General features: G+C 51.8%; 8 protein-coding genes across 28 annotated transcripts in view; 5 read left to right on the top strand and 3 right to left on the bottom strand.

Annotated features, from left to right (window-relative positions):
* The first annotated feature begins 36,779 nt into the window (after positions 1–36,779).
* Agfg2 (ArfGAP with FG repeats 2) lies at positions 36,780–74,581 on the top strand. 6 transcript variants are annotated; one of them, XM_016001486.3, is made up of 13 exons: positions 36,819–37,205; positions 54,719–54,812; positions 55,366–55,481; positions 58,823–58,970; positions 59,631–59,784; positions 62,392–62,517; positions 63,323–63,358; positions 67,728–67,848; positions 68,048–68,130; positions 68,247–68,327; positions 69,491–69,619; positions 71,774–71,859; positions 72,480–74,417. In XM_016001486.3, exons 1-13 carry the CDS (start codon positions 36,985–36,987, stop codon positions 72,531–72,533), a joined length of 1,449 nt encoding a protein of 482 aa, XP_015856972.1. In that variant the 5' UTR covers positions 36,819–36,984; the 3' UTR covers positions 72,534–74,417. The 6 variants fall into 6 exon arrangements, with proteins under 6 accessions (XP_006971287.1, XP_015856972.1, XP_042123775.1 ...); XM_042267841.2 differs by having other exon boundaries at positions 63,326–63,358; positions 72,480–74,290; XM_042267842.2 differs by having other exon boundaries at positions 36,847–37,205; positions 59,637–59,784; positions 72,480–74,290.
* A 4,287-nt stretch (positions 74,582–78,868) lies between these two features.
* LOC102925735 (uncharacterized) lies at positions 78,869–81,455 on the top strand. Its single transcript, XM_006971226.4, has 2 exons — positions 78,869–79,525; positions 79,693–81,455. Exons 1-2 carry the CDS (start codon positions 79,084–79,086, stop codon positions 80,748–80,750), a joined length of 1,500 nt encoding a protein of 499 aa, XP_006971288.1. The 5' UTR covers positions 78,869–79,083; the 3' UTR covers positions 80,751–81,455.
* Positions 81,456–81,574: 119 nt separating this feature from the next.
* On the bottom strand, positions 81,575–83,047 carry Sap25 (Sin3A associated protein 25). The gene is made up of 6 exons (XM_042267846.2): positions 82,836–83,047; positions 82,618–82,724; positions 82,431–82,534; positions 82,214–82,346; positions 82,019–82,116; positions 81,575–81,936 (listed from the first exon to the last, which is right to left on the bottom strand). The coding sequence occupies exons 1-6, from the start codon at positions 82,988–82,990 to the stop codon at positions 81,643–81,645; spliced, it is 891 nt and encodes a 296-aa protein (XP_042123780.1). The 5' UTR covers positions 82,991–83,047; the 3' UTR covers positions 81,575–81,642.
* A 275-nt stretch (positions 83,048–83,322) lies between these two features.
* Positions 83,323–95,644, bottom strand: Lrch4 (leucine rich repeats and calponin homology domain containing 4). 4 transcript variants are annotated; one of them, XM_042267833.2, is made up of 19 exons: positions 95,356–95,629; positions 90,890–91,034; positions 90,633–90,759; positions 90,359–90,464; positions 89,193–89,367; positions 87,311–87,365; positions 87,094–87,203; positions 86,876–86,975; positions 86,607–86,697; positions 86,443–86,519; positions 86,279–86,337; positions 86,086–86,184; positions 85,884–85,946; positions 85,707–85,810; positions 85,516–85,599; positions 85,247–85,332; positions 84,921–85,058; positions 84,755–84,832; positions 83,323–83,632 (listed from the first exon to the last, which is right to left on the bottom strand). In XM_042267833.2, the coding sequence occupies exons 1-19, from the start codon at positions 95,573–95,575 to the stop codon at positions 83,528–83,530; spliced, it is 2,022 nt and encodes a 673-aa protein (XP_042123767.1). In that variant the 5' UTR covers positions 95,576–95,629; the 3' UTR covers positions 83,323–83,527. The 4 variants fall into 4 exon arrangements, with proteins under 4 accessions (XP_042123767.1, XP_015856982.1, XP_042123766.1 ...); XM_042267832.2 differs by lacking the exon at positions 83,323–83,632 and adding an exon at positions 83,901–84,453 and having other exon boundaries at positions 95,356–95,628; XM_016001496.3 differs by lacking the exon at positions 89,193–89,367 and having other exon boundaries at positions 83,391–83,632; positions 87,311–87,447; positions 95,356–95,626.
* Positions 95,645–99,406: 3,762 nt separating this feature from the next.
* Positions 99,407–111,029, top strand: Fbxo24 (F-box protein 24). Of its 3 annotated transcripts, none has more exons than XM_006971228.4 (10): positions 99,407–99,648; positions 99,889–99,978; positions 100,079–100,262; positions 102,223–102,461; positions 102,795–103,029; positions 104,895–105,053; positions 105,645–105,766; positions 105,952–106,083; positions 109,620–109,790; positions 110,398–111,029. In XM_006971228.4, the coding sequence occupies exons 1-10, from the start codon at positions 99,577–99,579 to the stop codon at positions 110,758–110,760; spliced, it is 1,767 nt and encodes a 588-aa protein (XP_006971290.1). In that variant the 5' UTR covers positions 99,407–99,576; the 3' UTR covers positions 110,761–111,029. The 3 variants fall into 3 exon arrangements, with proteins under 3 accessions (XP_006971290.1, XP_042123771.1, XP_042123769.1); XM_042267837.2 differs by having other exon boundaries at positions 99,435–99,484; XM_042267835.2 differs by lacking the exon at positions 99,407–99,648 and having other exon boundaries at positions 99,697–99,978.
* Pcolce (procollagen C-endopeptidase enhancer) lies at positions 111,015–118,226 on the top strand. Of its 2 annotated transcripts, XM_076560239.1 has the most exons (10): positions 112,106–112,321; positions 113,088–113,196; positions 114,413–114,671; positions 114,870–114,944; positions 115,463–115,587; positions 116,061–116,197; positions 116,489–116,769; positions 117,515–117,592; positions 117,699–117,869; positions 118,009–118,226. In XM_076560239.1, exons 1-10 carry the CDS (start codon positions 112,230–112,232, stop codon positions 118,161–118,163), a joined length of 1,482 nt encoding a protein of 493 aa, XP_076416354.1. In that variant the 5' UTR covers positions 112,106–112,229; the 3' UTR covers positions 118,164–118,226. The 2 variants fall into 2 exon arrangements, with proteins under 2 accessions (XP_076416355.1, XP_076416354.1); XM_076560240.1 differs by lacking the exon at positions 114,870–114,944 and having other exon boundaries at positions 111,015–112,321.
* A 4,688-nt stretch (positions 118,227–122,914) lies between these two features.
* Positions 122,915–126,456, top strand: Mospd3 (motile sperm domain containing 3). 3 transcript variants are annotated; one of them, XM_076560242.1, is made up of 6 exons: positions 122,915–123,042; positions 123,479–123,745; positions 123,944–124,019; positions 124,153–124,382; positions 125,979–126,143; positions 126,252–126,456. In XM_076560242.1, the coding sequence occupies exons 2-6, from the start codon at positions 123,541–123,543 to the stop codon at positions 126,281–126,283; spliced, it is 708 nt and encodes a 235-aa protein (XP_076416357.1). In that variant the 5' UTR covers positions 122,915–123,042; positions 123,479–123,540; the 3' UTR covers positions 126,284–126,456. The 3 variants fall into 3 exon arrangements, with proteins under 3 accessions (XP_076416357.1, XP_042124047.1, XP_006971293.1); XM_042268113.2 differs by lacking the exon at positions 122,915–123,042 and having other exon boundaries at positions 123,408–123,745; positions 124,183–124,382; XM_006971231.4 differs by lacking the exon at positions 122,915–123,042 and having other exon boundaries at positions 123,408–123,745.
* An 8,900-nt stretch (positions 126,457–135,356) lies between these two features.
* The window catches only part of Tfr2 (transferrin receptor 2), a 16,648-nt gene continuing 14,372 nt past the window's right edge, over positions 135,357–137,632 (bottom strand). For all 8 annotated transcript variants that reach the window (XM_006971233.4, XM_076560192.1, XM_076560190.1 and 5 more), the window contains one exon: positions 135,357–135,970. In XM_006971233.4, coding sequence (XP_006971295.1) covers positions 135,695–135,970 — 276 coding nt within the window. In that variant the 3' untranslated portion in view covers positions 135,357–135,694. The remainder of the gene's footprint in view (positions 135,971–137,632) is intronic.

Below are 137,632 nucleotides of genomic sequence, written 5' to 3'. Positions count from 1 at the left end.
CACACACACACACACACACACACATTAATATATTGTAATTTTAAAAAGTTTGGTGTGATATACCCAAGGAATGCTGATTCATACCATAAAGATACATGCTCGGCTATGTTCATAGCAGCACTATTTGTAATAGCCAGAACCTGGAAACAACCTAGATGCCCGTCAACGGAAGAATGGGTGAAAAAAATGTGGTAAATATACACAATGGAGTACTACTCAGCAGAGAAAAACAATGAAAGCATGAAATTTGCAGGCAAATGGATGGAACTAGAAAAAAAATAATCCTGAGTGAGGTAACCCAAACCCAGAAAGACAGTCATGGTATGTACTCACTCATAAGTGGATTCTAGATATAAAATAAAGAATAATCAGACCACAACCCATAGAACCATGGAGGAGATATATATATATATATATATATATATATATATATATATATATATATATATATCATGGAGGTCTCTAGGACGATTGTGGCTTATAATAAATTTCGGTTTTACTCAATTATTGAAAAAAAATAGCCAAATGAATGGAAACACATGAACTATGAACCAAAGGCTGAGGGGCTCCCAGCTGGATCAGGCCCTCTGAATAGGTGAGACAGTTGATTGGCTTGATCAGTTTGGGAGGCAACTAGGCAGTGGGACCAAGTCCTGTGCTCATTGCATGAGTTGGCTGTTTGAAACCTGGAGCTTATGCAGGGACACTTGGCTCAGTCTGGGAGGAAGGGACTGGACCTGCCTGGAATGAGTCTACCAGGTTGATCACAGTCCTCGGGGGAGGACTTGTCCTGGAGGAGATGGGAATGGGGGGTGGGCTGGGGGTAAGGGTAAGGGGTGGGAGGGGGGAGAATAGGGGATCCCGTGGCTGATATGTAGAACTGAATGGTATTGTAAAATAAATAAATAAAAAATAAATAAAAAAACAGAGGTGGGCATGAAGAAAAAAAAAAAAAAGTTTGGTGTGACGACTCACATGTGTAATCCCAGAACTCAGGAATGTGAGGCAGGAGAATCGATTTGATGACTGGCCTATGTAGGGAGACTCATGCTCCCCCTCTCCCAGAAAAATAAAACAGACATAAAAAATAAAATACAAAATACAAAATACAAAGCACAGTTCTGGTGGCACATGCCTTTAATCCCAGCACTCTGGAGGCAGAGGCAGGTGGCAGATCTCTTGAGTTTGATGCCAGCCTGGTCTACAGAGCGAATTCTAGGACAGCCAGAGCTACACAGAGAAACCCTGTCTCAAAAAACCAAACCAAACAAACAAACAAAAAACAAAAAAGGCCGAGTTTGACCCCTGGAACACTTATAAAAGCTGTATGTGGGGGCTCATACTTCTAATCCCAGCCCGGAGGAGGTGAAGATGGGAAACCTTGGGGCGCACTGCTGGCCAGCCAGCCTAGCTGAGTTCATGGGCTCCAAGCCATTGAAGAGTCTATCTCAAAAACCAAGGTGCCTGAGGGGTGGCACCCAGAGTTAACCTCTGACCTCCATGTGGGTTTGGACTCAGGCCCACATGTATTGGGTGCAAACATACACAGTCACACAAAATTAATTTTAAAGTTCTATGCTGAGGCTCACACCTGTCACCACAGCACCCGGGAGGCTGAGGAAGGAGGATGCTGTGAGTTTGAAGGCACTTTAGTTTACATAATGAGTTCTGGGATCGCTGGGGCTACACAGTAAGATGCTGTCTCAAGAAAGAAAGAGAGGGCCTGGAGAGATGGCTCAGTGGTTAAGAGCACTGACTGCTCTTCAGGAGGACCCAGGTTCAATTCCCAGCACAACTGTCTATAACTCCAGTACCAAGGGATCCAACACCCATGGCAAAACAGCAATGCACATAAAAATAAAATAATTAACTAACTAGTTAAAAAAAAAGAAAGAGAACAAATACAGCAATGATAACAACAATGATCCTAATTTTTAATTTGTGTGTGTGTGTGTGTGTGTGTGTGTGTGTGTGTGTACATTGCGAATTCAGGCATGTATGTGCCAGGGTGAATGTGTGGAGGTCAGAAAACAACTGAATTACCTATCTTTGCCTTTTCCCTTGCTTGTTTGATTCATTTTTATTTCATGGGCATTAGCGTTTTGCCTGCATGTATGTCTGTATGAGGTTGTTGAATCCCCTGGAGCTGAAATGACAGACAGGTGTGAGCTGCCATGTGGGTGCTGGGAATTGAACCCGGGTCCTCTGGAAGAGCAGCCCGTGCTCTTAACCACTGAGCCATCTCTCCAGCCCCAACTTTTTCCCTTGCTTAAGGCAGGATTTCTTTGTTTTTCATCTCACATAGCCCCACACCAACCTCAAACTTGCTATGTAGCCAAGGATGAGCTTGAACTCCTGACTCTGCTGCTTTTACCTTCTAAGTCCTAGGATTTACAGGGGTGCTGGGGATCAAACCCCAGACTTTGTACATGTTAGGCAAGCACTCTGACGACTGAACCACCGTCCCAGCCCATCCGTGTTTCTTCTTTTATTTTATGTTTATGATTTTTTTTTCATTTTTTGAGACAGGGTTTCTCTGTGTAGTTTTGGTGCCTGTCCTGGAACTCGGTGTTTATGATCTTTAATTATATTATATATGCATGTACGTCTTATTGTGAATGTGCACATGAGTGCAGGTACCTTCAGAAGCATTGTGTCTCCTGGAGCTGGAGTTACAGATGTTTGTGAGCTACCTGATGTGGGTGTTGGAAACCAAACTTGGGTCCTCTGCAAGAACAGTATGTACTCTTAACCACTGAGTAAGCCATTTCTTCAGGCCTCAAAACACCTGTAAAAGTAAGCTTAGAGTCAGGTGTGGCGAACGCCTTTTTATCTAGCACCGGGGAAGCAGAGGGAGGCAGATCTCTGAGTTCCAGGCCAGCTTGGTCTATGGGGTGAGTTCCAGGACAGTCAGGGCTACACAGAGAAACCCTGTATAGAAAAAAGAAAAAAAGATAAATAAATAAAAGTTCACTGAGGACCAGGGAGATGGCTCAGCAGGTAAAGGTGTTTGCTGACAAGCTTGATGACCTGAGTTCCATCCCTGGAACTCACAGGAGGAAAGAGGAGAATCAACTCCGACAAGTGGTCCTCTGCCCTCTATACACCAGCTGTGACATGTGGGTGCCCACACACAGTCACACACAAAATAAATTAATGTAATAAAATTTAAGCCTGGCAGTAGTGGCGCACGCCTTTAATCCCAGCACTCGGGAGGCAGAGCCAGGCAAATCTCTGTGAGTTCCAGGCCAGCCTGGGCTACCAAGTGAGTTCCAGGAAAAGGTGCAAAGCTACACAGAGAAACCCTGTCTCGAAAAACCAAAAAATAAAAAATAAAAATAAAATTTAAAGTTCCCTTACATCATGTGCGGTGGCTCACATCTGTAAACCCATCAGGGACTTTGAATGCTGAGGCAGGAGGATCACCCTGGGTGCAAGGCCAGCCTTAACTACAATAGTTCCAGGACAGTATGGGTTACAGAATAAAACACTATCTCAAAAAAATTATTTTCTCATTTGACAGCATATATACTAAAATTAGATGACACAGAGAAGGTTGGCATACTCCTTGTGCAGAGATGACACAAAAATCCATCAGTGTTACATACATTTTTTTCTCCTTTTTTTCTGTTTTGGTTTTTCAAGACAGGGTTTCCCTGTGTAGCCTTGGCTGTCCTGGAACTCACTCTGTAGACCAGGCTGGCCTCAAACTCACAGAGATCTGACTGCCTCTGCCCCCTGAGTGCTGGAATTAAAGTTGTGAACCACCATGGTGCATGGCTGTAATCCATATTTTTTAGCAGAGCCTTGACAGATGCATCTGGAGGCCGGCTATTACTCTGTAAAGATGTTTAATAAAATATTGCCCAAAACAAACAAAAAAACCACCCACCAGGCAGTGGTGGTGGTGCATGCCTTTAATCTCAGCACTCAGTAGGCAGAGGCAGTCAGATCTCTATAAATTCAAGGCCAGCCTGGTCTACAGAGTGAATTCCAGGACAGCTGGGGCTAGACAGAGAGAAAGAACCTGTCTCAAAAACAAACAAACAAAAAACCAAAATACCCAGTGGGTTGGGCATTTGATGATATTACGGGACCTTATTATTTGGGGGCATGACAATGTATTGTATTGTGTGTCCTTAAGTGTCCTCAAAGACACTGTGCTGAAATATGAATAAGATGGCTTGGCAGTTGCTTCAAAATAAAATGAGAATAGGAAAAGATGCCCACGGTGGCCATGAGTAATCTCTGGAGGGTGGACAATGGGCACATGAGTGTTCACTGAAAGTGTTTTGTCTGAAAATGAGTCTGGTTGAAATTTTCCAAAGTGTTTATTTTAAGTTAGTATGACCGGTCAAAAATTTTTCCTCCTTTGGAAATTAAAAAAAAAACAAAAAACAAAAAACAAAAAACAAAAACCAAGGTCTGGGAATGATAGACTAGGAAGTCCCTCCTGTAATAGACAACACTGACTCTAAAAATGCCCTTTTTTTTTTCTTTTCTTTCCTTTTTTTTTTTTTAAGATAGTCTTGTGTAGCCCAGGCTGGCCTCAAAATATAGCCGAGGATGACCCTGAATGTCTGATCCCCCTGCCTCTATCTCCTTAGCACTGAGGTAAAGCATAAGCCACCATGACCAATTTATGCACTTCAGGGATTGAACCTAGGACTTTGTGTGTGCTAATTAAGCACTCTTCCAACACAGTAATTTACTCAGCTTCTAAAAGATGATCCCCTTCGTGTTTACAGAAGTAATGTATGTGTAAGGTGGAAATTTCCCAGGTGCTAAAAAGCAGAACTAAAATAAGCTATCCCCACCACCCACAAGTTAGAGTTTACTGTGTGTTACAGAAAACTTTCTCTGCGTAGGTATATGTCTACTAAAGCCAAAATCAGGCCATCCAGCATGTTTTACGACCTATTTATTAATATTGGGGAGGGGAGGGGCTTGAGTGCCAGGGCATTGGTGTGGAGGTCAGGAGACAACTCTGTGGAGTCCGCCCTCTCCTCTCACCCTGCTAGAAGAACATAGTCTGGGAAGGACTAGGGAGGGGACGCTCCATCTATGCATTCATGGGGAGTCGTCATCCATGCTGGGTGCGGACCTTCCGGTGTATCTGCAGTAAGGCCACTCACACTCTACCCATGGCCTCCGTAGCTCTGTAAGAAAGCAGGAGAGGCTCCCTCGCTCCCCTGAGTCAACGCTGGAATCCTCGCTCCTTCATTTGTTGCTTTGTCTCCTCCCTTAGGAGGAGGGGTAGATGTTTACATCTCCCAGGGAAGGACTTTCTAGCAATATTTCCACACTTCTGAACCTCACACTTCTGTGGCAAGCCCTTGGCCCACTGAGCCCTCCCTCCAGCCCCTCGATTCTTCTTTGTTTTGAATTTTTATGATGCATTATTTATTTCCTTCTGTGGATGGGCAGGTGTGTGCAGGTGCGCAGGTGCCACAGGGTGAGTGGAGGTCAGAGAACACCTTGTGGGGGTCACCTCTCCTCCCGTCGTGTGGGCTCTGCCCTCAAACTCAGGCCATCAGCCATGGCGGCAAGTGCCTTAGCCCTGGAGTGACAGCGCTGGGCCTGTTTGGTTTTAAGACAAAGTTTCGTTAGCTCAAGTTGGCCATGAGCTTCCAACACAGCAAGGATGATCTTGAATTTCTGATCCTCCTGCCTTCACCTCCCCAGTGCTAGGATTACAGGGATGAACCACCCACCACATTGGGTTATTTCCATTGTCCTGACTTGTGGAATAGCCTGGGCTAGCTGCATTGGAGAACACAGAATCCTTAATGAGCTTGGTTGCTTCCTCAAAACACCACCTAAGGTTCACAGGAAGTAGGAGCTAGAGGATCCCAGCACTTCCTGTTCAGGCCTTTGCATTCCTTATGCATGTACCAGCAGAGTGACACCCCCCCCCCCCAGTGTCCAGCTTCGATATCTCTGTCACCTCATGAGGGTGCAGAGCATATTGTCTGGGCTCATCCAGCCCACTTCGTCCTCTGTCACCACTCTGGGGCAATCTCTGGTTACCAAAAATGGCTGACAGCCAGAACTCACAGGTGGGAAGTCCCAGAGATGGTAATGCCACTGTACCAAAAAACTTTCCGCTGACCAGATGGTGACCTTTCCTGATTGTGTTTGGCATTCCTTCCTTAAAGCTCAGGGCTGGGTGGGACGGGACAGCGACATGTACACGTTCCAGAAACTTCAGTCATGAGGGAGAAACCTGGAAAAATTAGAATCAGAGGGAAAATTTTAAATATGTGCATTATTTATTTCACGGCCCCCTTCCTATCTGAATTTACTGAGTTCATCTAGTAACTTCAAAGATATCTTTGCACTTGGGTCATAAACTGCCATGGTTGATCTACTTAAAGACACAGAAGTAAAAAAAAATGTTGGGAAACACTCCCACTTCCCCCTTCTCTGCATTTTAAGGTTGGGCTGGGTGAGTAGAAAGATCTGGAGGAAAAACCATCCATCTTCTCCCACTGTTTTCTTCTCTGTCTCACATATTCCAGACTGACTGCCAACTCACTATGTAGCCAAGGATGATCTTGAACTCATGAGCCTCCTTCTTCAGCCTCCCAAGTTCTGGAATTAAAGTGTGTCCCATCATATCTGGCTTCCTTTTCTTACACCCTCCCTCCTTGGGTGGTGGTGTATTTTGTTTGAAACAAGGTCTCATGTAGCCCAGGCTGGCCTCCAACTTGCCATGTAGGCAAGGATTACCTTGGTCCTGATCCTCCTGCCTTCACATCCCATGTGCTGGGATTACAGATGTGCACCTGGGCCACATCTGGGCTCCCCTGCTTTCCTTTGTAGCTAGGTGAATCAAGAGAGCTCTGAATGGAGCCTTGTTTTTTATTTTTAAGATTTATTTGCCAGACAGTGGTGGCACAGCACTTGGGAGGCAGAGGCAGGTTGATCTCAGTGAGTTCAAGGCCAGCCTGGTCTACCAAGTGAGTTTCAGGACAGCCAGGACTGGTACACAGAGAAACCCTGTCTTGAAAAACCATACACACTCAAAAAAGATTTATTTGTGTGCAAATATGTATGTGTGTTCTGTGTGTGTGTCCATGGATGACAGAGAAGGGTGTTGTATCCTCTAGAGCTGGAGTTACAGACAGTTATGAGCCACTGAACGTGAGTGCTAACCTGAACTCAGATCCTCTGGAAGAGCACAAGTGTTCTCAACCACTAAGCATCTCTCCAGCTCCTGGACTCTTTCACATACAACACACTTACCTGGAGACAGAAAGGGCCTCAAGGCAACAAAACACAACCAGGACCCATGACAAGTTAACTCCTAGAATCCTGGGGTGACAATGGTCCGCTCCCTTCCTGTGTCCAGTTGCTTCCCTCCCAGCTGCGGCTGTAGCTGACAGAGACCCAGCAATGGAGGATTCCCTTGCTATGATTCTGCCTAAGAGGAGGCCTTCTGATGGAGAAGGGACCGTGGTCCTGTCTACCATCAAACCAGCACACTCTCTTTCTTTTTTAATTTAATTTTTCAAAAGTGTGTGTGTGTGTGTGTGTATGGTGTGGTGTGTGTGTGTGTGTGTGTGTGTGTGTGTGTGTGTGTGTATGGTGTGGTGTGTGTGTGTGTATGGTGTGGTGTGTGTGTGTGTGTGTGTGTGTGTGTGTGTGTGTGTGTGTGTGTGTGTGTTATGTCTGTGCACCACTTGTGTGCCTGGTGCCTGTGGAAGCCAGAAGAGGGCATCAGATCCCCTGGAATTGGAGTAACAGATCATTGTGAGCTGCCTCATCGGTGCTGGGAATCAAACCCAGGTCCTCTGGAAGAGGAACTAGGGCTCTTAATCATTGAGCTGTCTCTTTAGTCCCTGCCCAGTTTTTAAAAACAGAGTCTCATTATACAGCCCTGACTGACTTGAAGCTTGCTATATAGATCAGGCTGGCCTAGAACTCACAGAGATAAGCCTGCCTCTGCCTCCTCATCCCTCCAACTCCAGTGGAATATAATGCCTCTGGCATCCGTGAGCACCAGCACTAGCACACACACACACACACACACACACACACACACACACACACAATTAAAAATAAACGAGATCATCAAAACAGCCCTAAATCAGATTATCTTAATGCTCAGCAGGAAATACTTTTGATTCCTGTTGCAAAACCTGATATCACTCTGTTTCCAAGTCCTGGCCTTTTTGTTTTGTTTTGCTTTTGTGAAAGGGTCTCACTGCATATAACTGGCTGTCCCAGAACTTACCATGTAGACCAGGCAGGACTTGAGTTCACAGAAATCTGCCTGCCTCTGCCTCCTGAGTGCTGGGTTAAAGACCATACCCAACTCTTATTTTTTTAAGTATTGTTATATGCATCTGTATGATGTATGCATGTGGACATGAGCATGGAGGTCAGAGGGCACCCTTCAGGACTCAGCTCTCTCCCTTAACTGTGGGTTCCAGGCACCCAACCAAGGCCATCAAACTTACCTGACAAGTGGTTTTATCATCTTAGTCATCTCAGGGCCCTGTGCTTTTTGTGTGCCCATAAGAACATACACAGACCCCCTCCCCTTCCCTCCCTCACCCCCCTCCCTCCCTCCCTCCCTCCCTTCCTCCCTCCCTCCCTCCCTCCCTCCCTCCCTTCCTCCCTCCCTCCTTTTTTCTTACATTTTTATTTCTTCTAGTGTATCCCAGAGCTAGAACTCTGTTCACCAGGCTTGGCAGCAAGCATCCTCACCCACAGAGACACCTCTACAAAAGACACTTTGTTGACAGAATCTTTTTTTTTCTATGTCTCCGTGAATTCCTAAAATGACCACATTTCCCCATCCCCGATTATATGTGTGTGTGTGTGAGTACATATATATATATATATATATAATCATGTATACATACCTATGTGTGAGTCCGAAACCAGCATTTCCAGCTTCACCCGCCTACATAGACTGCAGAAGAACAGTCTGCCCTAGGCCTACCCAAATCAGCGCATCTGCTCTTGAACTCATTAAGGACCTCAGCCACCTGCCATGGCCTGCTCAGCCAGCACCATCAGGATCCGCATCCCACAGCTGCAGTCTCTACATAGAAATGTCTGTCTCCTTTCTGCCTCACCCACATACTTGATTAATTAAGATATCAGATTAATCGCTTCAAAACAGACCCAAATGACAGCGATTTAACCCAAAGAGGGGGTTATTTCTTCCTTGTATAACTATCTAGACATTTGCAGTCCAGAGCATATGTGTGGCTCCAGTACAGCAGCAGCCAGGCTCTTTCTGATTCCCTGACACCCTGGGGTGTTGTCTTTAATTCACAAGGTCTGCCCAAGGAGTTTAAGACCAAATCCACTTTCTTTTTTTTGGGGGGGGGGGGCAGGGGTTTCTGAGACAGGGTTTCTCTGTGTAGCTTTGCGCCTTTCCTGGAACTCACTCTGTAGCCCAGGCTGGCCTCGAACTCACAGAGATCCTCCTGCCTCTGCTTCCCGAGTGCTGGGATTAAAAGCATGCACCACCACTGCCTGGCCAAATCCACTTTCTGTGCATCAGGATTGTACCTTGTGATGTAATAGACACTGTCTCCAACCGACACAGCACCAAAGATGCTGGTGACATCAGGTTCAACCATAAACAACTGACTTTTTTTTTTTTTTTTAGATGTAGCTCAGTTGGCAGAAGGGCTGAGTTTGTGGCTCAGTGGTAAAGTACCTGCCTAGAATCCCCCAGTGAGGGGCTGGGGTGTGGCTCAGTGGTAGAGCCCCTGCCTAGAATCCCCCAGTGAGGGGCTGGGGTGTGGCTCAGGGGTGTAAAGTGCTTGTCTATCATGCTCAAGGTTTGAATTCTATCACCGGAGTGCGCCAGAAAAGAAAAAAAGGTTCTTCAGTGGGTAGTCAAGGGTCCTATTTCCCATATACTCATACCTTGTTTAAATGGAAAATTAACAGCTCAAGAGAAAAATGACAACAGCTTAATACAGCTATATAAGAATATCGTGCCGGGTGGTGACATCTTTAATCCCAGCACTCGGGAGGCAGAGGCAGGCGAATCTCTGTGAGTTCGAGGCCATCCTGGTCTACTGAGCAAGATCCAGGACAGGTGCAAAGCTACACAGAGAAATTCTGTCTCGAAAAACCAAAAGAAAAAAAAAAAAAAAAGAATATCGTGAGGCCACAATGATGTTGAAAAGACCATTGGTGGCCTGAGATGATGGCTCAGTGATTAAGAGTCCTTCCTTGTACAATCTTGGGGACCTGAGGTCAAGTTCCCACATAAACTGTAGGCATGACCACACACCTGTAACCCCAGCTCTAGTAGAAGACAGGAGGATTGCTGGGACTTGCTGGCTGCCAGCTGAGCTCCAGCTTCAGGGAGAGACCCTGTTTCAAGAGAATAACCTGGTGGAGTGATAGAGGACATCCTGCACCTCTGCATATATGTGCATCGTTACACACATGTGCATATAACACACACACACACACACACACACACACACACACACACACACACACACACTGCCAAATGAATGGTAATAAAAGACTTTATTTTTCTGTTTCTTCTTTTGTTCTTTGTTTTATGAGGCCGGGAACTTGCTATGTATATAGATCAGGGCTGCCTCTGCCTCCTAGGTGTTGGCATCAAAGGCACATACCACGACACCCAGGATCTATTTTCTTCTTTTAAAGTAGTGTCACTATGTAGCCCAGGCTAATTTTGAACTCTTGATGCTCTTGTCTCCTCCCTCCAAGCTCTGGGATGACTGTGAGCGCCACCACACCCTGCTCACCAGAGTATTACTTTGGAGGTTAGCGGTTACAAGCTCCCTCTGTGCTTTTCAACGCAAGTTTGGGAAGTTACCTGTGAAGCCTGGGTTGCGTGTACCTGGGCTCTTCTTTCTCTCTCAATATTCTGCACTTTCCGTTTAAGAATCTGAGTTATGGGCCTTTGAGACTGCTCAGCAAGTAAAGGCGATTACTACCAAGCCTGACCACCCGAGTTCAATCCCCGGGACCCACATGGTGGAAAGACAACCAACTCCAGCAAGTTGTCCTGTGACCTGAGCAGGACGATGAGGGCCATGGCGAGTGTGCACCACATACAATCAATTAGTCCATCAACATTAAAAAAAAAAATCCGGGCGGTGGTGGCTCACACCTGTTATCCCAGCCCTGGGGAAGCAGAGGCAGGCAGATCTCTGTGAGTTCAAGGCCAGCTTGGTCTACAGAGTGAGTTCCAGGACAACTAGAGCTCCTGTTACACAGAGAAACCCTGACTCAAATAAACAAATAAATGGAATCTAGATTGGGTTTGCCGCCACCCCCCACCCCCACCCCCGCCACCGCCGCCGCCGCCACCGCCACCGCCGCCGCCATCGCCGCCGCTCTTTCTTGATATTCTTTGTCTCTCTGTCACACTGTCTTCCAACCTCACCCGCCCTTCCACATCTTGCCTGTGTAACTGTCACACATAAATCCCGAGTCTTTTCTACTCTTCACTGTGCACATTAAGTAGCTTGATCAGCTCTGCCCTTAATTTAAAATGCAGAAGAACAGAATGTCCCAGGACTCCACCTAGCTCCCCTTTCCACCGAATCACACCTTCTTGCCTGGTCTTCCAGTTAATGAATTAGTTGGTATATTTGTCAGTTTGGATGTAGGCATAGGTTTGAAAACCAGAGTGTGCTGGAAGGTTCACCCTGGATCGCTCCACCTCTTTTTACACTTCTGACCCGCTTCTCCGAGTCAACAGTTTGCCAAGTCCTTCAGCTGTGTTTCCGACCGGGTTCCTCCCTGTTCCTAAGTGCCATGCTTGTGCATCTGTTTCTTGATAACTCAGTGTCATATATAATCAGTGAGGTTTTTTTGTTTTTTTGTTTGTTTGTTTGTTTGTTTGTTTTTTACCGGAGCTGAGGACTGAACCCAGGGCCTTAGCTTGATTAGGCAAGCGCTCTACCACTGAGCTAAATCCCCAACCCCAATCAGTGAGTTTTTAAAAATAGGAAGTGAGCTGGTTGGTGGAGGTGCATGCCTTTTTTTTTTTTTTAAATTTTATTTATTTTATTTTACAATACCATTCAGTTCTACATATCAGCTACGGGTTCCCCTATTCTCCCCCCTCCCCCCTCCTCCCCTTCCCCCCAGCCCACCCCCCATTCCCACCTCCTCCAGGGCAAAACCCTCCCCCCCCCAGGACTGTGATCAACCTGGTAGACTCAGTCCAGGCAGGTCCAGTCCCTTCCTCCCAGACTGAGCCAAGTGTCCCTGGAGGTGCATGCATTTAATCCCAGCACTCAGGAGGCAGAAGCAGGTGGATCTTTGTGAGTTCAAGACCAGCCTGGTATACCGAGCAAGTTCCAGGACAACCAAGGCTACACAAAGAAACCCTGTTTCAAAAAAACCAATCAATCAATTACAGGAAAAGGGGCCCAGCAAGATGGTTCAGTGGGTAAAAGCACTTATTGCCAATCCTAACAACCTGAGTTTGATTCCCAGGATCCACACAGTTGCAACACAAGAACTGACTTCCAGATGTTGTCTTCTGACCTCTACACGTACATGCACATGCACATCTCTGTGCCTGTCTCCCTCTCTCTCTCTCTCTGCCCCTCCCCTCTCAATAAAAATGTGAAACAAAGCAGAAAAACAGGATTTAATTCTTCTATTCCCACCTGCAGTGTTTTAGTATTAACATATTAGTATTAAAATGCTGAGACAGTGTATTGGTATTAAGAATGTTGGACCTTGAGCTGCTGAGCCTCCTGAGTGCTGGAATTACAGGCTGCATCAACACACCAGCAGGGAGTTGTTATTTCAATTGTTCATAATGTGTGTATAAACTTCTACCACTACTAATTTCCTTTTCAGGATTAACAAGCTGAAAAGCCAAGCATGATGGGTGAACATTCAAAAGGCTGAGGCAGGAAGATGACCAAAAATTCAAGGACAACCTCCAAGAAAACTCTCCCAAGGGCTGGGAATATGAATGGTGGTGGAGGCCTTGTCTGGCGTGTCTGAGGCCTTCGACTTGATCACAGTGCTTAAGAAGAGGCAGAGGCAGGCAGAGCTCTGTGAGATCCAGGCCAGCCTGGTCTACGTAACTGGATTCTCGGCCAGTCAGGGCTACATAGGGAGGCTCTGTTTTCCTAACAAACAACAAAACCAGACATGGGAGCGCATGCCTGGAGCAGAAGGATCAGAAGTTCACCGTAAGGCAGAGGCAGGCGGATCTCTGTGAGTTCGAGGCCAGCCTGGTTTACAGAGTGAGTTCCAGGACAGCCAGGGCTGCACAGAGAGAACTCTGTCTGGGGGGTTGGGGAGCTCAAGGTAGTCTTCAGCTGTATAGCAACATAGCAAATTACGGATCAGCCTGAGCCACAGGAGATCCTGTCTCAAAAGGAGACAGAACATTAATGCTGCGGTTCCAAGATTTTGCTAATCAAACACCAATCAATATTTTTCCCACGCAGAGTGGTCAGTGTCCAAAACTGACCATCTTCAAAAATGTCTTGTGTTGTTTTGGGGTCACATGTAACTCAGGCTGGCCTTGAACTCACTATCTAGCTGATGGCCTTGAATTTTAGTTGTAAAGAAATACTAGAGGGATACATAGGCTTTCTTAAATTAATATTTGATGTTACAGGTATGGGTATGTTTTTCTTACGTGTGTCTGTATACCATGTAGGTAGACAGTGGGCAGAAGAGGACTTTGGATTCCCTAGAACTGGAGTTACGAATGGCTGTGATCTGCCATGTGGACTTCCGGAAGGGCAACCAGTGCGCTTAACTGCTGAGTCCTCTATTTATTGACTCTCATTATGTAGCTCTGGCTAGCCTGGAACTCTCTCTGCAGACCAGGCTGGCCTGGAACTTGTGGCGATCCTCATGTTTCAACCTCCTGAGTGTTGGGACTAAAGTGGATGTTACCAAATTCAACTTTGTGGCTTAAAAAAAAAAATCTAGATTCTACATAGAAAACAAAACATGCAATATTTGTCTTTCTTTAACAAAAACAATTAAAATTTATTATTAATGTGTGTGTTCATTTGTGTGTGTGTGTGTGCATGTACACACATGCAGGCCATCACCCCTGTGTGGAGGTCAGAAGAAAACCGTGCGGACAGTTTCTTTTTCTACCTTTATGTGAGTTCTGGGACTCAAACTCAGGTCTCTGTGCTTGAGTCACAATTACCTTCCTGCCAGACCAACAATTCTTTTCTAATTAACATGGTGATGCCCAGTTGTATCTAATTTCTCGTGAACAACACGATTGCATTCTTCTTTATGACTGAACGATAATATACTACTGAGCATATATGTGTGCATGCATGCATGCGTTTGTGTGTACATGCATATGTGCATATGTTCCGGTGTGTGTGAGAATGTGTGTGTGTGTGTGTGTGTGTGTGTGTGTGTGTGTGTGTGTGTGATGTCCAGAGGAGGATATCCGGTGTGCTGCTCTCTCAGTTTCTGCCTTATTCCCATGAGCCAGGGTCTCTCACAGAACCTACAGCTCGGCTGGCAGCCAGCAAGTCCCAGCCATCCTCCTGTGTCTGCCCCTCACAATGATGACGTCACAGGTTCACTCAGACACTCACCTGGCTTTTTGACGTGGGTACTGGGGATTCGAACTCAGGTCCTCACACTTGTGCCACAGGCACCCCTTCCCACTGAGCCGTCGCCCAGCCCGGACTCTCCTTTTTAAAGCGACACTCCTGGTTTTCAAGAGCCCTTCTGGTCTCTGATGCTTCTTTCCGCTGCCCTTGGCCCGGGCTTCAGGGAGGAAGCATCTATTCTTATCTAACCCAGCAAGCAACAATGTTAATCTTTTAAAGCCTTTCTTCTGTTTTTTTTGCTCCTGCTTCCCCAAGGTCACTTTTATCTGTGTTGTTTTGGTTCCTGTGTCTCACACCAAAAGCCGATTTGACCTTCGGGTCCCTATTTATACATCACTAACCTTGCGCTAGGTACTTCTTCCAGAGAGGACGCCATCAATCACACACAGGGCGTGGAGGAAGAAGGTGTGGGCATCCTGGCTCCTAGACTTGAAGAAGAAGGTGAGCGTATGTAGGGAGAGGACAGTTGAAGGTCTCACCTAGTTACTGCCCCCTCCCCCCACCCAGCCTTAGCTGTGTTATGCTCTCTGGGCTGGAGTCAGCCTCATTTGACCCCTCCCGAAGGTCACTATCACATCTTGAGCTCCTACTTGGTGGGAGACTCTGTTCCTCACACCCTCCCAGGCTGGGGATGGAAGTCATGGTTCTGTGCATGCCCACAGGAGCTGTGCTCACACCCCCTCACTAGGGGGATTCTAGGCAAGAGTGTGACCACTGAGCTGCAGTTCTAGCCCCTCACTGGGGGATTCTAGAAGGTTCAACCACTGAGCCACAACCCCAGCCCCTTGCTGGTGGGTTCTAAGCAGGTTCTGTATTGCTGAGCTACATGCTCCCCCCAACCCTCACCGCCGAGACTCTAGAATCCCCCAGTGAGGGAGCTGGAGGCATGGATGTGGCTAAGCAGTAGATTCATTGCCTAGCATACAGAATTCCTTAGCAATACACACACACACACACACACACACACACACTGCAGAAAGCCTGCCAGACCCTCCAAATTAAGCTAAGTACCTATTCTCTGTGTACCCTCGGTGCCGAGTGTACATCTGCTCTCATTGTGTCGGCTATCTTTCCTGCAGTACAAATTACTTCGAAGCTTAGTGTTTTAAAATGACAGCTCTCATTTACCGTCTCACGGCTCTGTGGGCCGAGAGCGCGGGGCATGATGGGACTGACTTGGCTGGGCTCCCCTGGTGTCTGGGGCCTCAGCTGGAAGTCCCGAGGCTAGAGGGCTGAAGTCACCTGCCAGCCTGACTCATGCTGGCTGTTGAGCAGATCGCTCACCTGGCAAGCAGGTCGGGACTGGCTGTTGGCACCCTGCCTCGTTCCCCCTGGGTGGTCCTCTCCCCAGGCTGTCTGAAAAGTCTCCAGGATAGGGCAGCGGCTTTCCCTAGAACAGATGATTCAAGACAGGGTGGTGCAGGTACCACCTGCCCCCGCTCTGTGTGTGTGTGTGTGTGTGTGTGTGTGTGTGTGTGTAAGCCACAGTTCAATCACAGGTGTCTTTCCTAATAGCTTTCTACCTTACTATTTATTTATTCTTATTTTATGAGTTTGCGTGTATATGGAAGTGCACTATGTGTGTGCAGCGCTCAAGGAAGTCAGAAGAGAGCCTCAGATCCCTGAGCCTGGAGTAACAGACAGTTGTGTGTAGCCATGTGGGTGCTGGGATCCAAACCCAAGCCTTTCGCAAGAACCACAAGTGCTCTTAACTGCTGAGTCATTTCTCTAGCCTCCCATCATAATCATTTCATCATATATCCTTCAGTACATTTCAGACACGAACATGATGTATTAGATCATATCCACCTCTCACTTCTCCCCGCCACCTCCTTCCAGATTCCCCCATCTCCTCCAGACTCCGTATCTGCTGCGGCTGCTGTGGCTAATAACCCAGTGAGTTCTCTGTTAAGGGTCGGTTCTTGTGAGCACCTCCCCTTCACCTTATTTTTTTTGAGAAAAACTATGCCAGGCCCTCTTACTTGCCAAGTGTGATGATTGATGGAACCTAGGATTACTTCTGAGATAATCCTCTTCATGCCAGTGAGGAATGAACTAGTGTGGGTTAGCCTCTGGGCATGTCTGTGGGGATTATCTCTGTTGAGTTCATTGAGGTGGGGAAGGCCTCCCACTGTGGGTGGCACCATTCCCTAGGCAGGAGTCTTGGACTGTATAAAAAGGAGAAAGTGGTGGGCTGGTGAGATGGCTCACTGGAAATGGTTCTCAACCTTCCTAACGCTGCGACCCTCTAATACAGTTCCTCATGTTGTGACCCCCCCCAACCATACAATTATTGTCGTTGCTACTTCATAAGCTGTAATTTTGCTAGTGTTATGAATTACAATGTAAATATCTGATATGTAGGATACCCAATATCGGACCCCTGTGGGGGTCATGACCCACAGGTTGAGAACGAATGACGTAATGGCTCAAGGTACTTAGCACCAAGTCTGGGGTCCTGGCTTTGATCCCTCAGACCCACAAGGTAAAAGGAGAAAAACCAACTCCTGCAAGTTGTCCTCTGACCTCCATCTGGGCACGCTCCACACACAAGGTAAAGTAAATAAATACATGTAATTAAACAATTTTTTTTTATAAGAGAAAGTGAGCCGGGCGGTGGTGGCCCACGCCTGTAATCCCAGCACTTGGGAGGCAGAGGCAGGCAGATCTCTGTGAGTTCGAGGCCAGCCTGGGCTACGGAGTGAGTTCCAGGAAAGGCACAAAGCTACACAGAGAAACCCTGTCTCGAAAAACCAAAAAAAAAAAAAAAAAAAAAAAAACAAAACAAAAGAGAGAGAGAGAGAGAGAGAGAGAGAGAGAGAGAGAGAGAGAGAGAAAGTGAGCGAGCACAGTCTTCCTGAGGGTGACCGTATTGGGGCCAGCTGCTCCAACCTCCAGCTGCCTCAACTCCCAACAGTGGACTGTACCTCACGCTCTGAGCCCAAAGAAACCCTTCCTCCCTTAAGTCGCCTTGGTCAGAGTATTTTTATCACAGTGACAGGAAAAGAAACCAGGACGCTCAGCAAACACAAGAGGGGCTCCCCAGTACCTGGCCCCACTTCCTTGGTCGCCTGACCTCTGAAGACGCCGGCCTGCTGTCATTTCCAAACTGTTTGTCAGACTTGAGTCTCGAAACTTACACGGAACTGAGAACTGGCGAGTGAAAGGCCACTTTGCAGGCCGGGGAGACAGCCAGTGGGGTGCCTGCTTTGCATGCGTGAAACCTCGGGGTCCTTTCATAAACGGCACGGTGGTGTATGCCTGTGTTCCCGGCGCTTGGCAGGTGGACGAGGGGGGACCGAGAGGACCAGATTATCCTTGATTATGTAGGAATTTTGAGGCCAGCCTGGACCGTATCTCAAAAAGAAAATCTAAACTAGATTTAAAAAAATAAACAACTGTAATGTTTGGATGGAGGCCTCTTTCAGGCTGTGTGAACACATTGGATGATCACCATGCCATTAGCACGACATTATATTGAGTTACATGTTTTCCTCACACCTTTTTCACCCCCATAGAGGCCAGGCTCTGACACCCAGCCCAGTACCCACTGAGTGCCCAGCAGATACCTGACAACTACTTAAATGTAAGAACTCAACTGTGCTGACTCTGAGGCCATGGGGGAGTGGGGGCGCGGTGTGTAGACCAGAGGCCATTGTCAGGTGGTATCTTTTATCTGTTCTCAACCTTATTTTCTATTGTTGCTGTTTTTTTGTTTTGTTTTATTTTCCTTTTTGAGATAGGCTCTCACAATGGAGCCCTTGCAGAACTGGAACTCACTAGGTCAGTGGTTCTCAACCTGTGGTTTGCAGCCCCTCTGGGGGAGGAATGGCCCTTTCACAGGGGTCGCATGTCAGATATTTTTACATTATGATTCATAGCAGTAGCAAAATTACACTTATGAAGTAGCAATGAAAATAATTTTATGGTTGGGGGTCGCTAAAACATGAGGCACTGTATTGAAGGGTCACGGCGTTAGGAAGGGTGAGCAGGGGCTACAGCGGACCCCCAACCCCTGACACAGGGTGTCACGTATCCTTGGCAAGCTCACAGTCCTCCTGCCTGAGTCTCCCAATGCTAAGATTATAAGGATATGCCATCATGCCTGGCAAGCCTCACGCTCCTGCCGTTGTTTCTTTTCCGCCATGATGGACTGTGTACCCTCAGACTGTAAGCCAGAATAAACTCTTCCTCATTAAGCGGCTTTGTCAGACACTTTATCGAATCAAGGAGAGATGTAATGAATACAATGGCTGAGTCATGCTTTTACCGTTACAGCAAAGGTTGGCGAGATAAGGCACTTTGTGTAGGCCCACCCACCTCCAGGTTCCCCAGCAACAGCTCAGACACCACTTCCTTTTGACGGGGATTAGGGACACAATGGGAAAAACCAGTTAGCAACAGCAGGTATTTGGGCCTTTGAGCACACCAGGCATCAATTATGGAATAGATAAATTATATGTTTCCTATACAGAGAGAGTGTTTAAATATACGTAAATAACAGATTAATGGAAGTGCAAATTCACTAAAATGTAATTGTGATTCTGTTCATGTTTTTTTTTTTAAATCAACACAGCTATCTTTATGGGGATCATAAAAATCTTTTTAATGTTAAAAGAGATCCAGGGACTGGAGAGATGACTCACCAGTTAAGAGCACTTGCTGCTCTGACAGAGGATTTGAGTTCGATTCTCAACATCCACATGGCAGTTCACAAGTGTCTATGACAGCAGGCCCAGTGAACCCAAGGGCATCAGGCACTCATGTGGTGTACTGATACACATGCAGTCATAGATAGATAGACAGACAGACAGACAGATAGATGGACATAAAAGTAAAACAGACCAACAAACAAAGAGACCACCAGCCAGGCATGGTGGCTCACCACTTGGGGAGGTAGAGGCAGAAGGATCAGAAGTTCAGTGACATCCTTAGCTACATGAGTTTGAGATCAGCCTGGGTCTCAAGCCAACGAAGAGTGAGAGTAACAAAGAGCTCTCTAAATTAGGTTCCAGGTGTGCGAGCATGTGTGCAAACTGTAAATAAATACGAGAATGACTGTACATTACTAAACAGCCGAGAAAAAGAACGAAGACACTCCCAAGAACTGATACAGAATAATTTCTAAGATAAACTAACAGTTAAAAAGTGAATTGAGAGAGCTGTTGGGCTAAGAGTCGTGCATTTGCTTATGTTCATTCATGAAAAATCTCATGACTTATCTTTCCCTGGAGTAAAGAGTAGGAGGTAAAACATAGAAACCAACCATCTGCAAATGGGGTGAGGAGAGATCTTCCACAGTGTAGCCTGCACAGTTTTTGGATTTTGATTCATAAGGCTATTTTGCTCATGTCTAAAAACCAAAGTAAATTCTTAGTGTTTAGTTATATATATATATCTTACTTTGCAGGCCTGGAAAGTAAGAGCCTGAAACTAAACACTAAGAATAAAGGATGTGGCTCAGTGGTAGAGCACCTGCCTAGAACCCCCCAGTGAGGGGCTGGGGTGTGGCTCAGTGGTAGAGCACCTGCCTAGAATCCCCCAGTGAGGGGCTGGGGTGTGGCTCAGTGGTAGAGCACCTGCCTAGAATCCCCCAGTGAGGGGCTAAGGTGTGGCTCAGTGGCAGAAAGCTTCCTCAACATGTACAAGGTCCAGGGTTTGATCCACAGCATCACTAATAAAAATAAATTGAGTAAATAGATTTTTCTTTTCTTTCTTTCTTTCTTTCTTTCTTTCTTTCTTTCTTTCTTTCTTTCTTTCTTTCTTTTTTTTTTGTTTTTTGTTTTTTGAGACAGGGTTTCTCTGCGTAGCTTTGCGCCTTTCCTGGAGCTCACTTGGTAGCCCAGGCTGGCCTCGAACTCACAGAGATCCACCTGGCTCTGCCTCCTGAGTGCTGGGATTAAAGGCGTGTGCCACCACCGCCCAGCGATTTTTATTTTTTATAAAATTACTTATTTTATTTTATGTGTGCCAGTGTCTTGTCCACATATATTTCTGTTTACCACATGTGCCTAGTGCCTGTGAATGCCAAAAGAGGGTGTCAGATCCTGTAGAACTGGGGTTTCAGACAATTGCAAGCCATCATTTGGGTGCTGAGAATGGAACCCTAGTCTTCTGCAAGAGCAACAAGTACTTTTTTTTTTTTTTTCCTGAGACGGTGTTTCTCTGTGTAGTTTTGGTGCCTGTTCTGGATCTCGCTCTGCAGACCAGGCTGGCCTTGAACTCACAGAGATCCACCTGGCTCTGCTTCCCGAGTGCTGGGATTAAAGGTGTGCACCACCACTGTCCAGTAACAAGTACTTTTTAAAAAACTTTTATTCTTCTCTCATACATTATAGTCTGACTGCAATTTCCCCTCCCTCCACTCCTCCCAGTCCTTCCCCATGCAACCCCCTCCATAGATCACCTCCTCCTCTCTTTCCCTTAAAAAAATAAAAACCACGGGGGGGGGGGGGGGGGGGGGGATATGAGTGATCCTGATAAGTACTCTTAACCAATAAGCCAACTCTTTAGCTTTTCATTGTTTAAAAAGTGTTATTCTTTAATAATTTATATTTATTTTTTATTTTATTTTATTTTTTATTTAGTATGTCTCTGTGTGTATGGGTGGGAACATGGCCATGGCATCTGTGTGGAGGTCAAAGGTCAACTTGTGGGTTTCTCTCCTAACACCACCTTGGTCCTTGGTCATCAGGTCATCAGGCTTGGTGGCAAGCTCCTTTCCTGCAGAACCATCTCAAAGGTCTCTTTGGACAGTTTCATATATGTACATAATACAGTGTGGCCATTGGTTAGCTCTCCACTGCTCTTTGGAACCATGTCAAATTCACCAGCTCGGTCCGTACAGCTCTTCTGCTCTGGCCTCTTCCAGCTCACCCCTGCCTTCTCCTGTCCGAGCCGTGATTCAGAACGGCTGCCCTCCCCTCACTGCCCGCCCAGTCTCTCATACATCCAGGGCGTGGCTCACATCGTCTCTGCCTGGAACACCCACTGCCGCCCAAGCTGCTCATCACGCAGTTTCCTGAAAAGATTTCTTGCCACCAGGGCAGGGAGGAGTGTTCAGAGGGTGAAGGCACTTACTGCCAAGCCAGACTACCCGGGTTTAATCCTGGGACCTATGCAGCAGAAGGAGAGAACTGATTACTTCGAGGTATTCTCACACATGCACACGCGCGTGCACACACACACTAGTGTAAAAAAATTGCCATCATGTACTTGGCATGTTCTTTGGGCTTCCAGCCAGCTCCCAAATAAAGACACAGAGACTTATTATTATGAATGCCTGGTAGCTTAGGCTTGTCCCACTAGCTCTTTTAACTTAATTTAACCTGTTTCTAGTCATCTACAGTTTGCCTTGGGGCTTTTTACCTTTCTTTCATTCTGTACGTCCTACTTTCCTGCTTCCTCTGTGTCTGGCCTAAATTCCTCCTCCTACTGAACTCTCCCTGCCCAGAAGTCCCGCCTATACCTCCTCCCTCACTATTGGCTATTCAGCTTTTTATTAGACCAGTCAGGTGCTTCAGGCAGGCAAGGTGAAATAGCAACACATGTTTACATAGTTAAACAAGTGCAAGGCATCTTTGCACAGTAAACAAATATTCCCCAACACCGTCTGCTCTGTCAAAGAGCCCTTTCAGGTGTTATAGACACAGAAATTAAAGGACACAGTCCTGTCTGCACTGTCCCCACACGGCCTGCCAGGCATGACGGCATATGCTTATAATCTTAGCATTGGGAGACTCAGGCAGGAGGACTGTGAGCTTGCCAGGGATATGTATCATCCTGTGTCAGGGGATGGGAGAGAGAGGTGTGGAGGGAAGAGAATCAGAAGTTCAAGGCTATCCTGGGCTATATAATAACCTCAAGTTTTAAGGCAGAATGGACCACATGGAACCCTATCTTTTTTGTTGTTGCTGTTTGTTTGTTTGTTTGTTTGTTTCAAGACAGGGTTTCTCTGTGTAGCCCTGGCTGGCCTGGAACTCATTCTGTAGACCTCGAACTCAGAGATCTGCCTGCCTCTGCCTCCCAAGGGCTGGGATTAAGGCGTTCCTCACCACTGCCTGGCTGATGGAAGCCTGTCTTTAAAAAAGTAATAAAATAAGAACAGTGAGATGTCAGTGTGCAAAGAAGCTTGTCTTACCACCCTAGTGACCTAATTCATTTCTCCAGAACCCACATAAAGAGAAGGAGAGAATCAGCTCCACAAAGTTGTCTTCTGATCTCCACACTTGCCCTGTGCTGTGTGCAACCCCATCATACACAGGCAAATAAATATAAATAGAAAAAATTAAAAAGTCTGGTGTGGTCATTCACACGTGTGTAATCCCAGAACCCAGGAATGTGACGTAGAAGAATCACTGTGATGACTGGCCCACATAGGGAGACCCTGTCTCATGCTCCACCTGCCCCCCAAAAAACTCAAATAAGAAAATATAAAACTGATACAAAGCAGGGTGCTGGTGGCACAGGCCTTTAGTCTAAATGCTCAGGGGGCAGAGGCAGGCAGATCTCTGAGTTCGAGACCAGCCTGGTCTACAAAGAGACATCCAGGACAGCCAGGTCTACACAGAGAAACCCTGTCTGGCGGGGGGGCGGGGGGTGGGGGAGGAACGACAAAAAACAAAACAAAAAACCCAAACAGATACAAATCTAGACTGGAGGGTGAAATCAATGGCGTCCTGTGTATCTGTGGTGTCCTCACAGAGCCTAAGCCCTCAAAGGGAAGTCAACTGTAGTGTGGAATTTCCTCTCAACCAACTCCCATCCAGCTCCCCTGCCCTCCTGGGGCACCGTGAGCACACCACCCAGTGTTATCACGATGCCAAGACAGAACACAATTGTCTGCTCTGTCTCTGCCGTCAGACCCTGTCTGCCAAGACCAGGGAGCAGGCTTTACCTTCAGAAAGTTACATGAAGATGGGATTAGAATCAGGCCTTGACGGACGAAGATAATTTTTACTGCTGCTGCGGATGTGGAGAGGCTCAAGGACGCTCCAGTGCGAGGTGGTGTGGAGCAAAGGAGGCTGGGTAAGACCAAAGACGGCCGAAGACCTGTGGTCTGCACAGCGATAGTGAAGGACGTGTGTGCATCCGCAGGGGCCGGGGCCGTGTGAGACAGAGTGGGCTCAGTTTCTTAGGAGGGTTAGTTGTTCGGTTCTCTCATGCATCCTAGGGTAGTCTTGAAATTGCTATATCATTTTTATTTTATTTTATCTATTTTATTCGGGCAGCCAAGTGCTCTACCACTGAGCCAAACCCCCAAGCCCTCACTGGGAGCTTGCGGAAAGAAGTTAGTCACTAATGGAGTGGCGGGTCCTTGGAGAATCTGTCTTCCATGTCCTCCTCCTGTTCTGCTCGCCATCCACCAAGAAGTGAAAAACGGGCTGGAGAGATTGCTCCGTGGTTAAGAGCCCGGACTGTTCTAGAGTTCAGTTCTCATCACCCACATCCTGCAGTTCAGAACTGCCTGCAAATCCCACTCCAGGGGACCTGACACCCACATGAGGTGCACAGACCCCCCCCACACATGCAATGTTCTTTGACGCTCTTATTCTGATTAGTTATGTGTAGGTGTGTGTGTGTGTGTGTGTGTGTGTCAGGATGTAGGTATGTTCACGTGAGTGCAGGCACCCACAGAGGCCAGAGGTGTTGGATTCTCTGGAGCTGGAGTTACAGGTGGCTGTGAGTCACCTTACATGGGTCCTGGGAACTGAACTCTGGTCGTCTGGAACAGCAGCTGTCTCTTCAGCGCCCATACTATATATATATATTTTAAGTGAAAAGCAGTCTTAGCCATATGTTCTAGCTGTCTCGGGGTTCTGTCCAAGTGTGTGGGAACAGCTGACACCCACTGAGCCCTCTGAACCCGTGAATCACAATAAATCCCCCCCCCCCTGCTACCCCAGACAGGGTTTCTCTGTGTAGCTCTTGCTGTCCTGGAATTCACTCTGTAGACCAGGCTGGCCTCGAACTCACAAAGATTCACCTGCCTCTGCCTCCCAAGTGCTGGGATTAAAGGTGTGTGTGCCACCATGCCCAGCCTTAGGAGATAATTTATCACGTTTATGTGTGTGTGTAGGGTTACATGTGAATACATGTGCACATGTGGACATCAGAGGACAACATTCAGGGGTCAGTTCTCTCCCTCCCTGGATTCCAGGGATCAGACTCAGGTCGTCGGCTTGGTGACAGCAGGCCCTCTCGCCCACTGAGCCATTTTGCTGGCTGCTGTTTGGAAGGTATTCTCAGAGAGTAATAAGGAAGTGGGAAAGCTGGATCAGTGGGTAAAGTGCCTGCCAAGTTAGCATGGGATAGACTTTTGGCCTCCATATGCACAGACACTCGTGCACACACAGCGGCACACGTGTGTGCGCACACATGTACTCACATATTCTCAAAAACCTCTGCCCGCCCGCCCCGCCCCCCAAAATATCCAAGTGTCAAGGAGATGGGTCAATGGGTGAAGCTCTGCTGCCCAAGGGGGCAAGCCTGAAAACTGGGGTGTGGAACCCAGAACCCGCAGGAATGCGGGAAACGCCAGGTGGAAGCAGCAGCTGCCAGGAATCCCAGCATTGGGAAGGTGGAGACAGGGGCAAGCTGCCCAGCTAGACTGTCTGCACAGGGAAACTCTGGGTCCAGCTGGAGAGACCCTGACTCAAGGAAGAAGGTGCAGCACAGAGGAGGAAAACTCCCATTGTGATCCGGGCTGATGAGATGGCCCTGTGGGTGGGTGAAGCTACTTCCTGCCAAGCCTGATGACCTGAGTGAGACCACCGGAACCCGCGTGGTGGAGGGAGAGAACTGACTCCTGCAAGTTGTCCGGACCTCCACACATGTGCCGTGGCACTCTCCACCCATATGTATTTACGAAATGAACAAATTCGCACTGAGGCTGTAGCTCCGTCGGTAGAGGGTTTGCCTAACCAGGCAAGAGGCCCTGGTTCAGTCCCCAGCACCGCACAAACCAGGCATTGTGGGATGTGTCTTCAACTGTCTATGAAGCCAAGGGTGAACATGAATACCTAGCTTCCTGCCCCCATCTCCTGGGTGCTGGGGTCATAAGCAGGTGCCTCCACACCTGGCTCATGGTGGCTTTATTCCGGGACATCATAGGTAACATACAGAGCATATTTCTTTTCTTTCTTTCCTTTTTCTTTTTCTTTTCCTTTCCCTTTCTTTTCTTTTCCTTTTTTTTTTTTTTTTTTGAAATAGGGTTTCTTTGTGTAGTCCTGGCTGTCCTGGAACTCACTCTGTAGACCAGGCTGACCTCGAACTCACAGAGATCAGCCTGCCTCTGCCTCCCAAGTGCTGGGATTTAAGGCGTGCGTCCCCACCACCTGGCTCAAAACATACTTCTCTATGTCCTCTCGAATATATTAGAAATATCTCTGCTAAATGTTTTATGATAAAATCATGACTGTTAGTTGGCAAATCACAACATTAATTAAGTTCACAAATTCGCAGTGCTTCTGTGGTTCAAATGAAAGGTCTTGGTTATCAAAGACTGGGGATTCTGGTGGCTGTTGCAGCATCCTGAGGGGAGGGCATTCCCTGGTCTCCTCAGAGCGGTTTCTGCTGCATTCATGGTTACCAAGCAAATGGTGAATCGCCGCCTAAGAAGTCACAGGATTTGGACATACCAGGAAAGCAAGGGAGGAAAGCAGAATGCTAGCAGAGAAAAGTGGAATTGTGGCAGAAGTTTCTAGGGAGATTTTTTTTCGAGTGTGTGTGTGTGTGTGTGTGTGTGTGTGTGTGTGTGTGTACCCTTGGAGGCCAGAAGAAGCCATCAGATCCCCAGAGCTGGAGTTACAGGCAATTGTAAAACACCTAACATGGGTGCTAGGCACTGAATTCAGGTTCTCTGAGAAAGCAGCAGGTGTCTTAACCACTGAGCCATCTCTCCAGCCCCTACTTTTCAAAGAAAAAAACAAAACAAAAAACAGTGTGTATACATATGAGTAACAATCTCCTAAGTTTCTTGCCTCCCACTGTATTTGAGACATGGCCTCTGCGATTTTTTTTTCTACTACCTGTGCTAGGCTAGCTGGCCCATGGCCTTCTGGGTATTTTCACATCTCCACCTCCCATCTCCCCATAGATGTTCTGGGACAAGCTTACTGTGCGTTCTGAGGATTCGAACTCACATCCTCCCCGTACCTGAGTGCTTTACCAGCTGAGCCTCCTCTGTGTCTGTCTGGATCCCTGGCACCACGCCATCTCTTTCTGCCCTGACGTTAGTTGACTCCCGTTCTTTGAGTCACCGCCTGTGGTCCAATTGGCTAAGGTCACCTGTATTTCTTTGCCCAGCTGCCACTGAAGAACTTGATAGCTGCCAGCCCTCGATGGTAAATAAATATTAAGAATGAAGGACAAAAGGAATTAATTTGTCAACAGTGACCTGCTTGCAGCTGCCGTTCCCCGCCCACACCCTCTAACGCCGTGTTCTTATTTAGGACACAAAATCTTAGCAATGATGAAAGACTAATTTGTTAAGCTCCTTGTTGGAGGAAGTTACCTAAGCCTGGGACAGAAGAAGGGTGGTTAACCCATATCATTTTTTTTTTTTCTTTCAAGACAGGGTTTCTCTGTGTAGCCCTGGCTGTCCTGGAACTCGCTTTGTAGACCAGGCTGGCCTCGAACTCAGTGATTTGTCTGCCTCCCGAGTGCTGGGATTAAAGGAGTGTGCTGCCACTGCTGCCAGCACCACCACCCAGCCATATCAAATATCTTTAAATTATGTGTGTGTGTGTGTGTGTGTATATATATGTATATAATGTATATATATATATATATATACTGGTTTTTTTTGAGACAGGGTTTCTCTGTGTAGTTTTGTTACCTGTCCTGGATCTCGCTCTGTAGACCAGGCTGGCCTCAAACTCAGAGATCCACCTGGCTCTGCCTCCCGAGTGCTGGGATTAAAGGCGTGTGCCACCACCGCTTGGCAAATTATATATATATATGTGTATATCTCATATCGTACCACTCATATGAAGGTCAGGGGACAACTTGTGGGAGTCAGTTCTCTCCTTGGATCTTGGGGTTTGAACTCAGGTCCTCCGTCTTGCTGGGATGTTCCTTCACTCACTGAGCAGTCTGCAGACTCTCAGGAAATCACTGATGTAACACTGGGAAAGTAGGGAACCGGTGGTTAGACCCGAGAGGAGGAAGGTATAGACCATTCCGTGGCTGGGGCTTTGTTGAGGGCAGGCTGATATGCCTCCAGGGTCCATCCTGGTTGCTGTAACACTGAAAAGCTCATGTCAGTCAGTAAGGGCTGGCTGGGGATGTAGCTCAGGTGGTAGAGTACTTGCTTGCTTAGCATGCCTGAAGCCCTGGGTTCCATCAGTAACTAATATGGTGGCACATGTCTATCATCCTGGTACTGGGAGATAGAGGCAGAAAAATCAAAGACTCAACGTCATCTTCCACTACACAATGGATTTGAAGCCAGCCTGGCCTACATGACTCAGACACACACACACACACACACACACACACACACACACACACACACACACCATATATATGTATGATATGTATTATATACATTACTTATAAGGTTTTTTAAGTGCCCCACCTCTCCCTAACTGCCTCCTGGCCACCAGACCTCACCCTTAGCAACAACTAAAGAGTTATAACCAACATAATGGTAGACCTCCAAGAATTTGACTTTGTGCTAAAGCAAGCATGTGTTTAAGTTAGGATCGTAGCCATGTAGAAGCCAGTTGCTAAATAGTTTGAATATCGCCTCTAGTGAGGGTCATGAAAAAGCAAAACCCAAGTAAGTGTGATAAATGATTTGTAGCAAATGATCTAACATTGAGCCGAGGTTTTGGCTTCTGCTTGGAGCTTTGGCAGGAGTTATACACCAAGGCGGGCCCGTGTTCTGCTTCATTTGTGCAGCAAAATAATGCCTTAATTTAGAGAACAAAGGTCTGACTCAGGCCAGCACACTGCATACAGGTATGAGCTCTCTGACCACAACCATCTCGGAGTCGATCTCTACTCTGTTCCACCCCACCCCAGGGACAAGGAAATGAGAGCTTTGAAGGAAGCCTGCTCAAATGTCACTCAGGTCTCCAGATTGGTTGGTGTTGAGGATTGACAGGCTTCAAAAAGCAACAAAGGGGCCGGGTGGTGGTGGTGCACACCCTCAGTCCCAGCACTCGGGAGGCAGAGGCAGAGGCAGGCCGATCTCTGTGAGTTCGAGGCCAGTCTGGGCTACAAATGAGTTCCAGGGCAGCCAGGGCTACACAGAGAAATCCTGTCTCAAAAAACAAAACAAAACCAAAAATCACTATCTATTGGGGCAGGAGAGATGGCTCAGCAGTTAAGAACACTGGCTGTTCTTCCAGAGGTCATGGTTCAGTTTCTAGCACCTACATGGAGGGTCACAACTATCTATAACTCCAGTTCCAGGGACCCAATGCCCTCTTCCAGCCTCCACAGGCACCAGGCATATATGTAGGGCACAGACGTACATGCAGGCAAAACACTCATGCACATAAAAGATTTCATTTACTATTTGTTATCGTTCATGTTAGTACTCCTCATATGCTGTTTTTTAAATCAGAGCATAGCCAATAAAATTAATGTCTTTGTTGTTGTTTGTTTATTTTATTTCTAAAGAATAGACCAGGCATTGTGATGCACATGTTTAAATCCCAGCATTTGAGAGGCAGAGGCAGGTGAATCTCTCTGAGTTGGAGGCCAGCCTGGTCTACATAGTGAGATCTTGTCTCAAGTATAAATAAATGTACCAAACATGTTTGGTATAGATACAATTTTCAACCCCATTCCTCTTTAGCATAGAAAAATTATTTAAATGTTTGTGTATGTGGTATATGTACATGTGCCTGAGTGCATGTATGTGCACCATGTGCTTGCAGGAGCCCTTGGAACTAGAATCACAGGTTTTTTTTTTTTTGTTTTTTTTTTTTTTTTTTTTGGTTTTTCGAGACAGGGTTTCTCTGCGTAGCTTTGCGTCTTTCCTGGAGCTCACTTGGTAGCCCAGGCTGGCCTCGAACTCACAGAGATCCGCCTGGCTCTGCCTCCCGAGTGCTGGGATTAAAGGCGTGAGCCACCACCGCCCGGCTTGTTTTTTGTTTTTTTTTAAAGACAGGGTTTCTCTGTGTAGTTTTGGAGCCTGTCCTGGATCTTACTCTGTAGACCAGGCTGGCCTCAGACTCACAGAGATCTGCCTGGCTCTGCCTCCCGAGTGCTGGGATCAAAGGCGCAGGCCACCACTGCCCAGCTTCACAGATGGTTTTGAGCTACTATGTGGGTGCTGGGAACTAAACCTGAGTCCTCTGGAAGAGCAGCCAATGCTCTTAACCACTGAGCCGCCTCTCCAGCCGTAGACCCTCTAGTCTCACCTCATAGGTGGTCAGGCTCTAGGCGCAGAACTCACAGGTGTGCAGAACTGTTCTGGTGTGATGACATCCGCTGTAACTGTCACACTTGTCCCGCCCTGTTATCTGCTGACTTGGCCTCTTCCTATCTTTGTCTGTGGAGAGTAGAGCTGGCTCGTGCAATCACATGCAGCATGCGTTTATGAGAGCGGCTACTGTCAGTTCTCTGGGATATGTAACTTAAGATAATTCCATTTCTGAGAATACACAAGGACTCCTGTTTCTCACTATCCTCAATGACAATTGATATTTTTTCTTTTTCTTTTCCTTTCTTTCTTTTTCTTTTTTCAGATGGGATCTCGTGTAGCACAGGCTGGTCTCAAACTCCCTGTGTAGCTGAGGATGACCTTGAACTTTGGATCCTCCTGCCTCCACCTCCTAACTGCTGGGGTTACAGGCACGCATGGCCATGTCTGGTTAACCCTCTCAGTATATTTTGTTTTCGTAGATAGTATCTATTATGAAATAATAATATTTTCTTGTGTCGAATATATCCTCAATCCTACCCATTCTGCTTTTCATTTTAGAGAATAGGTTTCATTTGTGGGAGTTAGATTTCAGCCTTCCTTTCTTTCTTTCTTTCTTTTTTTTTTTTTGAGACAGGCTCTCAGGTAGCTGCACATGACCTTGAACTACCCTATCCTCTCACCTCCCCCTCTCGAATGCTGGGATTACAGGCGTGCACCACTGCATCTGTGGCACGTAGTGATGAGAATCGGACGCCGACACTCTGTGTGCTAGACCAGGACTCAGCCGGCTGAGCTCTAGCTCCAGCTCTAGCTCCAGCTGTGAGTCCTTCTTCTCGGAGCTTGCTTTTAAGCTCTCTCAGTGCAGGCCAAGTCACCTTTGGTCTGGAGCTAATTTGGCTGCACCGCGGCCCGCGTCTCTGGGAGCCTCAGCACTCTGGTTGCTAGGAATGGGAACTATTCCCGGCCATGCTCTTCCATAGCTCATTATCTGGACTTTAGTTCCTGTACAGCACACGTGCTGATAAGGCCACAGCTGACCACCCAAGAGAAGGCTGGGGTTACTAGGAATCTTCCTCTCCTCTCCTCCTTGTTCCTTCCTCTTCTTCCTCTCTTTCTCCTCCTCCTGTTCCCCTTCCTCCTCCTTCTTTCTCTTCCCCTCCACCATCTATCTCCCCCTCCCTCTTCTTTTCCTCCTCCTCACGGCTCCCCTTCTCCTCTTTCTACACCTTGCTCTGTAAACTTGAACCTTCTCAGCCTCCAAGAGTCCTTAACTTCAGGTGGGGCCCAGACAGCATCTCTGTCTCCTCGTACATACGGCAAATTGGAAATGGTCTACAAGCAGTAAATTACAGCAGTGTTAGAGCTGACCTCATGTGTCAATCCTTTCTTAAAAAGCATGTTTTTAGTCAGGTGTGCTGGCTCAGGCCTGTGGGTGAAGCATCCAGGAAGCTGAGGCAGGACAAGCCTGAGTTCAAGGCCAGCCAAGGCTATATAATACTTCAGGCCAGCCTGAGCTCTAGCAAAATACTTTGTCTCAAAAATAAACAAATAAGGGATGGGGGTAGTGACACATGCCTTTAATCCTAACACTCGGGAAGCAACACTCTAGACCAGCCTGGTCAACAAAGTGAGTTCTGGGACAGCCAAGTCTATTACACAGAGAAATCTTATCTCACAAAACCAAAATAAATAAATATAAAAATAAATATGTTAAAATAATTTAATTAAATAGTGGGAGAGTAAATCTGCATCCCGCATGGCTCAAGGGCATGGCCCTCACTAGGGCAGCGATGGCATGAATAAAAGGCAGACAGAGACAGAAAGCTGGGGTGGGATGGTCTGGGGTCTCCTCTAGAGAAAGGAGGCACCCGGGAAGCTCAGTGTGTTTATTACAGAGTTGAATGGAGGACGGAGTTGTTGCATTCAGCTAGACAAGGAGTCGGGTGTCCGGTGTACAGCTGGATCAAGGAGACGGGATTGGTAGGAGCAGTCTCTGAAGCAGCCGTCTTCAGGCTGCAGACATGCGGGAGAGAAAGCAATGGTGGACGTTTCCGCACACATTGTCATCATTCACACAGGAACCAGAGGAAGGGTTTGACATCTCTCTGAGCCTGGAGCTGTGTGTCCTTGACATGGCTGTGCCCACCTCGACAGCAACATTCACCTAGGACTTCACTCACGGAAGGCTATCTCCACTCCCCACAAGTGACAGTTCCCTACAGCTGCCTATATGGAGCCTTCCCTTCTGTTCATCATCCACTCTATATGCCCCAACCCCTTCCATGACAACACAGAGCTGAGGCAGGAGGACTACCCATAGCTTGGGGTGGAAGGTGGCACAAGAGTGGCTGGAATCTCAGGTGAGGGACAAATTACCCTCTCTACCTGCGCCTTCTTTTTTTTGTTTTTTGTTTTGTTTTGTTTTGTTTTCCAAGACAGGGTTTCTCTATGTAGATTTGGCTGTCCTGGAGCTGAACTCACAGAGATCCATCTGCCTCTGCCTCCCGAGTGCTGGGATTGAAGGTGTGCACCACCACCTAGTTCTACCTACTCCTTCTAAGAGGGAACATCAACAGGCCTGACGTTGTTGGGGGCCTCTCATGCAAATAGCTCTGATTGAGATGGTAGGGGCTTATTACGTCCATCGCTGGAATCCCAGATGGTGGTCCAGACAGGTCTGTGTCTCCAAGCACAAACCTTGCTTCTAAGTGAAAGGAGACAAGGCCCGGAGAGACAGCCCAGTCGGTAAGGCACTTGTACAAGCACGGGGACCTGGATCCAATCCCCCTAGCCAGGTAGACTGACGGAAGTTTGTAGTCCCAGCCCCTGGGTCACAGAGACAGGGGCATCCCTGGGGCTTACTGCCAGCCTGGCATAATCAGTGATCTCCAGGCCAGTGAAAGACTATCTCTGAAACAAGGTGCAAGGCACCTGAGGGCCAGCACCTGAGGTTGACCTCTGGCATGAACTCACGCACTGGAGTGTGCTCATGCACGTACGCACACACACACACACACACACACACACACACACACACACGAATGCCTGGGAGTACATGCACATGAGCACAGGAGGGAAAAAAAGGCCGTTGGCCAGGCAAGGGCCCTTATCATATTTCCTGTGCACCAGAAGCAGCTGGCCAAATAATGCCAACGAAATGGTCCCTGAAAACTGATCTAGTGGTATCTGGGAGACCACACCTGCGAGGCTGGACCTTTCCCTTGCTGATGGGGATATGTGATCCAGTGACTGACATGAAGTGTCAGTTCATCCCCAGCCAAGATAGAAACCGAGTAACAAAGGTCTGGGAAGCTCTCACCATTGCTCTTCTGGGTGAGTGTGTGTGTGTGTGTGTGTGTGTGTGTGTGTGTGTGTGTGTGTGTGTGTGTGTGTGTGTTAAGGCCTCAGGAGCCATCCACCGATTTAAGGTTTTGTTTAGATGTATTTATTTTATTTTATGTGTCTGGGTGTTTTGGCTGCATGTATATCTGTATACCACATGCATGCCTGGGGCCCTCAGAGGTCAGAGGAGAGTGTCAGATCCCAGGGATGGACGGTACCCTGTAGGTACTGTGAATCAAACTCAGCCATACTGCAAGTGCAACCAGTGCTCTTAACTATTGGGCCATCTCTTCAGCCCGCTTTTTCTCTTTATTATTATTAACCACCTTGGTTTTTGTTTGTTGGTTTGGGTCTTTTTTGTTTGTCTGTTTGTTTGTTTGAGATAGAGTATCTCTATGTAGTCCTGGCTGTCCTGGAACTCCGTCTGTAGCCCAGGCTGCCCTGGAACTCACAGAGATCCACCTGCCTCTGCCCCCCGAGTGCTGGGATTAAAGGTGGGCGCCACCATAACACGCTATCCCCACCTTGTTTTCTTAGAGAAAGTCCCTCATTTGGATCTGGGGTTCCCTGATTGGCTGCTAGCTGGTTGGTGAGCCCCAGGGATGCACCTGTCTCCGTTTTCCCAGAGTTGGGATTGCCAGCATGTACCACCATGCCCAGCTTTTTCAGATGGATTCTAGGGGTCAAGTTCAGGTCTTCATGCTTGCATGGCTGGTGCTGACTGAACTATCAACCTAGGCCACCACTACTGTTCCCTCCACCCAGATAATTGGTGTGTGTGTGTGTGTGTGTGTGTGTGTGTGTGTGTGTGTGTGTGTGCGCCACATGTGGGCCAGTGCCTTGAGGACAGAAGTCACTGGATGGATCCCTTGGAGCTGTGGTAATAGTGGTTGTGTATTACCTAGTGTGGGTACTGGGAACCGAACTTGAATCCTCTGGAGGAGCAGCAAGAGTTCTTAATTGCTGAGCCACCCCTCTAGCCCCTACTACAATACTCTTTGAAAAAAACGTTTGCCCTCCACCCTCCAGATCACCCAGGTTCTATCGACTTAACTCCCCGAGGGCAAAGGGCTCCCACCAGGGAAGCCAGCAAGGCTTCCTTCCACTCAGCCACCAGGGCACTAGCAGAAGAGGGTGTCCCCAGGCTGCCTGTGCTCTTGCTGATTATGAGAGGAAATAGGGTTGTCCCCCCTGATATGGCCTGGGTGGAGTGGAGAGAGGAGGAGGAAGCACTTGGGTTGCTCTTGCAGACCACACCCTGGAGCAAAAAAAAAAAAAAAAGCTGACTGAAAGCTATCAGAGTCCGACGGTCATCCAGTGTCTTTTTCATTTGCTGCTGCTGGTGGTGGTGTACTGGTCTGTTAACATTCCAAGAGGTGAAGACGTTACGGTTGGCGCAACAGAAGCTGCAGAAGAAGAACTAGACTGCACAGGGAAATGCCGAACTCTGAAAAAGTACACAAGGGTTTTGTTTGGGTTTTTTTTTGAGACAGGGTCTCACTACGTAGCCCTGGATGGCCTGAAACACACTATATAGACCAGACTAGTCCCAAACTCACAGAGATCCACCCCCTTGGAATTCAAGCCGTGTGCAATCGTATCAGGCAGGGATGTTTTAAATGGACAAAGATGTTCCCCCTGCCTATCTGGATGGGACTTAGTGTCACCTTCTTTCAGGGGTGAAGTATATTTGTGGCTGTGACAATTGGAGAGGTGGAATAAACTGTCACTTACATCTGGACTTCTTGTATTCTTTCTTCCTGTATGCAGATGTATGTGTATATGTATGTGTGTATATATGATATACTTTGCCACCCTGGAGATGAAATACTGTTCCCACCTGCTGATCCAGCACCCCACTATGGAAGAGTGTGTGTATGTGCTCATGTGCACAAGTATTTCAAAGCCAGAGGTCAATACCAGGTCCTCGATCATTTTTCACTTTGGTTTTCTTTTTCTTCCCCTTGGGAGAAAGTGTATCTCGGTGGCCTGGAGCTCATTCATTTAGCTGGATGGTTGGCAATCTAGCCCAGGGATCCTGCTGTCTGACTTCCCAGCTCCAAGATTACAGGTGCACACTGGCTTCTACAGGGTTCTGAGGCTCGAACTCAGGTCCTCAGGCTTGCAAGGCAAGCACAGGTCACCGACAGAGCCATCCCCTCGGCCCTGGACTTTCTAGTCTTCATCTACATGAGACACCTAAGCAACTTCATCTGCTCCGTGGCTCTACATAACTCCTGTGTACTGATGACTCCCATACCCATCTCTTTGGCTCTGGCCTCTCCTGGAACCAGGCCTATGCCTACCCACCTCCTTCACCAGCCCACTGGAGGTCTCACAAAGCCATTCCATTGACACGTCTGAAACAAAACTGCTGATTTATGGTTGTCAACACCCCTAAGCCGCCTCTCTTTCAGCCTTTCCCTTTCAGGCAGTGACCGAGGAGGGCCCTGAACCTCGAAAACTCCTGCCTCTACTTCCCAAATGCTCCAATTACAGGCCTGTGCCACCACTCTGGGTTGTATGCAGAATTGGAGGTTGAACCCAGAGCTCAGTATAAGCTTAGGCAAGCACTCTACCCACTGAGATACATCCTTGCCACAGAGTGGAGCTTTTAAAATCAAAAGACTCAGATTCAAATTCTGATCGAGCCACAAACCAGTTCTGTGATACACTTCAACATGTTTTCTTGAATTTTTTTGTTTTTGTTTTTGTTTTGTTTTTTGTTTTTCAAGACAGGGTTTCTCTGTGTAGCTTTGCGACTTTCCTGGAACTCACTTGGTAGCCCAGGCTGGCCTCAAACTCACAGAGATCTGCCTGGCTCTGAATATTTTTTTTTTTAACATAAAGTGTGTGTGTGTGTGTGTGTGTGTGTGTGTGTGTGTGTGTACACTCATGGACATCAGATGACAGCTTACAGGGGTCGGTTTTCTTACAGGAGTGAGCTCCGGCAATCAAGCTCGGGTTGTAAGGGTCGGTGGCCAATGCCTTCATCCCTTAAGGTATCTTGGGTATCCCACCTCGCGTTTTTAACTTTAAAGTGGGGGCTCCTCACCTAGGACATGGGTAAATAAAACATCTTTTATAAAGCACTCGCCCTCCCCGTCTCTGTCTTTCCCTTTCTCCGTCAGTCCCTCCTAGGGCTTCTTCTTTTCTGCTTTGCTGCTTGTCTCTAGGCTCAGCCTTGGAACAAGCCTTTGAAATTTGGCGGGAATTAATACCAGTGGGGGATGAGCACTGCGCACGCGCGGAACATCTCCTTTCTCTCGCACGCTAATTTTGCAACCTTCACAACCAATAAGAGTCTTCCTGAGAACCCGTGGCGAGAGGGGGCGGGGACAAGGAGGCGGGCACGCTCGGGACTTGCACGGTGGGGGTCTTTGTGAGCCAATGGGAGAGCAGGAGGCCCGGCGGCCGGGAGGCGTGGCTCTGGAGGTTCCAGCAACCGGAGGCCGTCCCGAATCGGGCCAATCAGAGCGAGGAGGTGGGAGGGGACTGGCCAATCGGCGTGCAGAACAGGACGAGGAAGGGGGCGGCGGAGCCTCTCGCCGTCGCGGTCGGGGCTGCAGGAGCTGGTGTCAGGGTTGCCGGGCGTGCGAAGGCGGCGGAGGCGGGAAAGGCGGCGAGCGGTGAAAGGGGAGCGACCGCTGACTCGCTGCAGAGCAGCTCGGAGGAGAGATGGTGATGGCAGCCAAGAAGGGCCCGGGCCCAGGTGGCGGGGTCGGAGGCAGCAAAGCGGAGGCTGAAGCGGCTTCGGAGGTGTGGTGCCGCCGGGTGCGGGAGCTGGGCGGCTGCAGCCAGGCCGGGAACCGCCACTGTTTCGAGTGTGCCCAGCGCGGGGTCACCTATGTGGACATCACCGTGGGCAGCTTCGTCTGCACCACCTGCTCCGGCCTCCTGTGAGTGGACCCGGGGAGGAGTGGGTTTGGGGTGGAGGGGATCCGCAGGAGCTCGGGGCGATCCGGGAGGCCAGCGGGGGGAACCCTGGCGTTGGACGCGGTTGGTGGAAGGTCGCCTGCTGCAGAGATGTGTCGTGGGGGGACAGGGAAACAGCGCACGGGGACGGAAGGCGAGGCTGGAGTCGCGTTGCGGAGGGAAGGGTGGAGGCTGTAGAGGGACACCGGGAGAGGATTGGAGAAACTCCCTGTGGGAGGCGAGGGCGGATTGCAGGTGGGGAGAGAGAAAGTGTGGAGAATTGAAAGGCACTGGGGTGGGGTGGGGTGGGGGAGGGACTTAAAGGGCCAGAAATTGACGTAGACCTTTAAAGGGAACTTTAGCTGGGGATGTATCTCAGTTGGTAGAGGTGCTTGCCTAGCCTGCTCCGAGCTCCGAGTTTTCATCCACAGCACTGCATAATGATACCGAGTACTGTGGTAGTCGCCTGTAATCCCAGCACTGAGGGGCCGGTGGATCAGGAGTTCAAGGCCAACCTGTGATACTCGAGACCCTCTCCCCTCCACGACATAAAGGGAAAGAAGTAGGGAAATCGAGCTTAGGATAAAAGTGTCCTGCTCCGGCCGGCTTGTGTGCCTCCAGCAGTGCGACGGACGCAGAAGGGAATGGAAAACACTACGTGCTTTGGTCTAGGTTGACAGCCTGGAGTGGCAGGTCCGAAGCCAGGGATCAGGTGCAGATCCTAATCTTCCAGAGCTCTGGAATGCTAGCTAGAGGGTAGACGACTTACGAAATCGAGTAAGGGCAGAGAGCCAACGGGTTATCCTAGCGGACCGCTCTACTTCCCCAAAGAGATGAGGATCAGAACGGGAGATTCTTTTCTTTCAACCCTTTTCTGCTTCCCTTTAAAGTTACATTTTCTTTATTTATTTTGTACTGCGGGGGCAGGTAGGTTCTGTGGCTTGTGTGGGGATCAGAGGACAACTTGTAGGAATCAGCACTTCCCTTCCAGTATGTGGGTCCCGGGGATCAAACTCAGGTCCACAGGTATGGCTGCAAGCTCCCATTCTTGCTGAGCCAGCGTACTATTACTTTTTTTTTTTTTTTTTTATGAGATGGAATCTCATACAGTCCGGGCTGACCTTTTTGTTTGTTTGATTTTTTTTTTTTTTTTTGAGACAGTTTTTCTTGTGTACTGCCCTGGCTGCCCTGGAACTCATTCTGTAGCCTGGACTGCCTCTGCCTCCGGAACACTGGGTGGGATTCAAGATATGCACCACCACCACCGCTGTCCAGCCCAGGCTGACCTGTAATTCACTGTGTAGCTGAGGCTAGCTTTGGAACGCAGATGCTCCTGCCTCCACCGTCCAAGGGCTGGGATTCCCTGAATGCACTGCCATCCTGAAGTGCACTGAGTCTCACCTAGGAAACTGTAAATTTAGGGGACAGAGGCTTGGTTGTGAAATCCACAGTGCTCCCTCCAGCGTGGACACTATTTATTCATGCCCTGCCACTTCTGGTAACAGCGCTCACCCAGATTTCGTATATAGTAAGCTCTCCCTCCTTAGGGAATTACTTGATGAACGTCAGATCTTTGGGTTTTTAGGGGACTTATTTTGCCTGGTTTTCTAGTGTTATTTTGTTGTTGTTGTTGTTGTTGTTGTTGTTTTCAATAAGGAAAGTTCTCCTGTTCTTATATGCATACCAGCCTAACAAAACAAGGAGTATTGTTCTTATTCGACAGATGGGAGATCAAAAGCAGAAAGAGGTTTAGTAATTTACCCAGTGCCATATGGAGGATTCTGTTTCCAGCATTTGTTATTTTTTAGTATGAGTTATGATCGTGGGGAAACCAGAAATGAGGCTCCAGGTGTCCCGGGAGACAGTTTGAAACCATATCTCTATTCAGTTGCCATTCTTCTCCAAATTTCTGTGTTCTTTTTTTTTTTTTCTTGCTTTTTGAGACAGAGTCTCATGTAGTCCAGGCTAGCCTTGAATGTGTAGCCGAGGATGGCTTTAGAATTCTGTTCCTCCTGCTTCCATCTCCTGAGTGCGGGGTTACAGGTATGCTCCTCTTGCCTGGTTTGCGGGGCGCTGGGGTCCAACCCAGGCCCTTATGAATGCTAGGAGTGCGCCTGACTGAGCAGGAGCCCAGCCCCCTCTCAGCTGCCCTCTGTATTGTGAACTTGAAAGTGATTTTTAGAGCAGGCGGTGGTGGTGCACCCCTTTAATCCCTGCGCTCAGGAGGCAGAGGCGGGTGGATCTCTGTGAATTCGAGGCCAGCTTGGTCTACAGAGCGAGTCCCAGGACACACACACACACACACACACACACACACACACACACACACGGTGAATGCATAGGTTGGAGGGGATGGCTCAGTGGATAAATACTGGCCATGCCAGCATGAGGACCTGAGTTTAGATCCGCAGTACCCAGGTAAATGCCAGGGGGTCGTGGTAGCTTGCTTGTAATCCTGGTACTTGGAGGAGGATGTAAGGGGTCATGGCAAGCTAGCTAGCAAGACTGACTGAATCAGTCAGCTTCTGGTTCAGGAGAGAGACATTGCCTCAGTATATAAGGTGAAGAGCAATGGAGGAAGGTACCCATGCCAGCCACTGGCCCCTGCGTGCACAGGCACTCACACACATGTGACCATGCGTGCACACGGATACACCCTCCCTGCCTCTCAAAGGGGAGTAACTATATCATAGCATATAGTAAAAAAGACAGCATAAATCTTGAAATGTTATGAGAAGGGACATCTGTATTGTTTTTTGGATACTTGGGTTTGAACTCGGGGTCTTACACGTGATAGGCAAATATTCTGTGACTGAGCCACGCCCCCCAGTCCTGGAAAATCAAATTACAGCGTTGGTTAGAAGTGAGGAGAAGCCTTAATGACTCCTCAGAGATGAGCCCTAGAAAGAAACTGCCAGGGGAACTATTCATTTGCCCAGTGGTTAGTGGTGAGGGCGTGGGAGATAACACACTGGAGTGGGCTGGGGCCGGAGAGATGGCTCAGCAGTTAAAAGTGCTTGCTTTTCCGTAAGACCCGGGTTCAGTTCCCAGCACCGACAAGGCAGTTCACGACGGTCTGTAACTCCAGTGCGAGGGGATACAGAGTCTTCTTCTGGCCCCCAAAAGCACTAGGCATACGTGGGGTGTACAGGCATACATACAGAGGAAACACTCATACACCTATTCTTTATTTTTCTTGTTTTTCTTTTGAGACAGGGTCTCATTGTGTAGCTCTGGCTGTCCTTGAACTCGATCTGTAGACCAAGGTGGCCTCGAATTTACAGGGCTCCGCCTGCCTCTGCTTCTCAAGTGCTGAGATTAAAGGCATGGGGCATTTTATTTTTATTCTAAAAATAAATAAATTAAAACAAAACAAAACAAAACAAAAACACCCAGGGGGCCAGAGAGATGGCTCAGCAGTTAAGAGCACTGGCTGCTCTTCCAGAGGTCCCGGGTTCAATTCCCAGCACCAACATGGGAGCTCACAACTGTCTGTAATTCTAGTTCCTGGGAACCTGATGCCCTCACACAGACATACATGTAGGCAGAACACCAATGCAGGTAAATAAATCTTTAAAAAAAAACCAACAAAACAGTAACAACAAAACCAGAGCCTGGTGAGTAATAATAAAAAAAAACAAACAAAACACAAACCTTGGGCAGGCAGGGGATAGATCTCACTTGATAGAGAGCTGGTCTAGAGTGCATGGGGCCCCAGGTTCAATCCTCCACACTGTAAAACGCTCCTGCAATCCCATCACTTGGGTGGACACAGGAGGATAAAAAGTTCAGGGTCATCTTTAGCTACTTAGTGAGCTTGGGGTTAGCCTGTGATACAGGAGACCTTGTCTCTAAAAGAGTTCAAGTGTCTGCTGCCAAGCCTTACCACCTGAGTTCAACCCCCGGGACCCGAAATGTGGGCCGAGGAGAGCTGATTCCCCCGAGTTATCCTCTGACCGCTACACACAGGCCACGGCACAGGTGTACACACACACACAGAATAAATAAATGTTATTAAATTGGGCCCAGGCTGTCCTAGAACCGGCCATATAGACCAGGCTGGCCTCAAGCTTAGAGATCTGGCTACCTCTGCCTCTCAAGTGCTGGGATAGAAGGCATGAACTCACTACAGCGCCCAGCTTGGGAAAAAAAAACATTTTTTTTTAAGGTTTTAAAAAGATAAAACTCTGCATAAGCAGGAAGTGCTGACATTGTTACCATTGTTTTCTAGATTTTCTTTCAAGTATCCCCTGATAATCTCTGTCTTCTATAATGAATATCCCTCAACCAGGACAGAAGGGAGGCCAGGGGATCTAGGACACTGTAAAAACCTGATTTCTTCTGCTGGAGAAGTTAACTGCTTCTGTATCAGTGCACGATTTATAGAACCCTTACACCTTTTCTGTTGGTCTCACCCTTGAAAAGGCAAGACCTGGGCTGGTTAGATAACTCTGTGGGTAAAGGTGCTTGCTGCCAAGCCTGATGCCCGGAGTTTGATTCCCTGGATCCCCACGGTAGAGGGAGAGAACTGTCTCCTCCAAAGCTGCCCTCTGACCTCCACCGGAGCACTGTGGCACAAGGGGATTGTGTGTGTGCGTGTGTGTGTGTGCGTGTGTGTGTGTGTGCGTGTGCGTGTGCGTGAGTGTGCGTGCCTAAGGGCTGGAGTGATGGCTCAGTGGTTAAGAACACTTGATGTTTTTGCAGAGGACCAGGCTTTAATTCTCAACACCCTCACGGTGGCTCACAACCACCTGTAACTCCAGTTCCAGGGGATCTGATGCCCCTTCCTGGCTCTGAGAACACCAGGCATGAATGTGGAATATATACATACACTCAAGCAAAAGCACACATTAAAAAAATAATAATTTTTTTTTAATCTTAAAAAAAAAAATTTTTAAGTATACTTAAAAATGTTGGCTCTTGTGCTTTAGGTAAACACTGGATGGGGGTTGCTGTGGTTGTCTTTGTGTCTCAGACTGGGTGGGCTGCTGAGGATCTCCTGTTCCCATGGCATTAAGTACCAGAACTCAGTTCTCAATGGGATGTCTATATGGCTCAGTGCATAAAGGGGCTTGCTGCCAAGAATGACAACCTGAGTTCGATACCCAGGACCCATTTGGTGGAAGGGAAGAACTGATTCCAAAAGGTTGTCCTCTGACCTTCGTACTCCTGCCATAGCTTGAGGAGACAGACACTCACACGGAGTAATAAATACATTATTAGATTGAATTTTTTAAAAGTCCATCAAGTTGATTGCCCATACATTAGGATTTTGTGATGCTGGTAAGTAGAAATAGGAGTAGGCCCACGGCCTACATGCTTACGTATTTGGGTAGTTTGACAAATTTCAGTTGGCTGACCCCAGCCACTCCCCTGGGCACTGCAGATACAGCAGTAACAGTAACCAGCTCACCTCAGCGGAGCCTGTGGGCTAGAAATGGAGCCTTCTGTATGTACGTGGTGAGCCCTCAAGTCCACCAGAGCTCGGTGTGGGGCAGGGCAGTGTGAGCATGTTAAGGTATGGTGTCAAGAACAGACCTAGGGAGATGGCTCAGCTGCCTGATCCGCTTGCCCCACTGTAGTCCGTTCTCTGTTGTTACGGTAAAACACCATGACCAAAAGCAACTTGGGGAGGAAAGGTGTGTAGCTGGAGCTTTCCTGTGTCCCAGCCTGCCGCCAGTCGGGACACATCTCTCCCACTCGCATCCCCCAAGTAAACACACACAGAGACTTATATTACTTAAAAACTGTATGGCCATGGCAGGCTGCTTGCTAACTGTTCTTATATCTTAAATTAACCCATTTCTATAAATCTATACCTTGCCATGTGGCTCGTGGCTTACCGGTATCTTACATCATGCTTCTCCTCGTGGTGGCTGGCAGCATCTCTCTGCCCCAGCCTTCCACCTCCCAGAATTCTCCTCCCCCTTGTCCCGCCTACACTGTCCTTCCTGCCAGGCTACTGGCCAATCAGTGTTTTATTTATCAATCAGTCATAGCAACATATATTCACAGCATACAGGATATCCCACAGCAAGGGTGTATTTTTGATTGACATGCTCCAGTCACAGCCCATCATGAAGGGAAGTCAAGGCAGGAAATTGGAGGCAGGAATGGAAGCAGAGGACAGTGCTGCTTACTGGTTTGCTCTCCATGGGTTGATCAGCTACCTTTCTTATATCATCCAGGACCACCTGCCCAGGGAGGCCCCACCCACAATGGGCGGGGGCCCTCCCACATCAATCATTAATCCATAAAATGTCCTATTCCCTCTTGTCAGAAGACTTTAGCTTGTGTCAGATTGACAGGAACCAGCCCTCAAAGCATGAGGAGCTGAGCTCAGATGCCCAGTACCTGTTGGGCGTGGCGGCGCACGCCTTCGATCCCAGCACTCTGGAGGCAGAGGCAGCTGGGTCTCTACAAATTCAAGCCCAGCTAGATCTACATAGGGAGTACCAGGCCAGGCAGGTCTGGGATGGCTCCGTGTGTCTGCAACCCCAGTGCTGCCGGGAGCTGAGACAGGAGGATCACTGGGGTGTGATGGCTCCAGGGTGAGTGAGAGACCCTGTCTCTGGAAAGGTACCTGCCACTAGGCATGAACCCAGGGACCCACATGGCGGATGGAGAGAACTGACTCTCCCAAGCTGTCCTCTGACCTCCACATGGACACCGTGGAGGTCAGAGGACATGCACATGCACACATGTATGTCTCTGTACTATGTGTGTTCAGGGCCCACAGAGGCCAGAAGAAGGCCTCAGATCCACAGGAACATGTGGGTACTAGGAATCAAGCCTGGGTCCTCTGGAAGAGCAGCCAGTGCTCTTAACCGCTGAACCATCTCTCCAGCCCCCTGCTTTCCTTTCTTCTTTTCCTTTCTTCATTTGAGATGGGGTTTAATGTAGCCCAGGCTAGCCTCAGACTAGCCAAGTAGCCAAGGGTGGCCTTGAAGTTCTGGTCCTCCTGCCTCTACCTCCCAAGTGCTGGGATTACAGATGTGCACCGCCCTCCTATACCCAGTTTATGAGAATTGAACCAAGGCACTTTTTTTTTCAGGCATGCTAGCAAGCAACTCTACCAACTGAGCTACGTCCCGAACCCCCCGAAGAGCAGATTGAAGAGCCAGATACCTTTAGCACCCTAGTCAGAGAAAGGAAATAGCAGATAGGTTTTATCTTAAAGGCCATTTTTCTGCTGGCTGTATTATAAACATGGCTGCCTTGTAGAGAGGGAGTCTTCTGGGCTCTGTGCAGAACTGCCAGCGTTCCCAGTTGGCCAGATTGGCTGAAGCAGCAGAGCTGTGTGTTCTAGCCAAAGCTTAATTCCCTAAGATTTGAGGAAAGAAAAAAAAAATCTCATTTTATTTCGTTTCGTACATACTTATTGCGAGTGTCTGCGTATGTGTGTGCATGCCTATGCCACGGCGGCCATGTGGAGGTCAGAGGACAACTTGGGGTTCTCTCCTCACACTATGTGGGTCCCTGGGTTCATGCGTAGTGGCAGGTACCTTTCGTTACCCACACAGCCATCTGACTGGCCAGAATTCCACATTTCACATTAGTAGACGGGTTTCCTAGGCCTTCCCCCGCTGCATATGAGTTTATATGCAGTTTATATGTTCACACTTTTTCTTTGTTTTTTGTTTGCTTTTCGAGACAGGGTTTCTCTGTGCAGCCCTGGTTATCCTGGAACTCTCTCTGTAGACCATGCTGGCCTTGGACTCAAAAAATCTGCCTGCTGAGTGCTGAGATTAAAGGTGTGCGCTGCTACCACCCAGCACTTTTTTTTTTTAATGAGGTCTTTTCTCAGCTGTAGCAGTAATCTGCCACGTTGGTGTGAGGGCCTGAGAGCGGCTGCTAGTTGGTGTAGTTTCTAAATTTGCATTCGTTTGCATACGGGCTGCCACAAATGTGGTTGCCAAATCTGACTTTGATCATTTTGTTTTCTTCCAATACCTAGCTTCTCTCTTTGGCAGTACTGGGGATTGAACTATGGACCCCATGCATATGAAGCAAGCACTCTACCAGTGAGCTACAGCCCCAGCCCCCCAATACCTAATTCCTTTAACCAGGATTTAGATGTTTTGGATGTCCCCCATCATACACACATGCTTAAGATATTTCTTTGTAACTGCGTGTACTTATTTGTGTGGAAGTCAGAGGACAGCTATAGATGGGCATTGGTTCTCTCCTTATACTACGTGGGTCCTAAAGATCCAATTCAGGTCCAATTCAAGCACCTTTACCTGCCAAGCCATCTCACAAGCCCTTGGGACAGGTTCTCATGTAGCCCAGGCTAGCCTCAAACCCCCTATATAACCAAGGCAGGCTAGCATCAAACCTCTATATAACCAAGGCTGGTTCGCTACCTCACAAGTGCTGGGGTCCCAGGCATGTATCACTGTCTTGGCTTCACGTAGCCCAGACTGGCCTCCAGCTCCCTGTGACTGTGTACTTACAATTCTAACTCTCCTCCAGGAGGATGGACCTGCCTCTCGATGTTAAACTAAGGTAAACATTGTTAATGAAAAGCCATCTGTTGAGAGGTGTAGTGGCATGCACACAGGAACCCAGCCACTCAGGAGGCCTTGCAGCCGGGTGGAGTTTAAGGTCAGCCTGGGTAACATGTTGAGACCCCGTTTCAAAGAAAAGGCATCTACAGAGCAGTACCTTAATGTTCTGCATTTGCGTGTGTGTGTACACATGTACATGTGGAGTCAGGGGTTAGCCTTGTGTGTCAGATATCACCATCTTGGTTTTGGTTTTTAAGACGGGGTCTCTCACTGGCCGGGAACTCACTAATGAAGCTAGGCTGCCTGACCAGCAAGTAACGGGAAGTCATCTGCCTCTGCTCCCTCGTGCTGATTACGGTCACGTGCCGCCACATCCGGCTTTCGTTATATTGATTCTGGGGATTGGACTTACGCTTGTTCAGTAAACACTGTGTAGACTGAGCCGTTTCCCTCATCCCTGTTTTTTCCCAGGCTTTCTTAAAAGCCCCTGTGGGATAAATCACTGTTTGCAAAGAGAATGAAAGCCAGTCAGGGTTCCACATGCCTATGTCTCAGCACTCAGGAGTTCAAAGTCATCTTTAGCTATGTAGTAAGTTGAGATCAGCCTGGCCTACATGAGATTCCTGCCTTAATATATCCTCTCCCCCTAAAAAAAGAAAGAAAAAGAAAGGAAGAGAGAAAGAAAGAAACTAACTTTGATGCTACTTTTTTTTTTTTTTTTTTGGTTTTGGTTTTGGTTTTTCGAGACAGGGTTTCTCGGTGTAGTTTTGGAACCCATCCTGGATCTCGCTCTGTAGACCAGGCTGGCCTCAAACTCACAGAGATCCACCTGTCTCTGCCTCCCAAGTGCTGGGATCAAAGGCGTGTGCCGCCGATGCCTGGCAGCAGGTCCTTATGTAATACTTAAGGTCTCACTAATAGACACCATTTACCCCTGCCCACTTTATGTGACAGTGAGCGTCAGACTTTTACGTGGATGGTCCTCCAGGAAGGCGTTTGTAGAGATATGCTCTGACAGTTCTTTCTTTGAAATCAGTCCCACATTACACGTCCCTCAGTTTCCCTGCCTGACTTCCTAGAAGTGCTTCCTAGTTGAAGCGCCCTGTCTCTGTGGAAGGAAGGTGTAGTTGGCTGTTCCATAATTCAGTACTTTTCCATCTGTTTGAGTAGGAAAGTACACATGTACCTTGCCCTGTTCAATTTCTAGTGCCCTCTGCTCCCTCGCAGCCACCTTTACGGGGCGGGTGAACGGCAGAGGTTCACTTAATCGTTGATTTAGGCTTTGCTATGGGGGTGTGGCTAAAGCTGGTGTCCTAAAGCTGGTGTCGCTCCCCAGGAATTCTCCACCTGGTGGTTTGGGTGTTTTGTTTTGTTTTGTTTTGAGACACTGTCTCTCTCTGTAGCTCTGACTATTGTGGAACTCACAGAGATCCACCTGCCTCTGCCTCCCTGGTTCAGAGTAAAGGTCCCAGCCCTGTTACCGTTTAACACTGGTTGTCTCTGGCCTGGAGCTTACCAGCCACGCCTGGCCTTTTTTTTTTTTTTTTTTCTTTTTTTTTCTTTTTCTTTTTTGAGACACGGTTTCTCTGTAGAGCTTTGGAACTCACTCTGTACACCAGGCTGGTCTCGAACTAAGAGATCCCCCTGCCTCTGCCTTTTAAGCACCGGGATTAAAGGCGTGCACCATCATGCCTGATGACTTGGCTTTGGTTTTGAACATCAAACTCAGGTCCCGGAGCTTATGAGATAATCTCTTTACCATCCCAAAGTCCCTGATTTATTCATTTTATGTTAGAGGTCCATAAATAACTTGAGAAACCTCTAAAGAAGTAATTAAAAAAAAAAAAAAAGTGAAAGAAGCCAGGCTTGGTGGCGTAGGTCTGTGACCCTAGCACTGAGAAAGGCTGATTTGGAAACCCACGGCTAGCCTGGGCTCCCTAGACCCAGTCTCACAAAGCAGAAGAAGGGCCACTGAGCTAGCTCATGGATCAAGGAGCCTGCCACCAAGCCTGACCCCCCCCCCCCCGGGGGGTGGGGGGAGCCGGCTCCCTAGAGTTGTCCCCTGACCTCCACGTGCAGACTGTGGCACACGTGTCCACACACAGAGACACACAAACGGGAGCCTGTCAGCTGGGGCCGCGGGTAAGGTGCTTGCTGTCTAAAATAAATAAACATCGTTGTTTTTTTAAAAAGCAGAACAAAAGGAAAAGAAGCGACTGGGGACCGTGGGGATTACACCTGTTATCCTGACACGTGGGAGGCGGGGAAAGGGAATGGAGGTGACAGATACGGGAGGAAACGTATGAGGGCTTGAGTGGGGAGGGGAGGAGCCCGCGTGGCCGTGCTCTGCACCACAGAAGTGTTGTTGTCCTCACAGCAAGGAGGGCGCAGTGGATTGGAGCAGGGTTGAGATAGGAAGAGAGTTAGTGAGATTGACCTTCCTCAGGACGGTGGAAGCCCCTAGTGGAGACTTCTTGTATGTGTCTGAGAGGACGGCTCAGTGGGTAAAGGCTCCTACCCGCAAGCCTGGTGACCTGAGTTCGATCCCCAGGACCCGAGCGGTGAAGGCGAGAGCTGGCTCCTGCGTGTTGTCCTCTGCCCTACACACACACACACACACACACACACACACATTTACACACACACACACATACACGCACATACATACACACATACACACATTTACACACGCACACATACATACACACATACATTTACACACGCACACACATACACACATTTGCACACGCACACATACACACACATACATACATACACACATACATACATACACACATACATACATACATACATACACACACACATACACACAGTTACATACACACACACACATACACACACATACATACACACACACGTGTTACATAAGTCAAGTTTGTTTGTTTATTTATTTATTTATCTATTTATTTTTTATTAGAAAAGAGCTAAACAGGTTTACCTATCCCTTGCTCCCAAGAGTGGAGCGGAGTGTGGAGCTTCCAGCAGTAAAGAAACCCAGATCCAGGGTGTTGAATCTGAACACAGACATTCAGAGGAAAGGAATTTCCAAGTTTGAATTTGGCACCGATGAGAGGCGAGGTTAGATGCTGGGTGGGACTGGGTTTTTTCCACTGTTGACCTGGCAGAACCTTCTCCTCTCAGCCTCTCAGCAGGTTTGATGCTCTCGTGGATCGAGATCGAAGCAGAAATATAGGCCAGCATGAGGGCAATGAGGTGTGGTAAGGTGGAGATACTTGTGTGTCTAATAAAATCAAAGGGGAGGAGAGAGGCGGGGAGGGCCTGGGAAGACTCCCCTGGTGTCTGCACATGCAAGAAGTTGCCTTCGCAGGGGACTGTGGAGCATTTTGAGTGCTGTTAGGGGCCTGGTTAAAAAAAAAGAAAGAAAGTAGGGGCTGGGGACGTGGCTCTGTTGGTGGACACTTGCCTAGGTGCGTGTGGGAAGATGCTGATTGGTCCCCAGTGGTTCATAAGTTGGGCATGGTGGTGCAGGGGTATAATCCCATCCGTCACTGGAGAGGTGGAAACAGAAAAATCAAGAGTCCAATGCCATCCTCGGCTGAAGAGCAAGTTCAAGGTTCAGCCTGGACTGCGTGTTTCAGAAGAAATGAGGAGGGAGAGGAGAGAAAGTGGATAATGACCCAGGCTTAAGGCTTAAGTCCTAGAAACCAGTTTGCTTTCTTTCTCCTGGGGTTGCAGAGAGGCTGGGGGGGTGGGGGTAAGAGTCCGCACCCCCAGCCTCCACGGAAAAAGCTAGGCATGTACATGTAACAGTAAGGAGGCGGGAGGTGGAGGCAGGGGGATTGCTGGGACTCCCTGGTTGCCAGCCTAGCTCGAGGCTCAGCCTCAGGAGAGTGACAGAGCAGGACCGTCTCCCTCTCACCTCCCCACATGCACACCGCACAGGCACATTCATTAACTAATTTCAAATGATTGCCCTATTCAGGCTGGACAAGTAAAGTTAATCTCTGGGTTTGTCTGGCATGGGTTTGCCTTCGCAGAAGGGCAGTACCTCTTTCTCTGTGTGTGTGTGTGTGTGTTGGGGGGGGGGGGGGACCTGAGTTTTGTTGGGGACACTGGGTGTGAGCCAGAGGGTTGGGTCTGTTTCATTCCAGGCCAGTGAGTCACATCTGGCCCATCACATGACCCTGGAATTCACATGACCCTGGGCTGGACCCAACGAAATGCAAAGCACCTAGGCCAGCTCTCAGCTGCTGGCAGAAGAGGGCCATGTTTCTACATCAGCGTTCGTTCGCAGCCAGCAGTGGCCTCTGTGTGATTCACAGAGACATAGTCTGACTCATAGGCCCTCTTCCCGAGCTGCAGCCTCCTTGTGGAGAGTTCTCCCTGCCCCCCAGACTGGCTGTGATTATTCATAATCCAGTCCCCAGGCATCAAGGTCAGAGCCAGGCTCTCAGTCCTGTGCCACAGAAACATCCTGTTCCCTTCAGATGCGTTCGGCCCCATGTTTTCCAGTCACTTCTGGGCCTTCCTTCACCTTGTCAGACACCCCCCCCCCCCCCCCCCGCCCCCGAGACACCCCTCCTGCCAAGCCCTGGCGGAAGGTCTGCTCTTCTTTTGACTGATGCCTGCCTGAGTCCCGCCTCCTTGTCCTCCCCCTCCTCCCTTTCCCCCTAACAAGGAAGCACCTCTGTGTTTACAACTGCTAACAGTTCCTGGTTGTCCTTTCAGGAAATGTCAGTGACCTTCTTATGATAGGCTTAAACTCTGTTTTTCTAATGTAAACATAATAAATTTCACCATTCCCGTGACCTGACGGTTCTGTTCCTCCCCGGCTGCTAATGTCCTGAGTCGCATCCTCTAATCCATCAGCGTTTGACTGGATGGTATCTGTGGCAATGAAAAGTAACTCTTGTGTAGCCTTCTTGAGTTCCCAGCCTTCCTGGGTTTTTTTTTTTGTTTTGTTTTTTTCTTTTGAGACAGAGTTTCTCTGTGTAGCTTTGGAGCCTTTCCTGGAATTCACTCTGTAGCCCAGGCTGGCCTCGACCTCAAAGAGATAAGCCTGTCTCTGCCTCCCACTCCCGAGTGCTGGGATTAAAGGCATGAGCCACCACTGCACGGCCTTTCTGGGGTTTTGTTTTTTTGATACTGAGGAGTAGAACTCAGGCCTTTATACATTAGGCCACTGAACTATATCACTATGCTCTGTGTGTGTGTGCGCCCTCACACTAACACATGCACAGGAGTGTATTTGTATATGTGTGAGTACACCTGCATGTGTACATACTTGTGTGGAGGCCCACCTTGTTTATTGAAATAGAACCCCAGTGGGACCCGAGGTTGCAGTTTGCCCAGCTGGCTGTCTGACAAGCCGTGGGGACCCCCCTGTCTCTGTCTTCCCAGCCCTGGAGCTGCAAGCCCGTACTACAGTGCCTGGTTCTGGGAATCAAACTCAGAATCTCAGGCTCGCACAGGAAGGGCTGGACGGGCTGAGCTATCTCTCCCCATGTCTTCTCCTAGCCTTTTGTTTTGTTTCGAGGCAGGGTCTCACCAAGTTGCCTAGGCTGGCCTTGAACTGATTGTGTAGCCAAGGCTATCCTAGAACTTACAGTTCTCCTGCTTAGGTCTCCCAGGGAGCTGAGATTACAGGCCTGTGCCCTGACAGCGAGCTCCTTTTTCATTGGATCCACTTGGTGCTCCAGACTCTGTCCTTCCGTTTGTGTTTCCCTCCGAGCACCCGTTATAATGCCTTGTACTTTGGCAAAGTGAAGACTGGTCAGTGGCCTGGTGTGGTGGTTGCAGGCCTGTAATCTCAGGAATTGAGTGGCGGGAGGCAGGGGGATGAACCTGAACTCTTTCATGAAACCTTGTCTAAGAAACAAAAGCAAAAACAGGCTGGGGATGTGGCTCTGTGTGTAGAGTGCTTGCCTGGCGTGCAGGAAGGCTCGGCCCGTCCCCCAGCCCCTCATAGAGCCCCTCATAGGTGTGGTGCCTGCACACCCGTAAGCCCAGCACTTGAGAGGTGGAGGAAGGACGGTCAGAAGTTCAAGGTCATCCTCAACTACATATGGAGTTGGAGGCCAACCAGAGCTACAAGAGAACCCACCTAAAAAGGCAAAAAGGACTCAGCAGTGGAGGGACAAAGGAGAGAAAAAGTAGAGAGAGAGACAGCGGAGAGGACTCAGGCTAGGATGCAGAACGGCCTGGTGGTCTGAACAGGGAGAATCTGGAGGTGAAGGAGAGCAGACAATGGAAAGGCGGATCTCTGTGAGTTCGAGGCCAGCCTGGGCTACAGAGTGAGATCCAGGACAGGCGCAAAGCTACACAGAGAAACCCTGTCTTGGGGGGGTCGGGGGAGCAGACTGGAGCGGCTGGGGTATAGCTCAGTCGGTAGAGTGTTCATGGACCATGCATGAAGCCCCGAGTTTGACCCCCAGCATGCATAGGCGAGGACATGGTCTCTAATACTTGGGAAGTGGAGGCAGGGGATTGAAGCTCAAGGTCATTCTTCACCACATAGCAAATTCCAGGCCAACCTGGACAATTTGGGACTCTGTCCCAAAAATAAAAGAAGGGGAAGAAGCAGGCTGACTCAAATTAACAACCAAACCAAATCAAGCCATTAGTGAGCAAGCGCTCAGAGGGAGCTGGACTAGCTGAGAAACCGGATCCCAGCAGACTTCAGGACAGATCCTGATGAAGAGCTGTTGTTTGCTCCAGACCCGGGCTCTGCTGTCTGGTTCCCTCTCATCTTTCCCGAGACGTCATCCTCTTGGATCCCGCTTGTCGTTGTATGAGGGCATTTGGAGAGCCCTTACTCAAAAGTCTAGCCGCAAGAATGGCTGGGAACAAGCTCCTGTGTCCCGGCCATTGCTGAAAATCCCTTGATGAGCCATTGATCTCCCAGGAGCAGCGGTTCTTCCGCTTCATTCTGGGGTTGGCACCCGCCCTCCCCACAGTCCACCGTCACTGAGGCTGGCACGTCCACTGCCATTCTCCAAACCTGGCAGGGGTATCTTTGTGCTGTGAGTGCAGATATATATTCCTCACTTAAGTATTTTTTATTTTATTATTTTACATGTATGGGTGTTTTGTCTCTGTGTGTGTACCATGTGGGTGCAGTGCTAACTGAGGCCAGAAGGGGGCGCCAGAGTCCCTGGGACTGGAGTTAGAGATGGTTGTGACCCACCATGTGGTTGCTGAGAATCCAACGCAGGTCCTCTGCAAGAGCAGCCAGTGCTCTAAGAACTACTGAGCCATCTCCCCAGCCCCATATTTTTAGTCATTTATTTTATTTTTTTGAGACAGGGTCTCATTCCTGGCTAGCCTTGAACTTGCTTATATAGCCAAGGGTGGCCTCCTACACCTCCCGAGAGCTGTGATTGCAGGTATCCCTGCCCCCACAGCGGGTTTATGAAGGGCTTCATGAAGCATCCGACCAACTGAGTTACAGTCCTAGATCCTCCCCAGTGTTTCAAAGCCAAGGAGGCCTCAATATCAGAGACTTTCTCATGTGCGTCCGAGGTCTCTCATTTCCTGGTCTATATTTGTTTGTTTTGGCTTGGCTGGTTTTGTCTTTTGAGGTGAGGGTAATAAGTCTACACCAGAGTAAAATGTAAAGTATAAAACAAGGCGGACTGGGCCTGGGGAGATGGTCCGGGGGGTAAAGGCACTTGCCACCAAGCCTGATGACCTGAGTCGGAGCCACACGGAGGGAAGAGAGAACTGAGTCCCGCCAGTGTCCTCTGACCTCCACACGTGTGCGCACCATGTAGTGTACACACAGTAAACAAGTCAATAAATAAACTTAAGAAAGGCGAACCCATGAAGCCTCCACCTAGCTGAGGCCCCTGGTTTCCTGTCAGATCCCTCTGCACCAGGAGGCCAGTGAGTGGGAGTCGGAAGTCTTTCTCTGCTATTGTAATCCCCACAGGGTATCTGTGGGTAAGCTTGGCTCTCCAGGGAGCTGACAGCAGGCACAGAGGCATGGCTGTGAGCCCATGTCGTTCCCTCTCATGGCTGAGCTTGATCCTCCTGCTGTATTAGAAGATCTCGCGGGAGGAAAGCCTGGGGTACTTCTTTGTCCAGATATGGCTTCCTGATGGGGCGGGGCGGTGGGGGCGGGGGGCACTGACCATTCCCACCCGCAACTCCATCCTTTCGCTAAGGGAACAAGGCGGCTGGCTTCCAGATCCCGACTCTGGTCGACATAAACCTATCTCTTGTCGCCATCAGCAGTAGTCAGGGGCCCCTTTTCTGCCATTTCTCCTGCTCGGCGGAGTTCACGGGACCTCAGGATGTGCCGCCACAGGTCAAGAATAACAGGAGGAAATGGGATGTGGCTGAGTGTCTCAGCTCCCAGAAGTCACCCCTCAGTCTACAGGGGTTGACAGGATCTGAGCCAGACGAGAAGAGGTGTCCGGATGACCGGCCTCTGCCTCCTTCTCCGAGGCATTGACAGGGTCACAGTGTGTCTGTCTCTCTTCATTGTCTCTCATTTGAAGTCTACAGAATATCCTCAAGTACGTTTTTCCCTGACACTAGCTTTTTAGTTACATTTATTAATTGAGTGTGTGGGGCACCAGTGCCACAGTGCACGTGGAAGTCAGACAAGAATTTCCAGGCATCGTTTCTCCCCTTGTGTTGTGTGAGTCTTGGGTGCTCAGATCTTGAAGCTCTGCGAAAAGCTGCTATACCCACTGAAGCATCTTGGAAGGACTTTCTTGTTATTGTGTGATATCTCTCTCTCCCCCCCCCCCAACACACACACACTTGTATTGGAGGTAGAACCCAGGGCCTTGTGTATGCTAAGCCAACCAATTTTCAACTGATAAGCCACACCCCCAGGCCCTTACAGGGGGCTGTAGGCAGGTGTTCTACCACTGAGCCACGCACAGCCCTGGGGTGTGGTCCTAATTGGGAGATCTTATGCTGCTGATTTATTTCTCCTCCATCACTCCCTCAGTACGTACACTGCCCTGGCTCACCTCTCTATCCCTGCCCTACAGGAGAGGCCTGAACCCCCCACATCGAGTCAAGTCCATCTCCATGACAACTTTCACTGAGCCTGAAGTCCTGTTCCTCCAATCTCGTGGAAATGAGGTGAGCAGCCACCGCCGAAGGAGGCGGGAGCAGGCTGCTGGGGCGCCACGGCCAGCAAAACTTTGTCTCAAGATGAAAAGCCCAGTAGTTTCCTTTGAATTTATTTTCTTTTTTTACATTTATCTATTTACAGCGTGTGTGTGTGTGTGTGTGTGTGTGTGTGTGTGTATGTGTGTCTGTCTGTCTGTCTGTCTGTGGTTGGGGGAAGAAAAGGTTCTTTCCTTTCATCATCTGGGTCCCAAGGATCCAGCTCAGGCCATCAGCTTATCTTCCCAGCCCCCGGCAGTTTCTTTTGTGATGGATTTCTCTTTATATTTTTAGTATGTGCTAACGCTTGCCTTATGCATGTTATATGTTTATCTAAGGCCTGAGCTATTCACTTATAAACCATGGGGTAGGGATCCTGTCTGATTGTGGATGCATGCAGATCCTCCCACTGTGTCCAAGCTCAGTAGATTTTTGTCTTTGAAGACATAGACCTGAAATCATCCGTCAGCGGTCCCCCGACTGTGCCGTTCACACTTCATGCATTTTACCGGTTCCATTCCTTCAGGTTTGCCGCAAGATCTGGCTGGGTCTTTTTGATGCTCGGACATCGTTGATACCAGATTCCAGGGATCCCCAGAAAGTGAAGGAGTTTCTCCAAGAAAAATATGAGAAAAAAAGATGGTAAGGAGGAAGAGGGAGACACATGTCCAAGGCACCTTGTTGGGCAGCTCCATTTCCAAAGTATTGCTGGCATTTCTCCAAGACCAGACTTCGACCCCAGCTCCCAGATTGAATTAGTGTTAAATTCTGACTTCAAAGTAATGAGTTGAAACTGAGCATATGGGTGTATGCTTGTAATGCCAGCTCTTGGGAGGCTGAGGCAGGAGGATCAGAAATCCAAGGTCATAGCTGGGCAGTGGTGGTACATGTTTTTTTAGCCTCAGCACTCAGGAGGCAGAGGCAGGTGAATCTCTGTGAGTTCAAGGCCAGCCTAGTTAACAGAGCTAATTCTAGGACAGCCAGAACTGCACAAACAAACCCTGTCTCAAAAAAACAAAAACAAACAAACAAAAAATGAATTCAAGGTCATCCTTGGCTACTTTGTGAGTTCTGGGCAAGCCTGGGCTACATGAGACCCTGTCTCAAAATATTAAGATAACAAATCGACATGAAAGTACTCGTTATGCATTATTAACCCTTGAACTTTGGATTCTTCTGCTGCTGCCTCTGAGTCCTGAGATTTCAAGTGTGCGCCACCACACCTGGCTTATGTAGTGTCGAGAATCAAACCTGGGGCTTCATGCACGTTTGGCCGGTGTTTTACCCGCCGAGCCAGATCCCTAGCCCTAACCCTGCAGTTGTGATGTCCTCTTTGTTGGGGAATGATTGGACCGAGGAGGCAGATCTGTCCACGTGAACTGGTTTCTACCGCTCCGTAGATCTTGAATAGACACATGTGCATGTGTGTGCCAGGGCGTGTGTGTAGGGGTCAGAGGACAAGTTTGTGGAGCAGCTTCCCCTTCCAGGTGGGTCTCAGGGATCGAACTCGGGTCATCAGGCTTGGCAGCAAGGCCCCCTCACCCGCTGAGCCAAATCACAGGCCCTCCATTTCAATTTTGAGGCAGGGTCTTTTGGTGAACCTGGCACTTGGCGGTTTAGGTAGACTGGCTTCCCGGTAAGGCCCTGGGACCTACTTGTCTCCACCCCTAGAGCTGGGACTACAGAGAGACTTGCCACCACACATGACCTTATGTGGGTGTTGGGGATCTGAACTCAAGTCCTCATGGTCACAGGACAGACACTTGACCCACTGAACCTGAGACCACTTCCTTGGGGTGCCCTAGCATTACGATGCTTCCAGAATAAGGGTTGTAAACGCAGGGACTGGAGGTCGGGACAGACTGAGCTCCACGTTGGACAAGGTACAGTCACACTCTCTGTGGGACTGAGAGCGAGAAGTCAGAAAATCTGGCAGTGCGGCCAGTGATCCTAGCCACTCCAGAGGCTGGGGGAGGAGGCGGGAGTTCAGGGCCAGCCTGGGCAACTTAGTGAGACCCTGTCTCAAGATCACAAGTCCAGAAAGGGCTCCTGTGTAACCTGTGGGAGGCCTGGACTTCAGTCCCTAGCACTGAGAGTGTCAGCGACACGGAGAGACCCAGAAAGTTAAAGGGGGGGAGGTGGGCTCAAGAAGGAAGTTGTAGGGGCTGTAGAGATGGCTCAGAGGTTAAGAGCACTGGCTGCTCTTCCAGAGGTGCTGAGTTCAATTCCCAGCACCCACATGGTGGCTCACAACCATCCGTAATGGGATCTGGCGCCCTCTTCTGGGGTAAAGGTGGACGTGCAGCTAGAGCACTCATATACATAAAATAAATAATTTTTTTTTAAAGAAGGAAGTTGTAAAATAACAAAACTGCACCATCCGTATTGTGTATCTGATCACTTAAAACCAAGGAAGTTTGAGATGTTGAAAGAGAAAGGAGAGAAATCCGTGGTTTTTTGTTTTTTTTTTTAATTATGTATACAAGGTTCTGCTTGCACGCCAGAAGAGGGCGCCAGATCTCATTACAGATGGTTGTGAGCCACCATGTGGGTGCTGTGAGTTGAGCTCAGGACCTCTGGAAGAACAGCCAGTGCTCTCAACCTCTGAGCCATCTCTCCAGCATTTTTGTTTTGTTTTGTTTTGTTTCATTTTCCAAGGCAGGTTCTTCTGTTTACCCTTGTCTGTCCTGGAACTCACTTATAGACCAGGCTGGCCCTGAATGCAGAGATCCTCCTGCCTCTGCCTCTGTAGTGCTGGGATTAAAGGCGTGTGCCGCCGCCGCCGCCGCCGCCGCCGCCGCCGCCACCACCACCACCTGGTGAAATCCATTATTTTGAACAAATAACATAAGCTCATTAAAAATTTCTTTAAAGACCCCGGGTGTGGTGGTAAAGGCCTTTAATTCCAGCACTTGGGAGGCAGAGGCAGGCAGATCTCTGTGAGTTCGAGGCCAGCCTGGTCTACAGATTGAATTCTGGGACCGTCCAGGTTACATCTTAAACCGGATCTCAAAAAAAAAAAAAATTTTTTTTTAAAATAGAAAATTCCCAGAGAAAACTGGACATTCCTGAAGGAAATGTTTATCGAAATCTGGGCATGGTAGTATACACGTTGAGTCCCAGCACTCTGGGAGTGGAGGCAGGAAGATCAGTTAAGTCATTTATGGTTACATCCTGACACCATGTCACAAACACCCAAAAAGAGTGGAAGCAGGATGGCTTAGCAGGTAAAAGCCCCTGAGGACCCGAGCTCAGTCCCTGGGACCCCCGTGGTGGAAGCAGAGGACAGACTCCTGCACGTTGTCCTCTGACCTCCAGTGGCACATGTAGCACACACATGCACACTCACATAATAATACAAAACTTTAACATAAAGTAAAGAAAGACACATTAAGATACCCAGGGGGCTGCTGGGTGTGGGTAGTTCCTGCCTAAGCAGTCTGGTGGGTAGCTTAGTGGTAGAACATTTATCCTAGAATCCCCCAGTGAGGGGCTGGGGTGTGGCTCAGGGGTAGAGCCCCTGCCTAGAATCCCCCAGTGAGGGGCTGGGGTGTGGTTCAGTGGTAGAGCCCCTGCCTAGAATCCCCCAGTGAGGGGCTGGGGTGTGGCTCAGTGGTGGAGCCCCTGCCTAGAATCCCCCAGTGAGGGACTGGGGTGTGGCTCAATGGTAGAGCCCCTGCCTAGAATCCCCCAGTGAGGGGCTGGGATGTGGCTCAGTGGTAGAGCACCTGCCTAGAATCCCCCAGTGAGGGGCTGGGATGTGGCTCAGTGGTAGAGTACTTACCTTGCATGCACAAAGCCCAGCTCACAGAAGTAGAGGGCCACACTCGAGAGCATTGTTAGATTGCTAAATTCTTTTTATTCATAAAAGGGAACTGCTAAAGCAACAACAAAACTTAGACCCTGTAACTTTTTTTCTCAACCACCTCAGCTGAGCACGGTCAAGGTTTTCTCTTTCACGGCATAACTGTTCTTTCTCACAGGTACGTCCCCCCAGAGCAAGTCAAAGGACCCTCTTATAGCAAAGGCAGTGCCTCTACCTCCACCCAGGGCTCTGTCCCGGAAGGGAAGCCCGTGCGGACACTTCTGGGAGACCCTGTGCCCTCTGATGCTGCTTCCTCTTCGAGCCAGGTAACCTGGACCTGATCCTCCCGTTCCCACTGTGGTTTGTGTGGATGGTGTGCAGCAGGGTCGGCGCTTTGCAAAGGCAGATCTCCAGGATTTAGCAGGCCAGGAGCTGGAAGTTAGTTCTCAGCCCTGCTGCTACTCAAGCTTGTATGTGGTATCCCGGGACCCCAGCAGGAAGTGGTACCTAATGACCTCAGTCCTGACCCTCCCTTCTGAGGAGCTAGGACAGCACTTCCTGGATCCGGCAGAGACGCAGAAGCGAGAGCTCCTGGACATTGTGGCAAGTTGCCATGCGTCTTTGGGCTACCTCTCCATGCTCTCAAATGTTCTGAGAGAGGATTAGCTGAGTTACAAGAGGTGCTTAGAGTTCTAGGGGACCCAACACACTCTTCTGGCTTCCAAAGTCACCAGGTACACAGATGGTATACACATATAAACGCAGGCAAAACACCCATACATATAAAATTAAAAGGAAGAAAAGAAAAGAAAAAAGAAGAACTTAGGTGACTTCTGCATGGGGCCCCTCTCAGCCCAGGGCACCAACTCACTCTGCCTTCTCTCTGCTTAACTGTTTGGGGGCAGCCTGGGAAGGTCTGGAGGGACCCAGGTCACGGGTGGGATTCTGACTCTCACACGCGATTCTTTCCCACGTCTGGCAACCAGTCCCAGGCTCGTACAGCCCAGGCCAGGACCTCCCAGCCTCCTTCCCACTCATCCACCAAGAAAGCCAGCACTGACCTGCTGGCGGATATCGGCGGAGACCCCTTTGCCGCTCCCCAGGTGGCACCAGCCTTTGCCGCGTTCCCAGCCTTTGGAGGTGAGTGCCGCCTGTGGTGAGAACCTGTCTACACCGTGTCTTGTACCGCAAAGACGTTCGGTCCACTGGGGCCTGACTTTTCCATGTGGCTGGCAGAACAGGGGTCAGGGAACAGCATGGACTGACTATACTTGGGAGTTTAGCCATAGAGCGTATCCGGGGGGGCCCCCAGCCCCTCCTTTAACAGTCTGAGAACCCATTTTATCACTTCATCTCTGCTAAGCAGGGAGCCAGGTGTTGTAGTGAATGCCTGTAATCCTGATATTCGGGAGGCTGCAGCCGGCCGGAGAAGAAAAGGCTGGCTGATTCCCCCCGCCCCCCCCCCCCCGGTGTGTGTGTGTGTGTGTGTGTGTGTGTGTGTCCATGGTTATGTGTGTGCACTTAGAGGCCAGGGGACTACGGTGGCTGTTGTTCTCCGCTATCGGCCACCTTTTTTTTTTTTCTTTCTACTTTTTTTTTTTTTTTTAGATTTTTTTACTTTATGCGTATGAATGTTTCTCATATATGGATGTCTGTGCACCTCACGCATGCCTGGTGCCCACGAGGTCAGAAGAGAACTTACGTTCTCCGGAACCAGGGTTACAATGGCCGTGAGTCACCATATGAGTGCTGGCCATGGAACCCCAGTCCTCTGCAAGAAGAAGTGTTCTTTACCGCTGAGCCATCTCTTCAGCACTGACCTTCTTAATTAAAATAAACAAACAAAAACCAGTTCTCACTGGCCTGGAACTTGCCACATATGCTAAGCTGGCCGGCCAGTGAGTCTCAGAGCTCTGTGTCCTCAGTGCCGGGATTATAAGCACATTACATTGGTCCTGGGGACGGAGCTACCCTCTAGCAGAGACAGAGAGACTGTCCGACTCTGTCTCTTTTGGAGACAGGGCCATGATATGTAGCTCAGGCTGGTCTCGAACTCATGATTTTCCCCACTCCAGCCTCCTGAGTCTTGGGGTCACAGGTGTGAGCCACCGTGCTTGGGTGTCTAAGTTAGGTTTCTGTTGCTGTGATAAAACACTGACCAACACCAGATTGGGGAGGAAAGGGTTTATTTGGCTGACATATCCTGGTTCACAGTCCCTTAAAGTAAGTCGTAGCAGGGACTCAAGGTGGGAACTGAAGCAGAAACTATGGAGGAACACTGCTTACACACTTGTGCCTTGTGCCTTGCTCAGCCTGCTTTCTTCTTTTTCTTTTTCTTTTTTTTTTTTTTTTTTTTTTAAAAGATTTATTTATTATGTATACCGCATGTATGACTGCAGGTCAGAAGAGGGCACCAGATCTCATTACAGATGGTTATGAGCCACCATGTGGTTGCTGGGAATTGAACTCAGGACCTCTGGAAGAGCAGTCAGTGCTCTTAACCTCTGAGCCATCTCTCCAGCCCCTCTTTTTCTTTTATTTCAGAGACAGGGTTTCTCTGTGTAGCTTTGGTGCCTGTCCTGGATCTCACTCTGTAGCCCAGGCTGGCCTCGAACTCACAGAGATCCGCCTGGCTCTACATCCCGAGTGCTGGGATTAAAGGCGTGCACCACCACCGCCTGGCTCTTTTTCTTTTTCTTTTCTTCTTCTTCTTTTTTTTTTTAAAGATTTATTTATTTATTATGTATACAGTGTTCTGCCTGCATGTATGCCTGCAGGCCAGAAGAGGGCACCAGATCTCATTACAGATGGTTGTGAGCCACCATGCAGTTGCTGGGAATTGAACTCAGCACCTCTGGAAGAGCAGTCAGTGCTCTTAACCTCTGAGCCATCTCTCCAGCCCCTCTTTTTCTTTTTCATGTTTTGAAATTTTGAGAAAGGGCCCCACTGTATAGCTCTGATGGGCCTGGAACATGCTATATAGACTAGTCAGCTTGCTTTTTTATGTGACCAAGGACCACCTGCCCAGAGTGGCACTGCCTGGGTTGGGCCAGGTCCCCCATATTAGTCAAGGAAATGCCCCCCACAGACTTGCTACAAGTCAGTCTGATGGAGGCACTTTCTTTTTCTCTCTCTTCTGTTTTGGTGGTGGGGTAGGGGGTCTCCATAGAGCCTTGGCTCTCCTTGAACTCACTATATAAACCAGGCTAGCCTTGAGCTCAGAGACCCCCACCTCTGCCTCCGAAATGCTGGAATTAAGAGCGTGCACCCCCGTGTATGGTGGAGGCATTTTCTCAGTTTGAGGTTCCTCTTGCAAAATGACTTTAGCTTGTTTCAAGCAGGCAAACCAGCCAACTGTGGTAGTTGGAAAGAAAATGGCCCCTAAAGGGGCTGGCACTATTAGGAGGTGTGGCTTTGTTGAAGTGGGTGTGGCCTTGTTAGAGGAAGTACGTCACTGTGGGGTGCTGTGCTCAAGCTACACCCAGTGAGACAGTCCACTTCCTGTTGCCTGCCTGTCAAGATGTAGGCAGCACCGTGCCAGCCTGCAGGCCGCCACACTGCCCGTCATGATGCTAATGGACTGAACCTCTGAGCTGTAAGCCTCCACCTCAGTTAAATGCTTTCCTTTGTAAGAGTTGCCGTGGTCATGGTGTCTTTTCACAGCAATAGAAACCCTGACTGGGACACCAACACATTTGGCTATGTGCACCTTTCCTTCACACAGCCTTTGTATTCCTCCACCTATAGGCCAGACTCCTTCCCACGGAGGCTTCGCCAACTTCGACGCCTTCGGCGGCAGCCCTGGCACTTCCGCCTTCGGAAGCCTCCCTCCATCGGTCCAAGCCCCGTTCCAGGCCCAGCCGACCCCTGCAGGTAAACTGCCTCCCCCATTGCCTGCCTGTCTTTCGAAAGCATCAGCTGTCCACGTCCATGTCTTCCTTCCCATCCCCATTGACTGGAGAGGAGGCAAAAGGAACTGCTTCTCCTTGAAGGGTAATGAGTGTAGGGCCTGCCCGTTACGGACAGAGGGCGCTATGGTCCTGTTTTCCATAGAAGGGAAATTGCCACAAGATCAGCACAGATTCTACCCCGACACAGTTTTCTTCCTTGTTTCTAATAGTAATTTATTTTACATATTTGCATGTGTGTGTGCACACCCAGGCAGGCCCCATGGGTGCCATGGCACTCATGTACAAGTCAGGTGACAATTTACATGAGTGGTCCTGGGGACCAAACCCCGGCCTTCCGATTTGCTTCACAAGTGTCTTTACCTGCTCCTCTGACCCAGTCAGAAAACTTCTGACTGGAAATACTGGAGGCCCGAGTCCTATAAAAATGTGTGCATCCTGTTCTTATTGTCTGTAATATCCTGCCCCAAAGGGTCAAGTGGCTAGGCGAAGTTCAGGGTAATCCCCAGGCATCCACACCCACCACTTCCAGGATCAAAGGTCTTTAAAACCGAGTGTTGTGTTTTTAGGGATCCCAGGAGACTCTGGCTCCCTTTCAAGCCCGAGATTCCTTCCAAAGCCTCCAGATATCTGTCTCCATAGCCTAAGGCTGCCTCTCTTCCTTCGGCTGTTCTGGACACCAGGAGTTGGCAGCCAAAGGGCTGTCGAGACCAGATGTCTAGGGACAAGCCAGTGACTCACACTCTTTTTCCCTTCTCCGCCCTCATTAGCAGCCAGTCGGATGCTAGCCGGAAGTCACAGCTTTGGTGAGTCCCTTCTATGCAGTCCCCAGCCAACTCAAGGTCCTCTGAAGTCTTTAAACGTGTACTGGGCACGCGGCACACGCCTTTAATCCTAGTACTTGGGAAGCAGAGGCAGGCAGATCTCTGTGAGTTCGAGGTCACCCTGGTCTACAGAGTGAGTACCAGGACAGCCAGGGCTACATAGTGAGACCCTGTCTCAAAAATAAATAAAATGTAGCCAAGGTGTGGTTCAAGTGGTAAAGTGTAATTAGAGTACTTGAGAGCCTGGGTTCTATCACCAGAATGAAAAAAATACAGCATTATAAAACAGATTATCTAATTGTGCAACACAGGATAGCAGAACCAAAACTTCCTGGCTCTGCCCTTAACATCCGTACTGTGCCACTCAGGACTGTAGGGCTGCTTTGGTTTGATTGATTGATTAATTGATTGATTTTGTGGTATTTGTGGGAATTGAACATCAGCCTCAGGCAACCACTACCACTGAACCACACCCCAGCCCCTCACTGGGGGATTCTAGGCAGGTGCTCCACCACTGAGCCACACCCCAGCCCCTCACTGGGGGACTCTAGGCAGGTGCTCCACCACTGAGCCACGCCCCGAGGTACTCACTGAGGCATCTAGGAAAGTACTTTACTACTGAACTATATTCCTCGTCACTCTTAGTTTGGAACAGGATCTAAGTTGTCCACACTGGTCTTGAACTTTCGGTCCCCATGCCTTCTCCGTTTTATACTGATAAAAGTAGAATCCAGGCTGACAAGATTGTCTGTTGGTTAAAGGTGCATGCCGCCAATCCTGACCATCACAGTCAAATCCCAGAAACTCAAAGTTGGAAGAAAACCAATGGGGGAACGTTGTCCTCAGAGCTTCCCATGGGGCCATGCACTCCCTGACACATCCTATAAACACATCAATGTAAACAAGATGTTTATGTTAAAATCCGTACAGAGGTTCCCGTAGTATGTACGGAAAGTAACTGGCCGTTCAGCCTTGAGACTGGCAGAGCACTGACTATTTGACACAATGAGGATTTGAGACAGGGATTTTCTCTGTAGCGTTGGTGCCTGTCCTGGAACTCACTTTGCAGACTAGCCTGGCTTTGAACTCACAGAGATCAGCCTGCCTCTGCCTCCCGAGTGCTGGGAGTAAAGGTGTGCGCCACCACCACCCAGCCCGACCAATGAGAATTTAATAAGCCAAGTGAGTAGGAGTCTGTGGTCTCTCCCTCAGGAGATTAATGGACACCGTGTGTTTGGAGCCAGCTGAGGGTGACCTGAGGAACTATTTAGCAAGTTCGCTCTGAAATAAAAGTGGGACTTTGTGATCCACTGACAGAATCTCCCTCCAGAATACATTTTTCCTTTAATAATTTATTGTTATTTTTTATGTGCACTGGTGTTTTGCCTGCATGGATGTCTGTGTGAGGGTGTTGGATCCTCTGGAACTAGAGTTACAAACAGTTGTGAGCTGCTGTGTGTGTGTGGGTGCTGGGAATCGAACCCAGGTCCTCTGGAAGAGCAGCCAGTGCTCCTGACTGCTGAATCATCTGTCCAACTCCCCCACCCCCCTTTTTAAATTTTACTTTATTTTTATTTGTGTGTATGAATGTTTTAGGCCTACGTGCATGCATGTGCCCCCTGTGTGGTGTCCAGAAGAGGACACTGAAACCTCCGGAACTGGAGATAGGTAGTTGTGAGGCACCACACGGGTGCTGAGAACCAAGCCTGGTCTCTGCAATAGCAGGAAGTCCTCTTAACCGCTGAGCCACCTCTCCAGCCCTTGAAATTTTTTTTTTTTTCAAACATGACCCTTTCATGATTGGACATGCACTAGGAAACAGAAGTCCCATAAATTCCAACAAATAAGAGTTACATATGTCGGGCTTGAGACGGCTCAGCGGTTCAAGCGCCCTGACTGTTCTTCCAGAGGACCCAGGTCTGTTTCCCAGCATCTACATTGACTCAGAGACATCTGTAGCTCCAGTTCCAGGGGATCTGATGCCCCCTTCTGGCCTCTGTACACCAGGCACATGTGCAAGGAAATTCTTTTAATTTTTGAAAATTTTAATTTCTATCTTCTATTTATTTATAGTTCAGTTGGTAGGGTGCTTGCCTAGCTTGTCCAAGACAGCAGGTTTGGTCCTTATGACCACAGAAATCAGGCATGGCAGGCCAGGCCCATCATCCTGGCACTCAGAAGTTTAAGGTCATTAGCTACATTGGGCGTTTCAGGCCAGCCTGGACAACATGAGACCCTGCCTGAAAAGATACCCAGAAGGGCAAGGGTTGGGGGGATGCTTGCCCACAGCAACTGATTGCATTCCAGATAGAACTGGTATCTGTCTGAAGAGGAAAGTCCTGAGACTCACAGCCTTCCCAGGGCATTGGGCCTGGATGTCTCTCACTGTGGACAGTCCACAGCCTAACCCAAAAATCTGACGTCACGGGAAGAAGATCCTCACTGTGTGCCCGCCGGAGGGTGTAGCTCGGCGGTAGAGCCCCTGCCTTGCGCATTCGAGGTCCCAGGTTCCGCTCCCAGCAACACAAGGGACAGAGGGATCTGTGGGACTTGATGGGAGGTTTGAGAGGCGGCCAGCTCTTCTGACAGCTGGGTTTCGCTGGTGTAGGCCAAAGGGGTGTGAAAAGGGGAAGTTGCCAAATGCAGAGCAGCGTCCTGAGGCCAGCGAGATGGCCCAGTGGGCAAAGGCATTTGCCGCCAAGCCCAGTGACCCGAGTTTGATCCCTAGAATCCACATGGTGTAAGGAGAGAACCAGCTACTGCGAGTCCTCTGACCTCCATGTGCACCCCCCTCTGCAAAAAAATTAATAAATAAATACTGAACTGCCGGTTTGGAGCTGGGGATGGTTCAGTGGTTGCCCTGAGTTGTTGTTGTTGTTTTTTTTTTTAAGCTCAGCTCTGCCCCCTAGTGTCCACAGGGAACCACTTCGCAGAGCGCGACCCAGCTAGGGTGGAAAGCTTCCCCTCCCGGGAAGTAGCTGGAACATGGAGACCCGGGCTGCATCGAAGGGTTGACTCATTCCTGGAGGTAGCTGCGTTAGCTCAGAAACCCCATGTACTCTGAGTCAGGCAGGCAGGCAGGGGAGAAGCATGACCCAGATCTACCTGCCTTCCATTCTGTGGTTGAAAGCCGGGACGGGGGCTGCTGAGATGACTCATGGGTCAAGGCACTTGCTGTGCGAGCCCCATGACCTGAGTTCCATCTCCAGAACCTACGCAGAAAGCTCTCTCTCACCCACACACAAATAAAAAGTAATTAAAAAAGAAAAGATGAATACAGCCTTTGGAGGACGGGGGAGCATAGAAATTCAAATTACAGTGTTAGTGCATTTGAAAGAAGCCAGAACTGAACTGGAATGTGGCTCAGTGGCAGAGTACTTGCCTAGCATGCACAAAGCCCTGGGTTCTCCACTCAGCACCCCTGGGGGGATTCGGAGGGGGGAACACCGAATGTAGTGGCCTCCCAACACCCTGGAAAATGAGATAGGATTGCTGCAAGTTCGAGGTCTCCCTGGCTACATAGTAAGACGCTGTCCAAAAGACATCAAAGGTTTGGGACCTAGCTCCATGGTAGGGCACTTACCTAGCAAGGCAAAGGACCCTACATTTGATTCTTGGTACAATTAATAAACTAATTTTTTTTTGTTCTTTGGGTGGTTGATTTGTTTTTGTTTTGTGAGACAAAGTTACTCTGTGTAGCCCTGGCTGTTCTGAAACTCTCTGTAGCCCAGGCTGGCCTCAAACCCAGAGATTCACCTACCTCTGCCTCCTGAGTGCTGAGATTAAAGATGTGCACCACCACTGCCCAGCTAACTGGTTAGTTTTTAAGATCAATTAGAAGCTAAGGTTGTAGTTCCATTAGTAGAGCGTTTGTCTTGTATACACAAAGCCCTAGATCCGATTCCTAGCACCATCTATTCCAGGCCTACTTGTAATCCCAGCATGCAGGAGGCTGAGGCAAGGGGATGGAGGAGAGTTCAAGGCCAGCCTGGGCTCCATATTGAGACCTTGTCTCACAAAAGAGAGGAAGAGAGGAATGGCATTTTGCTGAAGAGACAGGCATCCATCTAGGACATACAGACCCAGCTGTATGCCATGAAGGAGGACAGCCAAGGTGAGGGTGGCAGTTGACATCACTGGGCAGCTACAGAAGGTCTGGCCTTACCCAGGAGTTCAGGAGATGAGCTCCCCCATGCTTGGTGATCATGGGAAAACTGGGCTGCCTCAGAGGGTCCGGTAGGCGCCTCACCCGTCCTCACCGCATCTCACCCTCCACACCCCACCTCCATCTCCTCTCCTGCCCCTTGCCTCCAATCTCACCCCAGCCTCTTCGTTTTATCTCGTCATCCAGGGAGCAGCCAGATGTCTGCATTCAGTGTGGCTCCCCTCACGGCTGCCACTCAGCCCAGCAGCCTCGCGGACGTGGGTGGCCTCCTGGGACCCAGGGTGGCAGCTGGAGGTCTCCCTGGCAGGTGGGTCCAGACGTGAAGGTGACTCGCTCACCTGAAGGTGGGTGGCGTTGTCCCGGGCTGATCGCAGCACCTCATGGCCTGCTTGTCTCCCCTGGGCATCCCGGCCTGGCCTGGGTAGCATGGTGGACTCGCCTCCTCAGCCCCCCTGCTCTGCTCTTCCTGGAAGATGCCCATTCCCACCTCTCTCCCTGTGCCACAGTGTTTTCGGGATGCCCAGCCAGGTTCCTGCATTACAGCCGGCTCTGCCAGGTGTCAGCGGCAATGCCGGGCTCAGCTTTGGAGGTGAGTCCTACCCGCGGAGACCTGGGGGGCGGTGGGGGGGATACACCCCCAAGAGGACAGGACTCAAACCATCCTTCTCTCCTCTCTCTCTCCCTCTCTGTCTCTGCTGTGAGCAGCCTTCACCAACCCCTTCGCCACCCCTGCCCAGCCTCAGCTGCCTTCGACCAACCCATTCCAGACCAATGGCCTGGCCTCGGGTAAGTCCAGAGCTGCCTTCCACCGCCGTTTCCAAGAGTGCAGTCTCCTAACCTGTGTCTCTCACTACCCAGAGCAGTCAGCTGCCCCCGCCCACCCCTCCCCACCACCACTGGCCCAGGCTAGACCCATCTGCAGACCCAGGTCTCCTAGTGGGCTGGAACCAACCCCCCCCCATAGTACCAGTACTGCCTAAGAAAGAAGGTCACAAGTTCAAGGACAGGCTAGGGTACACAGTCAGGCCACCCCTGGTTTACATAGTGAGACCCTGTCTCAGAAAAGAAACAAGGAAGGAGAGCCGCGAAAGGAGGAAGGGGTGCGTGGAGAAGAGGGAAGGAAGAGGAAGAAAAGCATGCCTTCCCCTCGGTGGTTCTGAAGCGTGTTTTCCCGTTGGCTGACGGTGTCATGATGGTCCTGTTCGCAGCCCCTGTCCAGATCCCTTCGGGGCACCCCTCTTTCTCCTATCAGCACCCCAAGCCTGAGCTACCAGAGAACCACAGTGAAACAATCCTTGTTCCCTGTCCTCCTCAGCAGGGCCCTGCAGGGGCTTCCCACCCTCCCTCCACAGCCTTTGTAGCGTCCCCCAGACTCCTCAAGTGCCCCTAGCTCAATGAAGTCCTAGCCAGGAAGACAGGAGGCCACCTCCAGAAAGCTGAGTCACACATGCTGGGTGCCCCCCATTGTTAGCTCTCTCTCGGGGTGGCCCTGTGAGATGGGCACCGCACCCACTCTAGGGATGAAGTAGTGGAGCTGGGCATGATGGCACCGGTCAGTCATCCCAGCACCAGGGAGGTGGAGGTGAGGACAGGCATTCAAGGACAGCCTGGGCTCCCCGAGACTCTGCCTCATAAAAGGGGGGTGGGGGAGGCAGAGAATGGATGAGGCAGGACACTTCACCTTGCCTGTGTTGTTTTTAATGGGCACAATTCAGTGTGGTTCACGGGAACTGTGCCCTCCATGCCAGGAGCCCCGAGTGCAGGGAGATCACAGGGTCGGTTGCTTTCCGGGGGGAGGCGGGGGCTGAATGGCTCTGTGGACTCATTCAAGGCCCTTCCACTGTGGGAAAAGTGACCGCATTTCCCATATGGGATTTGGGGAAGAAAATAAAAAGCTTGTCATCCCACCATCCTCAAGCTCACCCGGCTTCCCGTCTCTCCCTCCACAGGGCCCGGCTTCGGGATGAGCGGTGTTGGGCCTGGCCTCCTCCAGCCGGTACCACCGGGTGGGGGGTTCGCCAGCCCCTTCCCTACACCAGTGTTCCCCCCCCAGGCTGCGCTGGCTGAGCAGCAGAATGGTAAGAGGACAGGGTGTGAACCCCCCCTCCACGCTTCCCACTGTATGTCAGGACGGCTCCTGAGTGCTCCGTGCGGTCTGTTCCGGGGCTCCCCTGCGCACAGCACTCCACAGGCGCTGCTTAGGCAAAGGGCGTGTCATTTACACAGAGCCTCTGCACACGTGGTGTGCATCCTGTAATCCCAGCTACCCAGGTGGCGAAGACAAGTTCCAGACCATCTCAGAAACCGAAAGGAAGGCAGGGATGTAACTCAGGGTAGAGCTCTTGCCTAGCGTGAGTGAGGCACTGGGTTTCATTCCCAGTACAATGAAGAAGGGAGGAATTGGGGTTGGGGATTTAGTTGTGGTAGAGCGCTTGCTTGCAAGACCCTGGGTTCAATCCTCAGCTCAAAAAAAAAAAAAAAAAAAAAGAATGGAGGAATCTACACGCACGCATGCACACACACACACACCACACACACACACACACACACACACACACACACACACACACCCCTCTCCGTATATATATCCTTTTAAGAGGAATTTTATTTTGTATGTATGGGTGTTTTGCCTGCATGATGTCTGTGCAGCGTATGCATGCAGTACCTGAAGAGGCCAGAAGAGGGCATCAGATCCCCCTGTATTGGAGCTGCAAATGGCTTGATACACCGGGTGTGTACTGGGATTTGAACCCTGGTCCTCTAGAAGAGTGGCCTGTGTTCTTAACTGTAGAGCCCTCTCTCTCCCAGCCTTTGCCTTTTGTCTTTTTTGTTTTGTTTTGTTTTTTGGTTGCTCGAGACAGGGTTTCTCTGTGTAGCTCTGGCTATCCTGGAATTCGCTCTGTATTAACAGGTATTTGGGGGCTGGGGGTGCACATATCACATCACTGCTATGAAGGTCAAGACAATTTGTGATAGTCGGGTCTCTCCTTCCACCCAGTGGATCCTGGGGATTGAACGCAGGTCGGCAGACTTGTCAGCAAGAGCCTTTACTACTGAGCCACCTCACCAGCCTTTTTATTTTATCTTTGTTTGTTTGTTTGTTTTGTTTGAGATAGGTTTTTTAGAATGTAACCCAGGCTAGCATGAATTTATTATGATTGTCTCGCCTCGGCCTGCCAGGTGCTGGGATTACATAACTGTGCCGCTGTGCTTGGCTGCCTATGGTCTAATGCAACAGAAACGCTTTGTTAACACCCGCTAAAGACCCGTGTCAGATGTAATCTTTCTTTATATTTTGTTTGGTTGGTTTGGGTTTTGGTGGAGACAGGGTTTCTCTGTGTAATCTGGATGTGCTGGAACTCACTCTGTAGCCCAGGCTGGCCTCAAACTCAGAGATCCCCACCAGCCTCTGCCTCCCTAGTGCTGGGATTTAAAGGCGTGTGCTGCCGCCACCGCCACCGCCCAGAGGTGTAATTTTTAGATTTAACTCTGTTTATATGTGTGTGTCTCTGCGTGAGCATGTGTAAGTACTCCCAAAGGCCAGAAAAGGTATCAGGTGCCCTGGAGCCTGAGTTGTCATTTGTGAGCTGTCCAGTGTGGGCGCTGGGAACCCAGTGTGGCCCCCTGAAAGAGCAGTATGTACTCTAAACCACTGTGCACAAGCATGCACACCCACACATAAATACAAATTTAAAATTTTTTAATGTATTTTTTTTTTCCGGAGCTGAGGACCAAACCCAGGGCCTTGCACTTGCTAGGCAAGCGCTCTACCACTGAGCTAAATCCCCAACCCCCCCCCCCTTTTTTTTTTTTTGAGACAAGGTCCCTATGTAGCCCTGGCTGTCCTAGAACTCACTCTGTAGACCAGGCTGGCCTTGAACTAAAAGATCGCCTGCCCCGCCTCCCGAGTGTTGGTATTAAAGGCGTGCACCACCACTGCCTAGCCAAAGATTTTAAAGTTTTTTTTTTTAGTCCACAGTTGCTTGAATCATAGGAAGATAAACTTGTGTGGGGGAGACGGGGAGGGAGATTGCCTGAACTGCACACACACAGAGACTCTTTCTGACCAGTAGGGGGACCAGATGAGCTGTAGGTGTGCCCGTGTCGATGACTCCATACTTTTTCCGAGAATTCCGGAAGGGCCCTTCTTGGGTCTTCACTGGGGATAGAGCAGTGGCTCCCCTCCAGGAAGGTGACGGACACTCAGCCAAATTACTGCCCTTGCCTCCTAGGTTCTTCCTTTGGCGACTTGGGACCCTCCAAGCTGGGGCAGAGGCCTCTGAGCCAGGTGTCTGGGATCTCCACCAACCCTTTCATGGTGAGGACCACACTGTGGCAGTGGAGACGTCTTTCCAGAAGATGGTGATGTGGGATAAGCTAGGATCCCGTCCTTGAGTGCGTGCGTGCGTGCGTGCGTACGTGTGTGTATGTGTGTGTGTGTACCCATGCACTCACCGAGGCCAGAGGAGGACTTAGGGTGTCCTCCTCCCCTCTCCACCTTCTCTTCCTCTCACTGAACCTGGACAGTTAGCCTGGTGGCCAGCGATCCTGCGGTCACCGCCCACAACACAGGGGTTACAGGTGCACGTGTGACCACACCAGCTTTTTCCGTGGGTGCTGGAGATTCGTGCTCAGGTCTCCATGCTTGCACAGCAAATGCTTTTACCCACAGAGCCAACACCTCCCCCCTCCCTTTTTTGAGACTGAGTCACACTTTGTAGCTCAGGCTAGCCTAGAACTCACGATCCTCTTGCCTCAGCTTTCTGAGTGCTGGGATGACGGAGGTGTCCCACACCCATCTCCCAGGCCCCCTCTGTATTCCACTCCCTTCACATCCCCTCCGTCTCCCTTGCTCTGTGGTCCTCAAGCGCAGTTAGGTTCTGTGGCCTCTGCAATTTCCCCCCACTAACCGGTTAACCCTTTGCTCTTTCTTTCCAGACCGGAGCCTCAGCCTTTGCCTCCAAACCTCCAACCACAAACCCATTCTTGTAGCACTGTGTCCTTGGGGGAGGAAGGAGCTCTCCCCTGCCCTGGGGTGGGTGGGGGCTCCGCTGTCCCCTTAGGGCTCTGTTGACCATCTGCCTGTGGAGCATTTCTGTGGGTCTGAGGCTGGGGTTGGGCCTGACTTGCAGGGTTAGGGATCTGGGAACAGGGGAGGCGCTTGAGGCTTAGATGAATCAGACCAAGGCCGCCCGCCTGCTCCCTCGGCCGCCCAGGGGCTTCCTCCCTGCTCGCTGTCACCTATCCAGGAAGAAGCCCAGAAGGAGCAAAGGCACCCTTACCGGGAGGCCCCAAACCGTGTATTTCTGTCAGATTATTTGGTATGAAGACAGCCCTCTGCCCCGGCCCTCCTGGCCTGTGGAGAGAAGTCAGGCCCAGCCCGGCAGCCGCCTCCCCCTTCCCCCCCCAGGGAGCAGCCGCCCCACACCAACCTTCCAAAGCTGCCTCGCTCCTCCCAGCTAGAGACCAAGCTGGGAATGTAGGGTAAAGAGGAGGCCTGGTGTTGACAGCAAGCAGACAGCCCCCAGACTGGAAGCTTCTGGTGTCCAGTACTTCTGGTTCTTTCCTGGCTCAGCCACACCCTCTTTTCCACCTCCATTTCCCTTCCCAGGCTGCCCCCCATCCTGGCACTCAGGATGTAGAATCTGACCTACGGAGTCCATGTGCCCGGCTTCTCTCAAGCACTTTAGTTAATCGTGTCATGTTTGGATACCAGTGTTTTATATTTATAGAGAATTTTCTAATATAGCCTATTATATACATAAATATATATGCACACAGATGTAAACAAATACACACCCAGCCATTCTTCCTCTCCCAGACAACCCTTTAACTTGGGGGACTGAGCTGAGTTTGGCGCAGGCCTGTAATCCTTGAACTTGGGGGACTGAGATAGGAGGATATCACAAGTTCAAAGCTAGCCTGGACTATAGAGTGAAGTCAAGGCTGGTCTGGGCAGCTTAGTGAGACTCTGTCTCAAAATCAACTAAAAAGATAAAAAGTAAAAAAGAGGGCTCAGGATGTAGTTGAGTGGTAGAGCCCCTGCCTAGAGTCCCCCAGTGAGGGGCTGGGGTGTGGCTCAGGGGTAGAACACTGCCTAGAGTCCCCCAGTGAGGGGCTGGGGTGTGGCTCGGTGGTAGAGCCCCTGCCTAGAATCCCCCAGTGAGGGGCTGGGGTGTGGCTCAGTGGTAGAGTCCCTGCCTAGAATCCCCCAGTGAGGGGCTGGGGTGTGGCTCAGTGGTGGAGCATCTGCCTAGAATCCCCCAGTGAGGGGCTGGGGTGTGGCTCAGTGGTGGAGCATCTGCCTAGAATCCCCCAGTGAGGGGCTGGGTGTGGCTCAGTGGTAGAGCACCTGCCTAGAATCCCCCAGTGAGGGGCTGGGTGTGGCTCAGTGGTAGAGCACCTGCCTAGAATCCCCCAGTGAGGGGCTGGGGTGTGGCTCAGTGGGAGAGCACCTGCCTAGGCTCCTCTTGTGAATTTGAGGAATAGGGTAACCCCTGTCTGTGCCTGGGTAGTAAATCCTGGAGCCCAAGGGGTAGAGGGTGGCAACCAAATGTCCTCATTCTCTCCACAACACACAAACACAGGAACGTGTACCCCAGAGTCTAGCTAGGCTCTTCCGATGAAAGGGCTGTGATTGGCTGGGGAGTTTGTTCTGTTCTTTTTTTCTCCACATTCCTCCTGCTGCTCCTAAATATCTGCACCAAAGCTTGTTTGGAGGCGATGTTGGAAAAGACTGCATTTGAAAGAAAAAAAGTGGCTCTCGGTGTCTTGCTTTGTGCCAGCTGGAGTGGACACAGACCAGTCAACACGACCGATCCTTGACGTGGCTCTTCGGATCCGCACTGCCTGGGCTGATAAACGTGACCTCAACCAAAGGCTGAACTGTACCCTCTGTTAGCAAGAGGAAGGGATGAGGGGGGGTCCCCATCTGGGGCGGGAGGTCAGTAGTCACGGCCAGGCAGGCAGGGAGGGAGGCAGGTGCCACAGGGGAGGGATTTGGTGAGTAAACAGCCCCCTCCCCAGGGCTTCAGAACCTCCAGCAGTTCCTTACCCGAGGCTGCTCACTCAGCAGCCAGGTGTCTGTCTGGGCGATTGTGCGATTGTGCAGGGGATAAGAACTCGCCCTCAGCTGAGAAGAGACTTGGTGTTGCTGTTTACCCCAGAGGCCCCGCCCTGCAGACCTCAGCCAAGGGTTCCTGGCCCTTTAAACTCTTCATTCTTAGGATTTCTCTGGGCCTTCCACAGGGACCTGCAAAGGGATGTGGGAACTGGGTTATCGTTTACTTTACTTACCAGACTCTTCTGGAAAGATTTCTTGCTCTTGCTCTTTGCTAAGCCAGGCTTGGCCTTCCTTTTTTGCAACAAGATTCAAGCCTTCGCTGTTTCCTACAGGCCTGGCCTCCTCCCTCCTTCCCTTTCCTGGGAGGGGGGAGGAGGGAAGTCACCCAGCTGGCCCCTAGCCTTTGTACAGATTTTTCCGTATTTTTCTGTCTCCCGTCTGATTTTTCTTTCTTTCTATTTATTTATTTATTTATTGTTTTTTTTTTTTTTTTTTTTTTTTTTTCCGAGACAGGGTTTCCCTGTGTAGCTTTGCACCTTTCCTGGATCTCACTTAGTAGCCCAGGCTGGCCTTGAACTCACAAAGATCCACCTGCCTCTGCCTCTGCCTCCCGAGTGCTGGGATTAAAGGCGTGTGCCATCGCCGCCCAGCTTTTTTTCTTTCTTATGGTCATCCTTAGGGTCACTCTGTTCCCCACCACCACCAAGCCCGTGTAGCTCAGCCCCCTCTGCCTCCCAAACACCAAGGTTCCCGGTGTGTGGTGTGTGCCCCCTGCCAGGCTGCCTCTGTTGCTGCTGCTGTTTGGGGGCCAGGATCTCGCTCTGTAGCCTGAGCTGGCCTCAAACTCCTGACGAGCTACCACACTGTTTTACCGTTTTACGAGGTGCTGGGGATCAGGCCCAAGCTTCCTGCGTGCTGGGCAAACACACTCCCAAAAGAGCCACGTCTCCGGGTGCTCCCCTTTCCCCTCATTCCGCTCTCAGCCAGGAGTGAGGGCTTCCACAGTCCCAGGCTTCTTTCACCCAGCTTCCCTCGCTCTGGCTCCAGATCACTTCAGTTTTAAAGGGCCCTAAAGCGAGGCCCTTTTTCCCTGTGCCTAAGTCACACTGTGCTGTATCCCAGGGACTTTCCTGTCGCCCACTTGCTGCTGGGGCCAGGACCTGCTGGCTGCTGTCTGTCTGTCCTGGTCCCTGTCTGACAGGGAGCCTGGCCAGCACTAGATACTAGGCTGAGAATCTGCCCTGGGTTAGCCTCAAACATCCCCTGGGCACAGGCTGAGGCTGGGGCTGAACCACTGTCCTTGGCAAGGAAGGGCCCTGCACTCTCCCCGATAAAGCCTCTCCAGGGGCAAAACCAGTGGAAACATCCCAGATTGAGTAGGCCTGTCTTCCTCTTTGTCAGCCTCTCCTGACCACTATAAATCTAGACAGGTGTGTGTACCCACGTGTGCACACACACGTGCACACACAGGCTGGAGCTGCATTTGGCTCACACACTGGCCAGGTCTTTCCTACAGGCCCTGGCCAATGCTCTAGCCATACTGTGCAGGTGACAGCCCTCTGGCTCCGGGGCCCATCTGTCAGCCAGTCACCCATGGGTAGCCTCTGTGGGTAACAAAGCTGGAGCTGAACCTCTGGAATTTTCTCCACGTGGGACCCACAGAGTGGGATGATTGATGGAACTCATTATATAGCTTGGTCCTGTCCACCCACCCTGCCCCAGCCCACAACATACACACCCAGAGAATAAGCCATTACAGGGACTATCCACAGGCTCCGCTAAATGGATTCCTACCCCTGCTAACAAAATTAATAACGTGGTGTGCCCTGAACCTAGCAGGGCCCCAAATATGCCACTGCCTGGGTTGCTGGGGTTTCAGATCATAAAATATGTCAAAGCAGGGCCAAGAGCAGAGTTGTTGCTATGGCAACTGAGGTAAGCCAGGCTTTTCCTGGTACCCAGCAGACCAAGTCACCTGGCACTGTTTACATCTAGCTCTTGCTAGTCCCCACACCAGGTCCTTGGATAACTGCCGCTTCCTGCTTTATCTTTTACCCAGCGCTCCAGGGCTGAATGACACAGAGCGTTTGGAGCCGTCTCGGTGACAGCAGATGGGATTTCACAAGGACAGATGTTTGCAAGATGACCAGGTTCAGGGAGGCAGGAAGAGATAGAGACCCTTCCTGGATAGCGTCAAATCAGTCCTGAGGGGGTGAGGCTGTTTCCCTTGAGATGGAGACCTCTTTGCCCCCACATACCTCAGGCTAACAGCCTGGAGAGCTGCCGGGGTCCTGCCGTCCACACTACCCAATCTCACTTGGGGGCTCTAGAGTTGAGGCTGTGGCTTCCATGTCCAGCTTTCTGTGCATCCCGAGGACCCAGCTCAAGTCACAAACTTGCAAAAATGCTTTATCCGCAGGGCTGCCTTCCAGGGCCTACCAGCTGGACTTTGAGCTTTTCTCCTGCCCTGGGTGGGGCTCTGGCTGGCTGGGAAGCACCTGGGCAGGCCCCAGGCACTCGATGCCCATACGGATGATGAATGTCGGTACTGGGTATCTGCCCTCAATGCGGCGTTTGGAAAGGTGTTCAGTTGCCCAGTTTCAAAGATCATGGCAAGTAATTTCTCCAGTATTCCAGATTACAGGTGGGCCCTGGGCCTCTGCTTGGGCCGCCCTTGGACTAGCCTGAGAAAAAGACCCAAGTTCTTCTGCTTCTGTTTACTTGTAAGATGGGCCTTTTCTTCTCTATACCTTCAGCTTTCCCCACGGGGATTTTGTTTGTCACAGCGCTGGGGGGTCACCGTGTCTACATAGGCCCCACTGCTTGTCAACTACGCTGTGACCGACTGCACCGTACCACTCCCTGCCCCTCGATCTGTACCAGTGTTCCTAGTGTGGAAAAACAAAATATCCAAGGGGCTGGGAGATAGGTCGGTTGGCGGAGTCCTCGCTGTGCAAGCCTGGTGGCCCGTTTGATCCACGTAAGAGTGGGATTCATGGCATGTGTCATAATCCCAGTACAGTATAGCAAGATATAAATATATACAACTACCACTAGCCGGGCAGCGGTGGCACACGCCTTTAATCCCAGCACTTCGTGACGAGGCCAGCCTGGTCTACAGAGTGTGTTCCGGGACAGCCAAGGCTACAAATAACTAGCTTTGAAGCTTCCAGGCCAGCGTGCCCCGAGTACACGGCACAGTGGCAGAAAGAGACCCTGCTTCAACCAACTTCCCAAAGTTGTCCTCTGACCTACACACACAGGCAACCTGCACAACACACATAATATATTTAAGAAGCTGGGCGTGGTAGCATGCACTTGTAATCCCAGTGTGGGGTAAGTGGAGTCGGACAGATCTCTGGGGCCTCCTGGCCAGCTAGCCTAATCTATTAGCCAAGTTCCAAGCGGGTCAGCCTGTCTCAAAAACAAGGGGGCTGGCTCCTGTTGATACCAGAGGTCGTGCTCTGGCCTCCGCAGCCATGTGCACTCACGGTGTGTGTACGCATATGCAGTCTGACCCCACCCTAACCTCTGAGGATGCAAAGGGTCACGAGGCATCTCTCACAGAAACCTGGCTTCTGTGACCACAGCCGCTGTCAGGTTCAGGTCAGCATTTTGACTTGGTGGTGAGGGGAACTTTGAAGGTGTCCCTGAGAAAGGACCGCTTCTTTCAGTGGCATCCAAGTAGAACGCAGAGGAGTCGGGTGGGTACGGGGCGTGACCAGGGACCCGTCTACTCGTGTCCCTGTCCTGGGACATCCAATCGCCCCAAACTCTTTGAGGAACCGCAGTTAGAAGCTCTGCAGCGGTCAGCAGCCATGCTCTCTGGATGACTCGGGAGCAAAGGCACACAAATCACCTCTGGGTGGGAAGGAGAGGGACACTCCGGGTAGAGGCTGAGCGGGTGGCTCCGGCCTGGGGAGCTGGTGCCGTAGTCGGGATGGCCCGCTAGGCCGCTCTTCTAATCCCTCGTCCCATCTCTACCAAGCACAGCCGCTTCTGCACCCTGGTATCCGGCGTTCGGGATTGCCCGAGGCCGCCCCAGGCCGTACTCCTCCACCCCCATATCCCGTCAGCTGATTGGTGGAGAGGCCCGCACACTCCCCGCCCCTGCGAAAGTTCGGTCCCAGCGGTGCAGGGCTCCTACTCTAGCCGGTGGGTCCCAAACTCAGATTCCGGCGCTCGGGCGTGGGAGGGTTAACTTGAAGGGGTGGAGACTCCAGCAGCGAGACTGACCAGCTGGGTCAGCTTTCCTTAGACCTGGGAGTCCTGGTGTCACTGGCCACCGGGACACACTCCCGCTGGTGCGCAGGCTCCCTGTGCACCAGACTCCAAGGCGGGAGAGGGCGTGGGGAGATGCAGGGTCACTAGACCGTTGCCATCTCCCAGGTCTCTGCTACTCGTCCCCAGCCGGTGGTGGCTCAGGGGACCCGATCCGAATCGGTCCTTCCGAGGGCGCTTGGCTGCCTTTGGCTGGAGATGAAGCCGGCAGGTTCGGGCCCCACAGCGGGTCCCACGGTCTCCCCCGGGGCCGAGTCCACCGACGCGTCCCTTGGCCCGCCGTTTCCCTGGCCCTGCCCACCCGACGTGCGGCTCTGTGGCCACCTGCGGAAGCAGAAGTCCCAGCGCCGCCGCTTCTTCGTCCTGCGCGCGGACCCTCCGCGCCTGGAGTGCTACGAGAGCGAGAAGAAGTTCCTGGCCGGCGGCTGCCGCCCGCCGCGACCCCGGCGCAGCGTGAGCCTGGAGGGCGCCTGCACCATCAGCAAGCGCGCCGATGCCCGCCAGCGCCACCTGATCGTCGTCTATACCAGCGACAGCAGCCTGGGCGTCGCGGCGGCCAGCGAAGTGGAGCAGCAAGTGTGGTACAGCGCCCTGCTGGAGGTGCGCGCCTCCGCCGCTGCGGCTGCCGCCACGGCTATGGGTGAGCCCCGGGCGACGGGGAGGGCAGGGGGGTGCCAGCTCAGCTCATCCAGAACCCGTCTCCCCCAGATCACCGAAGGTTCAAATCTCAAGCTTTCACGCGTCTTGGTTTCCTGGGGGCACGTGACCCCCACCCCGGCCTCCCAGTGACTTGCCTGTTCTCTCCAGGTCTCAGTCCCCGAGAGGCCCCCGAGTCTTGGATCTTCGCCCCGTTCCAGGACGTCTGGCCTGTGACACTGAGGTCCAAGGGGCTGGGCCGAGCACGAGGCCTGAGCAGCGGCAGCTATCGCCTGTGCCTGGGCTCTGGGTCCCTGAGCCTCCTGCGGAAGCCAGGAAGCAAAGGCTCCAGAGACAGCCGGGCATCGCCACCCCCGGCCCTGCGCCTGTCCTTGCTCAGCGTGCGCCGCTGCGGCCATGCGGACTCCTTCTTCTTCCTGGAACTCGGGCGCTCGGCGCCCACGGGTCCCGGGGAGCTGTGGATGCAGGCGCCTGATGCAGTGGTGGCCCAAAGCATTCACGAGACCGTCCTGGCTGCCATGAAGAGGCTGGGGAGCAGTGGAAGCAGTGGGAAGGACGAGCCACCGTCCGGAGAGCCTCCCAAGAGTGCTTCTGCAGCCCCTGCCCCGGCACCGTATGAAACCCCTACTTCTGCAGCGCAACCACGAAGCCCCGGTGAGAGAGAAAAGCAGGACTACCTCAAGGCCTTGGAAAGGCTGGGGCCCGCCCCCTCCTACAAGGGGCTAGATCTGGATGGGGACTATATCGCCATGGGAGTCAGGGATGACTACGTGCACATGGGGGGAGGAGAGGCTGGTGACTACATGTGGATGGCACCCCCAGGCCTTCCTCCCACCCCTGCCAGGGTAGCTCTGGGCAAGTCGCTTCAGGATTCTGAGGGCACAGAATACATGCCCATGAACAGATTCTTACCAGGGCCTTTGTACTACGAGCTCAAGGCCAGGGATCCTGAACCTGGGCATCAGGGTTTCCCCCGCAGCATTAGGGACAGATGGGGACCCACAGAGGCTCAGGCCCACTCGTCCCAACGTTCAGAACTATCTGGGGACTACATGTACATCCCAGACTATGTAGGAATGAACAGTGTTAAGCCAGGATCTCTGGACAACTGCCTCAACTACGTGGACCTGGACCTAGTGCCCCCCTTGGAGGTGCCCGGAGCAGCCCCCCGGGAGAGTCCACATAGCTATGCCAGCATCAAGTTCTAGAACTGTGGGAGATGGTCCGGGGAGGAGACCCGGGCACTGGTCAGGGAAGAGAGGAAAAGAGGAGAAAAAGTTTCCAGCTCAGCTCCGGCACGCAAGGGCCCTGCGGCCACCAAGTCCCTTGTAGGCTGCTCTGCTGCCCTTGCCGGCTGTCACTTCCAGCTAGGAAACCCTCGGGAAGAGATTCTCCCCAGAAATTAGACTCTTAGAGAAAGTTCTAGACCCCCTCTCTGCCCCAACCCCCCAAAACCAAACAAACAAGACCCCCAAACCTTACAAAGTGTGGGCCCTCTCAGCCGAAACCCCCTGATCTATCCCCCTGAGGAATTCCTACAGAATCGGTCTCAAGCTAGCTGTGGCCAAACCATGGACGAAGATCCCCACCCCAGTTTGGACAGTCTGTCCCCTCACAGGCTGGCAGCTGACACTAGATGTCACTGTGTCCTCTGAGCCCAAGAGCTATCCTCACTCAACTTTTCCAAGTCAGAGAGGAACTCCGAGAACTCCAGCTCAAAATCGATGGGAGCACCAGGCATCTCGTCAGAGCCCCCCCAGCCACCTGCCCCCCGAGTCCTCCTCGGGTGCCAGTCAGGCTCACCTGACCCTTCTCGGGGCCTGGCCGAGCTGACCAAGTCCTTGCTTCCTAGAGCACAGCCCAGCCACATCCTGTGGACCCAACCTCCCCATTAAAGGTGCTCTGCACCCTGACTGTCTCGGCTCAGTGGATTTCCCCACCCCAAGCAGTGGGCGAGGGTGAGTGAGGAGACTGAATGAAGGAACCCGCCTCCTCCGCGTCCCATGGCCCACTGTCCCCGGCTGCAGTCTGGTTTGCAAACGAACGGATTTATTGTCAACGGAACAGCTTGTGGGAAGCCAGCACTCACGGAGGGAGGGGCTATGAACAGTGGGTATCTGGGCTGTGTGTGGGGCCCGGGTCAGTGCTCCCAGAACAGCTCTGGCCACCCCTGGGGCCTGGGCCTTCAGCGGCAGGGTCTGGGCAGCTGGCAGAGGTCAGAGGGCCTGCCGGGGCCTGAGAGCGCGGCTCGCTCTGGCTCATCTGCAGCAGGCCAGTGAGGGCGATCATCTCTGCTTCGCTGAGCCAGGCGGAGGAGCAGGCCTGGGATGGCGAGGGACGCACCGAGGAGGACACGATGGGAGGTGGGAGCAGCAGCCTCCGAGCGCCCACTGCCTGAGGACACGGGAAGGGAAAGCTGTCCCCCCAGGCCTCGCGGAGGAAGGGGGGGAGAGTGGAAGGGGCGCACTCTTCTTACCTGCTGAGGGGGCTTGGACAGGTAGAGGGGAACGCGCTGCCCACAGGGCAGCAGAGGGTCCAAGAGAAAGACATCATCATAGCTCGTCACCGGGAGCCCTGAGGAGGAGAGCCCGCTGGCTTGGCGGCCTCGGCCCCCCATCCCAGCCCTCACCGCACCAGCTTCCCGACTGAGCCGAGGCGCCTCCCACGGTACCTGCATCCCTGGCCACCCGCTCTTCTTCTGGATGCCCCGAGGTAGGGATGCGACCCCAGGCGTCATACATAGGCCAGGAAGGATGACACAGAGTCCTGCTGGACAAAGACACGCCCGACCCACAGCCGGGCCCCTGTGGGAGCAGGAGGTGACTGAGCTCCATCTCCTATGGCACCTCCTGCTCCCCGGAGACAGAGCCCCACGTCCCCCAACTCACCACCAGCTGAGGTCTGGCCTTGGCCTCGTGGCTGGGATCCCAGAGTGGCAGCGGGGTCATCCTCGAGGGGGTGACCTGGGCGGTCACCTGGGGAGAAAGAGGTCCTACAAGGAGAGGGGGACGAGATTGGAGCCGGCTCTGCATCCCCGGGGCCCCGTGGGTAAAAACAGCGAGACCTGGTGCCTACCTGGGGCTGCTTCTTCGGCGGCGGCCTGCTCGGGGGCCAGGTGACCGGAGGGCGGCGACGGCCTTGCTCCGGCCTCAGATGGGCTGAGCGCCCGGGGCTGTGGGCTGCTGCGTGGAGGGAAGGACATGCTCTTCCACGCGGCCCTTCCCAGGGCTGGCCGGGGTCAGGGCCAGCACCCCAGGCCCAGGGCGCCTCCTAGCGGCCGCACCACGCCTCACCTGCCCTGCGCAGGCAGGCCGGGCTCTTCCGTGGTTTCCTCTCCAGAGCTCCCGTCTCCGCCGCCGCCGCTGCCGTGGTCACCGGCTGTGGAGGGGCCTGGCTCCCCCGCCGCCTCCCCCCGGCCTGTGCCCCACGGCCCGAGCCAGGGCAGCATCGTGCGTGGTGGGGCGCAGGCACCCCTCGGCTGGCCCGCCCGCCTGTCCGCCCGCCCGCCCGCGGCCCGACTACATGGGCGCCCACGTCTAGTCGACCCGAGGCCTCGCCACGACGCCTGCGCCAGAGCGCCCACAGCCACGTGGTGCGCTCCCGCCAGCTTCTCGAGGGCGCCCCCTGGCGGCGGAGCCTTGGGGCACTTGTGCCCGGGCAGCCCTCTGCCCCGCACGGAAGCAGGGCCCAGGCCGCCGCAGAGGACCCAGGTCCTCAAGACGCTCGCGCACGCACGCTCGCGCACGCACGCACAGACAGGCACACACCTGAGGGCCGAGCTGCAGGCCTTGGGGCTTTTCTTTATTGGGTTCGCACACCACTCTTCACCCAGACCCGGGGTGCACCCCGCAGCCTAAGGGCGGGGTACCCAAGCCCCTGCTACACGCAGGGCCGTGGTCACCAAGTCCTTGTTCACTGGCAAGGCCAGGTGTCGTGTTCCCAGGACAGGTCCGGCGTGGCTGGGCCAAGCGCCCCCACCTCTACCCTAAGGCTGTTCCAGAAGTGCGTGGAGGACAGCAGCGATGTGAGGGAGGCCCCTTCCAGGGGCCCCCTCCTCGTCCAGGATGTGGTGGGGCTGGCACAGGGACTCCTGGGGGAGGGGCCAGGTTAAGTCTCCCCTGGCCTTCCCCAAGCAAGGTGGGCGGGGTGGGGCGCTCCTGGTAGACACTGCCCCATGCCTGGGCAGACGGCACACGGAAGCTGTCAGCACATGACGGAAGCGGGACACAGAAGGCTCAGGGCAGGAGAGGCCTGGCATCTCCAACGGCACCGCCGGGACAGGCAGGCTGACGGACACGGGGCCCAGGCAGGCAGGGCCCGGCGGCGGCGGCGGCGGCGGCTCACACGAGACACAGACGTGACGGTCTATACAGTTTATACACAGAACCAGGGGCCACGATGGGCCCGCACCCTACAAATATAGAGTTCTCTCTACAAAACAGAGAAAATTTAGCTCCCCCTAGCAGCCAGCAGGGGGAGGGAGGGAGGAGGAAAGGACCCCAGGTCTGTCGCCCTCTGGGGGACAGGGCTGGTGGGGACATGAAGGCACCGTCAGCACTAGAGGGTAAGGGCTACTGTGGGCACTGGGGGGCTTCTGAGGTCAGTGTTTGTGAGGGTGCACTAGTGTCTTTGGTAGGGCTGAAGGCACTGGGGGGCACGGGTGACTAGGAGGACTATAAATAGAAGGTGGGGAAGGAAGGGACAGCGTGGGTCCTAGGAGCCCAGGAGCCGAGTGTAGACGACATAGAGCAGCAGCATGGAGACCACGTAGAAGAGGAGGAAGCCACCCAGACTGGAGGAGGGCGGGACTGGGAGGGGGGCCTTGCCCCCCACCAGGATCACAGCCCCCAGTATGGTCCGCAGCCCCTGGGTGGTGCCCCGGAGGAGATCCGAGGGCGAGCACAGGTCAGCCTGGGAGGGAGGGCAGGGCAGATGGACAAGGACAAATGACAGGTGTTAGCAGCATCAAGCCACAGACCTTCCCACCCTCGCCCCCGCACACCAGGAGCACAGCCAGAGCCATGCGGACATGCGGACATGCACACATGCACACATGCAGGACGGACAGGGAGCCAGGAGGCGGGCGGGCGGGCAGGAGCTGTGAGGGTGGGCCCGGGACACATGCTTCGGGAGAACTAGATCCCCTGTGGATGGAACTCCACCCGCGTGCACGGTATTCAGCTGAGCCCCAGAGCAAAGAGCACCCCCATACCTCAGGCACACCCATTTTTCGACAGGCTTCTAAGAAACTCTCCACGTTCTTCCGAGACTTGAGGGCACTGAGCTTTGGCTGAAGGTGGGGGAATGGAAGAGTTTGGAAAGGCAAAGCCACGCACCCGTCCCGTGCCCTCCTCCTCCTCCTCCGGGCTCCCACTGACCACAGCAGGTGAGGGCACATGAATGAAGGGGACAGAGCGGGGCCGCAGCTGGTTGGCTAGCTGGCAGAGGATGACCCCGTTGGCGAGGGCCTCTGCCAGGTCCTCAGGCAGGGGCTGCTGCAGCCGGGACTCCAGGATCTGGAGGCGGAGACAGGAGGAGCAGGTGAGTCAGCGGGACTCACTCCATGCCTTCCCCTCCTCAACAACAGTGCTGGGACAGGAAAGAGAAGTTGGGGGCTGTGTGCACAGGTCCTGAGGGAAGAAAGGGGAAGGAGGTCCATGCTGGGTCAGGCCTCTGCCTACCCACATCTCTTTGCTCTGCTCACCTGGCGAAGTTGGGACATTAGCTCCTTCTCGTCCAGAGTCTGAGGAAACGGCCGCGATCTCACAACGGACTCTGGAGAGGAAGGGCCTGGGGAGCAGGGAGGACAGGGATAGCTCTGCCTCACGGTGGACTTTGGAGGCAGTTCCCACAGTCTCATACCAGCACCGCCTCCTGCTGTGGGATTTTCCACGGAAAGGGACAAGACCCTGAGAGACTCAAGCCCCAAGCGACAGGAGTCCTGAGGTTAGTGCCAGAACGGCAGACACTCACCAGAGCCGCTCTGAGAGGATGAACGGAAGAGGAAGCTGTTTGGTCTCTGAATGGAGCCCAGCGGCCTGGGAACAGGAGCTGTCACTGGGGAAGCCAGGGACAGCAAGAGACACCCCCTCAGTGGCCCACTCTTCCTCCTTCAGGCCTGTGTCCCAAGCAACCCCAAGCCACCTTCTAAAACACTGTCCTACCTGGTCCAGATACAGGAATGGAGTCCTGGGAGACGGGGGGCGGTGTGGGAGCTCCCTGCCCCCCTGAAACTCCTAGCTGGGTAGCACTGGACTTCGGTGGGCCACTGAAGAAAAAGAAGGGACTCAGAGAGGGCCACGAAGGCGGCGTAGGGAGACGGGTCACGGGAGGACACCTACTTGGAGGCGGCCTGCGCGGCCGAGGACGAGGCGCCCGCGGCTCTGATCCCCCGCTTAAGGACACTGCAAGAAGCGGAGCAGGCGTGAGCTCCGGGCAGGCCACACGTTCAGAACACAAGCCTGAGGGGTCGCCTCTGCCCGCGGTCCAGCAGCCCCAGGCCCTCCCGCCCTCCCCTGTCCCGGGGGGGGGGGGGATCCCCACCCCCCACTCTGCTGCTGCTGCTGCTGCCTCCGCTCGCGCTCCTGCCACAGCTGCAAAGTGTCTGGGCGCCGCCTCTCCTCCCCTGCAGGCTCCTCCCGCCTGCGGAAGACAGCCCGAGAGACCTCTGTCAGGTGGAGGGGGTCCCCAGGACTGTTGGGCACAGGGCAGAGGTGTGGGCGTGGGGCTCAAGTACCTGCTGCCCCATGTCTTCTCCACATCTGCCACAAGGCTCAACTCAGCAGGCAGCTGCTCCTGAGGACAGAGCAGCAGAGGCTGAGGACGGCCTGGTCCCCCGGCCTGCCCTGGTGTCCCCATGGGGTACCCTTCCCCTGGACAAGGGACATCACGGGCCCTCACCTCAGCTGCACCCCGCTCTTCCTCTTCCCCAGGAACATGGTTGTCAATAAAGTCAATCTGCTCCGGGTCTCCATCGCCTGCAAGGCCAGGGCACGTTAGCGAGCCAGCGGGAGGGCTTCCGGGCCCACCCCACCCTCGCCTCCTGGACACACTCCCTCGCTCACCAGGGCCGTCGTCCCTCTGGTGTCTGGGCCCCCGGGGCTCCCGGGCCAACTCTGAGATCCGGAAGGACAGCTCTGAAAAATCATCTGTGGACTTTAAGGCAGAGACGGGACATGGGCTCTCTGCAGGGCTGAGACCATATGGGGTCCCACACAGGGGACGGGGGAGAGCCAGCCTCTTGGGGAGAGAGGGAGGAGGTGCCTCTTACAGGGGATTCAGTCAGGGTCCTCAGTGCCGCGTCCCCCCAGCGGTGACACCCCGGGGTCCTCACCTCGTTTCCTGACCACCGCTTGCTGCCGCTGTCAACACTGTGGAAGCCGGAGTCCAGGCCACCATCATACCGGCGTCCCGGAAATAAGTCCTCGGCAGGGCTAGAGCAGCCAGGGAGACCTGGTCAGTCCCATGCCGGCAGCACCCTCCCCTCCCCTGGAATCCAGGGGTGGTCTCTGGTCCCGAGAAGAGGATTCCTTCCCTTACCAAGGGCCTTACCAAGGACTAAAACTTGGGGGGCGGGAAGGGACCAGGTCCCCGAGGGCAGCTCCCCGACCGGCCTCCATCGTTAAGTACTTGAAGATGTGAAGTTTCCCCTTCAGACAGATCTGTGTGGGGGCACAGGCGTGAGAATAAGGTGGCTCCCCAAGCCTTACTGGACCCTCCCATGCTAACAGCATCACTGTCCTCAAGGTCCACCCAGACTGCACCTCACCTGGGCAGGCGGGCTCTGGAGGGGGTTGCTATCCAGCAGAATGACCTGCAGGTGCCTGAGGCGGCAGAAGGAGACCGGGATTCGGGAGACACGGTTACAGGAGAAATCCAGGCGGACCAGAGGAAGGTCCCCCAGCTCTAGGGTTGGGCAAGGGGCGAGTTAGGAGAAGCCCAGGCCTGAGGCCTTGAGTTCTCTTCCTTGTCTTTGGCCCTGGCCAGCCAGTCACTCCTGGCTCCATCATCACAGCCTACCACCCTGGCCGGCTCAGTTCACTTACCAGAAACCACTGCTCCTCTCCCCACTCCCAGCCGAGCCAAGCCCTGTCTGTGGGCTTCAGCTGCCGCGGAGCCCTATGCATCCTCCTCCCCTGGCAGCCCCCACCGAAACCCACTCTACCTTCTCAAGTGAGCAGCACAAGACACAAACCAACTGACTCCTGCACAAAAGCCTCCCATACCACACAGCCATGGCTGCTGAGGTCGGGTGGGTATGGTGTGCAGAAGAGCACACAATTCAAGGCCAGCCTCAGCGACATAATAGTGTGTTAGTTCAAGGCCATCCTGAGCTACACGAGAGCCTCACTCACTCACTCACTCAATCAATCAGGAAGCCTATTTTCAAGCTTTACCTCTTCTATGAATCTTCACATACCCCAGGGTCTTGGAATTCACTGTTCCTTCATACTCAAGAAGCATTTTGCTTGGGTCTTTTATGGCCCCAGGGAGAACTCCCTGTTTTATGCCCCTACTGCTATGACTAACTTTCAAGCATTAGATACTTAATCACCAAATCCCTGACACTGGTGTTCTGAGGTGGGATCGACAGGAGGTAACGGGGTCATGGGTCTCTCGAGGCATGAATGGAATGGGCTATTCCACGGGTGGATTCATGGATTAATGGACCATTAAGAAGTGGCCTTTTCAGCCAGTGGTGGGGACGCACGCCTTTAATCCCAGCACTCGGGAGGCAGAGCCAGGCGGATCTCTGTGACTTTGAGGCCAGCCTGGGCTACAGAGTGAGTTCCAGGACAGGCACCAAAGCTACACGGAGAAACCCTGTCTCGGGGGAAAAAAAAAAGAAGTGGCCTTTTCTCTGGCACTCTTGCTCTGTGCTGCCCTGTGCTACCCTGGTGACACCCACAGACATGTGATACTTGCACATAAGAATGTGTAGGTACCCACAATAAATAAATAAATAGAAATAAATGTTTTTAAAAATTACATTACTTGGTCCTCAAGCCTCAGTGCTGGCTCACACTTACAATCCCAGCACTTGGGAGGCTGAGACAAAAGGCACATCACAAGTGAATGGCTAGCCTGGGCTTCAGGGTGAGACCCTATCTCAAAAACCAAAGAAATAGAAGGAGTGCTGGGTACATAGCTCAGTTGGTGGAATGCTGACCTGAAAGCATGAAGCTCTAGGTCTGGTCCTCAGTACTGCAGAGACCAGGCATGGCGGCGCATGCCTCTAATCCCACCACACAGAAGGTAAAAGCGGGAGAAACAGGGGTTCAAGGCCATTCTTGGCTATGTACTGAGTTGGAGGCCACCCTGAACTACAAGAGACAAAGAACAAAAACAAAAACAAACAGAAAGAACCAAAAAAAAAAAAAAAAAAAAAAAAATCCAGCCAAACAAAACACAAAATCTTGTTTGTTCTCAAAGAACAAAACAAAAAACAAAATTCCAGCCAGGTAGCACAGGCCTTTAATCCCAGCACTCGGGAGGCAGAGGCAGGTGGATCTCTGTGAGTTCCAGGCCAGCCTGGTCTACAGAGTGAATTCCACGGTGGCTACATAGTGAGATCCTGTCTCAATTCAACAAAACCCAATTCCTTAGCTTCAGTTATTTCGTTACAGTAAGAGAAAATTAAGACACTTAACAGACTTGGCAGGTGGACGGCAGAGGCAGAAGGGGCAGAAAGAGGCAGGACAATGGGTAAGTGGGTGACCACTGCTCTTGTTCTTCCTGCCGCCCTCGAGTTTGTCTTTCTGACTGCATCCATGCTGCATCCTGCTCCCCATCTCCATGCCTTGCATATGGTGCTCCTTCCTCTGCCTGGATGAAGGATGGGACGCTCACCTCCTAAGGTCTGAGCTTCGGGGAGACGTGACTTCCCAGAAGAGCCCTCTTCTCCCTCACTCCCTGGCTCCCTAGCCTCCTGATTTAGCAGGTCCCTATGAATGCCTGTCTCCATTAAGCCACTACACCTTTGAGGGCTGTCTCAGATCTCAGTCACATCTACCGCCCCACCTGAAACACAGGAAGCACACATACCTGGCTGAGCAACAAGCCTGCTTCCCAACAGACCATCTGGTACGTCATAATTACCTCATTAAACAGGGCTGCCTAGACTGTCATGTCAGGACCTCCCCCGCCGCCACCTCCAGTTCAGAGTCCTTGAGAGCTCTTGTTGCTGGGCTGGGTGCTTGGGTGGGCCTGACGGTCCCTTCCAACCTTAGGATTGATTCTACAGTTGACTGATTTCACTCCTACCCTTCTTTCCTAGCCTGTTCCCACATAAAAACAGAACTGGGAATCCACGCCTTCCCAGCCCCAGAGGGTTGCCATGGTCAAGAGCAAATACAACTGTTGACTGTTTGCTTTAGCTACTGAAGATCCCTGAGCAACTAAGGCAAGGGTATTTTTAAAAGAGTTCTTGCCTGTGACTTCTCCAAGGTAGAAGCGTTATTTCCGATTCATGTTTGCGCCCCTCACCATGTCACGTGTTGAAATCATAACTTCACAGTGACTGGTAGGAGAAGCGGGGCCTCTGGGTGGTAGCAAGGTCACGAGGCAGAGTCCAGAACGGATTAGCATCCTTATACCACAGAGCCCAGAGACCCCAGGAGCTCTCTCTGCTCTGTGAGGTGAGGAGCCAGTGAGGTGGGACCCTCACTGACCACATGGCACCCTGAGCTAACGGTGGGAAGCGACAGTGCTGTTCAGAGCCCCCCCACACGGCATCTTCGTTACAGCAGCCTAGGTGAAGGCGCGCAAGCGCACACAGGCACACCCCCCACCACCCTCTGGGCTCCCTTTTCCTTACCATCAGGCAGGGCACTGAGCTGGTTCCTCCGAACGTTGAGATCCCGCAGGGCGCGGAGGCTACACAGCTCCACCGGGAGAGACTGCAGCTCATTGCTGCTCACGTCCTAGGTCAGAGAAGGCGCCATCAGCCCAGGAGCGGCGGAAGTCGCTCTGCCGTTGTTTCTCCCTGGCCACTTACTTGTCTTTCGTCCAAGCCTTTTCCCAAGGGTGCTTCCTACCCTTCTCTAGCTACCCCCAAAAGTCCCTCTTCTGCCCTTGCCCCTGGTTCTCACAAGCTGCCGCAGGCTTCCTAAGGTGCTGATGTCTGGAGGCAGGGCTCCTAGCTTGTTGTTGCTGACGATAAGTACTCGAAGGGGCAGCTGGCAGATGTAGGGTGGCAAGGAGGAGAGCTGGTTCCGGCTGTGGAGGGAGAGAGGCAGCGGGCTCACTCCTCAGGCAAGGCACCCGGCACTGGGCCTGCTCTGGGGACCAGGGACCTCTCAGGGCAATGGCACTGGTCTTGGAGGCCAGGAGAAGACGCTCCCACTACCTGAGGTTGAGGTAGGTGAGGGCTGTGAGATTCCCCAGGGCTGGGTTCAGGCATCTCAGGCAATTGTGGTAGAGGCTCAGGCCTTCCAGGGACACCAGCTGGCACGCGGCCTCAGGCACCTCGGGAAACCGGTTCCGAGACAAGTCTAAGGAAAGTAGGGGTCAGGAGAGGCTCGGCCCTGCACAAGGGGACTGAGTGTCCCCTGATCCAGCGCCAGCTCCTGAGCCCCCGCGGACCGAAGAAATCAGGCCCCTAGGGCTGAGGAGACAGCTACGTGGGTAAAGCTGAGGACCTGAGCTCCAGCCCCCAGAACCCACATATAAAAAGGCAGGTGTGGCAGTGTTCACTTGCAATCCCACACTGGAGAGGCGGGGCTAAGTGGCTCCTTGGTGCTCAGTGGCCAGCTGGGCAGACAGCCTGGCTGGTTCAGTGACCAGGTCAGTCAAGAGACTGCTTCAGAGACGCAGAGTGGGTGGCACCTGACGGACAGCTGAGACCCAGCCCCTCGCCTCCCCAGACGTGTGTACACACACACACGTTCAGCACGTGGGCTGCCTGGGGAAACAACAAGCCTTCTACAAACTGAAGCACGGTACAAGCACAACCAGAAAGGCCAAGAGAAGGCCAGAGGGATACCGAGTCAGAGAAGCCGACTTGAGAGGGTACAACGGACCATGAACACCATCTTTATTACAAATGAAGCCGCATGGGGTGGCTCACGTCTGTATCTCCAACAATCAGAACCGCCGAGAGGGGAGAATCAAGAGTTCAGGACCAGACAGCTTGCTAGAGCCTGTCTACCCCCACCCCACAAAATAAGACAAATGAAGTCGTCTAGCAGTGTGGCGGCAGGGCTCTGTGACGCTGTGGTCCCTGTGTTCTGAGATGTCAGGAGAACTGAACGGCGAAAGATCCCCAAAGGGGGATAGGCTTGTAAGGAACCAGTCTGAGGGACGAGGAGACGGCTCAGGGAGCAAGCACACTCACGACACAGCACGCGGACCTGAGTTTAGAGCCCACGTTCACGTAAACGCTGGGCACGGGTGTGCACCTGTGACCTCAGTGCTGGGGGACTGGCTGGGAGTCAGAAGACGTTAGCTGGGCCTGTGGGCTGCCAGCCTAGCTCCAGATTCAGTGAGAGATGCCCTCTCAAGACAGAAGGTGGAGAGTGATGGAACAGCACACCCAGCGTCCTCTCCTGGCCTCCATACACTCATGAACTTACTCTCCCCACTCCCTGCCAGAAAAAAGCTGGTTGGGGCTGGACGATCAATGGGTCTAGCACCAGACAGCTCTGGATGGGATCCCAGCACGAGAGAGAGAGAGAGAGAGAGAGAGAGAGAGAGAGAGAGAGAGAGAGAGAGAGAGAGAGAGAGAGAGAGAGGGAGGACAGGTAGGAGAGGTCAGGGGATAACACAGAAAGAAGCCTCTGGGGGAACCACAGGGAGGGAGAGCCAGCCTTCCTCCCAGCGTCAACCTGTTTTCAACCCAGGCAAGAAAGCGAGATCGAGATAGACGCCAGCTCTAGGGACACTCGGCCAGCTTTTCCTCACCTCCAGGGCCAAAGGACTATGAACGTCTAGCGTCAGGGAGTCTAGGAGGGAAAGGCAGCAGGCTAAGCTGGAGCTGGGAAGCGAGTTCTCAGAGTCCTCGAGGTGCCTCCCACTGGACCCCCTTGTCCCCAGGCTGGCTGCCCTATTCCAACCCCAGCTGTCTTCCTCCACCTCCTCTCTGACGGGGCCCAGGCTCAGTCTTTGCATTTACCTTAAGCAGAACAGGCAGCAGAGGTGAGGAAGGGAAGAGCCTTCCTCCCTTATCTCAGTGCTCACTGTGGCCCTGCCAGAGGCGAGCCTGTGGTTCCCTGCAGTGTGGACGAGGACCACAGACCCCTAGAAGTCTGTGTTTCTGTTCGGTCTGTTCGCATGCCCTGGGAGGTGTCTGGGCTTTTGAGGGGAAATCCCAGGCAAGAGACATTGTGAGCTTCTTTAAGGGCCTCCTTAGTGGGGAGTAAAAGCTGAGAGGAGGGGAAACTGGGGATAGTCCCTGAGGAAATGCATCTTGTGACAGGAAATGGGGTAGAAACAATCCATTGGGTTGTGGCTTGTAGGATCTGTTTCCCAGGGGATATTAGCCTGATGCCCTACAAACTGCTCACTCCTCTTCTCTGCCCCAGCCTTAGTGAACACAGAGCTAGTGTGGGAAAAACAGTTCCAGAGAGGGTGGAAGGCCTGCATCTGGTCCTCCACCCATGCCCGACACCTGCCTGTTCCCTCTGTGCCCACAAATGCATGAGAGTGCGTGCGTGCGCGCGCGCGCGTGCGTGCGTGCGTATGTGTGTGTGTGTGTGTGCGTGCATGCATGCATGTGTGCATATGCATGTGTGCAAGTGTGTGTGTGCATGTGTGTGTGTGCATGTTCACTGGAGTGGAGACCACGTTAAGATGGGATGAGGGTAAGGGGTAAAGGGCAGAAGTCAGGGGCGGAAGGAGCCCAGGCTGGAGGAGGCCGGGCTTAGGGGCACAGGATGTGGTCTGTGGGAGAGTGATCTACACTTCTCCTTTGCTGAAGGTGCCCTCCCCCAACCCAGCTCTCTACCAGCAGGCCAAGGGAACACAGTCCTCCAGTGTCAGGAGTGGCCACAGAGGGGGCATGCAGGGGCAGAGCAAGCAGGAGACGTTCAGAACAGTCCAGCAGCACAGCGCTAAAGTACTTGGTCTGGGTTGGAGAGTGAGGGGATGTGGAGGACAGGGGCACCGGGCAACTCTGGGCTTCAGACAGTCCCCCATTTCCTGTCACCCCTCCCAGGCTAGGAGTACCCAGCTTGGAGAGAGGAGACAGGCCAGCTGGACATAATGGAACCCACCTGCCTAGAACCTGGGCCCCGAAGAGACTGAAGAAGGCAGAGAGGGCTTAGAGGATTTCCCACTTCACCTCACAAGTGAACCTGTACCGGGGAGCCCTAGCTGCGCCCTCAGCCGGAATGCTGGAGGAGGCGGCTGGGTGGGGGCAGGGGCTGGGAGGGGCTAGGAGTGCTCGGTAGTTTTCCCCAAGAGTCCACTCACTGAGACAGAGCCCTGAGGAAGTAAAGAAAAACATTTGGTCTTTGTCAAAAAACAAGCAAAGGGGGGAGGGGAAAGGGAACAGACGGCCAGTGTCACACAGCTGCTGAGGTCAATCTGGAGCTGGGGGGCTGGGGGGGCCTGGGAGGGGCAAGAATGGCTCGTGGGGCTCACCCATTCCCAGGACTCACTCAGCAGTAGGGGGGGGGGGGGATTTAAAAACAGAGATTTAAACTTTTTCTCTCCAGAGCTGTAAGGGGAGACTGTGGCCCAGCCAGAGGGTGTGACTGCAGGTGGGCAGGCACCTGCTGGAGCAACGTGCTCTTTGATCCCGCCCCGGAGCTGAGAGACGCAGAAAGGGGCCCTCACTCCAGCCTAGACCGGGGTGGGGCTCCCGGAATGCAGTCCTGTGTTCTGATCCCCACCCTCAGCTGCCAGCCCAAGTTCATAGGCTGCCTCCTAAGCAGCTGAAGCCTGACTCACCTGTCACAGTACAGTCCCCAGGGCCTGGCCATCAACAGACACAGGGTGGAGGGGACACGATTAGAGGGATCACACACACACACACACATACACACACACACACACACACACACACACCCCAGGGTGGAGGGGACATGATTAGAGGGATCCTGAGGGCGGGGACTGGAAAGAGAGTCTCCAGGAGGTCAGCACTCCCAACTAAGAGATACAATTTCCTTCCTTTCAGTAAACTGCCTCAAGTTCCTCCCCTGAGGGAAAAGCAGAACCTGACATGGTAATTCTAGGGTTCCTATGAGGTCACAGGCTGCACAGTGACCTCACAGAGGCAGGAAGAAGATCAAGGGGACGGTGATAATAGATGGAAAGTTAACAGCGGGGGATTCACTTCTTTCCCACAGACGGGCTGGGGTGGACGCGGGAGAGGGTCTGGGACTCGAGGAGACAAGGGTACAGCAAGCAGAAAGGTCGGGTTGTTAGGGGCGATCCTTGGGGAGGAGATAACTGGGGCAGGGGGATCGAGGTGGAGGGGAAGGAGTTGGAAACGACCCGAAGGATGAAAAATGCAGTGGCTGTTGATTATAAGTGGGGGCTTGCTTTAAGGGCCCATGCGATCTAGGACTGAAGCAGCAGCCAGGTGAGGGGCGGGACCGCGCTACAGGTGCGCAAAGTGCAAATAAAGGGGAGAGTCTGCGAGAGCTCGGCCGGGAGTGGTGTGTGCACGCTGGAAGCCAACTCATTGTGCGGTGGTTCTGCCACGGCGGGGCGGGGAGGTCGCGGGCTCGGTGCCAACCCCGGGGGGCGAGCCCCCGCCACTGCCAGGTGGAGGGGTGGGCCTGCTCCGAGCGCGGGGCGGGGCTATGCAAATGAGGGTCGCGGTCCCGGGTGGGTCCCCTCCTCCTCTCCGCGGGCACCGGCGCAACTCACCAGCCTGGGTGATGTCTGACAGGTCGTAACTGCGGGCCGCGCCCCGCGGGAAGTGCTTCAAACGCCGGTTGGACAAGTTCAGCGTCCCGGTGGCCACCGCCTCCTCTAGGGCTCGCTCTGCGCTGCGGCTCCCGGGCAGACCAGGAGACCCTGGCACGGAGACGGCAGCTGCAGCTTCCTCACCCCCGGCGGCCAGTGGGCCCGCTACCACCGCCGCCATCCGCTCCCGGCGGTTCCCGCTGCCTGACTGACGGCACCGGCCGGCCCGCCCCGCCCCTCCCCCACCTCCGAGCCGCCGTAGTCGCCTCCGGGGGGCGGGAGCGAGGGTCAGGAACCCCGCGGACCAATCACGAGCCAGAGACGCGTTAGAACGGCCCAATCGGAACGCGCCGAGGAGGTGGAGCTTCTCGAGTCTCGACTCGGCTGAGGGACGGGAGGGGGTAAGTGCGGACCCTCGCCAACGGCCGCGGCTTCTGGCCGGCCCGCCCCGCACAGCGACAACCAATCACAACTCCGGAGCCCAGGGATGGAGCCAATGAGACGCACCCAGGAGGCGGGGACAACCGCGCTCAACTTCAAGGGATTAGAGACCCAGAGACCGCAAGCCCGAGAGTCCGGCCCTCTTTCAAAGGGGGCCAATTGCAACCTAGAGGCGGGCGAGTGACTGTCAAGACCACCAATTAGAACCTCGGAAGGGCACCTGTCCCGGCCTCTTCTCTGAGGGACGGCTCCGCCGACCAATAGCGTAAGTGAGGAGAAGGTGCTTTCACTAAACAGGAGGCGGGGGAACTAGAATTTTTGAGACGCAGGTAAAGACCGAGAACGCGGCGTGCTGGGCGGGCTGACAATGCAGAGTTAGCTAGAGCTGGGTCCTAGCTGATCGTGCTGGGGAGCGAGCCAGCCTCCGGGAAGTGCGGGAGGGAGAGGCGGGCCCCGGGCCAGCTCCCGGGCTGTTGTCTTAACAGAAGGGACCGTTTCCGGTCGTGCAGGCTGAGTCCCAGCGGGGGACTCCGGGGTTGACCGGTGGGTGAGGGGGTTTCCAGCTCAGGCTGGGAAAGTCGCCAGACCGCCAGCTCCACCGGAGTCCTCCCGGACAACACTTGCGATGCCCAGACCAAATTCTAGAGACTACGAAAGATCTCAAGATCGTTGTTTTCTGTTTGTTTTGTTGATTTTTTGGAAACAGTTTCTCTGTGTATCCCTGGCTGTCCTGGAACTCGATCTGTAGCCCAGGCTGGCCTCGAACTCAGAGATCCGCCTGCCTCTGCCTCCTGAGTGCTGAGACTAAAGACGTGCGCCACCACTGCCCGACTAAGATCTTCGTTTTTTCATAAGTGAGGAAACTGGTGCTGAGCAAATCTCGGGCCTCCACGTGGGACTCTTTGCCCTACTTTCATAATGCACTTTGTCTATTGGAAACCTCTTATTTGAAGCCGGCTGTAGTGGCAATGAGCCTGCCATGCCAGCATTTGCGAAGATGATAGGAGGGTCAAGACTTCGGGGTCAGGTCATTCCAAGCCAGCCTGAACATGAGACCCTTGTCTCAAAACAAATTTTTTTTTTAGCTTCTTGAAGTGAAATGGAGTACAGAAAAGGATCCCAAGTGGAAGAGGCAGTAAAAGAATACCTCTTTTTTTTGGAGATTTATTTAGTTTTTAAAGAATGTCAGCATTTAATGAACCTCCCTGCCTGGCTTCCAGCCACTAGGAAACAGACACCCCCAACACCTTTGATCTCCTCAGCTCTTCTGTTGCAGAATTTGGTCTTTACGATGATGACAGACTGCTTAGCCAGCTTTCCCATCCCCAGTCCCACCACACCAGTGACAAGAGCAGCTCCAGTCTTGGTTTTTGGCAACATTACCCGAGTCTGCTCACTGATCAGTGTCCACAGTTTATCCAGGTGGACAGTTCAGCCGAAGCTCTGGTTCCTCTTTAAGTGGTAATGACTCATCATACCAGCTTCCTCAGAGTCACCTGGGTGATTCTGTCGAAGTTGATCCTGTGATGAGGCATGCCATTAGCATCCCCTTTCTCCTCCTGGACGCTTCCGGTACTTACCAATGTGGCTTAGGCTCACATGGTCCCAGAATTCCACAGTCTTTCCTCAGTCTGGGTGGCATGGTGGCCTAAGGAGAGGAAGACTGGCTCTTTGAGACAAGATCTCATCTAGCCCGGGCTGGCCTCCAGCTGGCTATGTAGCTAGGAATGACGGTGCGCTCTTCCTGCCTCAAAAGTGCTAGATTACAGGTGTGCACCATCGTGCAAGGCTCACTTAGCTTAAAATCCTTTGCAGTGACACAAGACCCCAAGTCTGCTTCCCGGGCTGCCTGACCACCGGTAACTGAAGTTGCTTTCTCCTAAGTCATACCTGCTATGCTAATGTGCCTCAACGTTTATCAAATTATTAAAATTTGGGGGGTGGGGGGAGTTGAGCTGGCTGCTCTTGCAGAAGACTGTCTGAAGCAGCCCTAGAGTGGCTCCCTGTATCCAGCTTGAGGGCATGTCCAGTGCTCTCTTCCGGCTGCCATGGGCGCTTCATGCACATTCCTCCACATACACCCCGGCACACACCATGAAAAAGAAATCAAATCCTAGGGGGCTGGAGAGAAAGACGGCTCAGAGGCTATGAGCACTGCGGCCCTTGAAGAGGACCCAGGCTTTGTTCTCAGCATTCACATGGCAGCTTACAACCGTCTGAAACTCCCAATCCATGGGGCCCAGGCATTTATATATTCATGTGGTATACATACATGCAGGCAACACACACCCAAAAGATCTTTATACAGTGTGTTTAAGTAATAGCTGGACGTGATGGCCCACGTCTTTAATCCTAGCACTGGTTGAGGGAGGGATGGGGGCGGGGAGGCAGGCGGATCTCTGTGAGATCAAGGTCAGCCTGGTCTATAGAGCGAGTTCTAGGATAGCCAGGGCTAAGGGCTATACAGAGAAACCCTGTTTCAACCCCCAACACACCAAAAAAAGAAAGCAGGTGTTGGAATCCAAGGCCATGCACATGTTAAGCAGATGCCCGACACATGGACTCTATTTCCTAGTTACCACAGATAACGGAGTTGGTGTGAATGATGAACGTCTGACTAGAGCAATCAATGAACGGATCTGCTGGGCACTTACGCACCAGTTTTCTAACAGGATTAAATCCTCTTGTGATCCTGAAAAGGCTATACTCCTTACATTTGCTGGTGTAGACTTGCCCCTATCTATCACGTAAATCTCATCTGCTGTTTCTCCTTGACAGAGTCACTCCACAGAAAAAACTAAGTGCCCAGGCTCTAGAAGATGCCCTAAACTCTGGAAAAAATTCACCCCCCCCCCCCCCTTAACAGCTTGTCCTTTGCACATGCCGAGATGCCACTGGTCCCCGGGAAGAAGCCTGTGGTTTTGGACTTGTTTTCAGTAGACTGTAAAGAATCTGTGTTTAATTGTTCCCATTTACATCTTGCCTTTGTGAGCAGGAAGGTAGATCAGGGTCCCCCTTTTCTCCATCGTCATTGTCCATCAATCTTTTTTTTGAGACAATGTCTCATATAATGCAGTAATGCAGGCTGGCCTCAGACTCATTATGTAGCCAACAATGACCTTGAACTCCTTCCTCATCCTCCTGTTTCCACTTCCCACGTGCTGGGATTGCAAGTGTGCACCACCATATTGGTTTTATCTGGTGCTGGGGATCAAACCCAGGGCTTCGTGCATGATAGGCAAGCACTCTACCAATCGAGCTACATCTAGCCCTATACTTTTTCCTTTTTCTTTCTTTCCTGGCTTTGTACTCTTTTGATATAGAGACTGAGGGCTGCTCAGGAGTCCCCATTTTTCTCTTCAGAGTTAAAAGTGAGAACATCTACTACTACTTCCTAAGAGGAGAGGACTTACCGTCGACCAATAGTTCCCTCTTTATGTCTCCGGTAAACCATGAATCCCATGAGCCATCTGGTGGCTGGATCTGAGCTAGAACCCAGAAGCTAGTTCTGGGATCAAGTTAAGGGGAATAGGTCACAGTCGCTGGACAGTGAGGTCACAAAAAGGTTTATGTGCCCCAGACTCCATGGGGGTGGAGCCTAGATGATCGAGGGGCCCTAGAGGTCCCCCAAGCCCAGACTGGGGACATGGTGTGGGAAAGGCAGCGGGGACAGGGGCCTGGGGCCTGGGGAGCCAAGGGGCCTGGAGAGATGAGGGCAGGAGCAGGGAGGGGACAGTCAGGATGTTGAGGAGAAGCCGGAGACAGAAGCTGCAAAAATTGACCAGGCTGTGCAGACAGGAGGAGGGGATCAGGGTGAGGGGGGTGGCCAGGCCAGGGAAGGGCAGGGAGCTGACTGACAGCAAGCAATCGGGGAGAGGCCAAGGAATAAGGCAGGCAAGGGGGGGATGATGGCCTGAGGTCCTGAGAGAGGGGAGGCTGGATTTGCTAGCGCAGAGCTGGAGTTGGATGGGCCCTGAGGCAGGCGTTGACAGCAGAGGAGGAGAGCAGGTGTGGCCCCCACAGAACCCCTTTGCTCCCCTTCTGCCCTGGCAGGTGAAGCGCAGCTGCCCTTCTTGCGGTCTGGAGGCTGGGAATGAGGAGAGAGGGAACCCTATTTCTGTGCAGTTGTTCCCCCCAGAGCTGGTGAGTCTTTAGGGTCTGGTGAGGGTTGTGACTGCAGGGCTGAGGGGCAGCCTGTGACACCCCCCCCCCGTCCCCCCCTCCCCCTCCTGCTCCTCCACAGGTGGAACACATCGTCTCCTTCCTCCCCGTCAAGGATGTTGTCGCCCTAGGCCAGACCTGCCACTACTTCCACGAAGTGTGTGATGCCGAGGGCGTGTGGAGACGCATCTGTCGAAGGCTCTGTCCACGCGTCCGTGACCAGGGCTCTGGTGCCCGGCCCTGGAAGAGAGCTGCCATCCTTAACTGTACACTTCCCTCAGTAACTTCTTCTTCTGCCCTTCCTTATTCTGGAAACTTCCTTCTTTGTCAAGTTTCCCGGTGATCTTTGCACCCCCTGGCAACCCTTCTGTAGAAGAAACTGGTTAAACTCAAACATCCTCCATGGAGTACTTCCTCCAGGGTTCTCTGGTCACCTGTGACAGACATCCGATTCACAGCTCTAGTACCATTTCAGCCAGGTCTCCCTGCATGTACCAACTCTTCCAGATCTTACCCTAGAGACACCCCTACTCCCCAGACCTGGAGTTTCTCCCTCTTTTAAATCAGAGTTAACTTTGTCTGTCAGCTTTTGCGTATGTCGTGTGTGTGTGTGTGTGTGTGTGTGTGTGTGTGTGTGTGTACGTGTACTGATGCATCTGCTTGTGTAGTCACATGTAGAGGCCAGAGGTTGACATTAGTATCTTCCTCTGTCCCTCTCTACCTTATTTTTTTAATATTTATTTTTATTTTATGTGTATTTTTATTTTATGTGCCTATGCACAACATGCATGCAGTGTCTGGTAGGCCAGAAGAGGGCATCAGATCATCTGGACCTGGACTGCCACGTGGGTACTGGGAACCAAACCCTGGTCCTCTGGAAGAGCAGCCAGTGCTCTTAACCACTGAGCTGTCTCTAGCTCTGCCTTAGGCTTTTATTTGTTTGGTTTTGTTTTTTCAAGACAGGGTTTCTCTGTGTAGCTTTGGAGCCTGTCCTGGAACTCACTCTGTAGCCCAGGCTGGCCTCGAACTCACAGAGATCCGCCTGGCTCTGCCTCCCGAGTGCTGGGATTAAAGGCGTGCGCCACTGCTGCCCGGCCTGCCTTAGGTTTTTACACAGGCTCTCACTGAACCTGGAGCTTGCCATGGCTAGACAGGATGGCCAGCAAGCCCGGGATCCTTCTATATCTCCCTTCCCCTTTCCCCAGCCAGTGCGTGCCAGCGTTAAAAATATCCCATGCCAGCTTTCACGTGGGTGCCAGGGCTCTGATCGCGGGTCCTCGTGCTGGCAAATGCTTTACACATTGCCCACCTCCCCAGCTCTGTGTCACCTAATGACAGTTGAGATGAGGCAGCTCTCTTTTTCTCATGTTCATGTGTGGTGTGTGTGTCTCTATGTATGCATGGTTGCATGTGTGTGAACACATGCACATTGGGGTATGTGCATGCAGAGACCAAGGTTGATCTCGGGAATTATCGTCAGTCACCCTTCACTGTATTCAATGAAGCGGAGCCTCTCTCTCAGTCAGACTCAGAGGTCTTGCTAGCTAGCTTGCTCTGAGGCTCCTGCTCCCACATCCGAGTCTCCCAGCTTCGGGGCCAGAGTTCCAAGAAGGCCATCCAGTATTTATGCCTCAACTCTGCTCCTCACGCTTGCAAGGCAAGGACTTAACCATCGAGTCACCTCCCCAGCCAGAGATGAAATACTGCCTTGTTGTGGTGGCTGTCCTGTTTATTGTGTGACAGCAGTACCAACTCCCTCGTTATGACAGCCAGTCTCCCTGGGGGACAAAGTCACCCCAGCTTGAGAGAGAACAGTGATCCAAATACTCCAGAAAGGCACTATGTAATTACTGCTTTCACACATAGAGTTAGAGGAGCAGCCGCAGCCGGAGGTGAGAGGAGATGCCTGGCCTTTCTTGCCATCCCTTTCTCCTTTCTGCTTCCTTTCTGTGTTTATTCTTTTCCTTGATGTCTCTGATTCAAGGCGGGACTAAAGAAATGCTACTGAGAAGCACATGTGTGGCCCTGGGATGAAGTGGGGCAGATGTTGGGTATAAACCAGGTTTTCTGTGTCACCCCAGGAAGGAGGAGGCTGATCCCTAGTCCTGGGGGTGGAAAAAAGCTAAATGCCAGGGTGTCTGGAAAAGAGCCCATCTATTTCACCCTCGCGCTGACTCTTACACTCATGTCGCCTCAGCCTTTAAACCATGTCCTTCTGGTCTTCAGATACAAAGGGCCTGTATTTCCAGGCATTCGGAGGACGACGCCGATGTCTCAGCAAGAGTGTGGCCCCCATGCTAGCCCATGGCTACCGCCGCTTCTTACCCACGAAGGACCATGTGTTCATTCTTGACTATGTGGGGACCCTCTTCTTCCTCAAAAATGCTCTGGTGTCCTCCACCCTCGGCCAGATCCAGTGGAAGCGGGCCTGCCGCTACGTGGTGCTGTGTCGAGGTGCTAAGGATGTGAGTGGGGAGTTCTGGGTGCTGAGAATCCACCTCAGTGGTCTTGAGTGGTCTCTCCCTTAGGGAGGGAGGTCAGGACAGCCACCCTCTCCTAGAGAACTGAAAGCCATCCATTTATCTGTCATTTGCTTGTTTTTTTTGGTGCTGGGAACTGAACCCAGGACCTCACACATGCTAGGCGAGCATTCTATCACTGAGTTAGATTGCCAATCCTAAATAAGCTCTCATTTCTTAAGCCTGGACCCCATTATCTCATTTCCCATCCCATGATCTGCTCTAGCCTTATCCCATTCAGAGTCTCTAGATCCCAGACAGCCTCATTTTGTGCTGCAGTTTGCCTCCGACCCAAGATGTGACACGGTTTACCGGAAATACCTCTACGTCTTGGCCACTCGGGAGCAGCCGGCCGTGGCGGGCGCCCCTGGCAGCCGGGCCTGCGACTGTGTGGAGGTCTATCTGCAGTCCAGCGGGCAGCGGGTCTTCAAGATGACATTCCACCCCTCCATGAGCTTCAAGCAGATCGTGCTGGTCGGCCAGGAGACCCAGCGGGCCCTGCTGCTCCTCACAGGTGTCCCCTAACAAGCCGTGATTTGCAAATGTCTAGCAGATTCTTCAGGGTCTGCTCCCGGGGAGAGGAAGGAGGAGTCTGTCAGAGAGTTCTACCTTCTCCTGCTCCACAGCTCTCAACCCGAAAAATTCTAGAATTCTGCATAGAATTTCAGATAAAGGTCCTTCTTGGACTGGGGGGGTGTAGATCCATCTACATGAAGCACCAGGTTCAACTCCCAGCACCATATAAAGTGGGTGTAGTGATACATGTGTGTACTCCCAGTATTTGGAAGGTGGAACCAGGAGAATCCTGAGTTCAAGGTTATTCTTAGACTGCATAGTTTGAGGCCAGTCTACATAAGATCCTGCTTCAAAAGTAAAATGCAGTGCTGAGCAGATGGTACAGTGGGTAGGAGAGACCTGTAACAACCATGAGATGTGAGCTTGGATTCACAGAACCCACATGAAGGTAGCTCAAGTCGGTAATCCTAGCACTTATCTTTTTAAGATTTATTTATTATGTATACAGTGTGCCTACATATATGCCTGCAGGCCAGAAGAGGGCACAAGATCAAATTATAGATGGTTGTGGGCCACCATGTGGTTGCTGGGACTTGAACTCCGGACCTCTGGGAGAGTAACCAGTGCTTAACCCCTGAGCCATCTCTCCAGCTCAATCCTAGGACTCTTATAGTGAGATTCAAGATGGAGATAGGAGACTCCCAGAAGTCCGCAGGACAGCTCATCTGGCCTAGGTAGTAGTATTGGTGAGACTCTAACTCAAGCAAGGTAGCTGGTAAGGACCAACACCCCCAGTCGGCCTTTGCCTCCTGCACATGCACTGTGGCGTGTGAGCCCACACTATTACAACAGTGGTTTACGTAGTTTGGAAATCACTGCTCTAGTGATATCTAATTTTTCAAGTCTAATCCCCTCCTATCCTCTGTGCCAGGCACTTCACTTTGTACCCCAAGTTGCCCCCTCCCCCCTTTCCCAGTGTCCTCCATAGTTGACTGCACCCTCCTTAAGCCTGAGACCCTGTGGACTTCCGAATGCCAGGCAGGAGCCTAAATGCCCAGACTTCAGTCTTCCCAACACTCAAATTAAGGGGCTGCAGCAGCTAATCACTGGGTTTGGTCTCCACCGGTCTCTCATGCTGAAGTTCCTCCCTGTTTACTGTCAGGGTTGAAGGCTGGGGGCTGGAAGCTATTCTCTCTTTTTCCCTTTCTTTCTTCTGCCTTTTATTTATTTATTTTCATTATTATTTTTTCCCCAAGACAGGGTTTCTCTGTGTATCCCTGGCTATCCTGGAACTTGCTCTGTAGATTAGTCTGCCCTTGAACTCAGGCCTGACTCTGCCTCTCAAGTGCTGGGATTAAAGGTGTAAGCCACCACCGCCCGGCTCTTTCTTTCTTTTTCTTTTATTTTATTTTTGTTGTTGAGACAAAGCCTCACTGTGTAGTTCAGTCCTGGCTGGCCTGGAACTTACTATGTAGACCACACTGTCCTTTAACTCACAGAAGTTTGTCTGCCTCTGCCTCCCAATGCTGAAATTAAAAGTATGTGTCACCATACTTTATTCCCCTCCAACACTTGCGAAAATGTGTGTGCGCGCGCGCGTGCGTGCGCACGCAGGCACGTACATGTGGAGGTCAGAGGACAGCTTTCAGGAGTCATTTCCTCTTTCTACCATGGGTTTCAGTATTTGAACTCTAGTTGTCAAGCCTGTACAACATGTAGCCAACTCACTGGACCTCTACCCTTTTTCGCGCATTTCTACTCTAGGGCAGTAAATGTTTCTGTTGAGAGTCCCATGGGATGTTAATCTGGGCATTGATGAATCCCTTCCTCCATGGAATTGTATGCTTCCCTTCATATCCCCAGAGGAAGGGAAGATCTACTCCTTGGTAGTGAATGAGACCCAGCTGGACCAGCCACGCTCCTACACGGTACAGCTGACCCTCAGGAAGGTGTCGCGATGCCTGCCTCACCTTCGTGTGACGTGCATGGCTTCCAACCAGAGCAGCACCCTCTACATCACAGGTAAGAAGCACCTCCAGGGTCGGGGAGATAAAAGGTAAAAGTACTGGTTGTGTAAGGCTGAGGATAAGTTCAAGTCCCCGGAACCCACATAGAACTGGACCCAGCAGCACATGTCTGTTATCCCAAAGGCAGAGAAGGGCATTCCCTGTAAACCTGTGGGCCAGCCAGTCTGGCATCAAAATGGCAAGAGACCCTACTTCAAACAAGGTGGAAGACACCGACCAATACCCGAGGCTGTCCTCTGATTTTGATCTGTATGCTATGGCACATACATGCCAATATCTATACACATACATCACATCACATCACACACACACACACACACACACACACACACACACACACACACTGAAAAATTTAAAAAAGAACTATATTCCTTGCTCTCAAGACTCCGATCTTGGGCAGACCCCTCCACACACCGATACTCCTTAGGCATGCTGGTGACTATGGGTAGGCTCCCAGCTGTCGGGGCTGGTGTGTGGATTGTATGGGACCCCCTGCAATCTCTGAGCTTTTACCATCACAGGTGGGGCCTTATCCCTAGGAAATGGGTGCCCAAAGCTGCTGAGCTGAGGGCTCCCGACCCCCCAGACCAGGGGGGAGTGTATTTTGAGGTGCACACCCCAGGGGTGTATCGTGATCTCTTTGGGACCCTCCAAGCCTTTGACCCTCTGGACCACCAGATGCCACTTGCTCTCTCCCTGCCTGCCAAGGTAGGCTGCTGGGGCGGAGGAGGGCGGGCGGATAGCAGAGGCTGGGCCCCAGGGGTTGGAAGGAGAGATATGGGTGGGACAGGGATTCAGGGAGAGGTCAGACGGGATCTGTTGGGGCGGAGTTCTGGAGCCCAGTTTCCTGGGAACTGAGTGCTCACATGCTCTTGCTGTCTTAATCTCCCTAGGTCCTATTCTGTGCTCTTGGCTACAATCACCTTGGCCTGGTGGATGAATTTGGCCGGATCTTTATGCAGGGAAATAACAGATATGGGCAGCTGGGAACTGGAGACAAAATGGACCGAGGGGAACCCACACTGGTGAGATTGTTTCCTGGCAACTCTTACCCAATCTCCTAACCCTGAAGCCAGCTTCTTTGCCACATTTCCTAGAAACCCCTTTCTCCTCCCCTCGGCAAAGCTAGCCCATCATGGATAGCACCTGTGCTGCTGGTGCAGGCCTTAGCCGGGGCTGGCCCCAGAAGGTCTGGTCTGCGTAGTGCACACTGTGTGTGCAGAAGGAATTCAGGGAGGGAGTGGGCTGGGGACCTGGGTGTGTTGAAGTACTAGAAAAGGGAGATGCAGCCTGAGAAGATGGCTCAGGAGGTAAAATGCTTGTCTCGTGAGCATGAAGACCCAAGTTCAGATCCCCAGTCCCCATGTAAAAAGCTGGACACAACCGTGAGCGCCTAGGGTGCCCGCACTAGGAGAGGGAGACAGAAGGATCCCAGGGACTCGCTGGCCAGCCTGTCTAGCCAATCGGTGAGCTCCAGGTGCAGTGGGAGACCCTGCCTCAACAAAATAAGGTAGAGGGCAAGTGAGGAAGACAGCATTGACCTCGGGCCTCTGTAGCCACATGCATGAATGCACATTCCTAAATACAGACATATTTCTTAACAGGTAAGATGGTAGCAGGGCCTGTGGGTTTGGGGTAGCAGGGCCTTATTCACGTGAGGATAGAGAAAAGTATTCCATGTAGTGAGAACAAAAACAATGATGACATTTACACACAAGACAGTAAAAAGACTGGCCAGATGGACTAGATGTATCCATTGGTAGACAGCACTTACCTAGCATGTACAATGTCCTAAAGTGAGCCAGGCCGTGGTGGCGCACAACTTAAATCCCAGCACTCGGAAGGCAGAGGCAGGTGGATCTCTGTGAGTTTGAGGCCAGCCTGGCCTACAGATTGAGTTTCAGGACAGGCGCCAAAGCTACACTGAGAAACCCTGTCTTGAAAAAAAAAAAAAAAAAGTAGAAGAGGAAGAGGAGGAGGCAGAAGAGAGAGAGTTCCAGGACAGCCAGGGCCACACAGAGAAACTCTGTCTTGAAAACACACACACACACACACACACACACACACACACACACACACACACCCCAAAACAAAAACACTTAGACAAAAGTGGCAGGTGTAGGCAGTATCCATCATTGTCACAGAATGAGAAAAGATGTCCTTAAGTCAGGGATAGGGTTTAGTTGGTAGAATGCTTGCCTGGCATCATGAGACCCTGAGTTTCATCCCCAGCACTATGAAAACCAGGCAGAGTGGTGCATACCTATAATCCCAGCAATTGATATGTGGAGAAAGGAGGATCAGAAATTGAAGATCATCTTCAGCTACACAATGAGTTCTAGGCTAGCCTAGGCTACATGTAACCTGTTTTCTTTTTTGTTTTTTTGTTTAAATATTTCAAGACAGGGTTCCTCTATGTAGCCCTGGCTGTCCTGGAACTTGCTCTGTAGACCAGACTAGCCTTGAACTCAGAGATCTGTCTGCCTCTGCCTCTCAAGCACTTGAATCAAAGGCTTATGCCACCACCACCCAGACCAAGGCAATTTGTATAAAAGAAAGCATTTAATTCGGGTTTTGCTTACAGTTTTAGAGGACTAGTCCATTATCACCATGGTGGGAAGCAGACAGGCATGCCGCTAGAGCAGTAGCTGAGAACTTTCTATCCTGATCCACAGGCAGCAGAGAGAGACCTGGCCTGGACTTTTGAAACCTCAAAGCCCACCCTCAGCAACACACTCCCTCCAAGCCACACCTCCTCCAACCAGGCCACACCTTTAGATCCTTTAATCCTTCTCAAACAGGTCCACTCCCTGGTGACCAGGCATTCAATATATGAGCCTATGGAGGTCATTCTTATTCAAACCACCACATGACCCTATCCCAAAATAAACAGAGCTGTGGAAATGGTTCATCAGGTAACAGCACTTGCTACCAAGCCTAGTGATCTGAGTTCAATCCCTGGGACCCACGCGGTGGAAGGAGAGAACTGATATGCAGTTGTCCTCTGACCTCCACACGTGTGCTATGCACACTTGCATCACACACACACACAAACAAAAGTAATAGACTAAACAAAAACTTTATGAAATATATCACATAGTATTATCTCATCTTGTTTTGTTTTGTTTTTTTTGAGACAGGGTTTCTCTGTGTAGTTTTGGTGCCTGTCCTGGATCTCACTCTGTAGACCAGGCTGGCCTCAAACTCACAGAGGTCCGCCTGCCTCTGCCTCCTGAGTGCTGGGATTAAAGGCATGAGCCACCATGCCCCGCATTATCTCATCTTTATTAAAAATACATAACATGTACCCAGGTCTGAGGATGGGGGGGAAGGTCTATTCAGGGTCAGCTCACACTACACCAAGTTTAAAGCCAGCCTGGCAATATATCAAGTCTCTGTCTCAAAAAGAAAGGAAGGAAGGAAGGAAGGAAGGAAGGAAGGAAGGAAGGAAGGAAGGAAGGAAGGAAGGAAGGAAGGAAGGAAGAAAGGAAGGAAGGAAGGGAAAGAGAGAGAGAGAGAGAGAGAGAGAGAGAGAGAGAGAGAAAGAAAGAAAGAAAGAAAGAAAGAAAGAAAGAAAGAAAGAAAGAAAGAAAGAAAGAAAGAAAGAAAAAAGACAGACTGAGTGGAGGATACAGTTCAGTATTAGAGTACTCGTCTGGTAATCTAGTAAGACTAGATTCACCACCCAGTACTGTTGACAAACATGTATGTGCTTCTTTAGGGAAACAGTAAAAAAGGATATCCAGCACTAGAGAGAAAGCTCAGTTGGCACAGTGCTTGCCTTGCAAGTAGCAGGGTCTGAATTTGAGCCCCAGGACACGTTCCCCAAAGAGCCAGGCATAGTAGTCGATGACTGTAGCCTCATCGACGGGGAGGCAGAGACCCCTGGAGCTCTCTGGCCAGGCAGCCCAGTGTGCTGCTGAGCTCCAGGCTGACTCAGAGACAAGGTGGACAGTGCGCCAGGAGTGACAGGTTGACAGTTGTACACACCTGTCCACATACACCACATACACAGAGACCAGCCATCGCGAAGTTAGTAGTTAGTAGTGGGATTTCCAGTTTCTTTGTTGTTGTTTTGAGACAAACTCTCACTACGTAGCCTGGATTAGACTGGAGCTCACTTTAATTCGCCTGCTTCCCCAGGCCTGGCTGGCTTTTTAATTGTTACTTGCTGGTATTTTGTAATTAAAGATTTATTTATTTATTTTTATTTATTTATTTATTTATGCTGTGTGTGTATTGCACGTGCAAGAATGCACATGTGTGTGCGTACAAACGTGTGCAGGTGCCTAGGGAAGCCTGAAGAGGGCATCAGGTCTTGTCCTTAAGAAAGAGCAAATTTCCTGAAGGGCAAGACACAAAGTTTTTACCAAGTACCGGAACCCATGTAGTCAGACTTTGTGGGCACAGGAACAGATCGCAGGGGCAGATTGCCAGTTTGCAGGGCAGGGCCGACCTTCTGGGACAGGACCCTCTTTTCTTCCAACTCCCAAGACTGCACTCGGCACCACGTCCTCTAGTATCCCCACCTTAAAGCCCTGGCCATGTTGTCTGTCCTCAGGTTCATTATCTACAGCGTCCCATTGCCCTGTGGTGTGGCCTCAACCATTCCTTGGTGCTGAGTCAGACCTCGGATTTCAGCAAGGAGCTGCTGGGGTGCGGCTGCGGGGCTGGAGGCCGCCTTCCTGGCTGGCCTAAGGGGAGTGCCTCCTTTGTCAAGCTACATATCAAGGTCAGAGCAGGGTCGGGCAAGCGGATGGACAGGGAGGGCAGAGTGGTAGAGCCAGGTGGCCCTCAGGACCATAGCCAGGTCTCAACTTCCCTTCTCTCAAAACAAATTTTAACATTTATTTGGGAGGGGTTATGCCACAATGTGCCTGTGGAGGGCAGAGGACAACTTGTGAAAGTTAGTTCTCTCCTTCCGTGATGTTGGTCACCAAGCTTGGCAGCAAGGTGAGCCATCTCCCTGGACTCCTTTTTCAAGGAGAATCTCACTGTGTAGCCCAGGCTGGTCTTAAAGGCTAGATTTTCCTGGCTCTCCTGTGTCACCATGCCCAGCTTGTACCTGGGACCCCTGCAAGGGACCCATTGGTTCCACGTCCCCTGGATCATGACACCTCCCTTTCTTGCCCCCCCCACTGCTCCCCGCTCACTCACTCTCTCCTTAGCTGACCCTGCTGGCTTTATCCAAGTTCACACAGTCCTGGAACAGAGCAAGCTGAGGCTCACTTGCTGGTTCAGGGCCTGTCTGAGGGATCCACATAGCATCAGGCTTAGGCAGCTTCCTGGAAGCCTGGCCCGCTAAGCCTCCCTCAGCCCCGCCCCTTCTCTCCTCTAAGGTCCCCTTGTGTGCCTGCTCCCTCTGCTCCACCAGAGAGTGTCTCTATATGCTGTCCAGCCACGACATCGAACAATGCCCCGTCTATCGAGACCTGCCAGCCAGCAGGGTGGGGGGAAGCCCTGAACCTAGCCAGGGGGCTGGAGCCCCTCAAGACCCTGGGGGAACAGCCCAGGCCTGTGAGGAGTACCTCAGCCAGATCCACAGTTGCCCCACGTTGCAGGACCGAATGGCGAAGATGAAGGAGATTGTGGGCTGGATGCCCTTGATGGCGGCCCAGAAAGATTTCTTCTGGGAGGCACTGGACATGCTGCAGAGGGCTGCTGGTGGGAGCGGCCCAGGCACCTCGAACCCTGAGAGCTGACCCTCCTCTAGCCTTTAGTCCTGAAGGAAATCGGGCCCTGGGCTAGGGGCTGAGGAGAGATGGAGAGGCAAACAACATTGTGTGTACATGGGAGCCGGGGTGGGGGTTGGGCTGGGTCGTGGGGAGTAGTGCTGGACATGTCAGGGTAGGGTAGGGGCTCTTTTTTAAATATTCAGGGGGCTGCCCAGGTGGGGCCCCAACCTGACTATCATGGACAAGAAATTTGATGGACAATAGAATAAAAGGCTAAAGGAAGGCCTGTTTTGAAACCCTGGGCCTTATGGGGGACAAGGGGGTTGGGATGGAGGGGGCCTTGGTTGGGGAGGAAGGGAGGGAGGGAGGCAGAAAGAGCCCAAGCTGTTGGTTTACTGAGCAATGCCAACACCCCAACTCACTCCAGAAAGCTCACTTCGTCTTTCTGATGGGGAAGTCGGGCCTGGTCTTGTGGAGTAACTCAAGTCAGTTTGGAACCTCCGCTGGGTCTGGAACCTTAACGCGAACCTGTTCATTTTGTTTGTGACAGCGCCTCACTGTGTGGCCCAGGCTGACCTCTTTAGCCATCCTGACTCCGTCTCCAGAGGGCTAGGATTGCAGGGGTGCTGCCTGTACACCTGGACTGGCCCGGGGGTCTAAGTGTGACCTCTACCCCGGGAAGCACCTCCCCCAGCCAGCCCCAGTCCTAGCAGTCAGCACCCTCTGTCTGTCTGTCTGTCTTTTCCCTTACTTTCTGCTCCGTCACCTCTCTGCCCAGGGAACGGCATACTCGATGCCTCCCTTAACCCTTCTCCAGTACTTAAAATAGTTGGAAGAGAAAGTAAGGGGTCAGGACTTTCTGTCCTTGGCCTTATCTGGTCCAGTGTTAAAGGGAAAGCCATAAGCATGTGCAGAAGATCCTGGGTAACGGGTGCAGGCCTGTAATCCCAGCACTTGGGAAGCTGAGGCAGGAGGATTGAAAGTTCCAGCTAGCCAGGACTTCATGGCAAGACTGTCTCAAGCAACAACAACAACTATCTAGAAATGTGCAGTGGGACAGTGGATGCTGGCCAAGAGACTCAAGAAGGACATCCTCTCTGATGCCGGGAGAAACGCAGGGGAAGAGGTCCAGTCTGCACCTGAAAGTCTACAGGAAAGACCAGGTTCTCAGGCACAGGACAGAGCGGAGTCGCCGATGACATCATTGGATGTAGACGATGTTCTTTCTGCCTCTTGTAGCTCCCAGCATCCTTTAGTCAATCAATACATGTCCAAGACATAGAGAGGCCCCTGCAGGGACTCACCACTGTCCCAGCTGTCTCCCTGTCCCGCCTCCCCTGCCGCCCGCCCAGTTGGCCAGTCCCCACGCCCACACACCCAGGACTGCCTCATCTGGTACTGATTATCCTGCTGCTGCTGCTGTTGCTGCTGTTGCTGCTGCTGCTGTTGCTGCTGCTGCTGAACTCAGCTGCTGCTTCCAGCACCCCCCCTACACAATGCTGCCTGCTGCCCTAACCTCCCTCCTGGGGCCATTCCTTGTGGCCTGGGTACTGCCTCTTGCCCGGGGCCAGAACCCCAACTACACGAGGTAGGTCTCATGTCTTCCAGATGGCGTCCAGAGGGAGCTTCAAAATGCTTGTGACTCTGGGAGGGCTGTGCCTTTAGGTCCTGTGAGCTCTTCTGCTAGCAACCCCTCCACATTCCCGGTCTCCCTCTGAGATTCATACTCTCCCTGTCTGCTGCGAAGCCATGATGCTCTGCAGACCACCACTGTCCCACTACCTCACTACCGTTCTTCCGCCCTAAGTCTGCCTTCCTTCCACCCGGAGCCATGCCTCTGCATGGAGTTTGAACCCAGAAAGCCAAGACCTTGAACTTGTCTCTTAGCTGACATTCAGGAGATGAGACTGGGGGAAGGGCAGCACGCAGAAGTCAGATACTAGTCCTTAGCTGGGACTGGAGCAGGGCAAAGGTGGGGACCCCTAACGTATGTCCACTGCCGCTCCCCTCAGCTCTCTGGCCCCCTCCCCCTCGTGGCCTCATGGCTTGTCACATCTGGAAGTAGTTAGGCGCGGCTCCTGTCCTTGACTGCCAGGCAGGGCAAGGAGGGGGGCAGAGAAAGCTAGGGGGACTGAGGAGGATTCCGGGAATTCCTGCCGGCGTAGGGGTGGAGGCTCCAGGGGCTGGAGAGATGGTCCCGTTGCCTGGCCCCCTTCCCTGGTCCTTGGGCAGGAGTCCCTGCCCCACAGGCCGAGGCCTTTCCAGCATCAGCCTCCTTTATTGCCCGGGGCTTCACATCCTCAAACCATCTCTCCAGGGGCTCTGTTCTGCCTGACACCTCTTCTGTCCTCCAGACCTGTGTTCCTGTGTGGAGGGGACGTGACGGGAGAGTCGGGTTACGTGGCAAGTGAGGGTTTCCCCAACCTCTACCCCCCAAATAAGAAGTGCATCTGGACAATAACGGTGAGAAGGCCCCTCCAGTCATCATTGCCTTTCAACAGTTTCTCTAACAAAACCCTGACGGCGCAGGTTACCCTCCCCACCACCAGGCATCACCGAAATCTGCAAAACCCTCCTCTCCCCTTTGGATGTCAGGCTCCATAGTGACATGCTCTGACATATCCTAACCTCCCTACCCCTTTGTTCTCCCCCACTACTGGAAATGGAACCCTGGACTTAGCATGCTGGGCCAGAACTCTACCACTAAGGTACATCCCAGCCATATATATATATTAAATATAATTTTTTTTTTTTGGTTTTTCAAGACAGGATTTCTCTGTGTAGCTTTGGTGCCTGTCCTGGATCTCGATTTGTAGCCCAGGCTGGCCACAAACTCACAGAGATCCGCCTGGCTCTGCCTTCCGAGTGCTGGGATTAAAGGTGTGCGCCACCACCACCCGGCCATCCCAGCCATTTATTCATTTAGGTTTTTTTTCTTTGTGTGTGTGTGTGTGTGTGTGTGTGTGTGTGTGTGTGTGTGTGTGTACACTCATACATGCATGTGCACAGAGGTCGGAGTGGTATGTTGGGTGTTCTAGAGTTCTACCCCTCTCCGCCCTGTTTCCTTGAGACAGAGTCTCTACATCTAGAGCCAGCCTGAGGTCATCGAGCCCCAGTGATGCGCCTGCCTCTGCCCCCCACAGGGCTGGGTTCCAGCCACACCTGTGGAGACTTTTAACCGTGGCCTTTCAAAAGGGTTCTGGGGACTTGAACTTGAGCCAGCACTGTACCCACTGAGCCGTCTCCCCAGACCCCTTTACCTTTTATTTTTGAAACAGGGTCTCTGTAAATTATGGCCCTCCTGCCTCGGTTTCCCAAATGCTGGGCTCACGGACATGCACTCACGGTGCTGAGCCTTGATTCTTTGTTTCTGGAGACAGCCTCACTGTGTAGGTTAGGCTGGTCTTGCCTGAACTTTGAGGCAGTCTGGGATCACAGGTGTGAGCTGCCATACCTAGCTTGAGCCTTCGTGGGTTTGGTTTTGTTTTCTTATGGTAATGAATCCTGTTCTTTCCCTCCAGAGACCAGAGGCAGGGAGTGGAGCCCAGGCCCTCTGTGTTGCACTGGCCAGGGGCCTTTCCAGTTACGACTATTTCTCTAGGAAGTACTTGGGGGAGGGGGTGATGCCCACTGTTAGGGTTGTTTGGGGCCTGATTTTTGTGGGTGCCTCTTTTGTCAGGTGCCTGAGGGCCAGACTGTGTCCCTGTCCTTCCGAGTCTTCGATATGGAGCTCCACCCTTCCTGCCGCTATGATGCTCTGGAGGTCTTTGCTGGATCTGGGACCTCAGGCCAGCGGCTTGGACGCTTCTGTGGCACCTTCCGGCCTGCACCTGTAGTCGCTCCTGGCAACCAGGTGACTTTAAGGATGACAACGGACGAGGGCACTGGGGGACGAGGCTTCCTGCTCTGGTACAGCGGTCGGGCCACCTCAGGCACTGGTGAGCATCCTCACCTCCTCTTTTCCCTCTCCAGGCCCCACCCCGGTTCAGGTCCCCACCCCTGCCCTAACCTCGACCCTCCCCAGATTACTCCCAAGAGTTAGGGCCACCAATACTCCCTTCTTCCCACTAACCGCCCCTTCAGTCCCTCCTCCTGGTCTTCTCTCCCCCTCCCGCTCCCACCTACCCCTCTTCCAGGGCCTCCCCCAGGTGCGAGGCGGAAATGGGTCATGGACCCGCGGGTGGAATGGGCGGCCTGGGGTTACTGGGACGGTGAGTAACTGCCCACCCCCTCCGCAATCGGGCTCCTCTGACAGGAGTAAGGGGGCACCCTGAAGCGGGGGGACTCGGATTCCCTCATCTGGAGCCCCCTGTACCCGGCTCTGGGGTCCCGATTGCGGTCCCATCACGCCCTCCCAGCAGCACGAAGTCCTCTGGACGGTTTCAGGCAGAGACCTCATCAGAGGGGAGGCCCCTCACAACCTGAGAGCTCTCGAGCCTGTTAGGAGGTCTTCTGCTGGCCGGGACGGAGAGATGGGATCTCCTAGGGGAAGAGGCGTGGTGTGGCGGCGGCGGGTCGGGGAGGGGCCAGAGGGGTCCATTCAAACTTTTCCTCTCTGTGGGGCGCCCCAGCCCCGTCTTCCCAGCTGTCGGCTGACCCGCCCTCTCTACTGTTCCCCTTCCCGTGCCCTCATCTGGAGACCCACGCCAGCCCCCAGTCTAGAGCTCTCTACTCCAGCTGACTGAGGGTCTCCACCGCCCCCCACCCGGTCCCTCTCTCCCCTCCTCAGAGCACCAGTTTTGCGGGGGGCGGATGGAGAAGGCGCAGGGAACCCTGACCACGCCCAACTGGCCTGAGTCGGATTACCCCCCAGGCATCAGCTGTTCCTGGCACATCATCGCACCCTCTAACCAGGTACTGACCTGCTTGCCGAGGCTGCCCACCAGGCACCCAGGCAGCATCCTTAAAGCAGCCAGCCAGCAACATTTTATTGAACATCTGTGTCCTGATCCCTGAGCTTGCCCTGGAAGAGACCAAAACCAGACCCAGACCAGCTTACACGCAAGCCAAAATGGCAGACGGGCACTACTGGCCTTAGGGGAGGGAAGTTCCGGGTCCTGGTAGGAACTATGTGTGGAACTCATGGGGCGGAAGGAGTTCTGTCCATCGGGGGCTAAGATGCACTGGACCTTGCCCACCAGGGCAAAGGATGCTCCCTGTGGGGTATAGACACGTGTGTGTATGACCCTCAGGCTGGCAGTGAAACCATTAAAGAGAGAACAAGGGTACTTACTGTTGGGACTACTACCAAGTATACTAGGGCTGAAGAGGGCGGGGCACTACTCCTCCACCTTGGCCTGTTGCTAGGCAGCCAATGCCTCTCCCAGGTGATCATGCTAACCTTCGGGAAGTTTGATGTGGAGCCCGACACCTACTGCCGCTATGACTCTGTCAGCGTGTTCAACGGCGCTGTGAGCGATGACGCCAAGAGGCTGGGGAAATTCTGCGGAGACAAGGCCCCCAGGTGAGGGATGGATCCTTGGCTGGGCAGTGGTGGGGCTAACTCCTCATCCCTGTGTGAAGGGTTGCCAAAGGCCGTGCAGGGTTCAGGGAGGCTCAGCTGACCAGGCGAGATCTGAGCTCTAGGATTCCAAGCCATTGGTCTGAACAAGTGTAGGAGCTGGCGAAGGTTTAGTGGATCTCCCGAGTCTACAGAGTCTGATGTCAGAGGACTAGTTTAAGGCTGGCCACGGGGACAGAACAGGGTGCGCAGTCTGCCCTGACGTCTCAGCCGGTCCTCTCCTGCCCTCGGCAGCCCCATCTCTTCTGAAGGGAATGAGCTCTTGGTCCAGTTTGTATCGGATCTCAGTGTCACCGCAGATGGCTTCTCAGCGTCCTACAAGACCCTGCCACGGGATGCCGTGGAAAAGGAGCCCGCCCCAAGCCAAAGGGAGGATGTGCAGCATGGTCCCCAATCCCGCTCTGACCCAAAGACAGGAACTGGGCCCAAAGTCAAGCCACCCAGCAAATCTAAACCCCAACCTGCAGAGAAACCAGAGGCCTCCCCTGATACCCAGGAGACGCCAGTGGTCCCGGGTGAGTGTGAAAAGTCAGAAGGTGGTAATGGAGAGATGGCCCAGTGGATAAGAGCACTGGCTGCTCTTCCAGAGGACCCGGGTTTGATTCCCAGCACCCACATGGCAGCTCACAACCATCAGTAACTCCAGACGTACATGCAGGCAAAACTCCCATACACATAAAAGAAAAAGAAAAAGTGGAAGATGGAGCATAGACTAAAGGAAGCACTAAGTTCTTCCTTGGTTCAGCATTCATTCATGCATGCATGCATGCATGCATGCATGCATGCATCCATCCATTCATCCATTCAACATTCACTGGTGCCTGCCTCCTGTCAGTGTCTGCAACAGTGCTGGGAAGCAATGCTGGGCAGAGCTCCGAGTTTCCATCTATATGGCTGTTACAATTTCAGATGGGACTAGCTAGGGCAGGCTTCGCCTAGAACCTCCCAGTGAGGGCTGAAGGCATGGCTCAGTGGTAGATCTTTTCTAAAATTCTCACAATAAGGGGTGGGAAGTTCAGCTCAGCTGTAGAATGTCTGTCCCAGAATCCTCTAGGAAGGATCTGGGGTGTGACTTAGAGGCAAGGTGCTTGCCTAGAATCCCCCAGTGAGATCCACAGGGTGTGGCTGTGCTGTGGAGTACCTGCCCAGCATCACCAGACTCCGGCCCTCCTCCCCGCACTGCAAACAAAGGAATGAATAAACGGCTGATGTGAGGCCAACGGTCCTGCCTGCCCTCCACAACAGCACTGTCTTTCCTAGATGCACCCAGCGTCACCTGTCCAAAGCAGTACAAGCGGCTAGGCACCCTGCAGAGCAACATGTGTACCAGCAGTCTGGGTAAGACGCTCCACCCTGCCCTCTGCTCCTCATGCCCTCCTCATGCCCTCCTCCAAGCCCAGCCCTAGCCCCGGGACTCTTACCTCTCACCCCCATCCTTGCACAGTGGTGACCGGAACAGTGAAGACCATGGTCCGAGGCCCAGGCGAGGGTCTCACTGTCACCATCAGCCTCATTGGTGTTTACAAAAGCGGAGGACTGCACCTGCCCTCTCCGCCCAGGGACACCCCTCTGAAGCTCTATGTGCCCTGCAAGCAGATGCCCCCCATGAAGAAGGGTAAGGGCCTGGGAAACGGGGATGGGTACTGAGCACACCGTAGTCGCGAAGGTGGAAGATCTGATGAGAAGAAGGTGTCGCAAGGTCTTGATAACTTGAGCTCTCCCCCCCCCCCCCCCCCCCCCCCCCCGCCCCACAGGAGCCAGCTATCTGCTGATGGGTCAGGTGGACGAACACAGAGGCCCCATCCTCCCTCCAGAGAGCTTCGTGGTTCTCTACAAGCCCAACCAGGACCAGATCCTCACTAACCTAAGCAAGAGGAAGTGTCCCGCCCAACCTAGGCCAGCCGCCTGAGGTCCCAGCCAGACACAGCCTCGGAATGTGGTGCTCTCATCCAAATAAATATTTCTTAACTCAGGAAGGGGTCATATATCAGCTCTATGGTTGTGTGTGGGGGTGTGCATCTTGGATTTCAGAATACCTTTTCCTTTGGGTAATAGGAAAAGTACTAGAGGATGAACTCGGACTTACGCATGCTAGGCAATTGCTCTACCACTAGCTGTATCTTCAGCCTTCAGAACTCTTTTAAGAACACACGGTAGGGGCCTGGCAGTGGTGGCCCAGCCTTTAATCCCAGCATTTGGGAGGTAGAGGCAGGCAGATCTCTGAGTTCAAGGCTAGCCTGGTCTACAGAGCGAGTTTCAGGACATCCAGGGCTACACAGAGAAACTCTGTCTCAAAAAACCAGAAAAACAAATAAACAAACAAATGGACACACAAGTAGGGGCAGGCAAGCTGGCTCAGTGGGACAAGGTGCCTGCTACCTAAAGACCTCCATTCAATCCCTGGGATCCACACGGTGAAAGAGAATTGACTCCTGCAAGTTGTCCTCTGATCAACAGATGCACTGTGGCACACATACAAATACACACCAAAAAAAAAAAAAAAAAAAAAAAAAAAGCCGGGCGTGGTGGCGCACGCCTTTAATCCCAGCACTCGGGAGGCAGAGCCAGGCGGATCTCTGTGAGTTCGAGGCCAGCCTGGGCTACCAAGTGAGCTCCAGGAAAGGCGCAAAGCTACACAGAGAAACCCTGTCTCGAAAAAACCAAAAAAAAAAAAAAAAAAAGAATAAAACAAAACCAAAGGAAATCAGGTGGGAATCTGGAGAAACGGCTTAGTAAAGCGTTCACCGTGCAAGTACGTGGCTCCCAGCACCCACAAAAGTAACCGGGCACAACAGTATGTACCTGTACCCCAGTTCTGGGCAGGCAGAGAGAACAGGATCCAGGAGCCTTGCTGGCTGGCCAGTCTAGCCCAGCAAGCTTCAGTTTCAGCGAGAGACCCTGTGTCCAAACAAGGTCAACGGATGTGATGGCTCTGGGCTAAAGGCATTTGCCGGGAGGCCTGATGCTCTGAATTCAATCCTTGGACCCTGTATGGCGGAAAGAGAGAATGAACCTCAACAAGTTGTCCTCTGCCCTCTACATATGCACTGTGTGATGGGTGTCATGACACATATGTCCGCACAAACAGACATACATGCACCAAAAATAAAAATGTGTTACTTAAAAGTAAGTAATAAAGGGGCTGGAGAGATGGCTCAGAGGTTAAGAGCACCGACTGCTCTTCCAGAGGTGCTGAGTTCAATTCCTGGCACCCACATGGTGGCTCACAGCCATCTATAATGAGATTTGGTGCCCTCTTCTGGCCTGCAAGGTTCCATGGAGGCAGAATGTTGTATACAAAATAAATAAATCTCAAAAAAAAAAAAAAGTGATAAGGTGCAGGCAACTTAAGAAAACACTCACTGTTGACTTCCGGACACCATTCTATACACACCGCACAGAAAATAAAGAATATAAAGTAGAAGCTGAGTCTGTAGGGCTGGAGAAAGGGCTAAATGCTTAAGAGTACTGGCTGCTCTTCCAGAGCCTGGGTTTGGTTCCCAACACCCACATGGTGGCTCACAGCATCCTGGAACCAGTTCCAGGAGATTCAGTGCCTCTTTTGGCCTCTGCAGGCAGCAGCATGCAAGTGGGCACAGAACGACATGCAGGGAACACCCCCCCACACACACAAACACACAGTCTTAAACTCTTGCTCTCCGACCCCATCCCAACTAGAAGTTGAGAGTGTGCTGCCTGTAATCACAGCACTAGGGAGGTGGAGGCAAGATGATCAGGAGTTCGAGGCCAGCCTGGGCTACACAGTAGTTGAAGGCCAAATCTGAGCTATATAAGACTGAGCCTCTTGCTTTAAAAAGTTAGAAGAGCTGGGCCATGGTGGCGCACGCCTCTAATCCCAGCACTCAGGGCAGAAGCAGGTGGATCTCTGAGTTCAAGGCCAGCCTGGTTTACAGAGTGAGTTCCAGGACAGCCAGGGCTACACAGAGAAGCCCTGTCTTGAAAAAACAAACAAATGGGGGATCTGTAGTTGGTATGTAAAATGAATAAAAAAAATTTAATTAAAAAAAGCAAATAAGGCCGGGTGGTGGTGGCGCACACCTTTGATCCCAGCACTGGGGAGGCAGAGCCAGGCGGATCTCTGTGAGTTTGAGGCCAACCTGGGCTACAAAGCGAGATCCAGTAAAGGCACAAAGCTACACAGAGAAACCCTGTCTTGAAAAACCAAAAACACAAAACAAATAACAAACAAAACAAAAAAGCCCACCTCTGAGCCATCCCTCCAGCTCCACCTCCCCTCCCCCTCCACCTGTTTGGAAACAGACCCCCTGTGGAACTCTAAGAATGCACTGCTGTGCTCCACATTTTTGCTTCAGGATTACCACACAGGCCCTTGTGCTTGCAAACCAACTCCCACTTCTAGGACAGTTCAGCTTCAGGATTTTGCTGTTTCCCTCCATCTGGAATTCTTTCCCATAGATACATTTTGGATTCCTTCCTAAATCTAGTCAGGTTTCTGCCCAAAATTCATCTAATTCATTCCTTTGTCCTTGCCAAATGGCAGATTAAGTACTGAAAATACACCAGAAGGCAAATGTCCCTGCATTTGGAGAGGACAGTCTCTGGAGGAGAGATTTAACAAAATACGATATCAAGTATCGAGAATGTGCTAGGAAGAAGCAAGACAAAGCCGGGTGGCGGTGGCGCACGCCTCTAATTCCAGCACTCGGGAGGCAGAGGCAGGCCGATCTCTGAGTTTGAGGCCAGCCTGGTCTACAGAGTGAGTTCCAGGACAGCCAGGGCTACACAGAGAAACCCTGTCTTGGAAAAACAAAACAAAAACAAACAAAAAAACAAAACAAAAAGCAAGGCAATAGCCTGGTGGGGTTGTAATTCCAGCTACCCTGAAGACCGAACAGGACTGCAAGTTCAAGGTCAGTCTAGGCAATTTAGTTCTAGTCTCAGAATAAAAAAATTTAAAAGGACTAAGGATGTAGCTTGTGGTTGAACATTTGTCTAGCAAGGGTAAGACTCTGGGATCAATCCTCAGGACCATAAAAAATAAACAAAACAAAGCAAAAGCATGATAAAAGGAAAACAAGGTTTTCAGGAAATGCTTTCCCCGTAAAAACAACTTAGATTTATTTTTGCAATTATTTTGCACACGCACACACATGTACATGTACATATATGCACACAGTTTAGCTCATGTAGAGACTGCTTCTCTCCTCTTACCATGAGAGTCCTGAAGATCCAACTCAGGCCTTTAGGCTCCACAGAAACTCCTTTGCTGGGTGAGCCATCTTGCCAGACCAATGCTGTTGGTTTTGTTTTTATTTTGTCTTGAGATTCGGTCTCACTATGCAGCCCTGGCTGCCCTCAAACTCACAGAGATCCACCTGCCTCTACCTGGATCCAGAGTGCTTGGATTTGAAGTGTGTATCATGTTAGCACCCGCCCCTAATGTTTGTGTTTTTTGAGACAAGACTTCACGATGTAGCCTTGGCTGGCCTGGAACTCCCTATGTGTAATAGACCAGGTTAGCTCCAAACTTTTGGCAATCCACCTCACCTGCCTTTAGTACTGGGACTACAGGAATGCGCCTGGCTCCTTGGTTGTTTTCTTTTTCTCTTTGTTGTTTCTTCCCGCCCCCATCATCATATTAATTACGGATAATTAGTTTTATAGAAATAAAGTGATCTCTCATGGCATTTTTATACATGCGTATAATGAATTTTTACTACATTCACTACCACTTTGCCCATTGTCTCCCATTCCTGTGGATTCCCTTCCCCTTCCCAGGTATTTGTGATTTCTTGGTGGTTCTTATTTCGGTGTTTTGGTGAACCAGTAAGTTTTATTGCGGTTGCTTCTAGGAGCACAGGCAACTTAATTGTGGTTATCCCAAGGAAGAAAACGTCTCTCCTTTCCCAGCAACCATTAGCCACCTAGAGGAGCTGGGCCTCGTAAGTACTTCTTTAAAAATCTTTTTTAGGGCTCGAGAGATGACTGAGAGGTTACGAGCATTAACTGTTCTTCTAGAGGTCCTGAGTTCAATTCCCAGCAACCATATCGTGGCTCACAACCATCAACAATTGAGATCTGGTGCCCTCTTCTGGCGTGCAGGCACACATGCAGGCAGAACACTATACATAATAAATTTAAAAAATCTAAAGAAACTTTTTTAGATTTGTTCTTGTACATCTAGTGTTTTGTCTGCATGTATATGAACCACGTACCGGTAGAGGTCACATGAGGGCGTCCGATCCCATGAAACTGGAGTTACATATGGTTATGAACCATGCGAACGCTAGGACCGGACGTGGGTCCTTTTAACAGCTGAGCTAACCCTTCAGCACCGCCCCCCCTTTTAAAGTGTATCCAAAGCCGGTTGAGACTCTTGCTTCATCCAGTTCTGTTACTGATTACCGACTATTATCCTTACGTCATTGTGCACACGTGTTTTCTCAGGCCCAAGCAGGAAGGAAAGAAAAGCGAAACGGAAAAAAAAGAAAAAGGAACAGTCTGGTTGCGGCTGAGCTCAGAGAAGGAAACACCAGCCCAGGACCGCCTCTCCTGGGTTTACTCCTGAGTTCCTACCAGAGTTGGAACTCGGGACCGTAAAATACTTACCGAGGCGCAGCCAATCATTAGCGCCGAGGGGGGCGTGGCTGGTCTTTGAAGAACACCAATCAGCGTACAGTTAGGCGGAAGCGAGACAGCATCAACCAATGGGAGAGGCCGTACGGCGGAAGCGCCTCAAGGAACTTTCGGGAAGATGGCGACCTTAGCCCGGAGACAAGTTGACTGGAGGAAACTTTGACGGCAAGGTGATTACCGTAGTACGAGCGGCCATTCAGAGGCGGAAGGCCGGAGACGGCACAGGCCGGGCTTAAGGGACGGGGTCGGAGACACAGCCCGGCGGCCTGGAGATCCGGAGGACTCAAGGGGACCGAGGCCGTCAGCGGACGGGAGCGGGCGCACCCGGAAGGGGCGGGGCTTACTGCTCCGTACCAGAAGACCCGGATTGGGAAGCGACTGGGCGGGCCAGATGTTTAGCCGAGTGGGCGTGGCCATTGCAGTGCGGCTTGGAGGCGGGGCCGATAGGAACCTGGGGCCCAGCTGGACGGGGCGAGGGTTTGGGAACCCGGGCCTGGGGCTGTGGGATCCACTCCTGGCGGGGTACCGAGGCCGCGGTGACCTCAGGCCGAGCTCTGCCGCGATCTCACCCGGCCCTCTTCTCGTCCCCCGCGCCACTCGCCCTAGACTCCAAGGCCCTCTCATCCTTCTGAGCTCTGCCCTCGGATGTCCGACCGCCCAGAGCCTGCATGCGCCGTGGGGCGCCCCAGGACCAGGAGCTGGTGGGTCCGGGGGCCCCTGGGCGGGGGCCCCGGGGCTCCGCTCCTTCCTCAGGACCCGTTGTCCCGGTGCTCGTCTTCCCCCCGGATCTAGTATTCAGGGCGGACCAAAGGAGTGGACCCCGGCAGCTGCTGACCCTCTACAACCCCACGGGAACCGCGCTTCGCTTCCGAGGTGAAGAGATGGGCGAGGCCTCGAGCGAGGGCTCTGGAGATCGGTAGCAGGCTGTGGAAGGATTATGTGGGCTGGAGGAATTAGTTAAGGGGCAAGGTGACCAGCTTTGGGTCTGAAAAAGTCATGTCCATCTCTGGGGTGGTGACCCACCGTGAGCAAAACCTGCCTAAGGTCTCTTTGTGTGTGTTTATCCCACAGTTCTGTGTACAGCACCTGCCAAATACACGGTATTCGATGCAGAAGGATATGTGAAGCCACAGTCTTGCATTGACATGTGAGTGGGGAGGGCAGGAAAGCAGCCTTTGGTCTCCGACCTTTTCACCCTCTGGCTGCAGGCACTCTGGGAAGAGTTTCTGGGGAGGAGATCTGGTGGGTTGCTTCTCACTTCCTTCCTCCCGATGGGTCAGTGTGATACGGCACGTGGCCCCCATCCCCAGCCACTATGATGTCCAGGACCGATTCCGAATTGAGCTATCTGAGGAGGGGGCTGAGGGACGTGTGGTTGGACGGAAAGACATCACCTCTGTTCTTCGGGCCCCAGCGTACCCCCTGGAGCTTCAGGGACACTCTGAGCCAACACCCAGCCCAGGGCCTCCTGTGTGGACAGGACCAACCCCAGCCAGACGCCTTCAGGAGAGTGAGTTGAAACGGATTCTTTGTGTGTGTGGTGTTGTGTGTGTGTGTATTATGTGAGTATGTGCGTGTGGGTTCTTGTGCACATGTGTATGTGTGCATTTGTGGAGGCCAAAAGTTGACTTTCTTCAGTCTCTCTCCACCTTCATTTTTTGAGACCGAGTCTCTCCCTGAACCTAAAGCACATTCATTTGGCTAGGCTTGATGGCCAGTTAACTTCAGAATACAGTATCCACCTGTCTCCACCACCCAGGTGTTCCAGTGGGTGCTGGGGGTCTGAACTGGGGTCCTCATGCTTACACTGTGGGCCCTTGACTGACTCAGTTGTCCATCCACGGTGCTTGTTTTTCTGCAGCACTGGGGGATCGCCTCGTCCCTAAGGCATACCACGCAAGCGCTCTACTACTGAGCAGTCTCCCCAGCCCTGCAGGAGGGACTCCTGAATTGTTTTTTTCCTGTAGGGAAAGAAGTAGCATTACCCTAGAAATGAACTAAATGGTGTTTGAAGAAGTCTCTGGGTCCAGGTGTGGGTGTGGGTGTGTGGGTGTAGGTGTGGGTGGAGATGTCCCCAGTTGAAGTTTTCTGTCAGGTGAGAGAAGACTTTTTGCAGTTGTCCTGGTTTCCACCTTCTAATCAGAGGGACAGGTTCCTCTCGGGCTCCAACTGTTATCAGGTGCCAGCTACGTTCAGTTCAGTAAGAAACCTGTACTGAGCGGTCATGCTCTTGTGTGCTGGGTATGGGAGATATAGAGGTCCCTGCCTGTCAGCCCAGGACACTGAGAACACAGTAGAGAAGACAGGAGGAAGGGGGGAGGGGACGACCAAAGGACAGCGAGTTTCTGTGGCTTCAGAACAGAAGCTCCAAGGAGGAGAGGATACTCCCAGGATACCCTTGGAGGGCAATAAACTGTAAACACAAAGGCCAGCATGATGGCCCCAGCCTGGGGTACCACCTCTTGGGGGACTACAAGGAAGGAAAGAGGAGGATTTCAGGTTCCAAGGCGGCCCGGGCTATATAGTAAGGATTTGAAAAACGGGGGAGTGTTGGGGAGATAGTTCAGTTGGTCAAGTGTTTGCCACGTAAGAACGAGGACCTGAGTTCAGTCCCCAGCACCCGTGACATGGTAGCATTGTGCTTGGAACTCCAGGTCTGAGGAGGCAGAGACAGGCAGATCCTTGGGGCTGGCTACTCAGTCAGCCAGTCTAACAGACAAGTCCATCCCATTGAGACAAGCTGGATGGTTCCTGAGGAACCACACTGGAGGCTGACTTCTGGCCTCTGTGCATAACACACACGTGTATGTGTATCCACCCACTCACATCAATACACACTTAAGAAAGATAACCAAGGCCGGATATGGTATTGCACACACCTGTAATCCTAGCACTTGGGAGGTAGAGGCAGGAGGATCAGAAGTTCAAGACCATCCTTGGCTACCTAATGAGTCTGAGGCCGTCCTGGACGACATACATGGAGTCCCCGTCTCAGAATTAATAAGCAGTATATGAATAAACTCCAAACAGAGTGGTTGCGTCTCCCTTGTTCATCCTGATCCCCGGCAGACCTTGGGCGGCCAGCGCTCTCGTCCCTCTTTTGCAGATGCCCCCCAGCAGCTGGCCACCAGCTCCTTCCTGCTCTTCCTGCTGACAGGCGTCATCTCTGTGGCCTTCCTGCTGCTGCCGCTGCAGGACGACCTGGGCAGCCAGCTGCCTCAAGTCCTGCACGTGACCCTGGGACAGAAGCTGGTGGCCGCTTACGTCTTAGGTGAGCACAGAAGGGGAGCACCTGGGCCTCCTTCCAGAGAAGGACGGGAGGAGACTCCAGCGTGGACTCTCTCTCTCTCTCTCTCTCTCTCTCTCTTCCCACCCTCAGGCCTCCTCACCATGGTGTTCCTCCGGACCTGAAGCCACCCCGCCCTTGAAGGCAGGGACCTGAGGCGGCCACTGTGATGTTTGCATCCTGCCTCTTCTCCCTCTTTTTGCCCCCCCATCAGTTACCATCCTGCCCCTCCCCACCGAAAACCCAGGGATTTATACTCATTTTCCAAGTTGAATAAAATAAGTTTTAAAAATCCAAATGTAGTATGCTTGTCCCTGGCTTCTCACCCTTTATTTCCTTTATTTGTTTGTTTGTTTGTTTGTTTGTTTGTTTTTTAATGCGCGCGTGTGTGCGCGCGCGCAACCCCCACCCCCTGCACCAGTGCATGAGGCCAGAAGTCTCTACCTCAGGTGTCTTCAAGCATGCGCACAGGCAAGCACTGAGATCAAAAGACAGCTTTCAGAGTTTGTTCTCTCTTCTACCACGTGGATTCCAGGCATTGAACTCAGGTCATCAGAACTGGTGGCAAGTGCCTTTACCCAAAAACTATTTCTTTTGCCGGCCCCTATACCTTATTTTTTTGAGGCAAGGGCTCTCCCTGAGCCTAGAGCTCAGTGGTTTACTAGGTTCCCTGACCAGTGAGCTCCAGGGTCTCCACCTCCCCCACACCGAGGTGACACTCACGCAGCTGCGCTGTTGGCTATGAACTTGACAGGCGTTAGCATCACCTGGGAGGTGGTCTGCTGGGCGTCAGGAGATTCTCCTGATAGGTTAATTGTGGTGGGAATCCCCACCCTGTATGTGGGATGCAGATTGCATGGGTTTGGTCCTGGAATGAATGCATGGGGAGGAGAGCGGGAACTGAGCACCGCGTTCATTACGTCCTCTGACAACAGAGGTGGTGTGGCCAGCCAAGCTGCTCTCACTTCCTTACCGACCACGATGGACCCTCCGTGAACTGTGAGCGAAACAAACCCAGTCTTCCTTCAGTGGCTTTGGTTGGGGTGCGTTGCCACAGCAACAGGAAAGAAACATGGGTGCTGGGGATCCGAACTCAGGAACTCATGCTGCAAGGCAGGCACAGCAGTGACTGGTCCTTCTCCCCGGCCCTCCCTACACTTCTTTTTAAAACCATTTTTTTTTCATTATGTTTTTTTGACACAGGGTTTCTCTGTGTAGCTTTGGCTATCCTGGAACTTGTTCTGTAGACCAGGCTGGCCTCTACCTCCCAAGTGTGAGGATTAAAGGTGTGTGCTCCTATTGCCCGTAAAAATCATTTTTAATTTTTTAAAAAGTAATTGATTATTTATTTATTATTTTATGAACATGGGTGTTTTGCCCGCATGTATATCTGTGTGAGGGTGTCGGATCCCCTGAAACAGAAATTACATAAGGTTGTGAGTTGCCATGTGGGTGCTGGGAATTGAACCCAGGACCTCTGGAAGAGCAGTCAGTGCTCTTAACCGCTGAGCCATCTCTCCGGCCCCATTTTTAATTTTTCACTAGGGATTTCTTCTTCTGTGTATGAATGTTTTTGCTTACATGTATGTAGATGTACTACATACGTGCCTAGCACCTTGCAGAGGTCAGAGAGGATGTCAGATTCCCTGGAACTGGAGTTACAGAAGGTCGAGAACTATCATGTGGGTGCTGGGCACCAAACCTGGGTCCTCTGGAAGAGCAACCAGTGCTCTTAACCACTGAGCCACTGGCCTCCTGTGCCACCACCCCACCCCTCCTCCTGATACCCAGACAGCCTCTTGTTCTTCCCACTCCCATTCCCGGGGACCCAGGGAAGTCAAAGGCCAGCTTGGGCAAATTAGTAAGATCATGTCTCAAAATAAAAAGCAAAATGAGAGCTGGGCTCGTCGGTGTGGTAGGTAGCACAGGCAGGGCAGGTAGAGCTTTGTGAATTTGGGGCCAGCCTGGTCTACATAGTTTCAGACCAGTCAAGGCTACTTAGTGAGACCTGGTCTCAAAAACTCCACAGACAAAGCAACAGAAACAAAAAGAGGCTTAGGCTGTGGCTCAAGAGTAGAGCCCTTGTCTAGTGTGGTGAGTCCCTGGGTTCAGTTCCCAGTGTGGAAGAAAAAAGACACCCCTCCCAATACACACACACACACACACACACACACACACACGCACGCACGCACGCACGCACGCACGCGCACGCACACACACACACATGCACACACACACATGCACACACACACACACACACACACACACGCACACACACCATTAGAACAGGGCTGCAGCTCAGAAGCTGGGCATTTTTCAGCATGACACACACACACACACACACACACGCACGCACGCACGCACGCACGCACGCACGCACACACACCATTAGAACAGGGCTGCAGCTCAGAAGCTGGGCACTTTTCAGCATGCCTGAGACCTTGGGTTCCAATCCAAGCACCACAAAGGATTAAAAAAAAAATTCCCTTTGCTCATACAATAGAGATTTGCCCCTCAGCCAGTATACCTCGCCTTCCAGGAAACATCTAATTGAGTCTGCTATAATCTTAGTTGCCAACTTGACTATATCTAAAATCAGCCAAAACCCAACAAACGGGCCTATCTGTGAGGTTTTTCCTGATTGGCTCATTTGAGACCAGAAGGCCCACCCTAAACGCTGGTCCACACCTTCCGGCGGTGGTGGCCCACAGAAAAGGACATGGACAAAGGCAGCTTTTGCTCACCGCCTGCTTGCCCTCACTCTCATCGCAAGGTCATCTATCCTGGTGCTGAGACGTTCCTTCACTGGTCTTAGGACCTATATCTTCAGGATTCCACAGTAGACTGAGGACCAGCAGCTCTCTAGGGATCCTCCAGGCCCCCAGCACCAGATTGGGAGTGCTGAGACACCCCGTGTTGGGGATCTGAATGACTACCAGATCCTCGGTCTTTCCATCATGCGACAGCCATTGTTGGACGAACCCAGACCAAGCCTGTAAGCAACCCTACTAAGTTCTCCAGACTCTTTGTATAGATAAGCATTCTGTATATAGATAGGCAAGTCTGTTCTTTTAGAGAACACTATATAGCCCAATTTTAAGCCGACAGAGCCCCTTTGCAAGGTCATACACATGCTGGCCACCTCCAGGATACTCTGCTAACTTTGTGACTCCCCCAGCTCAGTCTGGTCTTGAACTTCCCACCCTCTTATCCAACCCCTTTGAGTAGGCTTTTGAAGCCTATGTTGATGTCTTTGTTTGTTTGTTTGTTTGTTTTTTCCAGACAGGTCTCTGTGTAGCTTTGGAACCTATCCTGGAACTCACTCTGTAGACCAGGCTGGCCTCAAACTCACAGAGATCCGCCTGCCCCTGCCTCCCGAGTGCTGGGATTAAAGTTGTGCCCCACCACTGCCCGGCGAGTTGTCATCGTTTTTAACATTTATTTATTTTTTGGGGGAAGGAGTTGGCACAAGCATGCCATGGCCTTCAAGTGAAGGTCAGAGAACAATTTGTTGGACTCCAGTCTCTGCTTCTACCAGGTGAGTTCCAGAGATTAAACTCGGGTCATCAGGCTTGGTGGCAAGCACCTTTATTCACTGAGCCATCATTGACAGCCCCAGACCTATTTTGTTTGTTTATTAAGTTTTGTTTGGTGACAGAATCTCATGTAGCCCAGGCTAGCCTCCACTGAGGGCAATCTTGAATCCCTAATCCTGCCTCTACCTCCTGAGTGTTGGGATTAGAAGCAAGTATCACCACACCCCCCATTTATGTGGTGCTAGGGATGAAACAGGATTCTGTGCATCCTGGACAATTGGGCTGCATATTCAGCTGTCTTCATTGTTTTAGGCTCTTTTTTTTTTTTTTTTTGCTTAATTAAAAAATTGCACATGTATTGAGTTAGTCTAAGTGTATGTATGTGTACCATGTGCAAGCAGACACCCACACAAGCCAGAAGATCGTGTCAGATCTCCTGGAACTGGAGTCACAGGTGGTTGTGAGGTACCTGACCGGGGTGCTGGGAACCGAACCCTACTCCTCTGCAGAACCGTGATAGCTCCTCACTTCGGAACCATCTCTCCAGCCCTGTGTGGGCGCTTCCTCGTGACCTCAGCTCCTGTGCATCAGAACCCCAAGGCCCCGGCCGAGATGGGGGGAAAGGAATTGGCCTGACATGCCCACACTCTAACTGTGCCGCAGAAACTAAGGTCTTAGAAGGCAGCGTCTGCTCTGCCCGCCCTCCTTCCGATACAGGGAGGTGGTGGAGAAGGGAGAGCCAGGGACACTGGACAGACCGTGGATTGGCAGCCCAGAGTCAGCAAGATAACACAAGACAGACCCAGTCTGTTATGTTGGTGAATGTTATCAGTTTCCCCAGCTGGGCTGTGGGGGCTTTGGGACGGTCACACTACCCCGGCTGTGTGTGTGTGTGTGTGTGTGTGTGTGTGTGTGTGTGTGTGTGTGTGTGTGAGAGAGAGAGAGAGAGAGAGAGAGAGAGAGAGAGAGAGAGAGAGAGAGAGAGCAACTTGCAGGAGCTGGTCCTCTCCCCCCACCATGTGGAGCCCTGGGTTGAACTCCGGTCCTCAGGCTTGGCAACAAATGCCTCCTCCCGCTGAGCCATCTTGCTGGCTCCTCCATCTCATCTTTGAGACAGAGTCTCTCCATTTTATCTGGAGCTTGCTGATTTGGCTAGGCTGGCTGGCCAGCAAGCCTGGAGATCCTCTATTCTCCACCTCCCCAGTGATGGGGTTACAGGAGTATGCCATTAAAAACAGTTTTGTTTTGTTTTGTTTTTTCATTTGGGTACTGGGTATCAAGGTCAGGTCTTCACACTTGCATGTGAGCACTTACCGTCTGAGCCATCTCCCTGGCCCCCCGCCCTAAGATTCTTGTTTCTCCCCAAGGTGCTCTGGGGATGGCCTCATAGAAGACATAAAATGAGTCCAAAGTCTGTGCCCAGGAGTTGGAGGTGGGGAGCTCTCGCAATCCCCTCTTTCCAAGTTACATATGGGGTTACTCACCATTTACACTGTGCCAGCTTTAGACACGCCCCCAAGGTGTAGGTGAGAGTCTCCACACATTGAGGATGCTTGCAGTGTCTGCTGGGAAAATCCCTGGTAACAGTGAGGTCAGGAAGGCTTCTGTTTGATGTTCTATTTTACTTTGTTATTTGTTTGTTTGGTTGGTTTGGTTTGTTTTTCCAGACAGGGTTTCTCTGTGTAGCCGTGGCTGTCCTGGAACTCACTTTGTAGGCCAGGCTGGACTCAGAGATTCACCTGCCTCTGCCTCCTGAGTGCTGGGATTAAAGGTGTGCGCCACCACACCTGGCGATGGAGCTTTCTTTTCTTTAATTTTGTTTTCTTTTGGGGCCAGAGAGATGGCTTAGTGGTTAAGAGCACCTGGTGCTCTTGCAGAAGACAAAGGTCTGGTTCCCAGAATCCACATGGTGGTTCAGAACCATCTGGAACTATAGCTCCAGGGGACCTGGCGTCCTCTTCTGGCCTCCCTGGGCATCACGCATGTACTGGGTGAGCATACATGCGTGCGCTCATACAACTAAAATAAAAACAAATAAAGCTACTAAAAATGTATAAATATCGTAAAAAGTCCCTTCTGCTTAACAAGTGCTACCATGGTTGGTTAGTCATTTTAACTTAACTTTAAAGGCCCTATACCTAACAATCTCTGTAACCCTAGTGCTCAGGAGGTTGATCCAGTAGGATCTTGAATTCAAGGCCAGCTTGTGCTACATTGTGAGCCCTGGTCTTGAAAAAGAAGAAGCCAGGTGATGGTGGCACACACCTTTATCTAATCCCTACAGTCGGGAGACAAGAAATAGGCAGATACCTGAGTTCGAGGCCAGCCTGGTCTACTGAGTGAGTTTCAGCACAGCCAGGGCTATGCAGAGAAACCCTGTCTCAAAAAAAAAAAAAAAAACAAAAAAAAACAAAAACAAAAACAAAAACCCAAAACCAAACCAAACCAAACCAAACAAAAACAGGGGCTGGAGAGATGGCTCAGTGACTAAGAGCACTGACTGCTCTTCCAAAGGACCCAGGTTCAATTCTCAGCACATGGCAGCTAACAACTGTCTGTAACTCCAAGATCTGACACCCTCACACAAATATGCAGGCAAACACAGATACACATAAAATAAAAATAAATAAAAAAAAACATTAAGTCCTTAAAAAAAAATCCCTAACAACAACAAAGCCCTATATCCATACAGTCACATTCTGCAGTGCCGGGAGGCGAAGCTTCAACACATGGCCTTGGGAATGGGAGGACACGGTTCAGATCTTTAGTCTCTGCCAGGCACTGCAGGGCATGCTCTTAATGCCAGGATTTGCACAGAGGCAGGAGACTCTAAAGTTCAGGGTAACTCCTTGGAGAGTCCCATGCAGCCTGAACTACATGAGACTCGGCCTCAGAAACAAAGAAGAGGATGAAGTGGAAGGAAGGGGAGGAAGAGGAGGGGGAAGAGATCTCGAGTCACAACTGCAAAGTCCATTCTGCCTGTTGATGACATTATTGACATGTTTGGGGGGTTACAATGTGGACATCTTTGTGAATACCACTTTCTGTCTATACAAGCCGCTGGGCAAAGGGGAGGAGGGCTGGGAAACCCCATGGGAAAATGCGCTGTCGAGGAAGATAACAGCTGAGGTTTCTGACCCCAGTTCAGGCCCAAAGTCCTGAGAACCTAGCAAGTCAGTCTCGGTGGGAGAGGGGAAAGGCAGAGAGAAGGTAGTTTCATCCTGAAATTCAAAACCTGGGACATCCCAAGCTATAAATGAAGAGATCTCTGCTCCGCAGTGCCAGAGGAGCTGGGTGAGACCTCCCGAACTATGCTGGGGGCAAGAAAAGAATAAGGAGATGCCAGTTGTGTTTAACCCACTGCCCAGCAAGTAAAAGCCAGGCTGCAGCTCCGAAGCCATGCTTAAAAAGAAAGAACTGGGAGGGCTGGAGAGATGGCTCAGGGGTGAAGAGCACTGGCTGCTCTTCCAGAGGTACTGAGTTCAATTCCCAGCAACCACATGGTGGCTCACAGCCATCTGTAATGAGATCTGGTGCCTTCTTCTGGCAAGCAGGCCGAACACTCACTGTATACATTATAAATAAATAAATCTTAAGGAAGGAAGGAAGGAAGGAAGGAAGGAAGGAAGGAAGGAAGGAAGGAAGAAAGAAAGAAAGAAAGAAAGAAAGAAAGAAAGAAAGAAAGAAAGAAAGAAAGAGAGAGAGAGAGAAAGAAAGAGAGAAAGAAAGAACTGGGCCAGGGAGATGGTCCAGTGGGTCAAGACACCTGGCACCCAGCCTGGGGGCCTGACCCCCATCCCAGAGCCCCACAGGACGTAAGAGAGAACTGCCTCCTCCAAGTTATCCTCTGACCTCCACACATGGGCTGTGGCATATACGTGCATAAGTGAAATAAATAAAAATACAATAAGAATTTTAATGCAAAGAGATAGAACTACCATCATTTAACATCTCCTAACCTATAGCTCACATTTAAGGTCTCCATCCTCACTGGACAAAAATCGGCCATAGAGGATCCCAGAGGAAATGTCCTAGACAGGATCAGCCTAAGAGGTATGTGACCAGCACCGTCTTATAGGGGCCCACGCTGTGTGTGGGGGCATGTTCATGTGTGTGTGAGTGCATGTGTGTGCACATGCATGTGGGGGCCAGAGGTCAACCTTGGGTATTGTTCCTCAGCAGCTGTCCACTTTACTTTGCATTAATCTTTTTTTACATTGATTTGCTGTGTATATACACTTCATTACCCATGAGCATGCGCATGGAGGTGGTCAGAGGCCAACCTTCAGAGTTAGCTCCTCCCACCAGGTAACCGGATCATCAGGCTTGGTGACAGTGCTCCCACAAGCCAAGCCGAGACATCATCGTCTCACTGGCCTCCACCCTGTCTTCCTCTTTTTTTTTTTTTTTTTTTTTTTTTTTTTTTAAAGACTGAGGGCTGGAGAGACGGCTCAGTGGTTTAACAACATCTGTAGTTTTTTCAGGGACCCAGCACACACAATCAGGTGGTCCACAACCACCTGTAACGTTAGCTCCAGAGGACCTGTCACCCTCTTAGGGACCCCAAAGGCACTGCACTCACATGTGCAAATACCCACACATACATAGGCGTAATTTATTTTATTTTATTTTTTGAGACAGGGTTTCTCTGTGTGGTTTTGGTGCCTGTCCTGGATCTCACTCTGTAGACCAGGTTGGCCTCAAACTCACAGAGATCCACCTGCCTCTGCCTCCTGAGTGCTGGGACTAAAGGAGTGCACCACAATTTTTTTTTTTTTTTAAATAAAGACAGGGTCTTTCACTGGGACCTGAGGCTCACGGATTAAGCAAGGCTAGTTGTCCAGGGAGTCCTCAAATGGACCTCCCCAGCACCGGGACTGCCAGTTTGTGCCACCACACTCCTAGGATTGAACCCAGGGCCTCATGGCAGGCCCTTTACCAACTGAGATATATTTCCACCTCCTGACCTTGAACTTTCAATCCTCCTGCCTCAGTCTCCCAAGTGCTGGGATTACAAGTGTGAGCTGCCACACCTGACTCTGGTCCTACTTTTATCTTTTATGTTTTGAGGCAGGGTTTCTCTGTGTAGTCCTGGCTGTCCTGGATCTCGCTCTGTAGACCAGGCTGGCCTCGAACTCACAGAGATCCACCTGGCTCTGCCTCCCGAGTGCTGGGATTAAAGGCGTGCGCCACCACCGCCCGGCTTAATTCAATTTCATTTGTTTTTACTTTATGTGTATGGGTGTTCTGCCCGCGTGTATGTCTGCGCACCACGCGTGAATGCCCATGGAGGCCAGAAGAGGGTGTCAGATCCCCTGGAACTGGAGTGACAGGCAGTTGTAAGCCGCCCCCGGAAGTGCTGGAAATAAAACTAGTGTCCCCTGGAAGAGCATCGGGTGCTTTTAACCACAAACTTTCACCATGTGGGTCCTGGGGATTGAACTCAGGTCATCAGGCTTGGCAACAAGCACGGTTCCTGACGAATTATCCCTCCGTCTCTCTTTCTTTAGGCCGTTTCCTTAGGAAACAGAACAGTTACTTCCCCCATGGAGCCAGCATCTTGCAGGCATGGTCTTGCTGTCAGGTCCCTTCTGTCCATCCTTCCCTAGGTCTCAAGGCGGGTGTGAGGGGTGGGGATGGCAGGAAAAGGAAGCGAAACTGCTTACAGATGTTACCAGGTGGTTTATTGACAACTAATCCCCTTGGGCCTCCCACCACAGACCACCCACTAAAGGAGCTGGCCGGATCCCGGCGCCTACGTAGTCTCTAGATATGGAAGACTTTGCTCCTGAAGGTGGAAGAACCAGTAATGGGAAGAAAGCCGCTTTCCGGATAAGTATGGATGGCACACGGAGAAAATAAGGCTCACCTACATTGCAGGACCCGGGGTGTTCATGAGAATAGGTCGCAATGAGAGGTGCGTGGGACACCTCCTTTCGCCTGCCCCACTCCAACAGGGGGACGGGAGAATGCCGTGGGGCTCAGGTAGGGCTCGGCGCCTCAAAAGTTATTGTCGATGTTCCACACGTCGCCGCTGAGCGCGTTGGCTGCCCCCTGCAGGGTCCAGGTGAGCAGCGCCAGCTGGCGCCGGAAGCGGCTCTCCTGGAAGGCCAGACCCGATGCCGACCCCGGAGAGACGGCCTTGGAGGCATTGGAGCGCAGCATCCGCAGGTGGTCTAGCAGAGCACCCAAAGTGTGGTCGCCTTGGCCCAGGAAGATGTGGCGGAAAGGGGAGTCAGCCGGCGACACGTACTGGGACAGGAGGTAGAATTCCACCTGCAGGAAGAAGTGCGAGCAGGGTCTAGAAGCCAGGGCGTCCTCTGCGAAGGCTTCAGCCACTCCTCCCTCCCCCAGCCCTAACCCACCCTGAGGCCCCCTAGTACCTGCTTCACAGAGGAGGTACCTTGCTTGCACACTCAGCACCTCTTGTGTGTGTGCATGCATGTGTGTGTGGAGGCCAAGGTCAACACTAGTGAGTCTTCCTCAGTCATGCTCCACGGTATTTTTTTGAGGCAGGGTCTCTCACTGAACCTGGAACTTGGTGCTCTGGCTGGACCAGCTGGCGGGTGAGCCCCGGGCTTCTCCTCGGCCTCCCTAGTCCGAGGTCCAGGCATACACCATGAAGCCTGACTTTTTACGTGTGTACTGGAGATTCAAGGCCTGGTGTGTGTATGGCAAACACTCCACCAGTCCAGCCCTCACCCTCGCCCTGTTTGCTTTCCTTTGAAACAGAGACTCACTGTGTAGCCCAGGCTGGCCTGTAATTCACCGTGTAGACCAGGCTGACCTGTAATTCACTGTGTAGCCCAGGCTGACCTGTAATTCCCTTGTAGCCCAGGCTGACCTGTAATTCACTGTGTAGCCCAGGCTGGCCTCAAGTTCACCGTTCTCTTGACTCAGCCCCAGGAGACCTGAGATTGTGGATTTATAGTGTTCACCTCCACACGAGCAACACTTGTACTTTTTAATACATCTGTTCAAGAGTCCGTGTGTACCCATGGCTTTGACCAGAATCTCAGCTTCCAAGTCACTTTGCCAAATCACTCATAGGATCCTGCTGTACAGGATTAGGGGATATCTGGACATAGCCTCACACGAGTGCCAGCATCAGCTTCTTAAACATGAGGCCAGGGGTGTGGCTTAGTGGTACAGCATGATCATTTAGCTCCATCCCTGGTACCCACATTTATCTATCTATCTATCTCCTTCCTTCTCTCTCTCTCTCTCTCTCTGGGGGTAGGGTGGGGGGAGGCAGCGTCTCATCATGTAGCCCAGGCTAGTTGTCTCAACTTTCTAAGAGACAGGAGTACAGCACCTTCACACATAGCTCTTGGTACTGGGGACAGAGCCCAGGATTTCATGCATACCAGAAAGTACTCTACCAACTGGGCTACAGCCCTGGCCCGTTTTATTTTTTCTCTTTCTCTTTTCTTTCTTTTTTCTTCCCTCCTTCCTTTCCCTCCCTCCTTTTCCCTTCCTCTTTCATGGCATTGAGCACAGGCTATGGGGTCAGAGTTCCTCATCTCTAGCTTTGGCTCCATCACTTCCTGTGTGATCTTGGGTAAGTTACTTAGCTTCTCTGAGCCTACACTACTGCCAACCTCACAGCATGGCAGGAAGTCCTGCTATTGAACAAAATGAAGTAACATCATTAGCCTCTGGGAGCTCGCTACAAATGCCAGCTGCTGCTATCATTATCCAACTCTGTTTTCAACACCTCGGGTGTGCATTTTTTTTCCTGCTAAATGACACTGGTATCCCGAACTCAACCTTCATGAAGTCCATTTCCTCCTCGGACCATTGGCACTCCTGCCAGAATCCTTTCTACAAGCTCTGTTTTGCCACCTCACCTCCTTGTAAGAAATTTTCATGATGCCTAGACACTCAAAATTCAAAATCCTGAGCCTTGCCTTGGAGGCACACGCCCATAATCCCGGT

This window comes from Peromyscus maniculatus, chromosome 23 (genome assembly GCF_049852395.1).
Source record: "Peromyscus maniculatus bairdii isolate BWxNUB_F1_BW_parent chromosome 23, HU_Pman_BW_mat_3.1, whole genome shotgun sequence".
In the NCBI taxonomy this organism is placed as follows: domain Eukaryota; kingdom Metazoa; phylum Chordata; class Mammalia; order Rodentia; family Cricetidae; genus Peromyscus; species Peromyscus maniculatus.
Note: the sequence above shows the minus strand (reverse complement) of the source record. Positions and strands in the feature narration are given on the sequence as shown.

Bases quoted from the DNA above. Each gene is read 5' to 3' on its own strand.
- Agfg2 (XM_016001486.3), top strand. From the start codon at position 36,985: ATGGTGATGGCAGCCAAGAAGGGCCCGGGCCCAGGTGGCGGGGTCGGA. The intron at 55,482-58,822 runs GTAAGGAGGAAG...TCTTTCTCACAG, and splicing joins AAATATGAGAAAAAAAGATG to GTACGTCCCCCCAGAGCAAG. The intron at 58,971-59,630 runs GTAACCTGGACC...TCTGGCAACCAG, and splicing joins CTGCTTCCTCTTCGAGCCAG to TCCCAGGCTCGTACAGCCCA.
- LOC102925735 (XM_006971226.4), top strand. From the start codon at position 79,084: ATGAAGCCGGCAGGTTCGGGCCCCACAGCGGGTCCCACGGTCTCCCCC. The intron at 79,526-79,692 runs GTGAGCCCCGGG...TGTTCTCTCCAG, and splicing joins GGCTGCCGCCACGGCTATGG to GTCTCAGTCCCCGAGAGGCC.
- Sap25 (XM_042267846.2), bottom strand. From the start codon at position 82,990: ATGCTGCCCTGGCTCGGGCCGTGGGGCACAGGCCGGGGGGAGGCGGCG. The intron at 82,725-82,835 runs GTGAGGCGTGGT...CCCTCCACGCAG, and splicing joins GGCCTGCCTGCGCAGGGCAG to CAGCCCACAGCCCCGGGCGC. The intron at 82,535-82,617 runs GTAGGCACCAGG...CTCTCCTTGTAG, and splicing joins CGCCGAAGAAGCAGCCCCAG to GACCTCTTTCTCCCCAGGTG.
- Lrch4 (XM_042267832.2), bottom strand. From the start codon at position 95,575: ATGGCGGCGGTGGTAGCGGGCCCACTGGCCGCCGGGGGTGAGGAAGCT. The intron at 86,976-87,093 runs GTAAGGCCCTTG...TGGCTGCTCTAG, and splicing joins CCCCCAAGTTTTAGTCCTTG to CCCTGCCGAGGACTTATTTC. The intron at 86,698-86,875 runs GTGAGGACCCCG...TCTGCCTTAAAG, and splicing joins AGCGGTGGTCAGGAAACGAG to TCCACAGATGATTTTTCAGA.
- Fbxo24 (XM_042267835.2), top strand. From the start codon at position 99,802: ATGGGCCCTGAGGCAGGCGTTGACAGCAGAGGAGGAGAGCAGGTGTGG. The intron at 102,462-102,794 runs GTGAGTGGGGAG...TTTGTGCTGCAG, and splicing joins TGTGTCGAGGTGCTAAGGAT to TTTGCCTCCGACCCAAGATG. The intron at 103,030-104,894 runs GTGTCCCCTAAC...TCATATCCCCAG, and splicing joins GGCCCTGCTGCTCCTCACAG to AGGAAGGGAAGATCTACTCC.
- Pcolce (XM_076560239.1), top strand. From the start codon at position 112,230: ATGCTGCCTGCTGCCCTAACCTCCCTCCTGGGGCCATTCCTTGTGGCC. The intron at 113,197-114,412 runs GTGAGAAGGCCC...CTCTTTTGTCAG, and splicing joins AGTGCATCTGGACAATAACG to GTGCCTGAGGGCCAGACTGT. The intron at 115,588-116,060 runs GTACTGACCTGC...TGCCTCTCCCAG, and splicing joins TCATCGCACCCTCTAACCAG to GTGATCATGCTAACCTTCGG.
- Mospd3 (XM_076560242.1), top strand. From the start codon at position 123,541: ATGCGCCGTGGGGCGCCCCAGGACCAGGAGCTGGTGGGTCCGGGGGCC. The intron at 123,746-123,943 runs GTGAAGAGATGG...TTTATCCCACAG, and splicing joins AACCGCGCTTCGCTTCCGAG to TTCTGTGTACAGCACCTGCC. The intron at 124,020-124,152 runs GTGAGTGGGGAG...CCGATGGGTCAG, and splicing joins CCACAGTCTTGCATTGACAT to TGTGATACGGCACGTGGCCC.